Raw genomic sequence first — 144179 nt, 5'->3', positions numbered from 1 at the left:
GATATTCCCTCCTTTATGCCTCTTTTGTTTAGATGTTTCAGACTCCATGGTAACACCTAGTTCTGTGGGATAGAAATTAGTGTTTTACTTGTAGGAAAACAAGGGATTTAGATATCTTGAGGAAATTAAGGGAAATGAAAGGGACAGGGAACTGGTAAATTCTTGGGAAAATTTGGGAGGATAGTGAGGGATGTTAGGGAGCTAAGGAAGGTGGAATTTCAAAATTTGGGTGAGGGGAAGGGTTTCAAAGAAGGGAAACACAGTCCTAGCCTAGGAAAGTGTACTCTGGCTAGGGTTTGTGTAAAAATGATGGAATTTAAGGATGGGTTTGATAGAGGGTGTTTGGGAATGTGTGATTAGGATAGGAGAAGGTGTATAAGCATCAGGATACAAGTTTTGATAACAATTCTACCATGGAAATCATGAAATCATGAAAACTATTTTCAAAACCCTAGGAGAGGAAAACGAAACTTAGCACCACAACTTAAGAGATTAATTGAGAAAATAAGAGGCCACCAACCTGGATTAAATATGACATAACTGGAATATGATTAAAGAAACCATTGCAAGGAAGTTCACATCTCTTTGATGAAAAAGACACCAGTGCAAGGAAATGTGTAACACAGCATGAGGATTTGCACAACGCTTAAGAGAAACTGAACTTGGGAATGCAAAAACTGATCTTTATCTGACAAATTCAATTTGTTTTGGTGGAGTAATGTCTTGGAAAATGGAATGAGCAAATGGAGAGTGAGTGGGACTCCTTTATAGCTTGTGGAAATCGATTTTTCACTTACATGTGGTAGTGGACCCACCATCACTTTTCATAACTTGACTTTGATTTATCTTTACAATGCAGCTTCATAACTTTATGAAATTATTTCATTATAAGGTAAAATGTATGCTTTAAACCCTTTATTGATAAGCTGACTTTCACTACTCCTTTATAAAATGATTTTAATGGTGACATGATCAATTTTCAGGAAATTAACCCTATGACCTAGTGTTGACCTAGCATGGACTTATGAGATGAATTATGACCATAATGACTATGGGACTCTTCTAATAGTAATTTGACTTGACCATGATGGTGTTGATTTACCATGGAACTAAAAGGAGTAGTAAAGACTGAACCTGCCTAATTTTTATGGAAAAGCTATTGGAAACCATAAAAATTTGACCTAAGACCCTAGTAAAATTTTTTGTAAGAGCACATTTGATCACCGGTGACTGACATGACTGACATGCACTAACATTGGCTTTAGCTGGGGATGGCAGCTCCTTGGAGGTGTCAAGAACATTGTAGATCAGGTAGCCTTATTCAACAGGCATGGAGTCAAAATTAAAAAGACTAAACTCAAACTGAAAACTAACTTTGAAAAACAATAAAGAAAACAAATTTTTTGTTTTTTTACTAGTAGCTGATCAAAGAAGCCTTATGGCCTTCTCCTCAGGCTTCAAACTCCTATGATAACCACTTCAAACTCAGACATGAAAAGTAAACTAGTATATATATAATGATAATGAAAATTTCCAGAAATTTCTTCAGGTATAGTAGTTCTTGAGAAGCCTACCATTGATTGCTCCTCCTGAATAATCTTGCCCATTCATTTCTTCCAACAGATAAGCATTCTTTCCTTTGAAGGCTGAGATTTGGTACGGTCCTTTCCATAGATTTTCAAGCTTGTCATGTTTACATGTTTCTTCATTCTGTGCATCCCAACGAAGAACTATATCACCTAGGTTAAATTTATCTTCTTTAGTCTTGCAATCATAAATCTTTTTTTATCCTTTCTTGAAGTTTAGAAGTATTTTGAAAAACTTCTTCCCTAGTTTGTTGTAAATGGATCATTTGACTTATTCTTCGCTGCAGATCATTCGGTTCACTGTCCATTTCCTGCAAAATCTTCATGAACAAGACAACAATATATGAAGGAAATACACTATCAATGTCATACACCAACTGAAAAGGAGACATGCCTATGGATTTCTTGTTACTGAATCTATTTGCCCACAAAAAATTAATGAGATTTTTATGCCATTTTTTCTTATTGAACTCCAAAACTTTCTTGATGATGGTGATCAAAGATTTATTGGAAGATTCCCCCAGCCCATTCCCTTGCAAATAATGAGCGGTTGAATGCCCCAATGTGAAATGGTACTTCTCACAAAACTCCACCATCTTCTTGGACTTAAAAGAAGTAGCATTGTAGGTGATTATTTTCTTCGGGCAACCAAATCTAGATAAGATATTAGTTTCAATAAACTGAATGACAATAGAATCAGTAGCTTTCCTAGTTGGGATTGCTTCAATCCATTTTGTAAAGTAATTTGTGGCTGTCAAGATCCACTTGTGTTGTGTAGACGATGAAGGATGGATTTCCCCAACAAAATCAAAACCCCACTGCTGGAATGGAGTTGATACTGAAATTGGATGCAATGGTAATGGTAAAAGTTTTCTTTTCCCTTGAAAAATATGACATTCATGACAACTCATCATTGTTTTATACACATCAGCAAAAAGAGTAGGCCAATAAAACCCAGCCCTCAAAATTTTGTTGGCTATAGTTTTCCAAAAGAGATGGCCACCACAATCTCCTTTATGGAAATCAATCATCACATCCTTTGCTTCATTTTCAACAAGACAGTTCAACAACACACCACCCGGATCTTTCCAAAACAAAACCCCATCAAGAATACAATACTTTGAAGCTTTCAACTTTAATGATCTAATTTTACCTTTGGGAACTTCTAACGAAGGATTTAAATGTTGTAATACATAAACTATGTCTGAATACCATGGAGATGAAGTGAACATGTCTAATACCTGTACTAGTGAATCTTTTGCTTCTTCTTCAGAGAGGGCAACAATTAGATTGATATCTAATGCATGCAAATTAGATTCGGCCATGAGCTTGGCCAAACCTTGTCCCTTGATGAGCTTTGTTGGATTTATCTCTAAATCATATTCTAACATTGTTGTGATCCATTTTCCTCGCCTACCCTCTGGATTTGTCTGCATAAGAACTTCTTTTATTGTTGTTGTTGGAACATAAGCTATGGTGTGAGAATGCAGAATGTATACCCAGAAATCTTTAAGCATTTTCACCAAAGCCAAAGCCTACTTCTCAATAATGTTGTATTTCAGTGTTGCATCTCTTATTGTTCGACTGAAAAAAGCTATGGGCTATTCATTTTTCTGATCCCTCTTTTGCATTAGTACAACTGCTAAAGTATGCTAAGAGGCGAATGAAAATAATACAAAATCTGAAGTATAGTTGGGACTGATCAAAGTAGGAGCAGTAGATAATGAAAATTTAATCGCATTGAATGAATTCTTGGCATATTTAGACCATCTTACCTCATTGTCCATTTTCATCATGTCAGTGATCTCTCTCAAGTGTTCAGCGAGGTTGGAGATGAATCTCCTGAAAAAGTTAATTTTCCCATTAAACGATTGAATCTCTTTTTGTTCCTCGGGAAATATAATTGTTGAATTGCTTCTTCTAGGTTCAATGTGAATTTCATCCTTGGAAATAATATTCCCTAGCAGCTTGCCATCCTCCATGGAAAATAAGCTCTTTTTGGATTTAGTGAAATACCGAATTTTCTGCAACTCTGAAAGACAATTCTTAGAAGATGTAAGTGTTATTCATCAGATTTAGGAAAAAATGCGAGATCATCTAAATAAATAACCAGAAAAAGATCATTTTCATTAGAGAAAGTGACGTCCATAGCTCGCTAAATGTCGCCCCTACATTCTTCAATCCAAATGGCATCTCGGCATACATGAATGTACCCCATGGTGTTGTGAAGTCTGTTTTCAACTGACCATCCTTATGCACCAAAATCTAGTTGTAGACCGAGTATCCATCAAGCAATGACATCCTGGAAGACCCAACTACTCTTTGCAGTATATGGTCCATCTTCGGCAGAGGATAATTGTCCTTCAAGGACACTTTGTTTGAATTTCTGAAATCAATACAAAGACAAATCTCCCTGGTATTCTTTCTCACCAACACAATATTTGACATTCATTCAAAAAAAAGAATAGGAACCATAATACCAAATTTGTAGAGTCTATTTACCTCTTTATCAATGGATGGCAACAATTTAGGATTAATCCTCCTCAGCTTCTGGCGGAATGAATTTTGATCAGGCTTAACTGGTATAGTGTGTTGAATGATGTTTATATCATACACCTTTAAATCTGAATATTCCCAAGCAAATACATCAGAAAATTATGCCATCAAAGCAATGTAGTTACTTTTCATCTCAGGAGATAGAGACTTTGACAATTTGACCATCTTAGGCTTATCTATTGTACCAATGTTTACATCTTCAACACCCTTTTCTGTGGGAACCATGGTGGGATTTTTAGCGACATCATCATGATCAAATAACTCTTCCAAAGGTACGATACCTCGTGGAATTTTATTATTGTTCAACTGCAACACTTCAACCTTGGTTGCTTCAATTTCTAGATCATTCTCATTAGAGGCATCATCAATATGGGAATTCAGGAATTCATCCTCCATCTATAGAAAATTGTTAATCTAGTTTTCATCCCAAAACACCTGACAATATCTCAGATTGTCAGGGACAACTAGGAGGTGTTTAAAATGAATTAAATACTTGTTATTGGAGTGGATAGGAATCTTAACCATACTAGTTGCAATAGCAAAGGAATCAGCCATAATATTTTGAGTTCTAGTAATCAAAGACAAAGTATATTATGAAAAAGTCTTAAGAATGTGAAGGACAACATTTCAATAAGCTCACATCCTTGGATGCTTGGCCTGGTACTCCCCTTTCACCTATTTAATTACCAACTCATAGTTGCCATAAAATGAAATCCTCTTTTCTCCCAGTTTTTTCAGAATTTTAAGGCCAGCAATCAGTGATTCGTACTCTGCCTAATTATTTGAGAAATCAAAGGGAAACTTATAATAAATCAATCTTACATTGCAAGGAATTTTACATGACTGATGTAAGGGACCATGAATCCACATGACAATCCCATCTCCTTCTTTCCCTTATGCACCATCAAACTCCATGGTCCAAAGGCCATCTTCTTCATCCAGAAATAGAACTTTGGAAGGATGAACTGTCTAATTTTCTGGAGGATGACTCACTGCCTCAGCAATCTTTGCTTTCTACACCGACTCGATGATCTTTTCAGGTGAACATTCCAGTTGTAAACACTCTACATTCTTTTCCTTTTCTTTAGCAATCAAATCTTCCAGTACACTACTTATAACATCTGAAACTTCTAAAATTTCTACAAGTTGACTATCATCATCTATTGGATTCATATCACTATACAAAATGAAAGACTCCAGGTCAATATGTACAGCATGGATGGGGTGATTATTTGGTTTTTCTTTGCTACTAATCATGACTTTCATCTTTTTCTCCTGGTGCAGTTTTCTAAGCTACCTAAATATTGGTATAGTAACATATGAAAAATCAAGTTGCAAGGTTCCTTTCAGCTTTATCCCCCAAGACCGTGAGTGCAACATGCCAAACCGTGGACATATATCAGCGACCACTACATCCATCAACACATTCTTGGTTGGAATTTGGTCCAGGGACACTACTAAGTCTTTGATAAGGCCAAGGCATTTCACTCTTCCCGAATCAAATGAATAAAGTTCATGATAAGATTGGGTGATATTTAATCCCAATTTTTCCATAATAAGGTTATGCGAGGCACCAGAATCTAACATGGCATTATGGAGGATAAAAAAGTGGAGTTTCAAACTAAGATAGAAAGGTGGGACTTCACTATCTTCGGGACTTCCCTCTAAATCTGGACCAAATAGAATTGTAGGCTCATCATCAACAACATTAACTGTATCTGAAACCTGACCTACTTTCAACATTTTAGCAATCTGAGACTTGTACTTATCATTCTTGACAAGTTCAACTAGAGGAATCGAAACTCAATTTAGAAATTTCATTCTCTAAACTAAACATATTGGATTGCTTGTCTACCTCTTTTGCGTTGATGTCCTTCTTTTCAAGTTGTCCTTTGGCTTGAGACTCCTTTCTATGACCTTCACTTTGAGCCTCCTTGTCCCTCCTCATATTACTGGAAGAAACTTCGTTATTTTATCCCGACTTAATATGACAATATCCTTTTCTTTTTTTTTATCTGCAGGGGTTGTTTCTTTGTCTTGTACATCTTTATGAGAATTCTTCCTTTTCTGATTCAATGTCACAGGCACATTCCTGCTTCTCAAATTGTACTTCCTCTCTAAATTGATGAGAGCATTCTGATATCCCCTTTGGTACTCTTCGGTTTGCATTGCCCATAAATCATCATTTGCAAGGACAAGTTGTTGATCACTTGGTATAAAAGGCTTCTAAGAAAATTGATCTTCCTTAGTCAGAAAAGTAGGTAGTTCATCTTCCTCAAAGAAATTATTTTCTTCTACAATTTCTTATTCATCTTCTTCCTAGTCTTCAGTGTAATTTTGCGGAAATGGAGTTCTGATTTGTCCCTAAGGATCCTTATTTTTCTCGAAAAAAAGCTTATTTCTAAATTGTGGTTGCTGTTGTCCCTGATAATTTGGATTCCTTTTTGAAGGCTCCGCTTGTTGATCTACTATAGTTATCATGTCCATCATTCTTTCCATGGTTTTTATCAGAGTAAGTTTTACATCAGAAGATGAAGAGGAATCTTCCTTAATGGTGACTTTCTTCTGAGGTTTCTGAAGTTTTGTTTTAGATTTGTTGATCAACAAATTACCTTCCACATTTACTGTTGGGTCTCCATTTTGTTTTGTTTTTATTTATTTTTCTCATGTTTTCGATTGGATAAATGATTATTTTCGAAGAGTATTTTTTACTTCTTTGTTTTAACAGGATTAAAATAGCATTAATGAGAGTTTAATTAAGGTTTGTATGTTGCAGGATTAAAACTGGTTTGATTATACTTTGGGATGTGCCTGCACCATTGCATTTACATGCCTGCACCATTGCACTTACCAGCCTACACCATGCAATTATTTCCTACACCACTTACCTGCTTTCACTCTGAAGGATTCCTAGACTTCACTCACATTCTTTGTACCTATACTCGAACCCTCCATTCATGGGGATCGAATTGTATCAACTGTTGACTTGTATGATTTTGATCCTTGGCTTGCTATGGAACATAGGGTATCAAAACATTTAGTCCCTCCATAATAATAATGTGTTCTTGTCTATTACAATCTCTAATGAATTATCCCAACAGCAGGCCTTTCAACAAACCAGTGAGTTCAGAGGTTCAGCTTGGCATTAGAGCACATAACTTAAGGACGAAGCAATGGGGAAGGAAGATCAGGCAATGGAATGGAAAACAATAGTGTGGGTGATAAGTGTGTTGGTGGTTAAATTCATTTGTCTTACGAATGGAGATAGCCAGCAGGTTTGCATTGTGGGCAATGGAATTGGTGGATCCTCCGCTGCCCATTTCCTCAGAAAGTATTCCCAAGAAACCAACGAGATGGAGATGGAGATCAGTGTGTTCGAAAAGAACCCAACTGTTGTTTCCTGCAATCATAACTCCATTCATCAATAACATTTTAATATTTAGGCGATATGGAATCAGTCTGCTAAATATGCAAGATTATGCAAGATTTACCTGCAAAAGCTTGGGCTAAGAGTAACAGGTCGAAATTCAGTTCTTCTTGAATGAATTCAAGAGCACCTTGAAATAAAGGATGGCAGCAGTGAATAAGAGAGGATGATATCACTTCAAGAGAAGCATAATCAAGGATCTCTTGCTCATAAAATGCGAGAATTGAGGATCCAAAACAAAGAGCTTAGGAGACCGTGACAAGTCACCATACGCAAACAAAAAGAAATGGTTCTAGTCAAAAGTGAAATTGTCCATAATGACTCTAACAAGACATCATCTCAGTCTATTCAGAGATATGATGTAATGTACTTACCAATGCATGAACTGAATATTGGCAATAATTACAGAAACAATTACCAGTGCAAAGAGGAGAATTCAAATTTCATGAATTGTGGCAACTCTTACAAGATTCAATCTTCATGTCTCTAACCTCTTGAATTTGCTTCGCAAAAACTACCACAGATAAATCTTACAATTTCCAGAACCATCTCAGATTACTTGAAAGTTTAGAATGGAATGAAGCACATCATCTATCACCCCGGCACATGCCCTATCATGCAACAAACCTTCCAATTAATCATGATGAAGTTGACCATGAATTTGTTTGTGCAATACTGTCACATAATAAAATGGCAACCACATCAATGCTCGAGTCAACAAAATGCCTTGTCCAATCTACGGCAAGTGGTTATGATGCAGCGGTGCAACCATCCTATGTGGAGTCCTGCAATAGCATCATTCCATGAAAAGAGAAACGGTTCACCAAAATCATCCCTGCTATGAAATTCAGTTGCAAACCAACATTATTCATGGCAAATTGTTGAGATCTGCTAATTGGCTAATTAAAAGCCAAAATTGTAATCTAATGCATATAAAATAGATTTCCTGGAATGGCAAGAAGTTAACTTAGGAGTCAATTAATTAGACAATAGGGAAATCAATCCATCCAGACGCAGTGCGCATGAAGGATCGTGTAGGAGGGAAGAGGAGTTTTCCCGATGTAGCATTACATGTATATCACCAGCGGATCACTCCTCTTGTCTTGCTAGAGCTGAGCATGTCTGTTTGATGTAAGCACTGTTTTCAGTAATCAATTGAAGCAATTTCTCAGCATGTTTTGTTTATCTATTTGCTGCATCTCATGGTGTTAAATTCTGTGTGAACCAGGCACTCAAAGAGGGTGTGAGCTGGCTGGGTTCGCCGAAAAACCAGCATGACACTGCTCTCATATTTTAAACTAAATAGCATTTCAATTCTTGTTTGTTTGTTGTGTGAATTTGATTTATTTACAGTTTCTTTTTGCCTTCAATTAATGTCATTTATTTTGCTGCAACGTTTTCTTTTTATCTCTAAACTTCATTGATTTTCTGCATTAAGAAATCATTCATGTCCTTGAGATTTGTGCTTACACTTGGGATATTCCTCCAGTAGTTCTTATTTGAAAGATCCACTTATGCGTTGATGAGATGTAATTGATTTATATTCTAGAATATGAAAACGATGTGAGTGATTATGGTTTTGAGGTACTGACATATTCATTTAAACAATGCTTACAAAAACCATATGTTACTTATATGCTGCAGAGCTGATATTAATGAAAACAAATTGCGAACAATAATATTTACTTTCCTTTAACTTCGGGACAGTTTGCAAGATTTATTTTTAGGACAAAGAAGGCGAGATTCATATTAACTTAATCTCCTTCATAAGTTTATTTACACAGTAAATTTCCTTGTGATGTTGTTGATGCTTTCAAGTTAACTTTACATAGAATTAGTACAGGCAGAATTAGTGCAGGTAGAATTAGTGCAAGCAGAATGGTTTTTACAGTGTTTTTGTTATTATGTCGACACTGCTTTATTTCTAGTTCAGATTTATCTTTTGTTCGCTTGTAATTAGAATCTCCTTTCGCATTATTAATTTCCTTTTATTTCCCGTACACTTTAATTGTTTGGATTGGTGTTTTCTTGAATTCTCTTTTAGTGCAGGATTTCATTTATTGATGAGATTAATATGCAAGATAGACTAGCATTTATTTTGCAGGTTTCCAGGGGATTTCTTTGGCATTTCCAGTGCTGCGTCTCAAAGTTCACAAACTATCTGGATTGACAAATTAAATGTTGGTACATTTATAGACCCTATAATACACCTAACACTTACTGCATTTCACTGCATTTCTTCTAAAGTTGTAGGGTCTCTCTCCCTAAGTTGATATTCCATGTCTGGGTCAAAGGAATCAGGATAGTGGAAGAGTGCTAAACCAGGGAGAGGTTTCATATCATCAAGAATGGAATTATACACCATATTGAACCTTGTTGTGAATTCTTGCACTGTCTCATTCGGGTTTCTTTTCATGGAATTATACTCAGCCAAAATATGTAATGGATTCTTTTTTTCTTGCCACCGAGCTAAGAACAACTCTATCAACCTCTAAGAGTTATTGATATAATTGGTTGTCAAACTGCGAAACGATTTCTTAACATCTTCAGAAAAATTTCTAGGCTATGATTCTCATCTTAGCATCATCTTCATCAACATCTTCAAGGTCTATCAAATCCACCAATTTGTCAACATGTTGTTGAGATGTGATTTCTGAACTTCCATCAAACAGAGGGAGTCTTTGGCCATAGTTTTGGGGTAGAGCAGTAAGTTGGGCAGGTAATATTAGAGGGGAAAATCATGCCATGACTACTGGAGGGGGTTGTACAAGTGCTAAAATGGTTTGTGTTGCTGGAGATGATGATACTAATGGAGGTGGTAGAAAATTAACAATAACAGATGATGTAACTTATGTGTTTGGGGGTGCAGTGGAGGATGAAGCAGTAGCTAGGTTTTCAAGTTGATATTTAATGTAAGATTTTTCAGTGGTGATTGAAGTTGGTTACCTAGAGTTTGGAGTTTATCAAAGTTTAACCAAAGCTCATGATCGAATTTAGAAAATAGGGATTTAGAAGAAGGGAGGTGGGAATCAAATTTAATAGGGTAAAGTACCACTTTAGAAATGAAAGACTCGGATTTTGATCTGAAAAGAGATAGCTCAAATTGAATATCAAAAGAAATATTTTCAAGAGTGAATAATTGTTCAGGAAAAGAAGTAGTTCTTACTAATTTTCGAGCTGCACTTTCAAGAATAGGTGATTTGAGTTTCCTAAGTAGTTTCTCTGGATCATCAACAACAGGAGGTGGATTTGGGTCAGGATTTGACCTTGCATGTCTTTTAGGAGCCAGAATTTTTACACCTTGAACTTGAAGTGATTTCCTAAATCAACATTCTTTAGATACCGGAATCTGTCACCCACTGAACCAATCTTCAATGCACTTATAAAATGAATCCTAGGAATAATATATCAGCCGTTTCCTCGGCAATGGCGCCAAAAATGTTATCCTCCACAATGTCACAAGCTGAGAGGAATCGACGGAGGTAACCACAGACCAAGCTTTCAGTTTAGTAGCTAGCCCTACCAAACCAAAGAGAGATCTCTCTATGAGATCACAACCAAAGAATTAACTGGAATATAAAAGGATTTTAGGTTAGATATTCTAGGCTCAAATAGGTTTTTAAATTTAGGGTTTTGATGCTCGACAAGGGATGAAAAATAGGTAACTAGGTTAAAGGATCAAAGGGATAACATTAGAAAAGATATAAAGGAGCAAGGTAGAAATAGTTTTGTGATGGCTTAGGGTTTTTAGTGTAGTGTAGTGTTCAGAAGAAACAAGAGGTCTTAATGATCATATATATCATGAATTCATTAAGCAAGAAAGAAAATAACACATAATGATATTGCCATCAAAATAGAGATTTATGAAAATAATTTTACTTATAAACATTAAAGAAAACCAGTAGAGAACTGATGAATGGAAAGAGAAGATGAATATCTTTCATATAAACCTATAACAGAGAAAATACAACATCACAAACTCACTGCACATGAATTCCTAGATAATAGTTGCAATTATTCCTTTGATTTCCTGAAAATTCTCAAGCACAAAGCTATAATATTTTTCTCCTCAGATGTCGAACCCTTTTCTTTGACTGAGAAAATGATACATATAGACCAAAATAAACAGTTTCCCCACTCTCAGGGGTTGAATCCATGAGTGGTGGAACAATTTCCAAGAATATCTCAACTAACAACTGAGACTAAGAAGGTTGAATACAAACTCTTCATTTAGACTTTGATTTTAGTTTTTCCTCATTAATGAGGCCTAGGTTAACATAAAAAACAACTTACTAAGCTAATTTACCCATAATTACATCATTAAGAAATAGAAATAGTAAAATTACATCATTAAGTCGAAATTCACTGAAGAAAATCTTTTACAGATATTTGTGCAGTGCCATCACGGATATGTGCATCGCCTACAAACATATACGTGTTACACTAAAAAATGTCACCATGACTATTTACAGTTAGTATGGCTCAATCAACAGTCATGCTACCCTCTTAGGCAAGTCTTATGCCTCTGCTATCCATCTCAAACTCAAAGAAGAGAGAAAGTCTTGTAAAAAATGTGTTTATCTCTGGGGACGCAGGTTCTCTCAAGCCTTACCTGTGGGGACGCTCACAATGTTCACAAAGGCTGCGTCCTTGGACGCTCTGTATGTTAAGGGACAGGTGCGTCCTTCTGTAAAAGGCAAAATGCGCAAGTTTCATCTTAAAAAAGTTACTTATGGTTACTTCTAGAACTTTCTAGAGGTCGGTTTGATGAAATGGATGCGCCTCCAGTTGGTTCATGTATCCCTATTAAGGAGGAACTTATCCCATCAATAAGGGAGCTATCCCACCCAAAGAGGGGGATTATCCCATTGATGGTGGACCTGAATAACCTCTTTACAGCACTATAAATAAAGGCATTGAGCCAGAGGGAGGGGAGGTTGAAGCTATACATTTTCTTTGGGTAAATGCTGCAGGAATTAGGACTCCCATTTAGAACCTTGTGAGGAGAGATTGTCTTTGCTTGATTCTACTTGGAAGTGGGTGAGCTTTGTCAAAGTAGAGGAAAACCCTTGATGGACCCTGGGAGGAACTTGCACAACACCAAGGCCAGGTTGTAAGAGTTTCTTTGTTTCGTTATTAATACAAACTGGTTCATTTTTCTCAATAGCTTGTGTTAATGAGTTATTTCATGTGTTCCTTGGTCTGCATGTTGAATATATGTTTTATTATATGAGATGCAAGTGCTTGGTAATTGTTTGATTGTTTGTGGTTGCAGGAATTGATGTGAAAGAGGAGCTCATCCGGATCGGCAAGGACGGACTACAACAACAGCGTTTTGGAATAAGGTAAGCCTAAACACTTGTAGTTTTCATGTTTTAAAAGGTGTATTTAGAGAAAGATCGCTCCATTTTGTCTTGTTTGTCTCTAGAGAGTTTAGACTCCTAGGGAGGTCAGTTGTGTCCGCACAAACGACTTTTTCCGCCACGACAAATTGGCGACCATACTGGGGAAGCCATTAATGTGAAAGTCTTTTCCTTTGTGTGAACTTTGCTCTGAGAAAATCATTTTTTATTTTCTGGTTTTTGACTGTGAGAATTAGTATTTGGGTGGCTTAGCTTTAGATTTAGTTAGATTTGGTTTTTCTTAACTTTTCCAGAAGGACGCACCCTCTGAGTACTGCACAGTGCGTCTTTGGACGCGCTGTTGCCGTTTGCACAGAGCGGGCCCGCGCCTGTTCTAACGGGTTGCCTGCGTCTTCCTGTAAAAATTTAGGAAAACTCCATTTTTGCTTTAATTGCTTTTAGATTTTGTTTTTTCTTAGTGTTTTCTGCCCAGATCCTTTAGTACCCTGTCAAAAATTTTCACCTGAACTTGTTTTGTGAGCTTTGAGTGTTTTAGTGGATTTCAACGAAGTTTAGGCCTAGGGTTTGATTTTTGAATAGGTCCTGTAGTGACTTTGACGGTAGAAAGTTGTCCAGCCTTAGATCTCTCTGGTTTGTCAGCCTTCTTAGAAGTCGAGCCTGTCGTAAAGTCTCCTTGTGTGAGAAGCTTGCCATTTAAGTTGTCTTTTGGGTCAAATTTCGAATTACTTGTTTATAAAGTGTTGATTTCCATTTTACAAAAGAACAAAAAGATTAGAGTTTTGTTTTGACTAGTTTTTGGTTCTGCAATAAGCTAGTCCTTGATTTGATTGTGATCAAGTAAAACACCTTAGAATAATCATTGTTGGCTTTGCCTCATTAGGTTTAATTAGGGTAATTTCCTTTTGATTTGTTTGTTTTTATTTTTTGAGTGAATTTTCATAGATTTCATAGTTTGCAATTGATTTTTATTAAAATAGATTTATGTTTTTCGTTAAATAAGAAAAATACAAAAACATCTCCTTTTAAAAGTTTTGTTTCAAGTAGCATTTAAAGTTTTTGGAAGAAAAAGAGTTTTTTTCGTGCAAGTAAAGAGCGGTCATGTTTTTATGCTTGGAAAAGACAAACGAATTGTTTCTTTGATTGTCTTTAATTAAGAAGTTGCTTTTATAAAAATTGCATTCTCTCAACTTTTTAGTTAAGCAATTCATCGAAAAAGTAAAGTAGTGGGTAAATCATCCTAGGTGCATTTTGTAGTGGTTTCGAGTCGAGTCAACACACCACTGGTTTCACTTCCATCACCTTTTGACTTAAGAAACAACCTTAAAAGTAACGCTTAAATTAAAATCAATCTAGTAATTTTTATTTTTCTAGGGCTCTGAAACACCAACATAGCTTAGGCTAGGGTCTTGGAGTAGGTGAGTACTTAACTCTCCAAGACTAAAAAACCAAACAGATAGTTTATCTTGAGTAGAATAAATCCAATTGTTTCAATTGCACTCTGGGAAAGCTCCTCTTAAAGGAGAAGCACGAGCTCGTGTCCGAACCAGTGAGGGGATCATTCCCCCCTCGTTGGGAACGACGCCAGACAGTACGTATTACAAACGGTAAACCTCGGATTAACCATTGTCGAGGAGCCAGGGGTCACTTATCGGTAAACCTTGGATTACTGTCAAGGAGCCGGTAAGGGGATTGAGCTTGTTACTCTGCCCTTGCGTGCTGTCGGAGTTTAGACTGTTCCCCCAGGTGTAATTGTTGTGATTGGTAACTTTAGTGACCATAATCTTTAGGGTTCTACCGAGGTGACGGTGGAGGGAAGGTCCCACTGTACCTGGAGCAGACGTCGGTTATACTCACTTGGATTTTCCGGGGGGTTCACTTCACTTCGAGACGGTTAAAGTGGAGGAACTTGTGCCGGTCTATTCATTAAGCAGGTTGTCGGGGTAACTGTTCCACCCGCCATTTCTGTACTGAATCCTGCGAGGTTGGGCCTAATCACCAACTAGCGCTTTTGGTCCGGAAGACTACTGTTTGTGTTTGGTTTGACGCTCTAGATTCTTTAGGCGTGTGCTTCAAATTTGTTTGCTTCTTTAGAAGACTTTAGGTGGTTTGATTTGAAATTTTTACTTTGTTTTCGTGTGTTGTAGTTAAAAATCTTTAATTGTGGCGGAATTACCGAGACAGTCCCGTCGACTTCGGGGCAAGTCTCCTGAGATTGTTACCGGAATAGATTTGTTAAGAAAACTCCGTAAATCGCGGGGTGAATCTCCTGAAGACATTCCGGGTCAGTACGAAGGGTTAAAGGTCCTTGTAACTCCTCCTAGTGACAGTAGAGTAGGTTCACCTGAAGAAGGAGAATCTTCCTTGGTAGTCCATCCAGATTACCAAAGTTTAGAGACAGGTTATAATCCCGAAGCTGTTTCAGTTTTTGAGCTTGTTGGTAGTTTTTCGTCTGCTAGTGATACAGGCGAAGAACCGGAAATATCTGAACCTGTTACTCCAACTTCTAGTGTTCCAGATTCACCAAGAATAGAAAGAATTATCACCGAAAATCTACCTTCTGGTTTGATTGCTATAGAAGAACTTGCTCCAGAAGAGGATATAGGTGTCTCTCACCTTGAAGGTCAACTTACTATTGATCTAAGGGAGCGTGAATCCATCTTTTACAGTCCTCCTAGAAGTACTTCTTGGTACCTTGCGTTAACCAATTTTTTAGACAACTCAGTAGGTTTTTCTACACCTCGTACTCCTTTTCCACCTGGAGGTATTCATACTCCTGTAAATATGTCTGGTCAGTCGTCCGTGTTTACTCAAAGTCCTGAATCTTTTTTACACGGCGGTCCTTCTGTTCCCACTGGGTATCAGTCACTTTCTGGTACCTTTGCGGGGGCATCTCCTCAACCCGTTGATCATGGGTTATTTGCTGGAAACAGTGGTAATATACCATTGGGTGTAGGAGACATTTACATGATGTCAGGTTCAGTTCCCGTTTCCCAACCTCAAGGTGGCCAATTACCGCCTGGGGGGCAACCGCAGTTAACGCCTGGGGGGCAACCTCAAGGTACACAAATCGTGTCTGGGGGGCAACCTCAAAGTCAGTATGTACCTATGGTGCAATACGTGCCTCAAGGTCAACCTCAGCCTCAATATGTACCCCAAGGTCAACCTCAGTATCAATATCAACCTCAAGGATGGCAACCTCAAGGATGGCAACCTCAAGGGTATCAACCCCAAGGTTATCAACCTCAAGGGTACCAACCTCAAGGTCAAGGTCAACCCCAGTATCAGTATTTACCCCAAGGTTATCAACCCCAAGGTCAATACTCGAGTCAAGGTTATCAACCGCCTCAAGGTCAGTCATATGTTCCAAGTATTGGAACTGCACCTTACAATTATCAATCCTACCCTCAATCTGGTTATGGATCTCAGTATCCTCAACCTGTTACGGGTCAATACCCTGGAATGTTAGTGTGGGATCCATCACAGGGTCAACAGGTGTTGCAGCCAAGTGTACAGATGGTTCCTCAAGCTGGACAACCCGTAGTTTCTGGTCCAACCCAGCAACCGCAACCTGTCCAGCCAAATGTTCAAACTTCTGTAACTTCGGTAGTTACTCAGCCGTCAATTGCACCTAGTACTCCATCTCAAACGGCTGCTGCAACTACCGCTACATCTACCATACTTACTTCTGGAGTATCGACGGCTCCAGTTTCTACTGTCCCTGTTACCACACCTCAGACATCTTTACCGTTGTCTGGATCTACGATTCAAACCACGGTCCAGATGCCTGTAGGTCAGCCTGGTATAAGTACGGTTGTCACTACTCAACCTCAATTTGTTCAACCTCCGTACCAGGGACAGTACCAACATGGGCAAGCTGTCCAACAACCGGTTTACCAGTATCAACCGTATCCTGGGTACACTTATCAACAACCTCAACAACCCCAGTACGGTCCGGTTAATCCTGGTTTTCCAGGAGGATATAATATCCCAAATGCGACTCCTGTTCCTAGTTATCCTGGATATCCTCCTCCTGGGGCTGGTATTGTGACCCAGAGTTTTAGAGATCCTAACCGGCAGTTACCGTTTATTGCAACTTTGGATTTACCCGACTTGACGCGCCTAACGAACGATCCAATTCAATATCTTCAGTTCTGGCCGCCAATGCCAAATAAGTTGCCCAGCGATATACCCAAGTTCGAAGGTAAGTCTGGAGAGGATCCGTCCAATCATGTGATGACTTACCACCTCTGGTGTGCTTCGAATTCTATCTCGGATGATTCGATCCGCTTACGTCTTTTCCAGCGTACACTCATTGGTCTCGCGGCCAAGTGGTACATTGAGTTACCACGGGCCTCTTTTTACAACTTTAGCCAGTTAGCTACCTCGTTCTTAACTCACTTTCAGTTGCCGGTCAGATACGATAACGGCACGGAGTTATTAACTTCACTAAAACAATCGACGTCCACGTATATTTCTGATCACATTCATGAGTGGAGACGTCGAAGGAGATTAGTGAAAGTTTTTATCCCGGACCAAATCTTAGCTGAATGGTTTGTCAAATCATTATTACCGAAGATTACTGAAGATGTAGCTAAGGCCGGAGTAGTTACTGAGGAGCAAGTCATTGCTCAGGCACAATACCTTGACTTAGTTTACACTCAGTCGGGTACGTTACACGAGAAGATTCCGGATCTTCCAAAGTCGAATCAAATCGCTGCTGCTCCTTCGGGATCTCATGCCGCTGATGGTATGATTGGTATCGTGACTACGAAGAGCAAGAAGAAGTCTTCCAAGGCTTCAAATACTCCAATTATCACTTTGCCTGATTCTCCGACAGGAGAGTCTTCTCCTCCTGAACTTACCGCCGACATTCACGCTGTAGAGTCATCTACGGCCAAATCAAAAAACGGTGGAAAGAAGAAAGGAAAGAAGAAGGCTAAAGCAGACAAGGCTCCAAAGGAGAAAACTGAAAAGTCGGAAACCAATGACGAAAAACGCAAACCTCGATATCCTTGTCTTATTTGTGAAGAGGATCATTTTACGAGAGATTGCCCTCATCGGGCCGAGGTTGTGAAAATAGTCAAAGGTTCTCCCACTCCTGCTGTGTTAAAGAATCCATTTCCAGAGCAGGAGAATAAGATGATAGGTTCTTCTTCGAATGCCAGTGAAGAACCCATTTTGATGATGTCTCATGTGAGGATTGCGACTCGATCGCAAGATTATGGTAGTAAGGCTCCTGTTGATGGTAAGGAAGCAGAATCTTCTCACTCTAACCCATCAACCTCAGCTCCTGGTTCCGATCCACTACAGATCGAAAAACCTAACCCAGACTTAGTGATTAAGCCGCCCGCCAAGGGTGTACTTCGAAGGTCTGCTTTCAATCCACATGCGAGAGCAGCCCAGAATTACAACATTGTTGAGGACTTAGCTGTTTCACCTTCAGCAATGTCGGCACTCGAAGTGCTGCAATCATGCCCAGCACAACGGAAATTGCTTTTGTCGGCTATCGGAGCTGTCGATGTTCAGGACCCGAACCTAATGATCTTTGATCTAGAAAATAGTACGCCACGTCTCCCCCATCAAATGGCTTTCCAAATTCCAGTGATAGTCAAAAACAGGCCTATTCATCGGACTGTGATTGATGAGGGAGCTTCTACGTGTATTATGTCGATTCAATGTTGGAGATCGCTTGGTTCTCCTTCGTTGAACCAATCCCCCACCATCCTTAAGGCCTTTGATGGCCGTGGGTTCCGTCCGTTTGGTATTCTACAAGAATTGCCTATAGGGGTAGAAGGTAAAACCGTTAGTCTGGATGTGGAAGTGGTTGATGCCCCTCTAGACTACAACCTTCTTTTGGGTCGAAGTTGGTCATATGCTATGACAGCGGTCGTTTCATCGGTCTTCAGAGTAATTAAGTTTCCACATAACGGTAAGATCGTGACTATTGATCAGCTGACATACTTTTCATCCGACCCAGCCTCTTCAGAGAGTATCCAGCATGTCGGTAAGACGACAATCCCTTATAGGGACGTTGGTGTAGGTTTAGTTAAGGATTCCGGTTTACTGGGAACTTTTCCTCTCCCTCCACTCAACGTAGACCCTTCATTTGCAACAATTCATATGATTACATCAGAAAACATTATTTATGATGATCCTTGGATTGTCCCATCTGACTCTGAGATAGACTCATTCGGTGATGCTATGCCTTTGAGTCCATATGAAATTGCTTATGAAGCTGTCATGTCTTTTACCGACTCGCATTCAACCGAAATCGACCAAATGAATGTGGTCAGTGAAGATCACTTTTCACCTCAACCTTAGAACGGATAGCGTTTCCCGAAGTCGTGTCATCTGACGAACAACTTCGCGAAATCCTAAGTGTAGATGATCTACCATGGGAGGATCTCCATCACAGATCTTCGTTTTTACCTAAGGATGATGCATTTGAAAATGATTTTTCATCTATCTTTACCGCTGAATATGTCAAAGACGCTCAGGATCCAACGAAACATTCTGATTCAGAGTTGAATTTAGGGAATATTTCTCGTACTATTCCCATTGATATTTCAGTGAAGCCCGGAATCGAGGAAAACATTCATATAGGTGCCGCTTGTACAGAAGATGAAATCCAAACTTACAAGGCCCTATTCCAAGAATTCCGCGACGTGTTTGCCTGGTCTTACGAGGAAATGCCGGGAATTGATCCTGCCATTGTTGTTCATGAAATAAAGACCTACCCGGATGCTAAACCCGTCCGGCAACGGTTGCGTCAGATTCACCCTCGAAAAGCGGCTGCGATTAAAGCAGAAGTCGAAAAGCTGTTGAAAGCAGGTTTCATTTATCCGATCCCGTTAACGGATTGGGTATCGAATATTGTTCCGGTTAACAAGAAACAAGGAACAATAAGAATCTGTATCGACTATAGGGATATAAATCGAGCTTGTCCAAAAGACAACTATCCTACGCCTTATATCGATCAAATTATTGATGATTGTGCCGGAAGTGAAATGTTTTCCTTTATGGATGGCTTTTCAGGCTATAATCAAATCAATATTCTACCTGCCGACCAACCAAAAACGGCATTCATTTGTCCATGGGGGACATTTGCTTATTGCAAGTTACCTTTTGGGCTTAAGAATGCCGGGGCCACTTTTCAACGGGCGATGTCTTATGCATTTCATGACATCAAGCACATTGTGCAACCCTATCTCGATGATTTGCCTGCTCATTCTTTACATCGAGCTGATCACCTTGTCCACCTACGAGCAATCTTTATGAGGTGTAGGCATTATCGAATTCGGTTGAATCCCCACAAGTGTGTTTTCTGTATAGAAACAGGTCGATTGCTGGGATTTGTTGTTTCAAAAATCGGCATTCGCGTCGATCCCTCGAAGGTCGAAGCTATCATCAAATTGCCTCCTCCTTCGAGTTTGCGCCAACTCCAAAGTTTGCAAGGGAAAGCGAACTTTTTACGCCGATTCATCCCAAACTACGCCGAGGTCACTAAAGGTTTTACACGGTTGTTGAAACAGAACGCACAATTCTTTTGGGACGAGATTGCCCAACAATCTTTTGATGCACTTAAACACGCGTTGACCCATGCACCGTTGTTGCATCCTCCCAACTACAACCAGGACTACTTCTTATACCTCGCAGCTTCGCATTCCACCATTGGAATGGTGTTAGTTCAAGAAGATGAATTCGGAGCGGAACATGTGATATATTATCTTAGTAGGACCTTAAATCCCACTGAGTTAAAATATTCGCATGTGGAGAAATTGGCCCTGGCAGCCGTTCAAGCTGTCCAGCGTTTTCGTCACTACATTCTTCTCCGTAAAACTACAGTTATTTCGGATTGCAACCCTATGATTTATATTTTGACAAAACAATTGCTAGGGGGCAAGTACTCTAAATGGATTGTCATCCTGCAAGAGTTCGACTTGGAGTTCGAGAAGTCCAAGTCTAAGAAATCCTTAGTTTTTGCGGAATTGATGTGTGATTTCCCGAGTGCTGACACAGAGACTGTGGCAGAGGAGTCCATTGCGGACGAATCTTTGTTTCTTATCAGTACTTTAGATCCGTGGTACGGGGATATAATCATCTATCTCCAAACCCAAACCTTTCGGCCTGAAGCTTCCAAAGAAGAACGTCGAAAAATTCGGTTTCAATCCCAGCAATACAAAATTATTGGAGATACACTTTATCGCCGGGGGGCAGACTTAGTTTTTCGACGTTGTTTAACTCACGAAGAGGCTGAGAGAGTTTTGAATGATTGTCACTCTGGAGCATGTGGCGGTCATATGTCTGGGTATGCCACAGCTCAGAAGGTGTTGCGCGCTGGCTATTTCTGGCCGTCTATGTTTAAGGATTGTATCATTGCCGTCAGGAAATGCCACAACTGTCAAGTGTTTGATCGCAAGATGCGCGCTCCACCTGCTCCTCTCCACCCTATAATTGCCGCTGGTCCATTCGCCAAATGGGGTATTGACTTTATTACTTGTAACCCTCACTCGGCCGGGGGGCATGCGTATATCATCCTCGCGGTTGATTATTTTACTAAATGGGCCGAGGCGATGCCTACATTCGACGCAAGCGGCAAGACAGCTGCAGTTTTCGTATTCAATCATATCATAACTAGGTTTGGTGTCCCACAAGCAATCATTACTGACCATGGGAGCCATTTTCGAAACGTCATGATGACTGAGCTTACAAGCCAGCTTGGTTTGCGCCACGATAGCTCTACTCCTTATTATCCGCAAGCCAACGGTTTGGTTGAGTCTATCAACAAAGTTCTAGTCATCATGATTCGACGGATCATTGGTATCCATCGAATGAATTGGCACAACATGTTATTTTCGGCGCTATGGGCATATCGAACCTCAGTAAAAAATTCAACAGGGTTCACTCCTTTCCAGCTAGTTTATGGCTTGGAAGCTGTGTTACCCATTGAATGCGAAATCCCATCACTTCAAATGGCTGTCGAATTACTTCCAGCTACTTCCGAAGAGGAGAAACGGTTATTGTACTTGGCTAAATTAGATGAGACTCGACGTGACGCTACATTAGCTATCGAGACTCACGCGAAACGAATGAAAGCTCAGTATGATAAAAATGTAACCCCTCGAAGTTTTTCGGAAGGAGACCTAGTACTATTATATGATCAAGCTAACGATAAGCTAGGTGCCGGAAAATTCGTTCCCATGTGGCATGGGCCCTACATTGTAAAGCGAAAGCTAGCAAAAGGGGCTTATGAGCTAGTTGACTTTGATGGGGACTCTTTGGGTAAACCCAGAAATGGACTTTACCTAAAGAGGTATTATGCTTAAATGATGGGTATGGAGAAATTTTTAGATAGGTTAGATTTTCTTTCTAGCTAGCGAGTGTGTTAGTTTAGTCAGTGTGCTTAGCTTAGAGAGTGTGGTTTTTCGTCGTTATTCTGGCTTATCTTGGTTTTACTCTTGATATTGCAGATGTCGACGCCTCTCCAAACATACATTGGATTTGCTGATGGTGCTTGTCGTAGTACACGGAATATCTCTTCCGCAGCTTGGGTTATCTATTCGCCCTCTGACGAGTTAGTTTCTATGCATGGGGTAAGCCTCGGTCAAACAACGAACAACATTGCAGAATACAGTGCAGTGATTGAATTATTATCCGAATCTATTTCATTTGGAATTCGACGTTTGATAGTGAGGTTAGATTCTGAACTTGTTGTATTACAGCTTAATAGAGTTTATGCCATTAGAAATCCTGTGTTATTAAGGTTGTTTTTGAGAGTGCGTCTCTTGGAACGTGAATTTGATTACATTGAATATCAACATATTCCAAGGTCTTTGAATACATTAGCAGATGCAATTGCTTCTCGAATGTTGGACAGACATTTACGATAATCATGCAAGTAAATTTAAAAACATTTCATCACATATGTTAAACAGGATAAGCCGGTAATAGTGATATATATAGATAGAAGTGTGTCAAAAAATATATACATCGTCTTCGATCATAGGTTGAAAACACCTTATGATCGGCAAAATGATAGTACAAAAAGTCAAAATGTCACATGTGACTACAAAAGTGACTAGTCAATCACTGGTGGTGCTCTCTGTATGACACCACTGCGCGGGCTACCTTACGCAAAAATCTCCTAAACGGTCCAGGGACCGCGACTACGAAGCGCTGAAGCCTGGTAGGAATGTCGTCCATAGTAGTCTCAGGTATATCTGCCGTGAGACGCTCTAGATCATGCTCCAACTCAGCTAGTACTTCTGCAGCCGCGTCCTGTGGGGCCGGTACCGGTGCAGCTGGATGTAGTCTATCAAAAGGCCGGAGGTTGGCTGGACGCTGTGGACCAACATCTGCATTTTGAAAATTTTACTGTTAGTTTTGAGACGATATATATGAAAAATAAAAAAATACATAATTAGAAAACTTGTGAAAAATAAAGTACCTCTGTCATCCCATTGTTCTCCCGGTGGAAGAACCATGTCCGGATCACCTCTAAAATCCACTCCGGCATACGGAAAGTCCTGTATCGAAAAAACCTGGTCCTCTAACCAGTGAAAGTAACTATCTGAGAATCGAACCACCGCCGTGCCCTCGTCAGGATGCCGGGCCATCACCGCAACCCATCGTATCAGCTTTGGCTCCCGAGGACCCAAGATATCAACAGTGAGTTGCTGAGGGATCAGCATTGGAACTCTCTCCAAGGCAAAGCTCACGACTAGAGGCCCATATCCAAAAGTCTTTAGTCGTCCGTTCTTTGCCTTGGTCAGTTGGCTCTTCATATGAGCCGACACAGCTTCACACCAGTTGAAAATGGTGCCTTGGTAACAGTCAATTGCCATCCGCATTTGGGATCCGGAAGCAATGTGTAAAGCGGCCGCGCCGCAAATTCTGGTAACCGTGAACGCTATGACTTTGAGTTCACGCAGAGTGATGTGTTTTATCTCTATGCCTTTCGAATGGTGAGCCCCAGGTGTGCACCACTCGTCGCGGAGACTATCAAGGGATTGGCCACCCGGCCTAGTCCCCGCAAGACTGAGTTGCTCGCCTCTGTTCGGCAAGCCAGTGAGAAAGTATACATCCGAGGGCTCTATCTCGAGCTGGTGCCCTCCTATGTAAAAGCATTGTTCTTGAACGTTCCATCGCTCAACCAGCCATTCCAAGAATCTTACCTGGCCCCTCATGCCCGGTATGGTCCAGTATTTGTATAACCCGCATGCTTTTAGGGCATCCAGGGAAGGTTGGTGATTTATTGCAGCTTCATCATCCTCTACATGCTCTCTTTCTCTCCAATCTAACATGGTTAATGCCCTGCACACCAGAAATAGTCATTAGAAATTGATTTGGGAATTTTTAGATAGTTTTTTGAGGGGTTGGGGTTTTGAAATGCGCGTTTCACGGAAGACGCACCCCGCCTTTACAGCACAGGGCGCCCGGACGCGGCTGGCCTGAAGGCGGACTGCGTCTTCCGACCATTTTCCTGTATAGGAAAAAGTCGGGGGACGCGGGTCACCCGAAGGGCACCCGCGTCCGCCGAGAGGCGCATTCCAAAACCAAAACCCCCCCAAAAAATGAAACTAAGACCTAAAAATTAATTCTAAACGGATAGAAATGCAGAGTAGGATGTGTAAAATACCTGGATAAGACGGCGTTCGATTCCGACGGTCGGATTTTCCGCAGCGACCACGGGAAGTTTCTTGTCAAAAGCTCCTTTTTCAACCTCAACAGTCAAACGGTAAAAATGACATGGTAAAAGGTCTTTTTATAGGTTTTTTGGATGAATTAGTTCATTTTTTACCATGAAAAGATGTTTTTCGATGTATTTTTGCCTATTTTAAACAGGTATGAGTAATGTGTTGCTTTTGTGCAGGACAAAGGGATTTCGAGGGAAATTGTCATTTTTCACAAACAAAAATATCAGAGTCATCTTTTAAGCCCTTTTCTGACTCCTAAAACATGAAAAGATCGCCGAGCGTTTCTTTTACACTCGTTAAAACGGAATTAAAAGACGGTCCCCTTTTAGCTCTTTTCTGACCGCAAAATCAGGAAAAGATTGCCGGGTTTTTGTCGTTTCAAACTCGATAAGGAAATAAAACGACGTGTCCTTGATCGCTTTTTACTTTTCAGGTCAACGACACTATTATGAAAGTACTCCTTGGTCGCAAGATCAAGCGGTTCCCCCAGGTATTATTTTATACTTTTTCGGGCTTGAGGGACACAAATGTACGAAAAAGTTCAACGTGGAGTCTCCTTTAGTTTTTTCAGACTCTCTAAAATTGAAAAACGCCGAGTTTCTCCTATACTGGGCTCGTTAAACTTTTACAGTAGAGGACCTGTTCAATTACAAACAGGAACGAACCACTCCTTCCTAGGGTTCGAATTTAAACTAGGTTGGACTCGTCCGAAGGATGAGCTTATAATCAAGCATATGTTATCCTCCTCAAGCTTGTTAAAAATAAAGAGGTACTTGCCAGAAATGGTGGGGGAAAAGAGGGAAGAATGAACCTGTTTGTTACCTTTTGTCTCAAAAGAAACTTTATTACCACTCTTGAACACGACACTTTTCATTCACCTGGGTTGGGAAATCTTTTACCTCACAGTTGATCAAACCACTTTGAAAGTCTTTAACCGGGTTCCGGGGATTAACTTTGAGTTATTCGTCACCAAGCCATCTGTCGTGTCGTTATGTGTTCAAGAGGTCTGCAAGCAAAACTTTCATCTGCAAAATACTTGTCATCCATTTGACCATCCCTGAGTCAGTCCTTACAGCAACATTTCTTCAACTTGAACAATGATTTCGTGTTGCGGGCTTGCCTGCAACGGGTCGCTTTCTATCGACATCGACACATTATCTAGAAAGATGACTTAGGAATCGACAGTACCTTGAAGTCTGCATGCATCAATGGCAGGTTTCTCGCCTTTGACGTCAGTTTACATCATTGACTTTCGATCAAAGGATTCCGTGAAGTGTTCGACATCAAAACATCTATTCACATTTCACGGGTTGTGCTTGGTACTTTGAGAACCATTGACATTACTGGTGGTCTCTCTCACGCTTGTTAACAGTTTACATCATCGACTGGTAATCAAGTGGTTTCTAACATGTTCGACATCAAATCATTTAATCACATGGCTAGAATCGTACCAATTCGGGAAGTAGAAGTGAAGACCCTGGATCTAGTTTCTACCATCCAGGCTGCGAGGAGTTTTGTATTCATTATCTATGTAGACTAATCATAAACAGATGGCTGCGTCCATACTGTGTCTACAAAAGTCTATAAAAATGATGTACTGCAAGATCATTCCTGTATCAGAGTAGTTAGTCCATTAGTTAAAGTTTTGAATCTGAGTATGGGAATGCCTACCTCAGTGATGATATAATCTTATACATGTATTTTGTGTTGAAAATTGCAGGTTCCAACCAGGTCATCCACAAGACAATCCTTGAAATGATAAAGCGCTTCACCCTTCCTAGAATTACAAAACCCTAATCTATTCCAGGCTTCGCACTTTAGGGGGCAATCTGTTACACTAAAAAATGTCACCATGACTATTTACAGTTAGTATGGCTCAATCAACAGTCATGCTACCCTCTTAGGCAAGTCTTATGCCTCTGCTATCCATCTCAAACTCAAAGAAGAGAGAAAGTCTTGTAAAAAATGTGTTTATCTCTGGGGACGCAGGTTCTCTCAAGCCTTACCTGCGGGGACGCTCACAATGTTCACAAAGGCTGCGTCCTTGGACGCTCTGTATGTTAAGGGACAGGTGCGTCCTTTTGTAAAAGGCAAAATGCGCAAGTTTCATCTTAAAAAAGTTACTTGTGGTTACTTCTAGAACTTTCTAGAGGTCGGTTTGATGAAATGGATGCGCCTCCAGTTGGTTCATGTATCCCTATTAAGGAGGAACTTATCCCATCAATAAGGGAGCTATCCCACCCAAAGAGGGGGATTATCCCATTGATGGTGGACCTGAATAACCTCTTTACAGCACTATAAATAAAGGCATTGAGCCAGAGGGAGGGGAGGTTGAAGCTATACATTTTCTTTGGGTAAATGCTGCAGGAATTAGGACTCCCATTTAGAACCTTGTGAGGAGAGATTGTCTTTGCTTGATTCTACTTGGAAGTGGGTGAGCTTTGTCAAAGTAGAGGAAAACCCTTGATGGACCCTGGGAGGAACTTGCACAACACCAAGGCCAGGTTGTAAGAGTTTCTTTGTTTCGTTATTAATACAAACTGGTTCATTTTTCTCAATAGCTTGTGTTAATGAGTTATTTCATGTGTTCCTTGGTCTGCATGTTGAATATATGTTTTATTATATGAGATGCAAGTGCTTGGTAATTGTTTGATTGTTTGTGGTTGCAGGAATTGATGTGAAAGAGGAGCTCATCCGGATCGGCAAGGACGGACTACAACAACAGCGTTTTGGAATAAGGTAAGCCTAAACACTTGTAGTTTTCATGTTTTAAAAGGTGTATTTAGAGAAAGATCGCTCCATTTTGTCTTGTTTGTCGCTAGAGAGTTTAGACTCCTAGGGAGGTCAGTTGTGTCCGCACAAACGACTTTTTCCGCCACGACAATACGTAGTGCATGGCTTGTAGGAGGATTTAGGAGGCCTTCCCATGCTCCAAATTCATAGCTTGATAGCTCATTGGAAATCTATGGATATCTAGTTGTTATTTGACTCTTTCTAAAAGTGAGTTGGACACTCCAACAAGGAGAAAAAATGATTTTCCCAGGACTACTCTTATATGTGCAGTGCGTGCTTCAAAATAGTGGCAGAAAGTGACTTTTTGACCCCTTTTTGACATTTTCTCTCAATCTGTTTGCTAACAAGTTTGAAAACGTGGATAGTTGATATGCTTAGGCCATTATATATCCAATGATGGTGAGTTTTTAGCAAAAGGAGCCCTGAGGAAAAATCATAGCACCTAGGTGTTGTGCATATAATTGTTTCTGAGTTTCAAAACAGGCTAAAAACCACCAAAAATTCCAAAATGGAAAACAATTCTCAAAATTTCTTCAAAATTGTCAAGTGAAATCATCATATGATATGTCATGCCATGAGAGAGGCCTCAGCAAGTAGATCAAGCTTCTCTTTGTTCTTTTGGCTTGTTAGGGCTTCCTTCAGCATTGCCTTCAATTACTTGATTCTGACTTGGGATCCCTATTTTCTGTATAGTAATGCATGGCCATATGTCTTTGCAAGTTATTGTCTCTACTTTCTTTATTGAGGAGCTTCTCTAAGTGGCCATTAACCTTGTCAAGCCAATATACTCTGTCTACATTGATCTCTTCAATGATTAAGTCATTCACAGTGATCTGACCTCTAGGTGGAAAAACTTCTTTTTGTAGTTCAAGGGCTCTCTTGAGGCCTCTTGTTCTTGTTTTCCTTGATGTGATTTTATCTTATTTATCTTCTGAATCATCCAACTGAACCATTGTTTTTCCTTTTACTTCCTCTTTCTTCAATTTTGATATGTATTTGTTCTGGGTCATTTGGTTTACTTTCAATTACATGTTTTCTTGCTATAAGCATGTTATTAAAGAATTTGCCTTTGTCAACTTGTCTTCCAACTTTTTGATCTTAGCTTCCTTATCCATTATGATTTTCTTTAAAACTTTGTCCTTGTGACCTTTCTCCACATCTGTCACATTGGCACCTGGATGAGTGAATTCCTCATGTTGTGGGGATGCTCTTTATTCACCTGTTGTAGGCTTGGCCCTTTCAACAATCTTTGGAGAAAACACAAGCCTTTGGCCTCTAGAATAAGTATTAGTCACTTCTTCCCTAAAAGTCCTCTTGGTAGTTCTGCTTGAATAAGAAACCTCTTGCTATGTTGGTGAGTTTAGAGGTGTTGATTCACCACTAGATATAGTTGGAGAAGCTAGGGGAAAATATGAATTTGCAAAGCCATCCCAAGACAAATCTACACGTGCCAATTGATGAAAAACTATAATTTTCACCAAGCCATGATGAAATAGACTAGTATGATGATTTTCTACCATCTTTTGTACCTTCTCTTTCATTTTTGTTAGGATTTTGTAAATATAGTAAGGCAAGTTGAGTTGCTTCACACCGGTGAAATGCACCAAAAGCCTCATGTGGTATTGATACAGCCTTGAATATCTACCCTCACATGTAAAATATTTCATGATTAATTTCATGAGAGGCGAATATTTTTCCAACAAATGTTTAAATGGGAAAACATGTTTTAGAGCTATTGTATATGGTGTTTTCAAGTACATCTTGTAACTTTGAAAGGCAATGTCTCTTTTCTTAAACCAATTTTTTCCAGTGCTTGGAATCCATGTAATTGTGGAGATGATTTCCCTCGAAAGAGTGAACTCAATTCCTTCTATATTCACTTAATCCCTCCTTAACTTGGTGGCAAAAGCACTAGTCAGTTGGTCATGAAACCTAAGTTGCTCAATTCTCTGGCAAAAGGCAAGGCAAACTGAGTCTTCAAATGATTTTCTGAAAGGAGATGATATAATTTCTTGAGTTGAGGTAGGCTCATATCTGATTATCTGCACTCCTTTAGACCCCTTTTGTTCAGATGTTTTAGACTCCATGGTAACGCCTAGCTCTATGGGAGAGAAATTAGGGTTTTACTTGTAGGAAAACAGGGGATTTAGAAATCTTGAGGAAATTAAGGGAAATTAAAGGGACAAGGAACTGGTAAACTCTTGGGAAAATTTGGGAGGATAGTGAGGGATGTTAGGGAGCTAAGGAAGATGGAATTTCAAAATTTGGGTGAGGGGAATGGTTTCAAAGAAGGTAAACACAGTCCTAGCCTAGGAAAGTGTACTCTGGCTAGGGTTTGTGTAAAAATGATGGAATTTAAGGATGGGTTTCATAGGGAGTGTTTGGGAATGTGTGACTAGGATAGGAGAATGTGTATAAGCATCAGGATATAAGTTTTGATAACAATTCTACCATGGAAATCATGAAAACTGTTTTCAGAACCCTAGGAGAGGGAAATGAAACTTAGAAACACAACTTAAGAGATTAATTGAGAAAATAAGAGGCCACCAACCTAGATTAAATATGATAGAACTAGAGTATGATGAAAGAAACCATTGCAAGGAATTTCATAGCTCTTTGATGAAAAATGCAGCAGTCCAAGGAATGTGCAGCACAACATGAGGATTTGCGCAGCGCTGAAGAGAAATTGGACTTGGGCATTCAAAAATTGATCTTTATCTAACAAATTAGATTTTTTTGGTGGATTAATGTCTTGGAAAATGGATTGAGAAAATGGAGAGTGAGTGGGAATCCTTTATAGCTTTTGGAAATGGATTTTTCACTTACACGTGGTAGTGTACCCACCATCACTTTTCATAACTTGACTTTGATGTATATTTACAATGCAGCTTCATAAATTTATGAAATTATTTCATTATAAGGTAAAAAGTATGTTTTAAACCCTTTATTGACAAATTGACTTTCACTACTCCTTTATAAAATGATTTTAATGGTGACATGACCAATTTTTAGGGAATTAACCCTATGACCTAGTGGTGATCCAACATGGACTTATGAGATGAATTATGACCATAATGACTATGGGACTCTTCTAACACTAATTTGACTTGACCATGATGGTGTTAATTGACCATGGAACTAAAAGTAGTAAATACTGAACCTCCCTAACCATTGAACAATTTTTTAATGAAAAGTTATTTGAAACCGAAAAAAATTGACCTAAGACCCTAGTAAAAAGATTTGTAAGAGCAAATTTGATCATCAGTGACTGACATTACTGACAGGCACTAACACTGATCACACCCACAAAAAATAACCCTAATTGCATGTATGCTCTCCCTATATAAAGAGACAATCCCAGAGCTCATCTCACATTCATCTGTCACTTTTTGAGCTCTACACATTCTTTGAGCATAAGGAGCATTGTTGGTTGTAATTGCGCCACTTTCTTGGGTAAGTTTCTCAACTGTTGATTTTTCTTACTTTTGCTTTTTCTTTCACAATTGTCACTTTTGATTGTGCATGTGTCATTTTTTCTTGTTTTCCTCTTGCATGTGTCGCTTCATTCTTATACGTGTCGCTTTTGTACTCCTAAGTGTTGTATTCTTTTAGAGGCAGCTTTGGTACACCTTCAAGAGGAAATTCCAACAAACTTTATAGCATTAATTGATCCTATCTATCACAATAACATGTGTTGGATACACTTCCATGACCTAGCACACTTTATGAGTATAGTTGACACTTGTGTCATAAAGACTTGTGCCTTAATTGTCACACTTGGAGATAAGTTCCATTTTGTTTTCGCTTCAGTGTATACACGTTGGCTTTGGGTACTGTGCATATTCTTGTCATAAGAGTGATTGTATATGTATGTGTAATCATTTTCAGGACTTTCCATGCATTCTATTTCTCTCCATGTTGTTCCACTGATCTCACACTTAGTGAATTTTGAGATTCTTTCTTGTCTTCCCATCTTGCACAAACTTCAAACATGCTTACCGTTGAGCTCAAGTAATGAGCACATTGGGCATTATTAAGCCTTAGTTATGGGACTCTTGTCTCTTGAAATTTTTTACTACTCCCATCCTGAGGTCAACTCCCTTCATTGTGCATTGTGAATATCTAGTACACAATTACCCAATCATTATTGATTACACTATCCCTCTACGTAAAGCCCTGGTCAACCTTGACTTCATGAGAATATTGTGCACTCCTAGTGGAGAGTGAGTTCATCCTTTGACCCTTGCAGTAGTTACCCATACTCAACATTGATATTCCCTCTTAGTCATTGTGCATTGGGAAACTTCAGTCCTCAAGCCTTTAGCCACTACCTCTTGTACCTTCTCTCTACACCCAAGCTTGTCCCTTCTTCTCTTTCACATAGGTACTGTGCACTCCCAGTGCTAAGACCTTCATCTCTTTCCTCCTGAACTTGCACGCTATGCCCAAGAATCCATCTCCCTTAGTCCTAGCACATTTTCCCATCACAACTGGCATCTTGCATGAGAAAACAAAGATAGAATAAGTGATTTTGGGATTGATATTTTCTTGCCATGAGTGAACAAAATTTCCAGGTATTATCATCTTAACATGGAAATTAATTTCAAAGGAAGTCACTGAGAATGGATTTCAAAAATACACTTGTGGAGATAAGACATAGAGAGGATATCATGCAGGAGTAAAGGAATCTTGGACCACGACAAAAAGACAACAACTCATGTTGGCTTAGAAGGTTCCAATACTTATCCAGACCCTTTGGAGGGTGAAGATGAAGCACATCTCAGATCAATCATGAAGATTTGAAGACATAGCAGCAAAGAGAATAACTTGGCATCGATACATTACAATGAAGTCTCACATCAAAGTCGCCAAAATTTTATCTTCTCAAAGTGTGAACACAACAATGTTATTTTGTTCTATGTATTTTTGCCACATTATTGGTGGAATGTAATTATGTAATTTCAAAAATTGGAAAATGTAAAATGTGTGGAAACCCAAGGGTCACACATAGAATGTGAAGAGTCACTAGGAAGTCCAAAGGTCATATAGGAGCTCAAAATTCATGTGGGAGCTCAAGGGTCATGAGGTAGGTCGAGAGTCACACGAGTGGTGAAAGGTCACCCCATTTATTATAAATAAACCCTCATAACTCAGGAAAGGAATTTTAGCCTTGGCTTCTCAAGCTTAGGATAGGAGAGAAGGTAATTCTTTGGAAGAGAAAGTGGTGGCATCATGTTCCACAATTGGGACTAGAGATGCATCATTGTAATTGTGTATCCTGTAACTTTCACTTAATATTTTGAAGCTATCAAAGCTGGGCGTACTTTCATGCATGTATCGTGGATGTTGTAAGACTATTATTTAATGTTTAAGATATATGTTTATGTTCATATGTACTAAAGAAAATGAACTACTTTGGTGTATTTAGTATACAACTAATTAAATTGTGCTTTCTTACTTGCTTTTATGACCGTTGTTACTTTGTGAACTATTTTGCAAATTAATTAACAATCTCTTCTATGTATGTGTGTGTCTTTGTTAGGATGGTACTATTACTTTTCTTATAAAGGCCCACTCTCTCTACTCCATCTATGGAATTACCTCATATACATTGCAATTGTATGCTTCAGGGGGCTAACTTGCTTATCTCAAAGTATATGTGTGCTCTCTTATGTATTAATTATAGTCAAGGAAAATATCAAGAATAAATGGCATTTGGGCCTTTGTTCTAGTTGGGGCTCCTATCCCAAACAATTTGAGGTCTAATTGGGACTTACTACTGTGGATACCACCTACTATTGATGGTATCCAACACCGTCAATAGATTTTGCGCTAGAAGGAGGGAAAAATGACAAGTTGAGCATGTGTAGCCTAGTTTCAATCTTTATTCTTAAAATGGCCTCCTCCCAAATCATAATCCCAGGTTTTTTTTATTAAGAAGTAAATATTACAATACCCATGGAACTAATTCCTTACTTGTCTCGGTCAAAGTTTAATGGTGAGGGTGGAACATCTATATTTTAGCATACACTTCAGTGTCTTAAGTGGTGTGATTCATATGAATTGAATTGTGAAGATGTTGCTTACAGACTATTCACCCTCAAACTTGAAGGTTGAGTTAAGCAATGGTGTCATACATTACCATTTACTTCTATCCATTCATTCAAATGACTCGTCAAAGAGCTTCATCAAGCCTTTGATAAGTACAATTATCAAAATGTGTAATAAAAGAATCAATAAACCTAAAATGAAACTTGATGAATCATTAGAGGCTTTTGTTGATATATTTCTTCACCTTTGCTATGAATTTTCCAAAGCAGATGTGGATTGGGATTTCATGGGTGAAAAGTTTCAACATTTGGTTCAAATTTCTTTGAAACAATTTGAATATGAATTCCTTGTTGATAATGGGTCATCTTGTAGTAATATTCAAACTACAAATCAAATAAGTCTTATCCCAAATTATGTTTTTCCAACTTTTCTCAGTCATGAGACACCTAAAATCTCAGAGGAGGAATATTGTACCTCTTTTGTTCCTTCTCCTCCTCATTTTTCATTACCAAATAAAGTGGTCTCTTATGCCAATGTTGCAGTTGGGAAATATGGAACTAAAATTGTTGACCCTCTTATTCCACCTTTATCCCCTTTCCACGATTAAGATTTCATCCAAGAGAACTTTGTGTGTTTTAATAAATTTGTGGAGCATGAGGAAAATATTGATCCCTCTATTCCTTGAGATGCCATTAATGTTCATAACCTAAATCGTGAATAAGATACGATTGAAAGGACGACATAAGTTACAAGTACTGAAACTGCTGGAATAACTTCAATTAGCTTCCTTGAGTGGATGGTGTAGAAATAGCATGGTGAGAATCAAAGACACAAGAGGAGATTAAAAAACACGATACAATCTCAATTTATTATTTTGATTTCATTGCTGCAATTAAAAGACAATTCTACCCTCTAGCTTATATGCAGAAAGCCATCATGAATTGGCAAAACTTTTAGACAACTTAAAGGTCAAAATGTACAAGATTACACCAAAGAAATTAGAAAATGGTCTCTAATATTAGGTGTAGATTTGAAATCACAAGACATGGTGCTGAAGTACATAGGGGGTGTTGGTGCACTAAGATGACTTTATAAATCAATCTTAATCCTACATTAATATGTCAAATTGGGATTCATATTTCTATTTCAAGGTTGTTAGCCTTGTCTGTGCGATAACAATCAGAGATTGGAATGCAGGCAATTAATCTTAAATCCTAACTAATTGTTGTAGAAATAAACAATTTCTCAACAACTCATTAACTCTAGAAATTCAAATGCAAAACAAAAATTGTTCTAGTGTTCAAAACTGGAAAGATGAATCAATTGCCAATATTTTCAGACAAGGATCTCAATTTATTAGTCTTATTTCATTGTTGGCATTATGATACAGGTGTTGTCCTTGATGGCAACTCACTCAGATGACAGATCACAGTACTGCAGGTTAACAACACAGAGTTACAGATCAGACTACACAAAATGAAGAAAGAGAGGTATACGCAAGTTCACCATTGACCAAGCCGCGTATACACGCAGGTTCACTATATACAAGTCGCGTATATGTACACATGAAATTTCACAAAAGGAAAAGTGTGTATACCTTGGAAAAATAAGTCTTTGGTCTGAAGTATTTGGTCCATGGTATTTTGATCCATGGTATTGGTCCAAGGTATCGGGTCCAAGGTATTGACCCTAGGTATTTGGTCCAAGGTATTGGTCCTAAGTGGTTTTGGTCCATGGTATTGAGAAAGGCCTACAAACTATAAAAGGAGGAGAAGATCATTAAGCCAAGGTGTGCAAGTATCGAATATCTGATGAAATGTGAGAGCTAATATGTAGGTTATTGGCTTATGGTGATGTGCTTGATCTAAACCAAGGATGAACCTTAGCGTTTGATGAAGGAAATGATGTAATGATGTATCAGGATCTTAAGGCTTTAAGTGAATTATCTTTATGTGGTTTAATCATGTATCTAAATAACTGATGCATGTTGTAGTATGTAAATATGATGATCTAGGTCTGGAATAGTTGTTATGTTTAAATCATCATTTACAGATCTGTACGCAGGTTCACTTTAGAAAAAGAGCATATGCTTGTTGGTTATGCATATCAAAACAACGTATACATCATAAATTTGATTTGCCTATCTGTATGCCGGTTCACTTTGAGGAAAGCGTGTATGCACGCAGGTTCGACACATGGAAGTAGTGTATCCCTTATAAAATATGTTTTAGTTGCTTCTGTTTGCTGTTGCAGTGTGCTGGGTTCTGGCTTGGGTTCTGGTTACTATATTCTGGTGGCAACATTCTAAATGATCAGATTGATGGAGTGATTGATTAATTCGATTATGGTTGGTTCAAAAGGAGATTGGTTGATGCAAATATATTTGATGATTGATTGATGTTGTTGATGGATCCAGTGTAAAAATTTATGAAACGTGGTCCCTGGAAGAAAAGAGAAGGTTGTAGCCTTATGTAGGCTAGCACCTAAGTACTAGTAAACATATCAGCTAGTACAAGAGCTAGGGGGTTGTAGCTCCCTTCCAGTAGGAGCTGGAGAACGAGAGAAGGTTGTAGCCTTCTGCAGGTAGAAGCCTGCTTACTTGTATAAGACTGCATCAATACAAAAATTGTAAACAAAATATTCTTATTATTAAAAGAAGACAGAGACGATTGCAGCAGGTGGTTTTCACACACATTGGGTTTCCACCTTATATCTTGGTGTTCATGTGTGTTGCTTATGTGTGATGCTTTATTCTATTTTTACTGCACTGTCTAATGAATTCTTGATATACTAGTTAAAGTTCAATGCATTATGATCTGGGTAAATCAAAAAATCTCTGCATATACGCTGGTTGCATTAAGTATAGTTGTGTATATGTGCTAGTTCACTAAGTTGAAGTAGCGTATACAAATCATTTTTGAAAATTAAATTATTGATCTGATAATATTGATTCACCCCCCATCTTAGTATTATTTCCAACACATGGAGCACGAGGCAATTATTGTTCCCTCTATTCCTTGAGATGACATTAATGTTAATAACCTAAATCGTGAATATGATACGATTGAAAGGACGACATAAGTTACAACTACTGAAACTGTTGGAATAACTTCAATTTGCTTCCTTGAGAATGGATGGTGCAACACTAGTATGGTGGGAATAAAAGACACAAGAGGAGATAAAAAAACACAATATGATCTCAATTTATTAGTCTGATGTCATTGCTGCAATTAAAAGACAATTCTACCCTCTAGCTAATATGCAGAAAGCCATCATGAATTGGCAAAACTTTAGACAACTTAAAGGTCAAAATGTACAAGATTACACCCAAGAATTTAGAAAATGGTCTCTAATATTAGGTGTAGATTTGAAATCACAAGACACGTTGCTAAAGTACAGAGGGGGTGTTGGTGCACTAAGATGACTCTATCAATCAATCTTAATCCTACATTAATATGTCAACCTAGGATTCATCTTTCTATTTCAAGTTTGTTAGCATTGTCTGTGTGATAATAATCAGAGATTGGAATGCAGGTAATTAATCTTAAATCCTAACTAATTGTTGTAGAAATAAACAATTTCTCAGCAACTCATTAACTCTAGAAATTCAAATACAAAACAAAAATTGTTCTGTGGTTCAAAACTGGAAAGATGAATCAATTTCAAACTATTTTGAAACAAGGATCTCAATCTAACATTCTAAATTATAAAAAGAAAACAAACTGAATAATCAATCCACACATATTGAAGGAAACTTCTCAAATTACGCTAGTCACAAAGAGCATCCAAATTTAGAAATAACGAATTTTGTAATCGCAGAAAACATATGCAGAGAGAAAACAACAATCAAATACAAGACTTACTTCAATGTGAATTATAAAAATGACATTAATTGAGATGTAAAACTTAATCTATCTCAACCTGTAGAAGGAACAACAATGTAAAACTTGACAGAAAAGAGTAATTAACATAATACAAATAAGTACTAGATCTTCCAGCAACCATGCCCAAAGCCTCTAAAAGGAATTGCTATAGAAACTCAATGCATGGATTTAATGTGAAAACTCCAAGTTCTTCATTTATTGTCAAAAGTAAATTAAAAAAATCACTACAACCATTAAGGTTGAATCTGCATTCACAATTTTTCTAGAAATTAGCAATGATTAAAAGTTAAAATCCCTTTTCATCTACTAGCGTTATATATTCTCTATGAAATGCTAGCAAATCGGAGCTTATCCTGAGGATCGGAAGATCCTGAGAATTGCTTGACTGAATAATCGGATTTTCCACGTCAATTTCACATTTTTCCTCCTATCTTTAGCTTGGCTTGCATTGCTGAAATAATGACATCTTCCTTTCTTGGCGTTGTTGTCTTATCCAAAGGAACAACAGTTGTCCAATATATTCATCCCGCACATAAACAAGTGAAAACTTAGCCTTTTAATGCTAGACGTATGTAACTTGTTCAACTTCATTTTTCACAGTCTTTTCTTCGAGAACATGTTCAAGATGAGAGAAAATTCATGAAAACCATATTATTGATCAAGTAAACAAGGAGGAAAACATGCCTTTTCCATGACCCAACATACTCCCCATCTTACCTTTTTGCATCTCCTCATGCAATAAGATAATTAAGATGAAACTGAGTCAATGAATATGTAGGATATGTTTCCCCCTTGTAAAGACAAAATCCATTTTTATTTTTAAGTATTGCAAAGGCTCGGCCTTCATGATATTTCGATAGCTCATAATCACAGTGATACCCATCAGGGGGATACTGAATAACAGGGGTTTTATAATGACATCCAATCCAAGTAGGATCCTTGCAAAGGATAATGTTACCATAACGGACAAATCTAGCTGCAGCTGCCTTAAAGTTTATGTAACCAAAGGGTTCTTGGTTTTTGACATTGTTGGGAGAAGATATCCACCTTTTCTTTGCAACCAAGAGAGTTGCTTCTCTAATTTCCTCAAAATATTCCAAACCTGACTTGATAACGTCTTTGTGGATGGGGGCCAAGGTAGACACAACCCCTTCCTGTTCCATAAACCTTTTATGTTGTATAAAGATCTGCAGGGGCCTTGTAGGTTCACCTCTTACCCAAAGATCCAATCCACTTTCTCTCTTCTGGAAAATATCATAGGCCTTAGCCCATTTGAGCCGGTTTATGGCAAAGGAGATAAAATCCTGGAACTGGACATCCCCTATAAAGGGGTTGGGATTATCATCCCTTTCATCTTCTAGAAAAAAATTGTGCAAATATAATTCACATAGAAAATGTTTCACATCCTCGTTTGTTTTTGGAAACATTTAATAAAATCAACAGTGGAATTGAACTCAAAAGATTGGCCAACTCTAATAGCCTTAACTTTTAATAAAAAGTATCTCTCAAGTAGAAAAAATGCATAGTTTGTAGCAGGTGACCTACAGGCTCGTGCATCTGAATAAATAGAGAAAATAATTTTTATTTTCTCTGAGGCTTTCTGAAACTGTCCCTGTACTTCCTCCACTTTCTTTTGTTCCTCTCTGAGATTGGCATAGGTCTCATCCTCTGTTGTCATGAAGTCATTAAATTTTTTAGTAATTACTGGTATTTCTTTAAAGGCACAACTTCTTTTTGATGTTGTTGTAGAACTTGCTGTGACTCTGCTAATTTTGTCTACAACTTCCGAATAGTAGCCTCTACTACCAAAGGGGTATAAGGAGGTATGACCTCAGTCTGAGTAGTCTTGCTGCAAGTTGCTACTAAATCTATTTGAATGGCGGTTTCCATTATTGACATGGGAACACAAAGGTTTTTTAATTTAGTAACCGGAGAACCCACAGTAATAACCATTTTTAATCAACGTTTCAAATCCCAACAGGGATCCATCATCAGGACATTCTTGAATGATGATAATACCCTCATTCAAGCTCTTCTACTATCATCATTCAGAATGTCCTGATGATGGATCCCTGTCGGGATTTGAAACGTTGATGAAAAATTGTTATTACTGTGGGTTCTCCAGTTACTAAATTAAAAGATATAAACCACAGACGTCTTAAATCTAGAAACACAAAGGTTTGTTTGAATATATGTCTGAATAGCTACCTCTATCAATTCCACAGAAGAACAAAAATTTGTTTGGGTTTCTACAAAACTAGTACAAACATCCTCTGTTTGAGTCCCTGTTGGACGAGTGCTAATGTTTTTCATTTGTATTCTAGTGGAATTAAGAAAATTCTCACTCTAGGTTCCTATTGATTTCGACTCCACTTTCCTCTTATAAGCTCTCTTAGAGTCTTTCAGCCATTTCCTAAGCTGCTTGATTTTTCTTTTTAGTTTCTTATTTTCCTTATTCATCAGTTCCAGCTTATGATTATCTCTCTTCTTTATTCTTACAATGGGTTTCTTCATTGGGGAAGAAGGACCAGTGAAGATATTTTCAAAAATCTGAGAAGTTTCAAAATTTTCAGGGTCTCGTTCAAGTAAGACTATGTCTCCTGAATTAGACTCTGGCCCCTGAGTTTCAGCTGCAAAAAAAAATTGTCCTTCCAATTCTTGTGTATCTCTATCATTTCCTGAAGAAGGTAATATCTTTGTGTCGTGAGAACTATGAGGAGAAGTAGAAGGGATAGGATAAGGGATTTGTTCTTATGGGTTCTCATATTCACCTATCTCCTCAAAAAGGGTACCCAAAATTTCCAATACTCGAGCCACTTCTTCTTCATAATCCTGAGGAAAATTGACTCATTGGCTATCAAGGGATCCGTGGGATTATCTCACCTCATCTGTGGCTACATTAAAGCTTTGTAGTTGGGTTATTCTCTCAGATCATCTTTGTTTAATAGGAATGGATGTGAGGACAAGGGCTTTCCTTTTTCGTCTCCTTTTTGGGGCTTGTACCTCTGTAGTCTGATGTTCTTCCTCTAGCTGGGCATTTTCAAGGATTCCTTCCAGGGGTGGTACATTAGCACTTATAAAATTGTCCCAAGTTAGCTGCAACTAAGTTAGTTCCTTGGTGACTATCAATTTTATCAAACCATGATCACTGACTATATCCTGTGGGTTTTTGGATTTCCTCACTCTACTAGTGATTTCATGTAATAATGAGTTCAGGAAAAATGGAAAATTGATTACTATATTTTGTTTTAACATTGTTAATAGTTTAAGGTGTCGGGGCCTTACCACATCATGGCAGTCATCGCATGTGATGTATTTCTGGATGACCTTTGCCAGTTCACACCATGGCTCGCTTAGAGATGCAGGATAAAGACCTTTGCCTTTCCGGACTAATTCCTCGACAGGATCCTTGAATAATTCTACAGCTTTGTGGAGTACTGTGTGCTTTTCTACCCATTTTATGCCTTTTGTGGGAAGGCCTATGACCTCTGCCAAAATGGCTTCAGTCACTGCTATGGTCCTGCCTTTAACATCTCACTCTGTAGATTCTGGAAGAATTCTAGAACGACTTCATCATTAAACCCTTGTAGCCGAGCAAGATAGTGTTCCCATCCTGCATGTTCTAGAATATCTCGAGCTTGTGCAGTGATTTGTAACAATGTAGGCTCACTGCGAACAGAGGTGCCACCCATACCTGCTATTTTCCTGAGAACAACTGCAAACCTACATGCAACTATTGAATCCCACAATTCTCGTAATGAAACAACATATGTTGAGCTACATGCAGAAGTATAAGGAAAGAAAGCTTAGTACAGATTCTCAGTAATAATATCCCATCACATCAACAGGTATGGTGGATGTTCGTTAATCGTGCTCTCTCACATTGTCATAATGTATGACCATCCCCCTTTAATAAGAAAAAGGGTGACCATGACCTTTGAAGCATGGGGAAGGGAAAAGGCATACGGCATCATTATTGCAACAAAAGGTGGTCAGAGCAGTCATATGGAAAGAATTAAATGTAATGAATTCACAACCATACGATTGGTCAGAAAAGATCATGAGAAATAAAGCGTATGAAATATATATCATGAAAAGAGATTTTCCTTTTGGAGTATGTGCAATGAAATACAATGAAGCTTTTTTTAAAATTATTACTGCTGATGTCGAATGATTGAATAATGTTGATGTAGTTCACGAAATATGAATATGCCACCCATATGAGTTATTAAGGATATATACACTAATCAAAGGTGTTTTCCCTTTTTATTTAATAAAGAAAAACTAAGGACATAGTAAGAGTTTGGCAACTTCAAAGTATATTTCAATACCATAGGTAGAGCCATTGCTACCAGCAGATGTCCATAGCCTCGACATGGTTTCCTTTTAACCCATAAATGAGCTAGTATCCCTAACTTATAGTTAAATAAATGATTTCCCTCAAAAAGGACATTGTTCTGGCATGATGACCAGATAGTAACAATGCCACTCACCAGATCATAACAAAGTGAACAGGTCGGCTTGTGATGAGACCTCATATCCTTTGACATTTTAGTGTCACAAGGCCATTACCCTGGTGTGGTAGCCATAATGGGAATGTCACTTATGTTAATTTCCTATGATCGTGGTAGGCTGGCTCATGATGAGACCCCCCATCCCTTTTGAGAAAAAATAGCTTAATATATTTCCAAATTTGTTTTTGTTTTGTTTCTTCCTTTTTTTTTTCTTTTTTTTAGAAGTTAAGGGAGGCTCATCAACTCCTTAAGAGTCAGGGATGGTGTAAAAAGTAAAAATGAAAAAATGCCAAGAAAAATATGCCTTAGTTTCTTCATCATATTTTTGAAGGGAACCACCATTTGAATGTGTAATAAGAGAAAAACTAGTATGGTGGTGATAGATCATGAACAGTTTATAATGTATCTGAAAAATAGACATAAGTAGGTATATTCATAGATAGAGCATGTCAGATTAAAAAATATTCACCAAAAGGCTAAAAATCATGATGATCTAAAGGTTACTGCTTTTAAGGATTTAGATCAAACTCATAACCAAAAAGAATGACTGGCATGGAATGATAGTAATGGGAACAACAACCATTCATGGCGATGGATCAACAATTGTTCTTTTGAAAAAGGGAACATCAAATGTTTCATTCGAAGAGGGAACAACAATTATCTCATTGAAGAGGGAACAATAGTTGCTCCTTTGAAAAGGGAACAACAATTTGTGACGAAGGAAACAACAGTTGTGCTTCAAGGAGAGAAAAAACGGTCGATTATAAAACAATTTCTGTATCAAAATTCCAGCATGCTAAATAATAAATAAGAAAAGAAGGAAAGAACAAAATTTCTAAGCCATTTTCAAGGAAAATATGTACATTATTTACAATATGGAAAGAAAACAATTTTTATGGAAATGAAGTTATCGGGTTACCATCCCCTGCAACTATGATTTGGAGAGTAGGATCATTACTTACCTGCTGATAAAAAGACTCCTTTGTGAGTGGTTGATGATAAAGTCGCAACTGATGTCCATTCACTAGAAAGGGAGCACTAGACCCGTCAATGGTGATTAAAGTTATGGTGCCATTATTATGCACTTCTTGAATCTCATAAGGGCTGAGCCACCTTGTCTATAGTTTCCCTGGGAATTCATGGAATCTGGAGTCATAGAGGAGTGCCCAATCACCTTTCTGAAATGATTTCTTTTTAATAAGCATATCATGCCACTTGGCCCTTTGTTGTTGAATAATTGTTGTATGCTGCAAGGAAAGTAAGCGTGCTTCATCTAGTTCATTTAATTGATGAAGTTGTTGTGTTTGGGCCTCTGTAAGATCCAGTCCAACCTCCCAGGTTGTCCTAAGATTCTTTATCTCAAACTCTAGCGGGAATATCAGAGATTTGCCAAAAACAAGTTGGTAAGGGGAGTACCCAGTAGTATTGTGTTGTGTTGTGTGATAGGCCCACAAGGCCTCTGGAATATTAGCAGCCCAGTCTTGTCAATTTGTCACGACTGTCTTAGTCAAGATTGTATCTAAGACTTTGTTGGTGCTCTCTACCTATCCATTTCCTGGGATAGGTAACTCGATGTTTGATATGATGATTTCACAGAGTGGCTGAAATTTTATGCCCTGTAAACTGCGATCCTCCATTGGTTATTACCTCCCTTGGTAATCCATATCATACGAATAGTTCAAAATGAAAATTAATCATTGTTTCTTCTATGGCCCATGGCAAGGCTACTGTTTCTACCCATTTAGTCACATAGTCTGTGGCAACCAGTATATAGACCTTTTGATTTGATGGTGGATTAAAGGGCCCAACAAAGTCAAGTGCCCATCTTTCAAAGGGTTCCACCACCAACTGAGGCTGCAATGGCATCTCATCAGCTTGGCCAAGACGGCCCATCCTCTGACAACTATCACAAGCTTGAACATATTTCTTGGCATATTTGAATATGGTGGGCTAGTAATATCCCATCTGAAGGATTTTATGCCTGGTTCTGCGATCTGCGAAATGTCCACCACAAGGCTTGTCATGACAGGCCTTCAGGATATCATAGACCTCATCTTCTCAAATACACCTTTGAATCTGTAGGTCAGACCCAGTGTGGAAAAGATACCTGCCCATCCATGAAAATTGGGCGATGTGTTGGACAATAAGCTTCCTTTCCTTCGGCGACAGATGTGTTGGTAACTTCCTGACTGCTAAATAATTTGCTACATCTGCATACCAAGGTGCTTTAATCATTACAGTGAATAGGTTCTCATCTAGAAACTAATCATCTACTGATAACGAATCATTCATCTTAGGCACCCGAGACAGGAAGTCTGCAATAGGATTTTCTTTTCCTGGCTAATCCTTTATGGTAATATCGAACTCCTATAGTAACAACAGCCATTGAGTTACTCGCCCATTAGTGATTGGTTTGTTGGCCAAGTACCTAATAGCAAAGTGGTCAGTATACAGGAAGAATGGATAGCATGTTATATAATGTCTAAACTTATTGATAGCATATATAACAACCAAAAATTATTTTTCTGTTACTGTATAATTTAACTCAATGAGTGTAAGATTTTTGCTAATATAATAAATAGCATAGGGCTTCTTGTCCTCTTCTTGTCCAATACCAACGCCTATAGCTATGTCTGATGCATCTGAAGAGATATGGAAAGTCAATTGTTGAATTGAGACTTCTGTGATCCATAACAGTTATAAGAAGAGCATCGATGTAAATCACATATAGAAAGACCTTTGTCGACGCGTTTCGAACCAGCAAGTGTGGCTCATCGTCAGGACAAGTTGACAAAGGTCTTTCTATATGTGATTTACGTCGAAGCTCTTCTTATAACATATATGGAAAGGTAAATCCCAATTTGGTCCTCACAATATTAGTGTGGTTGAAATCAATTTCTTTAGTTCTACAAAGGCAACATCACATTTGTCAGACCAATCAAATTCAACATTACCTATTAAGACATATAAAGGTGTAGCAATTTTCGGAAAAAAAGCTATAAATCTGCGGTAGTACCCTGCATATCCAATGAAACTACATACCTCAGTCTATGTGCGGGGTGTAGGTAGTGCAAGAATTACCTCTATTTTCACTAGATCTACCTATATTCCAGCCGCAGAGATGTAGTGTCCCAGAACCACACCTTCGGTCATCATCATGTGACACTTTACATGGCTTAAGCATAACCTGGTAGCAATGCATCGTTCAAGTACCTTTTCTAGATTTCGTAAGCCCTGCTCAAAGTCACTTCCATAGGGGATAAAATCGTCCATATAAATTTCAAGTCCTTCGTTAATCAAATCGGAAAAAAATGCTCAATATTTCTCTCTAAAATGTGGCTAAGGCATTGCATAAACCAAAGGGTAAAACTTTATATGCAAACATACCCCAAGGGCAGGTAAACGTAATTTTATCCTGGTCTTTAGGGGCAATTTGAATTTGATTATAGCTATTGAAGCCATCAAGGAAGAAAAAAATTATTTCCTTGCTAAGGTATCGAGAACTTGATCAATAAAAGGAAGAGGGAAATGGTCCTTCTCAGTGGCTTTGTTCAATTCTCTGTAGTCCATGCAAATTCACCATTTCCCATTTTTCTTGGGAATGACTACCAACAGGGAGACCCACTGACTATCTGAGATAGGATAAATAAAATTTACATCCAACAACTTTTGTAGTTCTTCTTTCACAATTTCTTTGAGGTGAAGATTCAACCTCCTCTGAGGCTGCCAGATGGTGTGAGTGTCCTTCTCGATATAAATATGATGGGTACACAGTTGAGGATCTATACCTTTCATGTTTGAGTATTCCCAGGAAAAATCTCCTTTATATTTCCAAAGAACCTGAATAAGTCTTCGTTGTTGATGACTGTCCAATTTATCATTAATGTTAAGCATTTTACCTGGTTCAATCTCAATTGGTATGCTATTATAAATAGCAGTCGTGGGTATATGTTGATCATCAACGTCCCTCAAGGGATCTCCTTGTGCTTCATTATCGAGGATGGCCTTTAACACTTGGCATGTTGGACTATTCATGGAAACTGGTCTCTTAATGAAGCTATTAATCACATCATCTTCTGTTTGATTCTTAAATTCAATAGCTTCTTCCAGTGTGAGAGGAGAGCGTATGTTTTCTTCCAGGTATCTAAGTGGGTGTAAATGAGCATTTACAATAGGCATACTTGGTTTAGTTTTGGGATACAAAACAAGATTTTTCACATCATTTCCTTGGGTGATAGTCATGCTTCATGCATGACATCCTATATAACAATATGTTATTGCTAACCAAGGTCGACCCAATATCAAAGGATGTCCATCCAAGGAGTCGACAGAGATAATCACATCCTCTAAGGTTCCTTCAGGTTTAACCATTGATCTGTCAGTAATTTATAATAAGGTTGAGGTGGGTTCTAAAGTTGTAATGCCCAGAACTTTGCAGGTTTCAGTAGTCATAATATTAATGGCTGCCCCAAGATCTACTAGTGTGTTTGGAAAGGTACAACCTTGTATCTAAACTGTTACTACAGGATTTCCTGGGTCTTCATATTTAATCAGTTCTTGTTTACCCAAAAGAAGATCAGATAAAGTTCCTACCACATGTACTGTTGGTGGATTTTTTAATTTCCTCCCAAGCTTCTTCCCACATAATTCCTTAATTGTCTTTGCATAAATCGGGATGTCCTGTATGGCCTGGAGGAGTGGAATCTTTATACATAATTTTTTCAATTCTCCTAAGATATCAAAATCAGGATAGACAGTTGGTTTAGCTATCGCTAGTCTCTTAGGGAATGGGGGAGAAGAAATTATAATTTTATCGGGGTTTTACTGCTCGATTATGTCTTCTCCCTGTTTTATTTTTGTGGTAATCACAGTCGAAGGATTTATTGCAGGTTGTTTTTCTTTTTCACTCTCTTTATTTTCTTCCGTAGTAATAATGCACCCTAACCTTAGTCGAAGCTCATTGCATTCTACTGGTTCTATGTCATTATCTGAATTCTCAAAAATCTGCACATATTGAACTGGTCTATTATTAGGATTCGGATTTGGTTGAGCTGGCAATTGGGGGCGTACTGAAGGCTGAGGGTTCTAGAATGGAGCTGGAAATGTGGGTTGAGGTTGAGAACTTGTTCCCATGGGTAGATTGGTCATCCCCATAGGGCGCTGCCAGTTTTGAGACCAATTCAGGTTTTGTGAGGTGGAAGTAGCCCATTGTGAAGGGTAAGGATTACTAATTGAATTTTTCCAGAAGGGGGCAGAGCATTGTGCATTTGGCCAGCCAACCCCAAGGAAGGTTTTCCTTGGCTAGGGTGACATGGAATATGGTTGGGATGGCCGGGCAGAGAAGGTTAATTGACTTTTCCACGTTGTTCTAGGATTCTGATGTTTATTATATTATGTAGGAAAGAACAAAGAAGGGTCTTATGGCATACTTGAGATTCGTACTAGCCATTGTCAACGTTGAGCCATTAAGTATGTCAGCTTTGTTCCTTCATCAACTTCTTTAAACACTGCTTTTAATTCAGGAAGTGATGGACTCTGATCTGTTGCATGATCCTTGGTACATATAGAGAACGTTTGAATCATGTCCAAAGGACATTCTCTTTGACTATGCTTCTTTCGGTAGCATGGACAAAATATGGCTAGTGTTTGTTTAGCTTCATCTTGTCTTTTTCTGGCCTGTAATACATCTAACTGTATAGTCAGCGTGCCCAGGATATATGTCTTGAAATCTTCCAAGAGGTTTTCGATCTCTATTCTCGTCATGCCTCTGCTGGGAGGTCTACTACCTCTAGTCATGGAATCTCGCCCTCCTAGTCTGATGTGTGTACTGCCCCGCGAACACCTCATACACAATCGGACAATTTCATCATATTCCTCTTGATAAATGTCACCTTTCCCCATTAGATTTAAATTTTCTACCCATTCTTCTTTCATTCCCTTTATCAGAATGGCTTTCAAGGCTGCTTTTGGTAATGTGGCATAGGGGGATCTCTGCAAATTATACTGAAACTATTCAACATATTCTTCTAAAGTTTCATTATCCTTTGTAGTCATTTTGAAGATCTCATCCTTTAGATCCCTAGTCCTACAGTAGTCCTAGTACTTGGTGAGATAAGTTCCCTTCATTTCATCCCATGAGTTAATAATACATCCACCTAGACCCATAAACCATCGCAAAGATGCTCCCTTTAAGGTAGAGGGGAACAACTTCAATTTCTGAGGATCGGTGGTGTAGTCGTATCCTCTATTCAAGACATCAAACTCAAATAGAAAATCATTCAGATCCTCTGAGGTCATTTCGTGAAAGGTTGGGATATTTTGTAAAGGAATGGCCTTCATCGGGGCATTGACTACTGGGTCAATGATAGGATATTCCAATGTCGAGGTCTAACCTTGAGGTGGTTGATTTTCCATTTGATCAAAGATGTGCTAATAATCTTCAAGGATTTCTTGCTTAGGGGGTATTATCTAGGTGGACAAAGTATTCAAAATTCGAAGGAGCTTTACTGCACTACTTAGGTCTGGGATATCAAGTACTTCTTTTTCAGCCAGGGTCACAAGAGATCCCAATTCATATGGTTGTGGGTATGCTTTAGCATCTCCAATAGTTTCTCCCTCTCCTTCTTTTAAATTACACGACTTTCCCTCTTGTGAAGGACTAGAGTGTAGATTATTTGTGTTTTGAAAACTCTGCTCAGATCCTTCAGTTTTTCTATGGATCTCAGCGTAAGCTACAATTGGTGATTCTACTGCTTGAGGGACCAAAGTATAGCCCTTTCTAGATACTTTCCAGGGTCCTATTGACGCCTGAGATTTAGCTCTCTGAATGATTTCGTCTATAAAGGTCAGTCTCCCAAGGGTCGCCAATCCCTAGGCTTTGGTAGTTTTTGGTACTGATTTTTGATCTATTGGTGTCCTTCTTCTCCTAGTCATTCATACCTACACAACCTCTGCGTATCTACTGAGAGCGAGCACTAGGAACAAGCTTTTTGCTTGTTGTGTACATAGGTTCTTACCTCCCATTTTCAATACCCAATTCTCTTCAGAGATACAATTTAACTATTATCATGACAACCTCCCCCGCAATGGCGCCAAAATGTTGGTGTACTAAGATGACTTTATAAATCAATCTTAATCCTACATTAATATGTCAACTTGAGATTTTTCTTTTTATTTCAAGGTTGTTAGCGTTATTTGTGTGATAAAAATCGGAGATTGGAATGAAGGTAATTAATCTTAAATCCTAACTAATCGTTGCAGAAATAAACAATTGCTCAACAACTCATTAACTCTAGAAATTCAAATGCAAAATAGAAATTGTTCTATGGTTCAAACTGGAAAGATGAATCAATTGCAAACTATTTTCAGACAAGGATCTCAATCTAACATTCTAAATGCCAAAAAGAACTCAAACTGAATAATCAATCCATGCATATTGAAGGAAACTGATCAAATTACGCTAGTCACAAAGAGCATCCAAAGCTAGAAATAATGAAGTATGTAATTGCAAAAAGAATATGCGGAGAGAAAACAACAATCAAATACAAGACTTACTTCATTCTGAATTATAAAAACGACATTAACTGAGATGTAAAATTTAATCTATCTCAACCTGTAGAAGGAACAACAATCTAAATCTTGACAAAAAAGAGTAATTAACATATACAAATCAGCGGTAGATCTTCCATGGACTAGGCTCAAAGCCTCTAGAAGGAAATTCTTTAGAAACTCAATGCACGGATTTAATGTGAAAGCTCCAAGTTCTTCATTGAATGTCAAAAGTAAATTACAAAATCACTACAACCTTTAAGGTTGAATCCGCATTCACAATTTTGCTGGAAATTAACAATGATTAAAAGTTAAAATCCCTTTTCATCTACTAGCATTATATATACTCTATGAAATGCTAGCAAAGCGGAGCTTATCCTAAGGATTGGAAGCTCCTTAGGATTGTTTATTTGAATCATCAGATTTTCCACATCAATTCCATGTCTTTCCTCCTATCTTTAGCTTGGTCCGTGCAACTGAAATAACAAAATCCTCCTTTCTTGGCATTGTTGTCTTATCCAAAGGAACAACAGTTGTCCAATCCAGTCATCTTGCACAAAAACAAGCTTAAACTTAGGCTTTTAGTGCTAAAATTATGTAACTTGTTCAACTTTGTTTTTCACAGTCTTTTCTTCGAGAACATGTTCAAGACGAGAGAAAATTCACGAAAACCATATTACTAATCAAGTAAATGAGGAAGAGAAACATACCTTTTCCACAACCCAACCGGAGGTTTACACAATTACCTTAGGCATACTATCTTAATGTTTAATCACAATAATCTAGATGACGTGTGTGTTCAAGCCACTCATCTTGAAGCAAGAGGTAAAAATACTCCAGAAGAAGCTAGTAAAAATCCATTTAAGGGTAAAGGAAAAGAAAAGGATTTCAAACGGAAGGGAAAGAAAAATGCATCTATCAAGAAGGAAGGAGAGAAATCAACATGCAAACATTGTTCCAAAGAGGGTCATGATGAAGCTGATTGTTGGAAGCTTCATCCCAAATGAAACCAAAAAAATTCAGCAACAAGGGAAAACAAAAGACAACTGCAACCACTCAGTAGGATTTGCGATCTGATTCAGGTAATGAAACTAAAATTACAACCATGGGTATGAAAGGAAAAATAATCCATTGCTAGCACTAGTACTTCAAATTCACACAATGAAACTCCAAATTAAAAGAAGAGGATAAAAATTTTTCACATAAGGGTGATCTCAAAACAAGCAAAATCGATACACTTTTTGACAGTGGCTCTCAAGCCAACAATATCCCTGGAAACATTGTCAAAAGTTTAAACTTGGAAAAAATTCCACATCATAAACCATATCTACTTGGATGGGTGTGTGAAAATGCACAATTGTAGGTTACTAGAAAGTGTAAATTGAATTTCACCATTACTGCAAATTTCATAGATGAAGTGGAGCTTGATGTTGTGCCATTAGACATATGTGGCATAGTTTTGGGCAACGCGTACCTCTATGACAGAAAAGATATATTCCATACACATGAAAACAAATACTATTTGTTCAAAAATGGAGTAGAATATATTATGAGAGCTCATAGCAATAAACTAAATATTCACTTATTAATGCGGGGCAGATAAAAAGACTAGCGAATTCAAGCAAGAATTTTGTGCTTCTAATTATCAACCCCAAGAATGATGTTGATAATGAAGATTTTAAAGGTTGTGATTCAAAAATGAAATTTGAATTGGTTGATGTAGTTAGCCAATATGACGTTGAGTCTTGAAAGTGTCATTCATTTGCATTATACTTTCACTATTATGTCCATTATATCACCTCCATTTCACCTCCATTTCAATACTATGTCACCACATTCATCCCACTTTCATTATCATTGGGCCACCTTTATGTTTTTCCAATCTTTATTATTTCTAAGCCTTTTAAGTGAATTTGTGGTTAACATTAGAAAATAATGTGCATATGCTTATACCTAACAAATGGGTTGAGGTTGTTGACATGTGTAGGTTGAAAGGAGACTTCTAGAAGACCCTTATGTGGCACCCTAAGGCCAAATTCGAATTTGGTTGGAAAGAATCATGGGATCATGAGGATATGTGTCACATCTCCTAATTGTATTGTAACTCTAAAAAGACATGTGTCTTATCAGTTCCTATTTTGATTAGGACTCTAGAGGTAGAGGGAGAGGTTCATGGATTCTCATTAATGAGATGGCTCTCATCTTTTTGTATAAATAGGAGATCTCTCTCCTTCATTTGTTAGTCTTTCCTTTTAGTCTTTTCTTAGTCCTTTTAGCTTGTTAGTCCCATGGCTTTTGAAAGCTTTTGTACTTTGTACTTTTGAAGAAATTGAATAAAGCTTTGATGTTCTCAACATGGAAGGAGATGTGAAGTAGATGTCATGGAGCATATTAGGATGTAAGTAGAGTAGATTTCATTTTGTAAATATTGCTTTGTAGAATGTAAGGTAGATTAAATTTTTCATTCATGCAATTTTAATTCATGCAAGTGTGTTTAATTTTGCTTTGATTTCATGACTAATGGCATATGTGATCATCTTGTCTATGTTGCTGACCTTTCTTTTTCTAGTTTGATTTTCATTAGTATCATTTCTTTAACTTGCACTTTACTTTCTACTCTTAGATATCAAGTTGTTCATCTATTGATGGTTCTTTTTCCATAATCAAATAACTTTATTGGAGCCAAAATATCACTTAGTACAGCTTGGTTTAGTTTGCTTTAAGACTCACATTGCTGACTTGTTCATAACTGTTATCACATGATAAATCTAGCTGAAAGGCAAAAAGGTTAAGAAAAGGTTAAAGTAGTGTGATTTGTCTCCTTTATGTAGTGTCACTTAGATTTCACATTTCATTTTCATTTTAAATCAGCAGCATAGATACTGGGCCAATGTCATTAGTTCTTTATTTGATGTCTTTATTTTCCTTTAAGCATTTGATTTCATAGGTAGTAGGGGGCCCCTGCCTTGTATAGTTGTCACTTTAATTTCTTGTATTTCTTTTTCTGATTTTCATGTATATTAATGTACAGTTTGAATTACTGCATTTTATTTTCTTTTTAACATGTATATTATTGTACATAAATTTCTTTCAAGTTGATTGTAGATTAGTGATGCACATAGCCTTTTAATGAACTAATGACGTGATAGAATCATCTTGTCCTTTCGCTGAAGCAGCAAGGATACTGGGTCTCATAGTCATTCTCTCATTATTTGATTATTGCATTTTATTTCGATTGAACTAGTTGCCTTAAACACTTTAGAAAAGAAACAAGAACAAAACCACAAAAACAACATAAACTATAAAACAACGAAGTAAGAGAAAGGTTAACTAAGCACGTATAGTGCACCACACTTCATCAGTTTACGATACCCGGATTGATAATTTATGTAGAGCAATTTAAGACGTTAAATTGACTAGACATTTTGGCGCCGTTGCCGGGGAAGTGTAATTAGGAGACCTTATTTCTTACATCTGAAAAAAAAATTAACAATTCTTGAGTATGCTCTCCTCTTGCACTTTGTGTGATCTAGAGGATCAGAAAAAGGATTGTTAAGTAAAAAAGAAAAATAATAATTCTTGAGTATGCTCTCCTCCTGCACTTTGTGTGATCTGGAGGATCAGAAAAAGAATTGTTAAGAAAAAATAGGAGACAAAATAAACCTCATCACTTCAATTGATTCAAGAAAAAAAAAAAGAAAAAAGAAAAAAGGGAGAAGAAAAAAAAAATAAACTTCATTTCATTTCCATTTTCACTCCATGCCATCCATTTCATCAATAAAAGTTATTTCCCCATGATCATTTCCATTAAGATTGCCTAACTATCTCTATTTAGCTAAGTGGTTGCTGTGACACTGGTTTCCGCAGCTGATACTGGTTTCCGCAGTTGATACCACTCTGTTTTTCAAACTTACAGTCAAGATGTTAGTGCAACAAAATGAAAATGCAGGAATGACTAAGCAATACAAAAATTCACAATTTCAGAGAAAAAACAATCTATGGCTATCTCTATTCCTAGTTTTCGCTGTGGCTTCAATAAAAGAATCTGCCTCCCTGATCAAGCTTTGGCCTTAAAACCAATCTGCAAAAGCATTACGTCTCCTTTAGTTGTTTTCATGTCTCTTGTAAACAACAGACGCTTAACAGGCAAGTACTTGGACTCTTTTGAGGAATTCGCTCTTCTTCTTAAAGAATGAAAAAAAATTGAGAGTAGTGTTGTAAGGTCAAATCTGATAACTTGTTTGCAAAACAGAATTTTATTTTCTTCATTCGAATGTGCATAGACCTCACCAATGAGAAGAAATCCCACTACCCTTCTCTAATTACCCAATGTCCAGGCTTGGGGAGCCTTATATGCTACAGGAATTCGTGCAAGCAAAAGAGTTGCAGCAGAATTAAGGACATATTGCTATAGAATACTGCTACAAAAAAATTGTGTTGTCCAAGCCACATGGGTGTCACCATGGAGTTTTCCCTCAATTGCAAACTAGTTTATGCCTACCTTCTGGTCACAAATGAAAACAAAAGTGCATGGAAGTTGTGGATTTCATCATCCATCTTGTCGAGAACTGGTTGCAAGGCGGTGTGTTGGTGGGCATATGGGAGAACAGATAGAATCACCATTGTCAAAAGCATTACCATAAGATATTTTTACAAGCTACAGGAAACACAATGAGAGCTTGACATGTATGAGAATGCAAATTCATAAAAGGCCGAATGCCACAATTCAGAACAGTAAAAACAGTTAACTCAGAAAAATGCGTAAACAGCAAAAAAATGTCAAACTTCACACCTTCGATTCTCCCAAACAGAGACGAATTTAGAAAAACTAAAACATGGGTTTTTTTTCCAGGTGGGTTAATTAGATAACCCAGAAACCGTTTGAGGAAATTCGTGGCGGTCTGGGAGAAATATTCGGTTCCTTGGAGCCTCTTTTTTGCCGCCGCGTGAAGAAAAACGTGAGTTAACTGATAGTTTGATGTGTTCGGCGTACCTGAAGAAGGGGAATTCAAATTCGGTTCTATGCTGCCACCTCTACCCCATTGCAATTCATTAAGACCCGTTAAACAATAGTTTCAATCCAACACGGCTCTTCACTCCATAAAACTCCGCCAAGCAAGAGGTGTTTAAAACTTATACGGCTCCTCTCCACCACGATCTCCGCAGCCAAAAACTGAAACGTGTAAGAAAGCCGTCTGACTCCAAGGGATTTGGCCGTTATCTCATTCCCTTATCACTCCATTCTCACACGCATTTGAACTCATTCTCATGCTTGTCTTCCACTTCTTCACACTTTCACCATTTCCGCTCTCGTTTTGCTGTAAACTTCACGTATCTGTTTTAAACCCCGCAGCTCTGTTTCAAACTCCACGGTTCCATTTTCTACCTGTAATGCCATTTCCTCACAGATTGGATATGGAGGAAAAGAAACTGTAGGGGATCATGAGCAGCAAATTGATGAGCTTAACAAGGGTGAATCTGACGCTTATCCAGTGAGTTATAGTAATCAATAATTGTATTTAACTTGATGTACTGCAATTTTTATGTTTTCGGTTCTGTTTATGTGTTTATTTACATTTCAAAAAAACGAGTCCAGATCTGGCCGAAATGAACAAATAATCCTGCTACTAATAATGTCACAACCATAGAAAAAATGGCAGATTTATGACAGTTCTTTTCTATGCCAGATTTATGACAGTCATAGATGTAAGCAGTGTTGTTATTACCTCGTATTACAATGCGGCTATTCCACTGACAGCCTGAACCATGAATTGCACTAGTTAAGTTAGTTGTCTTGAAGGGGCACAATTTTTTTTTCTCTTCCACGCACACAGCCACTCCATTTCACAGTACTTCCTACACTCTGCACTTTCCGCAGCCAATACAGCGTTTCCGCAGCTCATACAGCATTTCCGTAGCCAATACAGCGTTTCCGCAGCTTTTTTGTTAAACTCTAGGTTGCAGGTGTCATCAAGAAAAACAAGTCACATGGGTAGCTGGAGAAATGTCAGTACATGGATGGTGTCCTATTCATTCGATCAAATTTGATGAAAAAGACCCCGGTCAAAGGGAAGTCAAATTGTGTGTTATCACAAAGTCGCCACACTGAGTCGCCACACTAAGTCGCTGCATGTCAAGAAAAAATAATAATTTTGAATCAATGAAATGAACAAGTTATTTTCTCACTTTTCTGAAGGTATTGATTAATTTTGGACTGATAATGAAAGATGAATGGCTAACTTTTTATTCAAGATTTTTAGCTACAGAGCTATTCTCCAATTCCGCAGCCAGAAAAACCTCATTGTTCAAATCAGCCTATCTTTCTCATACAAAATTAGATTTTGATGATTTAAGTACCATTGGAAAGATCTCAACAAGATCTATACAATGAGAAATATATCATTAGAGTTTGAAATGGCAAATAATGAAATAAATTGCTGAAAAGAAGCAACATCAACTTGAGGCACTAATTCCAAAGCAGGTATAAATTCTTTTGATTTTTCCTTTGAGAACTTGTTTCATTAATACAAATTCTTAGTTTTGTGTGTAAATATCATAACTAGAGAGATTGATCACCTCTCTCCTTTGATAATCTTACATTCCATTGCAGAAGAAGTATTAGTTTTTTTGCAGGTTTCAGGAGGAAGGACAAATGACTACAAGAGAATGGTGTCTCTCTAAGAGACCAATTTGTTTCATAAGAGGATCATCAACAACAAAGAGGAAATATGCTGATGTAAAATCAGATCCAAACACTTGAAAAACTTTCAGATACTATTGTCTCCATCATATCCATCCATCACATCCATACCTCATAATAAACCATTCATCCCATTTTCCTCCATATTTTCCACTTACATTCACATACACTTTCCATCTCTTTTTGTCCATTCATAACCCACAAATAAAAGCAAGAGGCTCATTCACATGCTTATTGCCATTGCCATTTCTATTCTCCATTGCCATTTTCCATTTTCATTTTCCATTCCTTGTCATTTTCATTCCGCAAATAAGCCCTGCTTCAATGCAAATTATTGAGTCCATAGTCCTTTGAGTCTAAGTTCTTTGTAAAAACACCTTGAGGCTTGCATGCCTTAATGGGAAGTCCTCATGCTGACAAACAATGGGAATACATTAATGTCCCTTGTTCGTTAGATCTTCTAGGTGACTCGACATCAGCAAATTCATTCGTACCTAGCAAGATGTGTTTGGGCATCTTGACTCTCATTGTCATCAATGGTGAGAGTTCTCGTGTTGACTAGTGGCATCCATTAATGGCCACTAAGCCAACAATTTCCTACTATGTTCGACATCAGAACATCTTTTCACATAGTAGGAATTGTGCCAATGAGTTTTGAAGACATGAAGACTATTATTTTCAGCATTTTAGGAGCAAATTCAACAAGTTTTAGTAGAAGCAATAAAAAGTCATCTTATCTCTCTATCCATGACTCCTCTTGATCAGCCACTTGAAGAAGAAAATGATCAGAAGTTTTCAGCCACCACACATACAACTCATCCATTCCAAAGGGTAAGTGAAGGTACGGAATTTTCTAACTTTTAACCATAGAATTCCATAAAAAGCTAGAATGATAATTGTTGGAAAAACATTTCTCTTCCTCATTTCATAAAATTGCCAATACCATCAGTTGGGGGGGGGGGGGATACATTCATATTCATATCTTGCCATGTCCATATCATATTCAAGAGCTCACATACTTCCAAGATATATTAATTATTACATTGCTATTATGAGCATACAATGGCTTTTGAAAAAGTGCTTAAAGGATAAACTGGATACAAACAAAATCATGGTTGTCACACAAGAACCAACCATCATGCAATCCAATAAAGATATACTTTGCAACAATAATCAAAATATCATTATGCAAAGTTCAAAGATCAAAATAGAAGGCAACAAAAAAAATGGTTGTAACACAAGAACCAACCATGTTGCAATTCAAGTGAAACACTTTGCAGAAATATGAAGTTATCAAATGATATCATGCAAAGTTAAGCCAAAGCTCAAGGAACAAAAGAGTTAATGTAATATATATTGCATGAGGACATGCAATAGCTTCAGTTGGGGGGTATGTTGAGTCTTGAAAATGTCATTCATTTGCATTATACTTTCACTATTATGTCCATTATATCACCTCCATTTCACTACTATGTCACCACATTCATCCCACTTTCATTATCATTGGGCCACCTTTATGTTTTTCCAATCTTTATTATTTCTAAGCCTTTTAAGTGAATTTGTGGTTAACATTAGAAAATAATGTGCATATGCTTATACCTAACAAATGGGTTGAGGTTGTTGACATGTGTAGGTTGAAAGGAGACTTCTAGAAGACCCTTATGTGGCACCCTAAGGCCAAATTCGAATTTGGTTGGAAAGAATCATGGGATCATGAGGATATGTGTCACATCTCCTAATTGTATTGTAACTCTAAAAAGACATGTGTCTTATCAGTTCCTATTTTGATTAGGACTCTAGAGGTAGAGGGAGAGATTCATGGATTCTCATTAATGAGATGGCTCTCATCTTTTTGTATAAATAGGAGATCTCTCTCCTTCATTTGTTAGTCTTTCCTTTTAGTCTTTTCTTAGTCCTTTTAGCTTGTTAGTCCCATGGCTTTTGAAAGCTTTTGTACTTTGTACTTTTGAAGAAATTGAATAAAGCTTTGATGTTCTCAACATGGAAGGAGATGTGAAGTAGATGTCATGGAGCATATTAGGATGTAAGTAGAGTAGATTTCATTTTGTAAATATTGCTTTGTAGAATGTAAGGTAGATTAGATTTTTCATTCATGCAATTTTAATTCATGCAAGTGTGTTTAATTTTGCTTTGATTTCATGACTAATGGCATATGTGATCATCTTGTCTATGTTGTTGACCTTTCTTTTTCTAGTTTGATTTTCATTAGTATCATTTCTTTAACTTGCACTTTACTTTCTACTCTTAGATATCAAGTTGTTCATCTATTGATGGTTCTTTTTCCATAATCAAATAACTTTATTGGAGCCAAAATATCACTTAGTACAGCTTGGTTTAGTTTGCTTTAAGGCTCACATTGCTGACTTGCTCATAACTATTATCACATGATAAATCTAGCTGAAAGGCAAAAAGTTTAAGAAAAGGTTAAAGTAGTGTGATTTGTCTCCTTTATGTAGTGTCACTTAGATTTCACATTTCATTTTCATTTTAAATCAGCAGCATAGATACTGGGCCAATGTCATTAGTTCTTTATTTGATGTCTTTATTTTCCTTTAAGCATTTGATTTCATAGGTAGTAGGGGGCCCCTGCCTTGTATAGTTGTCACTTTAATTTCTTGTATTTCTTTTTCTGATTTTCATGTATATTAATGTACAGTTTGAATTACTGCATTTTATTTTCTTTTTAACATGTATATTATTGTACATAAATTTCTTTCAAGTTGATTGTAGATTAGTGATGCACATAGCCTTTTAATGAACTAATGACGTGATAGAATCATCTTGTCCTTTTGCTGAAGCAGCAAGGATACTGGGTCTCATAGTCATTCTCTCATTATTTGATTATTGCATTTTATTTCGATTGAACTAGTTGCCTTAAACACTTTAGAAAAGCAACAAGAACAAAACCACAAAAACAACATAAACTATAAAACAACGAAGTAAGAGAAAGGTTAACTAAGCACGTATAGTGCACCACACTTCATCAGTTTACGATACCCGGATTGATAATTTATGTAGAGAAATTTAAGACGTTAAATTAACTAGACATATGATGAGATGTTTCAGGTACCAAAAGGATTACGTCCCAAGGGAGGAACCCAACATGAAATAGAGTTGCAGCAAGATTTTCCTCTTCCTAACATTGGCATGTACAGGATGTCAGTGATGGAAAGTATAGAAATTAAGAAGCAAATTCAAGAGTTGTTGGATAAAGGGGTCATCATGCCATCTTCTTTGCCATGTGGTTCATATATTGTCTTGGTGCCAAAGAAGGATGGAACATGGCGCATGTGTGATGCACGGTAAACAAAATTACAGTACATAACCATTAGCCACTACATATAATAGATGATTTATTTTATGAATTGAAAGATGCAAAGTATTTTACTAAGTTGGAATTAAGTAGTGGCTACCATCAAATTAGAATTGTTGAAGGAGACATTTGGAATACAACATTCAAAACAAAAGAAGTTTGTTTGAATGGCTAGTTATGCCTTTTGGTTTATGTAATGCTCCTACTACATTCATGTGTGTGATGAATGATGTGATGAGGCCATTTCTTGATGAGTTTTTTATAGTATACTTAGATGACATATTAATTTTCAGTAAATCTTGTGATGAACATATCAAGCATGTGAGAAAAGTACTTGATGTCTTGAAGGAAGAACAATTGTATCTTAAGATGTCAAAGTGTGAGTTTGGAAAAACTTCTTTAGTTTACTTGGGTCATATTGTTGGAGGAGGTGAGTTGAAAATAGATCCCTCCAAGGTTGATGTCATTTTGAATTAGCCAAGACCCAAGATAGTTATTGAGGTAAGTTTTTATTTGGAAGCAACCCAATATTGGAGGAAATTCATTGCTAACTTTTCTTCTATAGTAGCTCCTTTTCATGCATTGACAAGTGTGAAAAATGTTTTTCAGTGGGGAGGAAAACAACAAAAGGCCTTTGATGCATTGAAGGAAAATATCAGTTCAGCTCCAGTACTTGCACTTCCAGACTTGAGATAGTCATTTGAGATTCAGACTGATGCTAGTGACTATGCCATGGGTGCAATCCTCATGCAACATGGTAAGCCTATCTATTTTCATTTGGAAACTTTTAATGGTGTGGTGATTAACTATCCTACATATGACAAGGAATTGTATGCATTGGTACAAAGTGTGAAAAAGTGGAAACACTACTTGATGGGTAAGGAAACAATCATTCACATTTATCATCAACCATTGCAATACTTGGAATCTCAATCAAAGTTGCAGCAATCGAGGTACTTCCGATGGATGGGTTTTCTTCAATAATTCCACTTGGTAATTAGATATAAGAAAGGTATCTACAATAAAGTTGTTGATATGCTTTCTAGGCCTATTGTTAGTGCAGCTACTTTACTCAAGCATAATTTTGTTTTGCATGAAAGTAATATTGAGCAATATGCATTAGACAATGAATTCCAAGATGTTTATGCAAGCTTGAGTCAAGGTAACCAAGTATAGGAATTGGATTATCATTTGCATGATAACTTGTTGTACCATCTTGGTAAGCTTTGTATTCCACAAGGAGAAAGAATCAACATCATAAGAGAAGCACATACTTCTCTTATTGCTGGTCATTTTGGTGTAAATAAGACGGTGGCACATCTACAGAGGTATTGTTATTGGCCTCATATTCTTGAAAGTGTGTCACTTTTTATTAAAGGACGTTCATTATGTGCAGTCAGTAAGCCTACAAATAGGAAGTTAGGATTGTACACACCACTTCTGCTTCCTTCACGACCATGGGAGAGTGTTTCTATGGATTTTGTAGGAGGTCTTCCATTGTCAAAAATAGGTCATGATTAGTTGTATGTAGTTGTGGATAGGTTCAACAAAATGTGTATTTTGATGCCATGTAAAAAGCAAGCTACAACTGAACAAACTGCTCAGTTATTCTTTCAGAATCTATGGGTGCATTTTGGATTGCCCACTTCCATTGTTAGTGATTGAGATTCTCGCTTTGTTGGGAATTTTTTATCAAGCTTGTGGGGATTCATGGACACCAAATTGAAAAAGAGTACAACATTTCATCCACAAATAGATGGTCAAACAGAGGTGGTGAATAGGACAATGATACATCTTCTTCATGGGTATTGTAGCAAGCATCCTAAGTTGTGGGATGAACATTTGCACTATATTCAACATGCTTACAACTGGGCCAAGCACTCTTCAACTCAAACATAACCATTTGAGTCATGTTTTGGATACTTGCCTAAATCGCCTTTGGATTTCATTTCTAGAAAAGATGTTGCTATTGATGGTCATAGTGACATAGACAAAGCAAGACAGTTCATTGAACAAATCCAATTGGTACACCAAAGAGTTCAAGAACAACTTGAAAAGAGCTAAGACAAGGACAAGGCAAGGCATGAAAAACATCATGTAGATCACAAGTTCCAAGTCGGGGATGAAGTTTGACTTCACATTAAAAAAGAGAGGCTCCAAGGAGAAGGTAAAAAGCTAAAACCAATTAGATATGGTCCATTTAGAAATTTTGAAAAGATTGGTAACAATGCCTTCAAGTTAGATTTGCCTTCATACATGCAAATTTATTCTATTGTTAATGTTGATAACTTAAGGTTATATGAGCCTCCTTTGATTGAAGATCAAGGAGAGAATATTCAAATTCCATATATTGAAGACTTTTCTCCAGAATTCCTTGTTGAGCCTCAACAAGACACTATACTTGACAAAAGAACAAGGACATCGAAAAGAGGAAGTGTCGACTATCTTCGAGTGGGGATCAAGGGAACAAATCCTTCAAAGGAAAAATGGATAAAGATTGGAAAGGTGATGGAATTGTACCCTCACATGTTGGACAATTAAAGATGATATTTTAGGGTCCAAAAGCTTCTAGTGGGGAGGAATGATTAGGTGCTCAAAATTATGCTCAAAAATTAAAGTCGCCAGAATGGTGTGGAACCTAAATGACCATGTAGTTATCGTCGTCCTTAATTTGGCGTAACTCATTTCCTGCGAAATGGACACAATATGCTCCTAGAAATGCGTTATATCTATTTTCTCAAACAGGCAAAAAAAATTGTAGAGTGCTGACTGGGCTGCTAACTGTGCATACGTACAGTTGACTGTGCAGGTGACTAGGTTGAGTTGGCAAGTTGAATGTACATCTCCGACAAATTAGGTGGTGCCAAATGGCACCTTGTGAGTGATCCAAGTGGTAAGTTATTGTGTGGTCCACGTGTTTTTGTGGTGGCCAATCTCAAGTCACCACGTGGCCGCCCGAGGGGCACCAAAATGGTGTAAGGGCTTGGACGAAGGCAGCGGGGGTTGAACCCATGACCTCCCAACACTTAACACATTGGCTTTACCAACATACCATGTCTAATGGGTCTTAACATACCAAGGGTGCAGATTATATTTAAGGTGATGTTGTATTCGATTTGGGGGTGGGGGCCGAGGCCTAGCCCTAGCCCTTGGTCACCATTGAAGGCAGGACTGCGAGCCGAAGGCTAGCCCCAAGCCCCCTCCCATATAATGATAACCACGACAATCAACAAAACCACCACTTATGACCATGACTGTGAATGTTAGCTACTAATGGTTCCGATGGGGGTGGGCGTTAGGGACCCAATCCCCAGTTCTATCATGCCTATATGACTGCCCTTTTCTAAGATTTTAGAGTCTCGGCGCAAAAATTAACAATGCAAAAAATCTGCCTAGATTCGACACATTTGGTGCCCCGTTAGTGGAAAATGGGGCGTAAATGAAGGTTGGTGCCGGATTTTGGGCAAATTGTAGAGAAAATAGTGGAGAAACTAGGAGAGGTCATAACTTCTCTAGTTTTCAACCAAACTAGGGACATACAGAGGCTAGGTAGCTATTTTTGGACATTCTGGACTCATTGGAGCAGGTTTTAGAAGCATTTGAGCATCGTAAACAAATATTTTTACACATTTGAGCATAATAGAGAGACCCAAGCTACTGGAAGATGGACCAAGGAGACGTTTCCTAGGAGGGTGAAATTGTTCATCATGTTCCTGTTGTGATGTGTTTTTGGTGATGTTATGTGCATTTGTATGTTGTTGTTCAGTTTCTATTTTATGTTAAATTGCTCACAAAATCAACATGGAAAACTCATTTTCATTTTCAAAACTCATGAATCTTTAAGCACATGAATAACATTTTGTTTCTAATCTGAGGAGGATCTTATCACAACAAACTAATATTCTTAATCAGATCATATAATTAAAGTCATCTTTGCTGTAATTAACTTGGTTGTTGACAGAATCGGGGGAGACTATTACCTTTGTAAATCTTGTATAAATACCCCTGAATTCGATGCAAAGAGGGAGCTCATGATCCACCACTGGGGGTCTCTGGTATGATTTAATTTGTGTCTGTGCACTATTGTTTAGCATGGATAGAGTTAGTGTAGAGATTGAAAGAGGGTTGCTAGCTCTATTATAATTTCTTTTCACTATTGCAGGAAATGTGATTATGGGTTTGAGTTGCTCCAAGACTATGCATTTGCAATGTATTTTGGCAATGTTTAATGAATTTTCATTCTTGTGTACTATTACCATAATGATGAATTTTCATATTTTTTTTAAAGTTGTATAATGGGTTTTGATCTACATTCTAAGTAGTATGTTTGTTTGATCTCTAACATTATTATTGAGTCATACTGTGATATGTTGTTGAAGTCTTGCAGGAGCTATCTCCAAGAGACAGATTGAGATCGAAATTGTACTTAATTCATTGAATTATACTTGTGGTGAATGATAACTATTTATTATTCATTTACAGGTGTATTTTATTTTATGTGTATTAATTGAAATGAACTATTTCTTTTAATTAATACAAATTTTATAATGAATTATGTTTAATATGAATTCAAGCTCGTAGACGGACTTACCTTAATAACTATTTATTAAAGTAGATTCATTTTTATAGTTTTTTTAGCCTTTTATGAGTTTACAAACTATTTTGGAATTCATAATCGAATATTAATTATGAATTCATTCATAAACCAATCTTTCCCCCTATTTCATTTAACTTGCTCTCGGATTAGGAGAGGGCTATCCCATTCTAGTTCGAGATAGGATTTTATGTTTTAGATTAGTCTTGCATTTGTATATTTAGCTCTGCATCAAGTCCTCTCTTAAAGAGGCAAATAAATCATTTAATTGTGGTTTGATCAACCCTTTTAATTGATCAAACCTTTGTGTTGATTTACTCTTTAACTTACATCTTTAAAGATCGATATAAAGGAAATGTAACATACTATGATGTGGATAGATTAACTTTGAGTTTAGCTTAGATTAGTGTTAGATTAGTTTCAGGTTAGTCTTAGATGACAGGGTAACTAGACCCATAACAAGTTAGAATCACTATCTTCAATAAAAAAGGAGTTGCTTTAAGTTCCCGATTGGTGGTCTCCCCTAATGTTGACGGAGGAATTTTTTGCCAATCAATAGGTTCCTACAGTGTTAAACCAAAAAAAGAACAATTACCATCTTGATATTCAGTAGTTTTTATCCAAACATAGCAAGGTGTATGGGAGTATCCCTCAAGGAGTTCTTCCTAAGAGGGGAATCGAGCATGACATTGAACTGGAGGAAGGAAACAAAAGGATTCATGTAACTATTCCCTTTTCACTTTCTTCAGCAATCTATTCATTCCGCATTACCTCAAACTAAATTTCTACATTTTCCGCTTGCCTTGCCTCACAGAATAATCTGTGGCTTTGTATTAAATTCTCTATTCCTTGCTGACCGTTGGTCCCATACCATCCCAGAAGCTCGGTCATTCATGAAAATGGTTTCTTGTATCCCTATTCACTTACTAGCCTAAGATCAATATTTCACTGTACGTCATCTCAGACCTTTTTTGCTTATACATTCATTGAGTGTGACTCGGAGAGAGCCCTCTCCTGTTCTAGTAGGGCTAGCTACCAGACTGAGTGTGGTTTGTGGTTACCCTAATTTTTTCCTTCCTTCAGCCTAAGGAAGATTTAGGTGCTAACAGTGGGAAGAACAACTAATTGACCTGAGTGATGAAATTGGGCTCCGGGAATCCCAATTACCCCACTATATTTTTCCACAAATACACAGAGCTCCAAATTTTGTGAGAAAATGCCATGAATCCTATGATCTGAGCCAGAGAGCAATTATCTCACTTACTAGAGAAATCCTTTGTCCCATTAATGCTAATTCAATTGAGAAAATGTTGTAGGCCCTTGACACTATACCAACTCATCCATTTTCCCATGAAAACCCGATAGAAGCTTATAACAAACTGGACTTTACCAAGAGATCCCAGTCCCTGGAACTGTTTTTATCAATTGGTAGTTCTCTACCAAAGAGAAATCCCCCTTATAATTCATCTATGTTTCTTGATAGAACCAAGCATATTACTACTATCCTACCCTATTTGCTTGGTTATCACTCTGATCTGTTTGTAAATGAAGCCATCCTTGGTTTCTTATCCATGTTTTCCTCTGATTCTAAGCCTACTGTTACTTATGATTTCAGTCATTTCATAGTTGAAACCATACATGAGCAGTTTGTCAATTTTGACACTGAATAAGTATTCAAGTATGCTTCAGTACTTATTTATCTTTTTACATTTTTTTAGCGAGAAAAATTCCCATTTCCTTTGCAGAAACTTGATGAAGAAGGACAACAACAGTCAATTATTTTCTGGACTTCAATGGGGATGAAGGAGAAAGAAGAATTCACATAAAAGCAGTTCATAGAACTATTTATTCATCTAGCCCTCAGCCTTATGAGAAACACTCCATTACCAAGGATCAGTGAGGAGATTGTCAAAGAACTTCAATTCATAGATCAAGTTGCAACAGGAGATTGGTATTGCTACCAAAACTCCACAGAAATCAATGTTTTTGGCTGTGAGCTTCCACCCTACAAACTGCTGAAGTACCTCCCTGTTAGAATCTTTGCACTGGAGTACTTGAGGTAAAGATTGAATGTAGATGAAGTACATTTTGTAGCTACCAAAAACAAATCATATTTTAAGCTTAAAGCTCAAGTTGGTCCCTTCATTTGTAATATCAGGGCAGCAGGGGAGGAAGCTAATAAGTTGTTAAAAGAAATGAAATTTGTTTTCAGTTTCTCTTGGTCATATGACCCATTGGGAGTCATCTCCAAACTCACGGTGGAAAACAAGTTCACACCATATCATCATACAGCTAGGCTTGAGATAGAATAGTTCAAGAATCAGTTGGAATGGACAGAGAATACCCTCCAAGAGGCTGAGGAGCAGGAAATCTCTACATCAAATATGCAAACTCCAATTGCACAGGAAAAGACAACCAAGAGAGGGAGGGAAGAACAATCTTCACCTGCAATAGAGGCAACAAGCCAAGGCCTCAAGGTTTTTCACAGGAAAAAGAAACAAAGGGTCTCTATGAATATTGATTCACAGTCCGGTGGACAGTCTATACAATCTCCAACTCAATCTACCACTTCTCATGAACAGAAGATAGTCCAAATTGTTGGAGGCATTCCAAAGAATAAAGAGGAAGACATATTCCATGTCTTTAGTGAAATAAAAAGAAAGAATGAAGAATTGAAGTTAAATACTTACACCTAGTTCTGGAAGCATTCTTCTAGCTCTCAAGCTAGGCTTCTCTCAGCCTTCAACTCTGAGAAGGGGAAGATGCAAATGGATTTCTTGCAAGCCCAAGTTCCTTAGCCTAGGACTGCAGCACAATACCAGAAACACACTTCCTTTGATTTTAATGTCAAGGATGTGCATCCAATTGATCAAATTGAGATGCACAAACAAACTGGACAGATGATTGCTTCAACCTTGACAAACACTGTTATGAGTTTGTTAAAAATTCACATTACATTGGCCAACATTCAGTCACAACTAAAGTTAGAGAAGGTCTCCTCATTAAAAAAGGATACCAAGCTTCAATCCTTGGAAAACCTAGTGCTAAGGATGAGATATGATCCCTCAAACATAAACACTGCAGAGGATCTCATTAAGAAAAAGAACATTGAGGTTGCAGCATTAAAGAAACAGTTGAAACTACCAACATCTGAGGTTCCAATGGCCAAAGAAATCGAGGAGACAGAGACTCAAAAGTTAGATATGATGAAGCTCATCATAGAACAAAATTTGAAAATAAAACAAATGGAGAAATCGTTTAAGGAGAAGGAGGAAGCTATCAGGAACATTCAAGCTTTTGTGGATGTAGTCTCTCTTGTAGCAGTTCCCATCACCAGAGTTTCTACTTCAGCCACTACATCAGCGACAGGTACTGCAGAAGGAGCTAAACAACTTACTGAAGTCATTTAGAACCTATCTATGCAGACAGGAGAAATCAATAAACTAAATGATGAACTCAAAGAATTATGGCTTATGAAGTCTATATCAGAAAAATCATATACAACTAAAACAAACAGACTCAAAGGCCAAGCGGAAATGTTGCAGAGAGAACTCACAGATTCCTTCATAGGAAACAAGTTGGGTTTAGCAAAAGAAATTATGTGGGAAGAAATCATAGAAGCAATCAAGGAGATTTGGCCCTCCATTAAGATAATATTCAATCAGAAAGAACTCTTGGAAAAAGCTCAGGAAGCAGTGGAAACCATAACTGAGCAGCTGGAGGATATGCCAGATACTGCCTCTGATATAATCAAGTTTCTAAATTCCAAGGATGACTATGAGCATGAGGAATTAAGAATAAGCAACAGAACTACAACGATATTAGAGGTAAAGACTATTATCACTAAGAAAAATCTCACCCTTCAACTACAAGAAAAGTGCAGTAATGTTAACAACATAGTTCAGAGATTTTTCAACAAAATTGAACCTTTGGTTAGCAAGGGTTTACCTTATATGATGGTTATTAATGATAAATTAATTCCAATTGAGGATTATGTCAAGAATTTAATAGAGGTGGGCACCCATGCAACTTCAGTCGCCAATATCAAAGGATTAGCAACACCAGCTCTCATAGTAAAAACACTCAGGGATTCTTTCTTCATCCTGGATGAAATCAAGCATATATTTTTGGTAAAACCCACTTTTACTAAATACACCGAGATGGATGAAATCTATAGGAGGGTAACAAAGATTTCTATCCCAGATAAGAAACACTGGGAAGAATTAACAGATTTACTTGATTAAGGATAATTGAACAACATTCAATTTTTTGAGGGAACAATCAACCAGCTTCAACCACTTTTCAACTTTTTCAATAATAGTCATCAAACAGCACAGCACCAAAATAGTGCCAGATCATTAGACAGTTTTATTTTTTATTGTGTAAATAATCTATTTTTGTAAAAGCAGTTCAGGATATTTTTCGTCCTACTATTGTATAAATAACTCTCTTCACGAGTTATTAAGGGTTGCACCCTTGAAGAAGCATTTCTAGACATATGATTGATAGGGATTTAAACAGGAACACAACAAATTATAGAGATAACCATATACACAAAGATGTAGTGGAAATAATACTTCATTTCATTAATGGAAAATACTGAAATATGCTTACAACCAAAAATGGAAATAAACAAGCTAGGGCGATGGTAGCTTATCTTTGAGAAGAGATTTGTGGCTACCTGCTTCTGAACTGTTCTGAACTGTGTTACAATGAGAAACAATGGAAAACCCTTCACATCCCAAAACCTAACCCTAGAAGATGAAACGCCAAATTGTGGGCCCCGTTTTGGGGTGAGTTGGACAGCCAACTTCCCGGGGTCGTGAATTGGTCATATTATCTTCATTTGATGCGCATGATAGCCTGTTGGAAAGATCTCTCTGAGGACTACGACAAAAAAGACAATTTTTTGACAGAAAATTCACTAGCAGTAGATTTACCACAAAAAACGTCGTTTAGGGCCTCAAAACGGCTCCGAAAGTTTAGGACCCGAAAAACTGCTAAAAATAGTAAACTACGCTATAATTAAGGAAACTGAAAAACTGAAAGAGATAGTTGTGGGAGTCCAAATGGGATAGGTGGGTGGCCACCAACATCCACCTGGATCATTCCTCCCCCCTTAGGAAGCAATGGTCCCCATTACATTGAGTTCCTCCCTGAGATGAGGAAGCTTCTGCTGAGCTGGGTCTCTGGTGAGCTATTCTGCAATCTCTGATGTGTCTAGAAATGGTAGGAAGCATGGTTGGTGATGGTCCACATTGAACACTCGATGCAAGCGAAGGAATGGAGGAATCCTGTGCTTCAAAGCATTGTTTCCCGTAGCCTTGTTACTGGTGTAAGGACCATGTCGAAGTGGTCTGAGTTTCTGATGGGTTCTGGTAAGGCGTTCTCTCTGCAGATGCAACCAAACTTTGTCGCCCACCTGAAACTTGTGTGGTACCCCTGTGGGTGAGGAGAAGTTGTTCCTATGTTCTTTCATGACCGTATCCCTTTGCTGTTGTTGCTGCATGTAGGAACCCTTTGCGGGGGTCATGGATGTAGCAACGATCTTCCCCTTACTTTGGGAGTGAACCAGACAGAAAATGAATTTCCTAGTCTGGGAGATGAGCTTGCTGCCTTTCTTAGTAGTGATCAAAGAGGTGGCAGTAGGTGGGGCTACCTCTGGTATCCTGTATAATGAATCACCCAAAGAAATAATGACAGCGTGAGGCCTTGACTCATACACAGCATGTCGCCTCCACAAGTATGGCTGGCCTAATAGTACATCACAAACATCCAAAGGTGTAACATCACACAATACCTCATCTGTGAAGGGCTTGATGTTGTAGGGAAGGCGGCACTGCTAGCGAACTTTGAGATCTCATCCTTCATGAAGCCACCCGATACTGTACGACTATGGGTGTGGTGTAATCGGTAGACCCAACCGCTTCACGACTTCAGCTGAAATGAGATTCTTTTGGCTGCCACTGTCGACAATGAATTGCAGCGGTGAACCCTTCACCCACATATGTGAGTGGAAAAGACGTTCCCCTTCCTCTTGATTTTCGGGCTCATTTTTCTAGATCTTGGCGGTGGCAACAATGGTGCTGGGATCCACATCAATGATCTACTTCCCTTTTCCATTCCCCTTGTCGAGTTCTGGCTCAGGGTCGGAACATGCATCTGATTCAGAAGCCTTCAACTCTACCACCAGCGACTGCTTGGTCCGACACTTACTTGTGTTATGAGTGGGACTCTTGTGGAAATCACACCACTTTCTTGTGTCCTTCTTCGGCTTCGTGGTGTTTTTCTTTTCTTGCGGCTTCGAGGGGTTTTCTTGGGTCACCCTGCCTTGGCTTTATCCTTTGGGCTTCAGATTTGCAGATCCAAAGTCTCGCTTCTTCTGTTTAAACTTTTGCTCGATTTTGACAGCATATCGGTATGCTGTGCCAAGTGAGGAGATGTTCAAGAACTCCATCTCTTCCTGGATGTATCTGTGCAGGTAGCCGCAGTATTTGAGTACCAGATGCAACTCAGAATCTTTGATACCCAACTGTGTGTGAAGGGTATGCAAATGTTTGTGAACTTTGGCACATCTTGGTCTCGTCCCTACCACAGTGTGGTCCATTTGATGTATTTGTCCTCATAGCTTTTGACAGGGTAGTACTGCTCCTTGATGGCATCCCGAAAGTCATTCCAAGTGGGTACTGCTGAAAATAGTGAGCCTGTACTTTCATCCTTCTGCTCGCAGTAGGTTTCCCACCAGTCCTTGACGTGGGGGGCTGCTTTGAGAAGAGAGAAAACAATCTTTTCCCGACTTGAAAATTCATGAACAGAAAAATACCCATCTAGCAAATTTAACCATTTATCTACGGCATCTGCATCTATTTGACCCTCGAAGATGGGGATTTCAAAATTAACTTGTACCTTAAACGGTGTGGCATTTCCAGAGTAGCTGTTGGAAGTCGATGCGTCGCCTCTGGGTAGCCGCTGAAGGATCTGCGCAAAACTATCCATCATCGCGTTCATTTGCTGCTCGAGCACTTCTTCGAGCAAGATTTTGATAGGATCTCCTGCCCCCTCGTCTTTCTTCTCATCCGCCACAGGAGGTCGTCGAGATATGCGAGGCTGGTCTTGCAAAGGTTCGACCAGTTCAAGCCCTAACTCTTTATATCTCGACCTCGTTGGGGACATGCAAAGAAAAATAGAGAAAAAGTAGACCGCTCTGATACTAATGATCCGGATTTAAACAAGAATGCAACAAATTATAGAGATATACACAAAGATGCAGCAGAAATAATACTTCATTTCATTAATGGAAAATACTGAAATATGCTTACAACCAGAAATGGAAATAAACCAGCTAGGGCGATGGTAGCTTATCTCTGAGAAGAGATGTGTGGCTACCTGCCTATGAACTATTTTGAACTGTGTTACAATGAGGCTTGAAGGCATATTTATTATTGATAAACAATGGAAAACCCTTCACATCCCGAAACCTAACCCTAGAAGATGAAACGCCAAATTGTGGGCCCCGTTTTGGGGTGAGTTGGATAGCCAACTTCCCGGGGTCGCAAATTGGTCATATTATCTCCATTTGACGTGCATGATAGCCCGTTGGAAAGATCTCTCCAAGGACTACGACAGAAAAGATGATTTTTTAACAGAAAAATCGCTGGCGGTAGATTTCCCACAAAAAAACGTCGTTTAGGGCCTCAAAATGGCTTCAGAAGTTTAGGACCCGAAAAACTGCTAAAAATAGTAAACTACGCTATAATTAAGGAAACTGAAAAATTGAAAGAGATAGTTGTAGGGGTAAAAATGGGATAGGTGGGTGGCCACCAACATCCGCCTGGATCAATGATGTAATTAATCTTTCTGGATCATTAATACGAAGCAAAGGATTCTGAATTCTATTTTACACAGTTTGTGTTTCCTGTAAGTTTTTCCAGTGTCATTCATTATGTTTTTTCTTCATATACTTGTGTCTTGCAGAGATAACTAGGTAGGAATAATTGTATTTCAATATATTCCTATAAGCTTTTGAAGTGATAATCTATAAAGAGAATGAATTAATGGACTATTTGTTTAATTAATTCCCTCAAAATCAATAAATCATCAGCATCTTTTGTAAGCTCATGTGTATTTTCTCAAACCTTTAAACATAGTTTAAAGGTTTTCATACTTATGATTATTTAGCTTTCAATTTGAAAACTGTGGCAATCATATTACTTTTCTGTTTCTGCTCATCATCATAAAAGCTATTTCACTATGTAAATATTTATAGCAGCCCTCTGCTGAGATATTGATATTATTCAAGAGGTTAGGCACATCAGTTCTATATATGTTTCATCCATTGGTCTCCCAAATTAAAACAAAACCCCCAAAACAATTATCTTAGATGCTCTGGCATAATAACTGACCATCATTATCTCAGAGATACAACAACTAGCAGTAGGGTCCATAAGGCTTTTTGTCATAATGTGGTTCCCTCATCTGAGTTGCCAACATTATATGTGGAGGGGAAGTTGGTATTGATTCCATATGCCATCATTGATATTAGAGAGAGGAATCTTCGTAAGAGGGTCATCAAAGAGTTTTTGGTCAAATGGAAGTGCTTTCTAATATAGGATGCCACATGGGAAAACAAATAGATATTGCAACATCTAGAGCTGAGATTGCTTGAGAACAAGCAATTTTGGGAAGGGCAAATTGTAATGTCCCTTCCTAACTAGTGGAGTTGGTGGACCTCTAGCCTATCAATTGGTTCTCATAGGCTATTGGGTTAGGGTTAGGGAACATTGGAGGAAATTAATCTAGTAGTTTGGAAGTGTTTGATGTTCAGTTTAGATCTCATTGGCATTATGAATAGGATGTCTCTTTTTGGAATGATTTCAGGATAGTTTTCCAATACCTACTATTTTTAGTAAGATAGTTTCAAGCACTTATTGGGTCAGTTGGAAAGGTTACTATTTTTAGTATTTCGGTGGATTCACTTTTGATGATTATCCCATCATTTTACATAGTCCAATGTTTTTACATAAAACATCTATAATTTATTAAGTTAAATCAAAGATTTAAATTTATCGTTATTTTAATATTTTTATTGAAGGGTGAAGAAAAATAAACGCAAAGAAAAACATATTTACAGAGATTTACCCAGAGGAAGAATAACTGGCAACAAGACAGATGAAAAATTCACACAATCATTTTAACAAAAACCCCAACTTGGGGAAAACCCACCATAATGTTATTTCATTATCCTTGGCCAAAACCCTGGCTAACCCGACCAAGTCAACCTTTCCCACTCACCTCCCTAGCCTACATTACAATGAGGTATTTCCAGCCTTTTATAGGCTCCATTACATGCAATACCATGGGTATAAAACCATGGGTACAGAATACCACATGCCCCAAAAATAACCTTGTTTAACCTAGTCAACCTGGACTCTAACCGTGAGTCAATTTACCTAATATTCCCCCCTTAAACTTGACTTGGGGTCCCTTTACTAAATCCAACCAACTTTTCCAAGTGACTCAGCCTAGCCCTACTCACTCTATCCTTTACCCCCCTCAAAGTTTATACTGAAGTATATGTTAACCTAAAATCCCCTATCACCTAGGTCTAACCCAGACTTTACCATTGATTAAACAGGGATAAACATGCCTTACTTACATGTAATAAAAATATTAACTCCATTATATTAAATAAAAATAAATAAATAAAAATTATTAATCTTTATTATTATTGTTGCTCTCGCATTAGACATCCATCCTCTTACTCAACGTTTTCCTCTCCTGATCCAAAGTTTGATTTCTCGCTCTTGTGCCATGTATGACAAAATGTACCTTGGCATTTTCCTACAACAATAAGGACTGTAACATCGCCCAATTCTCCAACTACGAACAACTTGCTTGAATAGCACATTCTCCCTCAGCCATTTGCCTCGTTCACAACATTTTAAATTCTCCAGGAAAACCTGCACAACTCATGCACCAATAATGACCCCAAACCAGATTTGAACGTGCACCAACATGCAGATCGTTCGCACCAGCATTCAAAATAGTTTGCACGGAGACACCATTCTGTTATAGCCAACTACGTCCACCGTATTCATGGTTGATCCACTTTTATTCTACAGCTACATCGGTGCATGTTCTCAGCCTGATCTATTGCCTGATCTCAGCCTCATGAATGACCATGTTCATGCTATGGTTATGCCTATGCTTGAGGATTTGATGATGTCAGCACACATATTGATGCAGGAGCATCCGAGTGAAAAGGTGACAGTTAGGAAATGTTTTTTATTTTATTTTATTTTGCTAGACAGAGAGAAAAACATTTTGAGTTTCTATTTTATTTTGTTTCATTTAAAATTAAGGTTGACTCAGCCATTGTTCTTTAAAATTAGGCAAGCAGATCAAGATAGGATTAGTTAGGGACTTGTATAAAGAAACTGTTAGACAACTTAAAAGTACCTGAGGAACAGTTCCTCAACTGTAAAGAAACTACTAATAATGCATTGAAAAAGAAAAACCAGAGCTCATGGAGGGGCTGCCATCCAGAGAGGAGAGAGAGCTCAGAATTTGTAATTTACAATTGTTTTGAACCTCTATGAAAGCAAACAATTCTAGAACCTATCATTAAGGAATCAAGATAGTTTTTTTCCCTTGTGCATAAATGTTTCAGGCATCGTAATGAAAGAAAGATAGTGAAACAACTCATTCAGAATCTAAATAGCATCGACAAGAATCTTGTAATAGAAGGCATCTCAGACCAGGAACTAGACAAAGGTAAACTAGCATATACAATACATTTTTCCTTTTCCTCAAAAAAAACCAGGTACTTTTATATTCAGCATTCAAGCATTCTTGTACATTTCATTTTCGTTTCCCATTTAACATTTCACTGTACAAAATATATAACCCTGAAATCGTGGAGGGTTCCGAAACCCATGCAAACCAAAAACATTACAATTCACAGGCTAAACACTAATCAAACAACGAGGGCATGAACACCTCTGAAACCACACACATACATGGAGGAATCGAAACCCCAAGGGTTATACCCGATTACAGATAGAACAAGCAACAGAGCAAGAAAGAGAAAGTTATAGCCACGGAAAGACCCTACCCAGGTTTTCCCTAAGCCCACAAACAATCCCAAGGATGAACCCATGGAGCAGTGTTCCCCTGGAAGGACCTGCAGACCACCACAGAATAAGGCAGCAGTTAGGTAGGGCCACAACACCAAAGGACAGTGAAAAACAAACCAAGAGAGGAGTGAGGATTTACTTGGAGGAAGTTTGATTCCGTGATGGAGGAAGAGAGTCAAGACCCGCAACAGAGGGTTTCTCCCAAGAGAAATGCCATGAGAGTGTTCTGCCTTCTCACCAAGGAGCTAGAACGTTAGAGCCTCAAAAATGAAAGGTGAAATTGCAACCGGAACAAGAGGATTACCTGAGAGCGAGTTCGTTGAGCCACCCTGTGCAGCAACAAGGCGAGAACCTGTGTTGGCAGAGCCGAATCATCACCAGATCCATCATCAAACACACAAATCACCACAAAACAAAGCTGAAACAAAGTATGAGCCAAATGACAAAGAAAAATAGACTTGTAGGTTGGAAAGCAACCTGAAACCCTCCAAAAACCAGAAAAGTGAATCACCACTAAGAGCAAGCAGTGGCATGGCACCAACAAACCACCACAGGGGACAAGCGAAGCACAACATTAACAAACCACCATATGGGACAAGAAAGGCACGACACTTACCAACCATCGCAAGAACTAGGTGAAAGCATCGAGCACCCATAGAGCCAAACCAGACCATAGCAAAGAAGGAATGAATTCCAAATACCCTCGGCAAGTGTGATAACCCGTGGTTGCAAGCCCAAGGCCAGTACAAAGGGCAGGCAGAACACCATAAAACACATTAAAACCATATACCAAAAACCCTGCCACTGACTTTAATTCGAAAATGAAAGAGTTAAACAGTCGCTGCTACGTGTCCCTCCTCGGGATCGCCACCAATTTTTGGTATCAAAGTAGGTTGTTCCTTTCTCTCAGTAAAGATGGAGGTAGGAAGAAGGGGTCAAGGAAGAGCCATCAGAAGAGTAGCAGATGAAGGGTTAAGAGAAGAAATTAGGATTTTAATTGCACGTTTGGTAGCAGTGGAAGCAGGAAGGCATAGAGATCCGGAAGGTGGGGATGACAATGAGGAGGAAAACACAGCCATGACAGATGGGTCAGATGATGAAGGACCAAAGATTAAACTATTGAGGTTAGTTTTGTTGGCTAGCAGCAAGACAAGACCAAAGCTCTCTAATTATGATGGCAGTTTGTCCACAGAGGCATTGTTAGATTGGATAAGTGAACTAGATAAATATTTTGAATATGAGGAAACCAGCGAAGACAAGAGGATCAAGTTTTTTGTCACCAAGTTGAAGGGACATGCTGCACTATGGTGGGACAGTGTACAGGAAGAAAGGAGGAGATTGAACAAACCATTGATTAAAAAACTGGGACAGGATGATTACTAGAATGAAGAGAAAATTTCTACCTAAAGATTATCAAATTTCCCTTTATAGACAAGTACAGAACCTGAGGTAGAGAATGATGACCGTAAAATAATATACTGAAGAATTTTATAAAGTAAACCTGAGATCTGATTATGTTGAAGATGTCTCTGAGAAAATAGTGAGGTTTGTAAATGGTCTACAGATGGAGATCCTACACGAAATTAGTATTCTTTCCCCTAAGACTATAGAGGAAGCTTATCAGAGTGCTTTGAAGGCGGAGGTAAAGATTACTAGGAAACAGAATGCTAGAAGAGGACATGGTTCTGGCAGAGGTCGGGGACAGACCTTTGGCAGAGATAGGACTACCAATAGCAATGAAGAGGGCAATAGTTCGAAGACTTCGGAACAAACTGAAAGGGAAGATAACTCTAGAGGAGGAAGGTCATACCAGTGAGGAAGAGGTAATGGCAGAGGCAAAGGAAATGCCTATCAATGTTACAAGTGTCACAAGTGGGGACACAGGTCCTTTGAATGTCTTGAAAATGAACAAACTGGGCATAGGGGAGCATATGTCACCTAGCTCGATGAAGCAAAGGCACCACCACAGGAGGTGGAAAATATTCCAGAAACCGGGGAAGCCTTGGTGTTGAACAAGGTATTATTGAAACTAGCTAAGGAAGTAGCTGATCAGATACCAAGGAAAGCATTGTTCCAGATTGTGTGCAAGTCACATGGGAAATGCTGCAAATTAATCACAGAAAGTGGAAGTACTGATATTTTGGTAGCTATTGAAATGGTGGGGAAATTAGGTTTGAAGAAGTTGAATCACCCAACTCCATATAGGGTGTCTTGGTTGCAGAAAGGTCACCAATTACTGGTCGATGAGCAGTGTTAAATAGAGTTTCATATTGGCAAGTACAAGAACAAGGTGACTTGCAATATCATGCCTATGGAAGTGTGCCATATTCTGCTGGGAAAACCATGGCAGTATGATAGGAAGGTCATCCATGATGTGGAAACAAATTGTTACAAGTTCGTTAAAGATGGGATAAAGCATACACTAGTACCCATGAAGGAAGAGGATGTCGCAGAAACTAGTGGGACAAAAGCATTATTGTTAGGCCAAAAAGAGTTTCTGTGACAGATGGAGGATGATGAGGTAAAATATGCAGTTGTGCGTAGGCCAAAACCAATATTGATCCATACTGAAGTCACTAACTTACCTAAAGAGATACAAGACATGCTACAAGAATTTAGTGATATTGTGGTAGACGATTTACCGGACAAATTACCCCCAAAGCAGAGCATTAGTCACCATATTGATTTTATTCCAGGAGCTAGTTTTCCAAACAAGGCTGCTTACTGGATGAGTCCGAAGGATAATGAAGAAATCAGGAAGCAGGTGCAGGAGTTTTTGGATAAAGGACTGATCCGAGAGAGTTTAAGCCCTTGTGCAGTTCTGACTGTTCTAGCTCCCAAGAAAGGAGGTGAGTGGCGAATGGGCACTAATTCCCAGGCCATTAACAAGATCACCATCAGGTATGGGTTTCCTTTACCTCAGAAGGATGACATGATGTTGTTTTTTAGTGGAGTAGCGTACTTTTCAAAGATAGACCTAAAAAGCGGCTACCACCAAATCATAATTCGAGAAGGTGACGAGTGGAAGATAGATTTCAAGACTAATGAAGGCTTATACGAATGGTTGGTTATGCCATTTGGATTGAGCAATGCCCCCAGCATGTTCATGCGGTTGATGAATGAGATGCTGAAGGAATTCATTGGTAAATTTGTGATTGTATATCTAGATGATATACTTATATTCAGCAAGATGAAGGAAGAGCATTTTCGACACGTGAGGTATGTATTGGAAAAATTGTAGCAAAATAAATTACTAATAAATTTGAAGAAATGTTCTTTTTTCAAGAAAGAGTTAATTTATTTGGGATTTGTGATTTCCGAGAATGAACTAAAAATGGATCCAGAAAAGGTTGCATCCATAGTTAGCTGGTCGTCTCCCAAAAGTTTGTTTGAGGTAGGAGTTTTCATGGATTGGCGAGTTTTTATCAGAAATTTATTAAAAAATTTAGTGGGATTTGTGCACCCATGGTGGACACCATTAAGAAGGCAAATCAACCTTTCCATTGGACAGAAATGACAGAGAAGAGTTTTCAACTGCTCAAAAGAAAAATTATTGAAAAACCGATTTTGAGATTACCAGACTTTAACAAACTTTTTCAAGTTCGTTGTGATGCCAGTGGAATAACCATTGGTGCAGTACTCAGCCAAGAGGACAAGCCAGTAGCCTATTTCAATGAGAAACTAAATGAAAGCAAGTAGAAGTACATGTCTTATGACAAGGAATTTTATGCAGTGGTTCAAGCACTAAAGCATTGGAGACATTATCTATTGGCCAATGAATTTGTCTTATTTTCAGACAATTCTGCGTTACAGTATATTATGCAGCAGCATAAGCTGAACCATAAACATGCGAAGTGGGTGGAGTACCTGTAGAATTTTACATTTGTGTTGAAACACATCAGCGGTCAAGCCAACAAAGTGTCATATGCATTAAGCAGGAGGAATTTGATCCTACAGGAAAGTACGATACAAGTATTAGGATTCGAACATCTTAAAGACTTGTATGAGGCATATGCAGATTTTAAGGAAGCCTATGAAGCTTGCCAAAATCCATTGTTGAGAGATAATAGTTCATGGCTGGACTATAATATGCAGGAAGGGTTTCTGTTCAAAGGAGGGCAGTTGTGTATTCTAGAATGTTCTATGAGAGAGAACTTAATCCAGGAAAAGCATAATGGAGGTTTAGCCAAGAATTTTGGCATAGACAAGACCTTGGATTAGTTGAGCCACTTTTACTATTGGCCGAAGATGCGTAGAGATGTACAGAGGTTTGTGACTAGATGCAAAGTGTGTCAGCTTGCAAAGGGACACAACCAGAACACAGGGTTGTATACACCCTTACCTATTCCAAACAGACCATGGGACTCATTCAGTTTAGAATTTGTCTTAGGTCTGCTGAAGACACAACGGGGATTCGATTCCATCATGGTGGTGGTGGATTGTTTCACCAAAATGGCACATTTCATTCCATGCAGGAAAACCAGTGATGCCACACATGTAGCACATTTGTTCTTCACAAAGATAGTCAGATTACATGGCTTGCCGAAGTCTATTGTTTCAGACTGAGACATTAAGTTTACAGGACATTTTTGGTGAACCTTATGGAAAAAATTAGACACCAAACTAAACTTCAGCTCAGCTTATCATCTGCAAACTGATGGCCAAACCAAAGTGGTGAACCGAAGTCTAGGAAATCTATTGAGGAGTTTGGCTGGAGAAAATTCTCGACAGTGGGATCGTATGCTTGCACAAGCAGAATTTTCTTATAACGATTCGCCCAACCGAAGCATAGGCAGTAGTCCTTTCCAGATCCCATACGGAATGCACCCACGTGGAGTACATAAGTTACGAGATTTGGGTCAGTTAGAGCACAAGAGTGCTGATGGTGAAGATTTCGCAAAGGCAATCAGCGACCTTCATGAACAGGTGAAATTAAAATTACAAGACAGCAGCCAAGGATATAAGCAGAAAGTATATTTGGAAATGCGGGAGGTACAATTCAACGTAGGAGACCTGGTATTAGCACACCTACGCAAGGAGAGGTTTCCTAAGGTGAATACAACAAGTTGAAATGGAAAAAAATTGGGCCTTGCAGGATTCCTTGGAAGTTTTCTGCAAACGCTTATGAATTGCAGTTACCCCCAAGTATTGGAATTTCACCCATTTTCAATGTGGCAAATCTGTACCCCTACATTGTGGAAAATGAAGAAGACATTTCGGAAATATGAACATGGGACACCCAGAATGAGAATGATTCGTGGATTAAACAAATGCCCCCAGCAAAGCCTTTAGAAATTGAACAGATCCTAGACACCCAAGTGGCCAGACGGACTCGAAGGAAAGAATATTTGTGGTACCTATTCAAGTGGAAGGGTCATCCTATTAACGATAGTTCTTGGTTAGATGTTGGCCAGATTCAAAGCATCAGGTACTCTATTGAAGAGCTCATGGATAGGAGCCATGAGTTTAATTTACCCCAGGAGCCTGATGCAGGAGCATCCGAGTGAAAAGGCGACAGCTGGGAAATGTTTTTTATTTTATTTTATTTTGTTGGACAGAGAGAAAAACATTTTGGGTTTCTATTTTATTTTGTTTCATTTAAAATTAAGGCTGAATCGGCCATTGTTCTTTAAAATTAGGCAAGCAGATCAAGATATGATTATTTAGGGACTTGTTTAAAGAAATTGTTAGACAACTAAAAAGTAACTGAGGAATAATTCCTCAACTGTAAAGAAACTGCTAATAATGCATTGAAAAAGAAAAACCAGAGCTCATGGAGGGGCTGCCATCCAAAGAGGAGAGAGAGCTTAGAATTTGTAATTTGCAATTGTTTTGAACCTCTATGGAAGCAAACAATTCTAGAACCTGTCATTAAGGAAGCAGGATATTTTTTTTTTCCCTTGTGCATAAATGCTTCAGGCATCATAATGAAAGCAAGACAGTGAAACAACTCATTCAGAATCTGAATAGCATCAAGAAGAATCTTGTAACGGTAGGCATCTCAGACCAGGAACCAGAAAAAGGTAAACCAACATATACAATATATTTTTCCTTCTCCTAAACAAAAAAAACTAGGTACTTTTATATTCAGCATTCAAGCATTCCTGTACATTTCATTTTCGTTTCCCATTTAACAGTTCACTGTACAAAATCTATAACCCTGAAATCACGGAGGGTTCCGAAACCCATGCAAACCAAAAACATTACAGTTCACAGGCTAAACACTAATCAAACATCGAGGGCATGAACACCTCTGAAACCACACACATACACGGAGGAATTGAAACCCTAAGGTTTATACCCGATTACAGACAGAACAAGCAACATAGCAATCAAGAGAGAGTTACAACCATGGAAAGACCCTACCCAGGTTTTCCCTAAGCATGCGAACAGTCCCAAGGACGAAGCCGTGGAGCAACGTTCCCCTGGAAGGACCTGCAGACCACCACAGAATAGGGCAGCAGTTAGGTAGGGCCACGAAACCAAAGCACAGTGATAGCAAACCAAGAGAGGAGTGAGGTTTACCTGGAGGAGGTCCGATTTTGCGACAGAGGAAGAGATCCGAGACTAGCAATAGAGGGTTTCTCCCAATAGAAATGCCATGAGAGCATTCTGCCTGCTCACTAAGGAGCCAAAACGTTAGAGCCTCAAAAAAAATTTGAAATTGCAATCAGAACAAGAGGATTACCTAAGAGTGAGTTTGTTGAGCTATCTTGTGCAGTAGCAAGGCGCGAACCTGTGTTGGAAAAGCCAAATCATCACCAAATCGATCATCAAACACACAAATCACCACAAAACAGAGCAGAAATGAAGTATGAGCCAAATGACAAAGACAAATAGACTTGCAGGTGGGAAAGCGACCTGACACCCTCCAAAAACTAGAGAAGTGAATCACCATAGAGAGCAAGCAAAGGCACGGCACCAACAAACCACCATAGGGAATAAGCGAAGCACAACATTAACAAACCACCGTATGGGACAAGAAAGGCACAACAATTACCAACCATTGCAAGAACCAGGCGAAAGCACTAAGCACCCATAGAACCAAACTAGACCATAGCAAAGAAGGAATGGATTCCAAATACCCTCAGCAAGTGTAATAACCCATGGTTGCAAGCCCAAGGCTAATACAAAGAGCAGGCAAAACATCATAAAACACATTAAAACCATATACCAAAAACCCTGCCACTGACTTTAATTCGAAAATGAAAGAGTTAAATGGTATCTACTACGTGTCCCTCCTCGGGTCGCCACCACATATCCTCCCCAGCATCCTCGATCTCCGCCTCTAGTAGCTATTTCAACTCATGCTTACCAATTGTCGTAGCTCGCTCAAGTTCCTTGGGATCATATCTTGCATGAGTGAGTCTCCTGCATTTCATATCGATAATCCACCATTTTCAACCTTTGTTGCATGCACTGCTTCTTATTGTGTTGCATGAAATCCCCACTCCAACAATGCATGAAATTACAATTTCTAAAACTTAGCGGCTTCTCTTTAAGAATAAACTTTCCATTGGTGGACAGAAAATGCATTCCATTCATACCTAAAACCAGGTATTTTTAACCCTACCATGCATCAACATTCACCACGCTTCATGGAGATCTAGCTTCAATTACACCTTTACACGACTAGCATTGCTTCTTGTGAACTAGCCAACTCGAGCACGCTCTCAGCCCACTCACAAGCCTACAAATTAGTGCGATGTGAGCCCTCCTTTACCACCAGGATAACAAATATGGGCCCATTTGCTTCGGGGTCGGCATTCCTCTAAGTCCAGGAACTAAGGGTAGTGCTTCTATGCATCCTCCAAGACCCAAACTTGACATTCAACTACAAATAGATCCATCTCATCTAGTTCCATTGGCTTGGTTTTCCACCTGCGTTCAAAAAATTTGCTTTATGTCATGATCTCCTCGTATTCCAGGATATTTTGGGCTTGTCGTAGTGCACCCATCAGGTGTGTTGTAGATTTGGTGTCTCACACACACTCAGATTTCATTCTCAAGCCAATGTTCTCATACTTTGTATTCTTGTTACAACTCTGCATGTTTCAGGTCCATGCCACAGCGTCCATGCTGCTTTCCTATTCTACAATCAGATCTGCTAACACTACCTCCTTTGACACTGCTCATTCTGAAGTATCCAATCGACCCCAATAGCCATCAGCATCTCCATTAAATCCTTGGTGATAAAATTCTCAAGTAGAAGCAAATCTGCAACCTTCTATGGAGGTTGCTCAGCTTTCTCCAACATCCTGTCTTCTATGATTTGATCCGTCACTAAACACATCATATTTCCCTTTCTTTCTTTTCAGATTTGCGATTAGATCTCTCCAACCACCAGGCCATATAAACCCTGGAAAACATAAGCATCCCTCTGAAGCCAAAATGGCTTTGATACTAGATGAAGAAAAATAAGTCCCAAAGCAAAACATATTTACAGAGATTTACCCAGAGGAACAATAACCAACAGTAAGACACATGAAAAATTCACACAATATTTAACTCTGAAAAACCCCAACTCTGTGGAAAACTAACCATAATGTTATTTCATTATACTTGGCCAAAACCCTAGCCAACCAGTCCAGGTGAGCCTTCCTTGCTCACCTTCGTGGCCTACATTACAATGAGGTTTTTCCAACCTTTTATAGGCTCCATTACATGCAACACCATGGGAAAAAAATACCACATGCCTCAAAAATACACCTTTTTAACCTAGTCAACCTTGACTCTAACCTGAGTCAAATTACCTAACAAAGGGACTATAGGGGGGGAGAATAAGGCCTTTAATTGGGAGACTAAAAGTAAGTTTATTTAGTCCCACATGGCTTGATGAAGAGGGTCAAACTTCGTGGGAGAATTTAATATGTCGGTTTTGATATTTAATATTGTCATTTTCTAAAGGAGATTGCTTCTTCTTAGTTTGTGAGGATGAAAACCCTTGCAGCAAACATTCTCCATGTTATTGAGAGATATAATATGGAGAATATCTTGGAAATTTCACATAGAGATCTCAATTGGGGTTCATTGCTGGTTTGATAACTATAGTCTAGAGCATATTTGAGGATATTTTTGGCTACAGAAAGGATTTTAGAGCTTGCTATAGTATTGTCACTACAATAACATTGCTACATTGATTTTTCATATTTCAATTCATAACCAAACTTATGCATTTTCAAATTAAACCTGTTGTAGTATTGTAGAATCAAACTTATGCATTTCCAAATTTAATATTTTTTGGCAGCCAAAAAGATTTTAGAGCTTGCGATAGTATTGTCACTACAATAACATTGCTACATTGATTTTTCATTTCAATTTAAAATCAAACTTATGCATTTCCAAATTTAATAGGTATGCTTGAATTGTGTTTTTAAAGCATTTTGGTTATTTGGGTATTATTTATTTTGATCATACATTGTAATCCCAACTCTAAAAATAAATATGAGTTATATCAGTTTGTGGGTTTTCCTAAATATTTTTATTTTTTGAGTTATTTCATTGTTGCCAAAAATCTAAATTATATCAGTTTGTGGGTTTTCCTAAATATTGTTTTTTCTAGGTTTTTTCATTGCTTCCAATACTGTCACTATAAAAAAAATGGGTGTGTGTTACAGTAGGATACCTTATCTTGCAATAAGAATGAAATATTGCATAAAAATTCTTTAATGGAGAAATAGTAGTAGCACGTAAATATTTGTGTTATTCTCAGATGTCTACTTCCGACATCATAAACATATTCATAAGTACATTTTTTTCAAAAGTTCACGCTGATATATAAGACTATGAAAATCTTGCAAATCATCTCCCCTAAATTTCGGAAGGTTGTATCCCCATTATTTTATGTCTATCATAGTGTTTGGAATTCCAAGTGCAATTGAAAAATAAAAAGGATAATACCTTGAAAGTATCTCATTGGTAATTGAATTTTCCATTAAAATCCAATGATGTCACAATGGAGTCACCAAAATGTGGATTTTCCAAGTGAATTACACGAAAATTTCCTAACCCTTGTTCACCTTCAAGAACCAAAACTAATATTTGTAGTTTCCCAAGGAAATTTCAACTTTAAAAGTTGCTCCTTCAACAATGCCAATTCAATGTTGTTCCTATAGATGTTCCACACTACTTAGGAACTATTCCAATGCATCTCTAATCCACATAAAGCCTCAAGCTTAGTCCAAAGGCTGTAACCCTTAGTTGTTAATAACAATTGACTGCTTACTATCACTAAGTAAGATCATGTTCATTAAGATCACACTGTTAGATTTAAAGTGGTAGAAACAAACAAAGGGTTGAGGGTAAATGCCAATATATTGGGATATAAGAATGAAAACTTCTTAGACTAGAGGCCTTTCCATTGGGCACAGAGTCTCTTTTAGTAGAGCATAAAAACTGAGAGTAAAAGGTAGAAAAATATTTTAAAAAGCAATAAATCTTGGTTGTGGCAATATGTAATGTGTTCACAATAAATTTAACATGAGGAAACATGAATTATTTAGCATTAATAACGAAATCCAACAAATGATATAAATTGCAATGTAATATGAAAATAGTTTTGAAAATGTATTCTAAAAGTACAAAGAAAAATCATTGATTGAAACTATTTTTCCATACCCAAATACTTTATAAAAAACAAAATAATAAAGGACAACTTTATATCAACAACTATCTTCTATTATCTTAAACACCTAAGATCCTAGTCTAAAACTATCATATTATAATAACATAAAAAAGAAAAGAGGAAAAGTCACAAGAAGCTTAAAACTAAAAAATAATAGAGAGAAAATAATCTTATGCATTAAAAGAAAGGTAAATCCAATGAATGGGTGCTTCAATAAAAAAAATTACAGAGAAAATCCCCTTGGCTTATTTAAAAAAAACAATCATGTTACTAAAAAAACATTATACTCCATTGTTTTCGACTCTTGTCTTTTATGCTTTTCAAAGACGAAGTCCCTTATTTACCAAAAAAAAAAAACAAAGACGAAGTCCCTTATTTACCCAATTAAAAAAAAAAAACAAAAGATTGTTACCAAAAAACATTATACTCCATTGTTTTCGACTCGTCTTTTATGCTTTTCAAAGACTAAGTCCCTGCCTTGAATTTTCAAACCAATTTTTAAAAATGTAATAAAAAGGGGCCACTTAAGAGTCCTCGAAACCTCAATAGATTAGTTGTCTCACCTTATTAAATATGAGGAATCCAATATTTTTTAAAACCTCTTTCTTTATCAAATCGATCATGTATAACACTCCATAAAAGTTAGATAATTATGGATTTAGAATATAACATAACCACACTCCATGCTCTCCATGAATTATGAAAATTATGGATTTAGAATATAATATAACTACACTACATGCTCTCCATGAATTATGAATGAGGTGACTTATAGTCATTGTTGAAATAAATCCAACGGCCAACCCTCGTAATAATTTTCACCCATATGCTATAATCACACCATATACTCTCTATGAATTGTGAATCAAGTAGTCATTGTTGAAATCAATCCATTCGCTAACCCTCCTAATAATTTTCTCCCACTCCTTCTCAACTTTCAGGGGCACTTGTGCAGGTAACAATATCTTTAATTGGGTCACATAATTGTCATATTTTTCCTACTTATTTCCCTATTTCTTTTACTCCTTTTTTACTAACAGGACCATATCTTATTACTATAACAACCCTTATTCACTTAAGTATTTTCTTTTCCACTTGTCGCTTCCTTTATCCAATTCTACTTATAACTTGACATTAGAAATACTATCCTAGGTTATTTTTTACAATAAAACTAATTTATGGGTTGTCTTAGGTTTGAATGGTATGTCAAAGCTTGTTGTTATAGGATTACATTTCAGTCCCTCTACCAATCTAGATTAAAGGCTCTATGAGTTGTTATTGTTACATAGATAGTTTGTTTAAGCACATGTTGCCTTTCCTAATCATACCAGATCTAGGAGTGTGTCAAAGTCAAAAGAATCAGCTCATTACTCGAAGATATTTGTGGAGCATCAAGATCATTTGCTTGATACATTTTGTAACTTTATTTGTAACTAAAGTAAATTGTTATAGTTTCACCACTTCCGTGGAAATCATTGTGTAACTATTAAGATACCCTTTTATTTTAAAATCACATGAGAATCAAAATATTCTCATGATGATCTTCTCATTGTAATTAAGATATATAAAATAAAGGATTGTTTGCCTGCGAGAGCTAGCTAGAGAGAACGAAGATTAGAGAATAGGATTGGAAGGGTGGAAGACCAAAGCTTTGTAATCCTGATACTTTTATTAATGCAAAATCTCAACTTTGTGGGTTAAAAATTTCCTCTGAGTAGCCTGTGATATTTTTAGTGCACTAACCCCTGTTGAGGAGGAAGGGCCCTCCTTCTTAGCAAGGATCATTGGTTAGTTAGAGTAGAATACTTAATTGCATAAATTATTCTCAGTTATATGATTATTGTTACTGTTGTCGTTACAGTTAATTCTGTGTGTAATCTCATTAATTGCGGTAAGATGATGTGACAGCTTAAGTCATGGACCGTTCCCTCATCTTGATCTGGAAGTGAATTATTTGCTTTGTTGTTATAATTTGGATTGCACTTTATTTTATGTGAGCAGATTGAATGAGTGATGGTTTTTAGGAGTGTTGTGAGAGTGGTTGAATGATATAGTAGTTTATTTTGCAATATTTTCTCACATTGAATTTGTGTGAGTGTGTAACAATTTTGTTGGTTGTTGATAGTGAGTGTGCAGTGACTTTAGGTTGAGATTATTTTCTACTATTCATCATTTACCTAGGCATAGAATTTGTGTGAAATTCTTGTAAAAATTAAGCCTACCTGGATCAATAATTAATATAAGAGTGGATTTGTTGCTCTGATTTAAAGGGTCAATTGTTTCGAACGACTTTTTTGGCGTCATTGTCGAAAAAGGATATTAGAGTTGTATGTGTGACTAGTTTGTTATTACCCAAAAATGTTCACCTAGCCATTTCTTACTAGGTTGATCAAAATACACCATGTAGGATGAGTTTTCCATGGTAAAACAACTTTCACTATAGGAAATAATTTACTGAACCATTTTCTTAAATTGTTTCTCATTTAAATCCAAAAAATCCATGAGAATAATTAAATAAATTATTATTTATTTAATATTCTCTCGAAATAATTATTAAATCTTTATTTAATGATTATTTCTAACAATTTTTTAAATAACCACTTAAAATAATTAAATAAATCATTATTTATTTATTTTTCCCTCATTTCCCTCATGAAATAGTTGTTGAGACATTATTTAGTGATTGTTTCAAATTCATATTTGACTTAATCCTCATAAAATAATTAATAAATCGTTGTTTTTTGTTAATTACTTTAACCATTTTCTAAAAATATATATATTTGACCATTTCAAATATATTTTCGCTCTAAAACATATAATAAAATATTCATAACACCTAGATTTTGATTTAGTAAATAATATGTTATTATTTTTTAATTCTCAATCTATCTCAATATTTTGTTATAAATAGAGGGTTTTCTCCTCATTCTTGACCATGACCATTTTCATCACCCCATTATTGTTCTGTGACTTTTGAGCTCCCATATTGAGTTCAAGCCTTCACTACCATCTTTTTCCCATAGCACACATACATTGAGAGAGAGATGAATCATGTTGAAGCGTAAGGTCAAAAATGACCCATCCCCCAGAGGGGGATCTATAGACCCAAGTCTATAATCTCTCCTCATTAGGTGTAATCTTTGTAATTTGAGAATAATAATAAAATCATCTTTATTCCATTGGGTTTTGATATTGTTATTTGTTGTTGCAGATTTTGTTATGTCTGCATGTTTACTTGTGTAGGTTTTCTTAACTCTGTATTGTAGATTTAAAGAATATATGCAGCCATATTTTGTTTCTAGTCACCAACAACTTAAGTAAAGCACTTTTGGTACACTTTTATGAAAACTTTACACTAAAAAATGGCGAATCCACTGGTGTAGAAATTCAAAACCTTGGTGACTATTTTTTTTGTAAGCTTGGCAGGACTACATCTTCACCATGTCCAATATATCACCCCGATCAAGGCAAGTAATTTAACTAGTGACTTCACATCAAGGAGTGCCTTAACAGAGCACCTAATCACCATTTATCCAAAACCCCGTGGACAGAACCTTGGTGACTATTGTTTCAACAATTTTCAGTGTTTTTTCTAAAAAAAAATTGCTCTCAATTTTGATTTAAACTTTTTAGATTTTTGCCTTTTGCTGGGAAATTTATTGCTTATGTTGGGTATTCGTGTCTTTTTTGTAGGCTGTTGGTACCAATCGCACAGGAGACGACACAATCTGTTACAGATCTGTTGATCAGAACATTCAGAAACATAACACACTTTTTGGCTCAAAATTCGTGCTCCTCAATGCACTTTTTAGGCCTTTTCTGCATCTGTACGCACTTTACAGGTTAGAACCTGCGCCATGTATTTTTTCCATAATATTTTAGTGTTTTGAAATTTTGTTGAAAGTGTTGTCAGTGTATCGAGAAGGGCTTCTGTAATTTTCTTAACCACATTCAGGCTTAGATCTAGTTAATATTTTTCTCATTTTGAGGAAGGAAAAATCCTCCTATGGTTTAGAGTACACCTCTATTAGGTAGGAGATAATTTGTTGAGTCAAGGAGTCTAGCGTGCAACAACTTCAACCACTATTTTCACGCACTTTTTCTAGCTTTTTGTTGTCTTTTTAAATAGTTTTTACATCACTTCATTCCCTTTTGAAACTTGTGGTGTTTACCCTTTTTAGGATCCTCTCGAACATCCTCCTACTTGCGGCTTTCTTTCTGCCATTTTCCAACATTTCACTTTCAGTTTTTTATTGGTTTTTCTGCATCATTTCAACACATTTTTGCCTTAAGATCCCAATCCATTTATACATTATATTTGTTGCTCATTTTTGTGCCTGTGAGTTTCTTGTTTTCCATAAATTTTCTTGTTGCTTCATAGCTTTTTGGGGTCAGGATTTTTTTGCTTGAGTTTGCTATTTATTTTACTGTTCATTTTTAGTATTATTTACAGTTTATGCACTTTATTTTTAGCAACATTGGCATCATCAAAACATGCTTAATTAACTCATCCACTGACACATTTTCCACACACACACACCTAAAGTGGATGTGAGCTTAGTTATAATTTCCTAGCTAAGACTTGAGACACTCCACATTAATAATAACTTAACTCACATAGATTAAGCCCACTTGGGAAATAGGGCCAAAAAATCTTTGTAGTTAGGTTTAGGATCAATGGGATAGGATTCCAAAAACACCCATTGATCACTTACATTGAGACATAGAAAGTTGACATTTTAGGGAGCTTAAAATCCTTCACAATCCCATGGTGAAAATCGATGCACGCCAGAGACCCATTTGAGAGGGGGTTAGGCTTAGGTCTCAGGGTGCGTGAATATCCATGAGGCTAACTTGACGCATTGGTATGGAATTCCACATTGTTGACTAACTACCAAGAATCTCAAGACTCGTTTGCCCCCATGGGACGAAAGTAACCTTAGTGGCCAATCTTAGGAAAACACCCTATAGGGTGGTTGTGGGAAAAGCAAATGCTCCTCTATCCTACCTTCCCCTAGACAATTTTTCTTGCAAAGATTGAACCCCATCAATAAGAAGTCTTTTGTAAGGCCATCTGAAACAATAGAACTAAGACTTGTTTGAGGATTTATACTACCTTTAAGCTAGAGGTCATTTTCATTTTGATAGGATGTTTTTTCTTAGACTAGAGTAGTATATCATTATAGTTAGTTTACACTTGGCACCACTACACTAGGTGTTTTACTATTGTTTGTTACTCTCTTCCTTCATCATTACCCTTTAGCCTTTAGTGTCATCATTTTTTCCTGACACCATTGCAACCCCATAAGCACCTATTGTGGAGACTTCAAGGCCTTTTCCCCCAGTTTTCTTTTGGATATCCTCTTACTTCTACTCGTCGAGTTAGGATCCATCATCCTAGTACTCCATTGAGTCCACATACAAACTCTAGTCCTTCTGATTCTTCTAGCTCTTCCTCTGATTCTGCATCCTCCCAATCCCACACCGCTACCATGTTAGGAGCTAATGCTGGTGGTGGAAACCAAGGTAGTAACACTGGTCCTAACCAACGTAACCCTCAAGGAGGAAATATCGGAACCTCTTAAAGTATAGCTTCTAGTCAACCTCTTCTTCCCTACATTGTTGGCTTGAACCTCCCCGACTTAAGCTAGCTCATTGGCAATCCCTTTCTCCATGACCATAATAAGCCTCACATGCCCACTAAGCTTCCCTCAGACATTCCCAAATTTTAAGGTAATTCTAAAGAAGACCCTATCAATCATGTTCGCTCTTTCCACATGTGGTGTTCATTCAATTCCATCACCGAAGACTCCATTCATATTCGTCTCTTCCAACGCACCCTAAATAGTGTTATTGTCAAGTGGTATATTGACCAACCGCATGCGTCCCATTCCACCTTTTCAACTCTTTCCAACGCCTTTATTTCCTACTTCCAATTGCCTCTTTGATATGACACCAGTACATAACAATTGAATTCCTTTCATCAAACTTCTTCCACTCACCTTTTGGACCATGTACAAGAATGGCGTAGAATAAGGAGCCTTTGTAAAGCTCCTGAGTTTGAAGACCACATTTATATGGATTGGTTTTTTAGAACTCTTTTGTCTCCCATATTTAAATATGTTTCCTCACACTCCCCCCATAGTGAGGAAGAAGTTATCCAAATATAATTGAAATATGATATGATCTATGCACATTCAGGTTATATTTATATCATCCTCCCCGATTTGCCTCAGCTTGTTGTTGCTTATGCATCAAGGGAATCTCTTGCCATTGATGGTATCATTGAATCCCTTTCCCACCCACATCCATTGCCATATTCTCAACCTCTTATGAGTTATGGTCAACCCCATGGGGGGACCAAATCTGCTTACACTTATCCCCCTTCTGATCCTTCACATGTCAATTCTTACAAAGGTACTAGCACATCATATGAATTTTCCCATTCAAATCACTCAATTCCGGGGCCAACTATTGCTCAAATTGGTTTCCAAAATGTTGTCGCAAACTCTTATTATCCTTTTTCACCACCTAGCTCTTGGCCCCAACAACACTACCACCTTAAGCTCCCATGCCTCCTCCATATTTGTCATAGCAGTAACCATTCCTTCCTGAGATTCAAGTGTATTCTCAACAAATTGCTATCATCTCCCCTAACCCTAAGAGATGAGACAAGGAGAAAGGTAACTAGGACCATCAACCTCAGGATAATCAAGGTAACCTAGATAGAAAACCTAATGAAAATAAGGGTGATAAGTCCAATCTCGCAACCCACCAACAAAGAAGACAACCCAAGTAGTAAAAGGCTCTTAGAACAAATAAACCTTATGCTTTCTATGGGACTTATGTCCATTATACTCATGAATGTCCCCTTCTCCCTCATATGCATAAAAAATGGGAAGCTCCAATATTTTCCTCTAGAGTGCCACAACCCATCACTCAACCCCCTCCTTCTTCTTCGCAACTGAAAGTTCTTACTAATCCATTTCCTCATCAAGGATATGTGGCCTCCCAACCTGCCCAAAATCCTCCAACCCCCCAAACTTCGTAACTTGGGAATGGAAATTATTGTATCTTCATGATGAATTCTAAAGATATCAACATCTAGACTCTAGCGCCAGTATGACAATCCTCCTGATAAGTCAGCGACTGATTCTTGACCCAAAATTTCCATTGATCCCCTGTCGTCACCAAATGTTACCTCACATATCCCTTAGCCTAAGGTATAGGTTAACCCTAAGATCAACAAAGGACCATTACGTCAAAATCTTGCTTCTTCTAAATCCACCCACACATATAGTATAGTAGATGACTTGGTGCAGTCTCGTACTATTGTGTCAACACTGGAAGTTCTCCAAATGTGTCCATCCTAACAGAAATATTTACTATATTCTTTGGGTGTTTTGGATCCTTCTTGTTAGCATCAGGTTTACACCTTCATGTCAAGTCAGGGATGTCAGTCTATCTTTTTGCAAGTCATAATCATGAAAAGGGGGGTGTTGTATTCATTATAAGGTTGGCCAAACCTAGGGAAATGTGTCATTTAAACCCTTTTACCTAACCCTAAGTTTATGCAAAGTTTCACTTTATGATTTGACCTATAGAAAAAAATTGGGTAGCGCTATGAAATGTTTTCGTAGTGCGGTGCTACGAAATGTTTTCGTAATGCTTTTCAAAAAAAAATCAAAACTCGATTTCTGACCCGTTAAGTCATCTTTTTTGAGCATCCAAGTGGTGTTTTATAAAATAATGGTCCTCCCCCTACATGATGTGACATTTTCCACCAGTTTTGAGCCCATTTGAGCCATTTTAAACCAAACCCTAGTTTACTTTGTTTTGCCTAAAAACGGTTTTTCCAGCAAACCAAGATTTGTTGTTTTCTAGTGTAGAAAGAGGGTTAGTTGTTTTGCAATCCCCTGTTAAGTTATTTCAAGGTCAATGAAGGTGTTGCAGGTCTTGGAGCTTGGAAAAATGGGTCAGTCTGGCCATGTGAAGAGGTTTGAACTTGATATCATGTACTTCTAAGTGTACCCTGAAATGTTTTCGTATAGGAAATCCATTATGTGAATAGAAACGATCCCTCTAGTCCTATGGAAGGATATATCAACTATAGAAGAAAACTGCATGCAATCTTTCCTATTTCATAATAGAAAATAGAAAGGAGGATAGATCTCCTACCTCGCTCTTATGTTAATACCCATGATGTTGACCTTGACTCTTTGGCTCCCAAGCTCACAATCTCCTCTTTGCTATTGTAGATGAGTGCCTACAAGAAAGATAAAGTGGATACAACAAAACTATGCAAAGCATAACATTTTCTAATACAAATTATGTAACAGATCAAGGAGCATTACCATAAATGGACAATAATTGACACATTTATGGAAAGAAAACATATATTGTATTATTAATAGATGAAAAAGGGAGAATTAAAACCAATGAAGCCTTGATGTTGGAAGCCTCCTTCAAGTGGGATTCCAAGTCCAAACCTTAGCCTTCAAACACTTCTCTCCTTTGCAAATGGGCAGCAATTGGGTATAATTCAACAGTAGGATGGCAACCCCCCACTAGTGGAAGGTGGGAAATTCATTCATAGTGAAGGAGAGGGAGTTGAGGATCCATGAAAAGAGGGAGGAGTTCCACATCTCTAGGGAGAGATCGATGGAAAGAGGATCTAGGGCTAGGAATGGGAGGTATCATTCCAATATTCATCTACCTGAAACCACGTCGTTGTTCTAGAGCTTTCTAGTAAGAGAAGTCTCTCCTCCATTTTAGGAAAAATTCCGTGAAGAGGACCAACACAGATGTGCCTGATAAAAGTAGTGCTACCAAGGAAAATCATGTATAATGCCAGAGGTAATGACATGTGTACCAGTGTAGATTTACCTGATAAAAGTAGCGTTGGGATTGAAAAATAAGGTTTTTGACAAGCTCTTTAGAATGATTTCAAGGCAAGTTTTCTTCCTTTTCTTCAAGGATGTTCCAAACATGTTTCATGGTGAATACATTGTTTTCAATGGCTTTCATCACTTTGCAACACTTGTGGCATCAATGACACAAAGTGCGACACTTCAGGATACAAGGCTGGGAGTGCAACAAAATATTGTATAACAAATGCTTGATCTTTTCAGAAGTGTAGGTTGGGAACCATTCTTTCAACATTTTAATGGGTATAACCTCATATGGTGCCATGATTTTTTCTTCTCTTTTGATGGTAATATAGCTAGAATCATGACATTACAATTCCCTATCATAGAAGAGTCAATTGTCGAAGCAATGGGTTTTCTAGTAGAAGGTGAAATGTGGTTCAAGAAGCAGAGGTTGTTGAATGCAGATTTGAATTTCTTTCTGAAAGAAGACTGCAAAAATCAAGATTGGGATGCAAGGGCCCTCCAAAGAAAACTGAAACCTCAATGGTTTGTTGCACTTAGAACTATCCATATTTTCTTCACTCATGAAGGTAGGTATTCCAAAGCTTACCTATATCACATGAGGTTTCTTTGTCACTTAGCAGGTTTTAGGAAAATGAATTTTACATACTTCCTACATCAAAATTTGTTGAAAATGTGCACTAAGGAAAGGAAGAGACATGAATTACAAGCTCATGATATTTTTCATCACAATCTCATTAAGATTTTATATACCCATGAGTTGAATAAGAAAGTGGAACAATTAAGGAAAATGAGACAAAGGAACCCAAACCCACATGTACCTAGAAGATAAAAAAGAGGCCAAAACAGAGTTTCTCCTCAAGTTGTAACTCATGAGACCAAAGGATAATCTAGCCAACCCTAGGTTGAAAGACATGAGGAGGTCCCTGTGAAAATGCTATAAGTTGAGGTTGAGGTTTATGAAGGAAGGACTAGAAGCCAAAGAAGCCAACAGAGAAATTTAGTAGAGGAGGAAATAAAACAGGAAATATCAAAGAGAAAAAAGGGTAAACAAAAAATTAAAACAAAAGATGAGGAAGCCGAGACAATTAGGGTTCTCGAAAAAAGGCCTCACACTTGGCCTACTAACAAGCTGAGGTTAAACTTCAAATCCATAATGAATCCTAAGTACAAAGAAGCAGTCATCATCCTTGATGAAGAAGAAAAAATAGAGAAAACTTCAAAAAGTAAGAAAAGACAGAGAAAAATAGAGTATGTTGAGAAGAACAAAGGAAAAACCCTAAAAACTGATAAAATCTCACAAAAGATAACTAGGAGGGTGACAAGGAGTCAATATAAGTTGGAAATCCTTGCTCAAGTTGCAGAGGACATAAGGAAGTGATCAGTTGACTCCAGGGGTAGAGTATAGTATAAACCCTAATTTTTGTTACAGTAAACCCTAATTTTGTTGCACCAAACCCTAATATATATTTAACATTTTGGTTTACCATGGTTAATCATCAAGTAGTAATTATTTTGAGTATATCGTGGTAATATATCAGATATTTTTGTGGCCTAAGGAGTACGAGCCAACATGAGAAAAGCAAGCAGCAAAGAAGGAAATTACACAGTTTTGGCATCATTTCTAGGTTCATGATTCAATTGGCTAAAAGGAGGGAATACGAGTTTAACTTCAGAAATTAACCCTGTAAAGCAGCAGATTGTTCCATGTCCTATCTTGTAGTAGATAGCTCATTATTCTTTTAGAATACTAGCAGAAGGAGTGTATAGCAACCTTGTACTCTATTTTGACTAGGGATTATGTACCAAATTAGTGATTTGAATAACTCAAAGGATAGGGTTTATGTGATTATTGTCAATTAAACTCTCAAAGATTATGTAAATATTTTGTATTTATTGCTAAAATATTTCAAGGAACTGAACTCTATTGTATTTTCTTTATATTTCATCAAGAATATGAAGAAAGGGTTGGTTTTTCTAAAAAACATAGTCACTGTTTATGTGTGTTTGAATGCTTTAATTATTTCATTTTCCAAGATCAATATATTCTAACTAGTGATATAAATATCCATGAGATAGTTGATTTTAATATGTATCTCTGTGTTTGTTAATTTCTCCTTTAATAATCTCATGAATGCATTCGTTCTGAATGTTTGTAAAAGATAAATTAGTTCAAAATTCATCTCTATTTTTTATGCTCTGAGTTAATCTTTTCAAAGGTTCCCATTTTGATCTTCTAAAGCCACCTTAGGATTCATTGTGTATGCCCTATAGTGGTGGATTTTTCTTCTTTTTCTTCATCCATCTAAAACAAATGGAAAGGTTCTAGGATTTGCTATCCACCTTGCCTTTATCAATCTTGATTAGATAACCATTTATCTTGGTAAACCTATCTAAACCTAGCTATTTGACTCCATCACCCATTGAGATATTGATTTCAAGCCCAACCAAACCCTAAATCAACACAACCTATTTAAATATATATCCACAGTGTGAAATTTAGAGAGATACCTCTCTATATTGAAGGGGCTAGCCTTCAATCTACAAGTTGGAGTGAAAAGGTTACCAGAACATAAATCGGAACATCCTCCTCTCCCTGCATCTGTTGCCTTTCAAATATTAGTCTTGATAAAAATGCCATTATTCAATGGTGTATAATCGATGAAGGCACTTCCACTTATGTGATGGACGCTAGTTTCTAGGGGCGCAACTTGGTTCCCCTAACCTATCACCATCCACTATCACTCTTCATGCTTGGTATGGTCATGCCTCACAACCCTTGGTTTATATCGGAATTGCTCCATCACCATTTTTGGCAAGACATTCGTGATTGATATCGAATTTTTTGATGCCCTTTAGATTATAACATCTTGCTTGGTCATAGTTACACATATGCTATGTTAGCTATCGCATCTTCTATCTTTCACAGGATGTGCTTTCTTCATAATGGAAATATTGTCACTAGCAATTGTTTGACTTACTATGACCCTCAGTCTTAATCCTCTCCTCACACCACTATTTCATCGATGACAGGCAATAGTACCACCCCTGCCTTTACCTATGTTTCCCATGGAGTCTATAAATATTCCACATTGCTTGGGGCTTATTATGGCCCACCGCATGTTGATTCTGGGCCTAGCTCTTCAAGTGTTTGCATGCTTCAAGCATCATGGGCCGCCAACAAGCAGTCTTGTATGCCTACCCAACAGGCAACTCCTCAACAATTTGTTGCCCAAAACTCAACTCGTCCTTTAGGAACCATTCCTCTAAGTAAGTTCTCTTCAGGTGTTTTTCCTTCTAACCCTCCTCCCCTAGGAGGAGTTCCTCCATGTCATTATCCCTGTGATCATATACCTCTCTTATTCTCGCCACCATAAATATTGTCTACTCCTGTAATGGCCATGTTGAGTCTTCCTAACATGACTTTTGGGATCCTAGTTTTGTACATCAATCCTCCTACAAACACTCCTTTTGAAAAACTCAAACCTTGCATGGCTTTGAATTTGGTTCAACCCATTTCTACCTCCCAATCCTTTGCTTTAGTTCCACAACAACCTCAACAGGAATATACTCTTGTTGTGAAAGTATTTAGTGAGAGGGGCAAAGCCCAGAAAAACGGGGGCAAAGACAAGGCAACCCAAGCAACTACCACTCCTCCTAAACCACCGAAGCCTTCTCCTTCATGCACTTTGTGTGATGTTCCTAAGCATACCACCAATAATTGTCTTGAACTCCACCATGTTAAGAGTGTGGTCTTGAATACTCTACCTGACCCCAATGTTTCTAAGGTTAGTGTCACCTTACTTGAGTCTTCCAAGAAGAACAAATCATTACGCATGAACCACCCTTGTTATTTTTGGGTTACATACAGAAATTATTCATAGCATTGTCCTCATCTCAAAGAATTTTTTGATACACTTCATGTGCTTCGTGAGTTAGCTGCCACTTGTGGTGACTCTACTTCTCCTCTACCTACAAGTTTTGGCCCCAATTCTTCGCTGAGATAGGAGGTTTCTCAACCCACCATTGTGATTCTCCATCCTAATGTCAAGATTATGGATAATTCAACACCCATTTTCTACCTATCGTTATCCATGGGATCAATATATTCAGACTCTTTAGGAGTTTCTTACTATGCTTCTTTAGAACCATCTTCTAAAAAACTTTGGTCTCAACATCGGTGGAACTTGTATCCACTTCTCATCAGTTTACCATAGTATATGTTTCATATGTGAACTATGTCTCCCATGATGATGATTGGTTCAATTTCCCCTTACTTCGAACCAAATAATTCGAACCACAGCCACCTTATGGCCATAACATTACCAAAGAATGTTTGGGTAAGGAGGCATCCACTTTCGAGAGTCGAGGAGAATAAATTGTCCCCAAGCCTCCTAATGCTTCTGGTAAAGTTGACTCTAGTCCCACCCTTCTTCCCCATGCCAAAGAACCTCTAGAGTCCCATGTCACTCCAGTTCACCTTAGGAATGATTAGGGTATTTTTAAAGGATTTAAATATTTTCCTATATATAATATTGTAGGTGACTATTCTGGTTTGAAAATTCATACATATAGAACATAGGAAAATATTGAATAAAAAAACATGTAATTTAAATTGGTAATGTTTTGGCCAATATCATCCATTTAATCATATATATGTAAAAATAGGCAATTTTTTAACCAAATTGGCAAATATTTTTTTTCAGCAAATGTCCACAAATTAGCCCATTTATGAAATTTCACCCCTAAAATTTTCCCTAGGAATGTTCCACTTAATCATTTCTCCATCTTACATCAACAACCCAATCTCTTAGAAATTATTATTGTTCAACCCCAGTGTTATCTAGTTGAGAATCAATTCATTATATCTTAAGCTACTCTTTGGTATGGTGACACCATGTATGCGAACCCAAAAATTCAATCCATGTGACCCATATATGCAGTTCCAAATGATATTGGTAATACACCATTTCCTTTCGCCAACTACATCTATCCATTATTCTCATAAGAAGGCAACCATAAAAAACAAATGGCGATGAAACGACACAAACATAGTGCATAACCATATTATGTACATCCATACATGTGTTTAGAGTCCACTATTCTAAAGACATTTGGCATGTCCATAGCTTGCTACAACCATACACCCAAAACTCAGGAGCACCCATGCCCCTACATCTAGTCATAATCCTCTAGAGGATCTCACGCTAGTATTTTCGAATGCTCAAATCCCTTATTTGAGCACTTGGAATGCAATGTTGCTCCACAAACTCATCCAGCTAAGCAGGTCATTCCCACCTTTGCATACCCGATAAGTCTCTTCCATCATCATATGTTAGGGGGTAGTATCTCATGCTTGGGGGCATGATGGAACCCCTAGCCACTTTCTCACTTGATTAACATAAGTATTGGCCTAGACCCTAACAATCTATGTGTGGTTTATTATCCTTTCACTCCTTGGATAGTTTGTCCTACCAGCCTCTCCGGCGAGTCATATACACATCGCATGTCGTATATGATTGATAACATATCTTCAAATATTTTACTCTATGTGATACCACACTTACCACACATTATCCATGTTTAACTTAGTGAGAAATAATATTCCTTGACCGTCTCTAGTAGTTCATTCATGTATTCCTTTCTTACCTTGATTCTTCACCAGGAACCATCATTTCATGAAGCAGTAAGGCCATTTTAGACAAGTAAGGCAACCTGCCTAAAAATTGTTGATCTAAAATTTGACGGCCAGTTTGTCTACTGCAAGCTCACTACTATATAAGGCCTCCTCGTCCTCCCCAAATTCTCCAATGGCTCAATGTGCAAATAAATTGAAATTGGGAGCAAGATTCCCTTTTACAGGAAAAACCCTAATTTTCTGTTGGTGATTATGAGAAAATCGTACCTTAGTTTGACGAACAAGTAGAACTGTTGGAAAGCTCTCACTGAGCTCTATAATGGGTCTCTCTTCATTTTTGGTAATTTGAAACTTCACCAAGAAGCCATTTTTTCCATGAGGTCTCACTTTTCTGCCTACCAAAATCGAATCTCTTTATATGACTCGCTTGTACTCTGGTACCACTTTTCATTTTCACTTGTTGACTTATTTGTCGAGTTTAGTCATGAGTAACCACTATGTAATCATGTTTTATGGTCCCCTCTAGGCCTTTCCCATGCGGCAACATCATAGGTCACCCTTGTTCAGAGCATCAGAGTTTATTCACACTTACATGCATGGTGTCTATTCAGAATCCCATTGAGTCTTGTTACAATACATTATCCCTTTTGTATTGCATTCATCCATTTTACTCACATTTGGCCTCCAGCTATTATGATTTGTCTTTGAAAAGTCTTTGTCTAAGAAATTGACCATCCCCTCTGGAATGGTGTCAGTCGCTCCCAAGACAAGCTTTCATATTATGCTTTGACAAGGGAAGTCATAAGTCCTCCATCTCCCTCATTACTCCATCACCATCCTTGGTGTTAGTCTATATCAGTCACAATATTGTAATCCTTGTGCCTTTATTGAGGAATCCTCATTGCCTCAATACTGGCTGGCCCTATTCTGTCGACTTTAGCACACCCTTTCCAGGAGAATGGTCTAGAGGGTGGTGTAACTTGTCCCAACCTTCATCATTTTTCAGTCCCTCATATCAAGCAAAGGGGTTCATCATTTCCCTTTGAATTGGTTGTTTCTCGCGAACTCAACTCTAGGTCATTATCACATGATCGAGAATCATACATGTAATAGTCCAATGATCCAATAGATTGTACAAGTGTTTCCTAGGTGTGTGTGAGATGTTCCAGAACTGATGAGGGGGTGGCCTTTCAGGTAGTCCCCCACATGCCCAGTTGTAAACAAATCATGATGTAGCCTCGGGTGCAGTTCCATATATTTGGATGGCTTGGTTTCCACTGATCGTAGAGCCCACAACATGCACTTCTCTTTCAAATGGTTCGTTCAGATCTTCAAATCTCTTTCCTATTCAACAAGGCTTCTTTGGTTGTGATCTCCCCCCACCATATTATCTTGTAGGCATCACGTCTCATGTACTCAAATCAACAGATTTCATTGTATCAGTCTTGGCCTCGATCTTCCATGAAATTATGTATATGGGACTCATTATATGATTGTGTCACTTTTTGGCCCATTTCATGCCAGCTTATCATGTATCATGTACTTTTTTGCTCTGACCCACATTATTGGGCACATCATTATCATTTTTACTCAATTAGCTGAGCGGGTATGGGTATGCCTCCCCCACCTCATTGAGATTATGTACTTACCAATAAAAGTAGACTTCTATCAGACAAGTAGGTCTTGGCCCCTCCAATTTCAGTCTTTCCTCATATTGATCTCTCTCTCTCTCTCTCTCTCTCTCTCTCTCTCTCTCTCTCTCTCTCTCTCTCTATGACTCCCCTTCGGTGTCTCGTGAAAGTATAATTTATTTTGGTCATACGATTTTCTCCTAACACTCTTACGTTGGGGGCAATCGGTTATCACCCAAAAATGTTAACCTATCCATTTCTTACTAGGTTGATCGAAATACACCATGTAGGAGGAGATTTCCATGGTAAAACCCACTTTCACCATACGAAATAATTTACTGAACCATTTTCCTAAATTATTTCTCATTAAAATCAAAAACCCCATGAGAATAATTAAATAAGTCATTAATTATTTAATATTCTCTCGAAATAATTATTAAATAGTTATTTAATGATTATTTCTAAGTATTTTTTACTTAACCACTCAAGAATAAATAAATAAATTATTATTTGTTTATTATTCCCTCATTTCCCTCGTGAAATGATTGTTAAATCATTATTTAATGGTTATTTCAAATCCATATTTGACTTAATCCTCATAAAGTAATTAATAAATCATTTTTTATTTGTTAATCCCTTCAACCATTTTCTAAATAAAGGCATTTGACTATTTCGAATATCTTTTCCCTCTCAAAAAATATAATAAAATATTCATAACACCTAGATTTTGATTTAGTAAATAATATTTTATTATTTTATATTTCTCATTCCATCTCAATATTTTGTTATAAATAGAGGGTTCTATCCTCATTCTTCACCATGGCCATTTGCATCGTCCCCATTATCGTCCTGTGACTTTTGAACTCCCATATTGAGTTCAGGCCTTCACTACCATCTTTCACCCATAACACACATACATTGAGAGAGAGTTGAATCTTGTTGAAGCGCAAGGTAAAAGGGGACCCATCCCATGAAGGGGGGTCTATAGCCCCAAATCTATAATCTCTCCACATCATGTGTAATCTTTGTAATTTGAGAATAATAATAAAATCATCTTATTCCATTGGGTTTTGATATTGTTACTCATTGCATATTCCTTTACATTTGCATATTTACTTTTGTAGGTTTTCTTAACTCTTTATTATAGATTTAAAGAATATCTACAACCATATTTTGTTATTAAGGTTGACAGTTGATGCAGGAGCATCAAGGGCATTTTTTTATTTGTAAATATGTTAGAAAAGGGGGTGTGACAAATTGTAATATTTTATTAATTAATTTTTTATTTCTAATAAAATAGGAGATAATTATGAGAAGAGAGGATTATGTAAATATTCTTTTAATAAATAAAAGGATATGAGAGAAATAGTTTAGGAGCAAAATTTGGGATTAGGATTTCTATGTATGGGATTAGTTGAGGATTAGGTGGAGAGATATTTTGAGTGAATTAAATGCATTATTTGTGTATAAATAAGAGTGGGTTTTGTGAGAAAAATAGACATTGAGATAGTTGGAAAGAGTGAGAGTGTGACTGATAGCAGGCTTGAACAGCCAAGGCTGTAAGCCTTCAAGCAGGTTGTAAGGGCCAATAAATTGTAAATCAGGGCATGGAGAAAATGTTGTTGTAAGTAAATTCACTTTAATGAAAGTGTTAGTTTTGAGTTGTGCACCTTAATTTGGTCAATTCGGGTATGATTCAATTTCTGTGTTGAAATGGTGAAATGGCTGGTATTTAATTTGCTAGTTTATAAGAGAATAATTATATGTATGTTCTTCAAATGTTAGCAACAATTTGTTGTGTGTGTCTATGAGAGGAATTTTGTAATCGAAGTATGTTTTGTTGTCTTGGATGATGAGCGATATTTGTAAGCTCTAATTGAGTATCAATTCATATCGATTTTGTCTGCACATGCTGAGGAAAGGCATTTGAAATTGGTTGAATTGCATGAATGGGCAATCACAATTAAACTAAATGACAACATTGTTGAAGTTAATAAATTGATTTCTGTGTAATCGAATTCACAACAGGGAGACAGGATTTGTTGGGTCGTTTTCTGTTTGTGAACATTATACAGTGAATTAATACCTGATATTGTTTGATAAAATCATAAGTATTGAAGAATTGAATTCTGGCAAAGACACGAATTGCAGTAGTGAAATAATTTTTCTGAAGAATTTTTAATGGCAAATCGAAGAGGATGGATGCCGCTGAAGAAGCAATTTACGCATGGAATCTTTGTATCCAGCAAAGAAAGCGTTGTAAAAATTCAATTTGGTGCAAATTGGCAGCGTAGTGAATGATAGACAGCATTTTCAAAATCAGTGGAAGACAACCCGTGATCCAGGTGGATATTGGTGGCCACCTGCCAAGTCCACTTGGACCCCCACCATTGTTTCTCTCAGCATTTTCAGTTTCCTTAATTGTAGCACAACTTACTATTTTTAGCCGTTTTTCGGGTCCTGAACTTCCGGAGCCATTTTGAGGCCCTAAACAACGTTTTTTGGGAAATCTAGGGCATCATGGGTCCATGGACCGATGTTGCCTCCCAAAGTGGTATTTCTCAGATAGATCTTTCTAACGAGCTATTGTACGCGTCAAATGGAGATCGTATGCCAAAGTTACGACCCTGGGAAGTTGGTGTACCAATTTACCCAAACGGGGCCCACAGTTTGGCGTTTCATCTTCTAGGGTTAGTTCTTGGAATGTTAAGGGTTTTTCATTGTTTCTCAACAATAAATAGGCCTTCAAGCCTCATTGTAACACAGTTCAGAGGGAGGTAGCCACCACATCTCTTCTCAGAGATAAGCTACCATCGCCCTAGTTGGTTTATTTCTGTTTCTGGTTGTAAGCATATTTTAGTATTTTCCATTAATGAAATGAAGTATTATTTCCGTTGCATCTTTATGTACATGGTTATCTCTGTAATTTGTTGTGTTCCTGCTTAAATCCGGATCAGTGGTATCAGAGCGGTCTGCTTTTTCTCTGTTTTTCTTTGCATGTCCCCAACAAGGTCGGGATATAAGGAGTTGGGGCTTGAACTGGTCGAACCTTTGCAAGACCAGCCTACCAAATCCCGACGGCCTCCCATGGTGGATGAGAAGAAAGACAAGGGCGCAGGAGATCCCATAAAAATCTTGCTCAAAGAAGCCCTCGAGCGACAACAGAACGCGATGATGGACAACTTTGCCCAGATCCTTCAGCAGCTACCCAGAATCGACGCATCGGCTTCCAGCAGCTACTCTGGAAACGCCACACCCTTTAAGGTACAAGTTAATTTGGAAATCCCCATATTCGAGGGTCAGATAGATGCAGATGCCATAGATAAATGGTTAAATCTGTTGGAGGGTTATTTTTCTGTTCATGAATTTTCAAGTCGGGAAAAGATCGTTTTCGCTCTTCTCAAAGCAGCCCCTCACGTCAAGGACTGGTGGGAAACCTACTGCGAGCAGAAGGATGAAAGTATTGGCTCACTATTTTTAGCCGCACCCACCTGGAATTCATTCCGGGATGCCATCAAGGAGCAGTACTACCCTGTCGGAAGCTATGAGGATGAATACATAAAGTGGACCACGCTGCGGCAGGGAAGGGACCAAGACGTGCCGAAGTTCACCAATCTTTTCCATACCCTTCACACAAAGTTGGGTATCAAGGATTCGGAGCAACATTTGATACTCAAATACCGTGGCTGCCTGCACAAGTACATCTAGGAAGAAATACAATTCTTGAATATCTCCTCGCTCGGCGCAGCATACCGATATGCCGTCAAGGTCGAGCAGAAGTTTAAACAAAAGAAGCGAGACTTTGGATTTGCGAATCCAAAGCAGGGGAAAGGTGCCCCTAAACCACAGAACAAAAGACAAAGCCAAGGCGGGACAGCCCAAGACAACCCGCCGAAGCTGCAAGCAAAGAGCAGTGCCACGAAGCCGAAAAAGGACACGGGAAAATGGTGTGAGTTCCATAAGAGATCCACCCACAACACAAGTGAGTGTCGGGCCAAGCAGTCACTGGTGGCTGAGCTAAAGGTTTCAGAATCAGATGCATGTTCTGACTCTGAGTCAGAACTCGATAAGGGGAATGACAAAGGGAAGCAGATCATTGATGTGGATCCCAGCGCCACTGTTGCTACCACCAAGATCCAGAAAAATGAACCCGAAGATCCAGAGGAGGAGGAGCGTCTCTTCCACTCCCAGATGTGGGTAAAGGGCTCCCTGATATAGTTCATTGTTGATAGCGGGAGTCAAAAGAACCTCATTTCAGCAGAGGTCGTGAAGCGGTTGGGCTTACTGACCACAACACATCCACAACCATACACCATTGGGTGGCTTCACCAAGGACAAGATCTTCGCGTGAGCCAGTAGTGTCACCTTCCATACAACATCAAGCCCTTCACGGATGAGGTATTGTGTGACATTGCTCCCCTTGAAGTTTGTGATGTATTATTAGGAAAGCCATACTTGTGGAAGCGACATGCTGTGTATGAATCAAGGCCCCGTGCTATTATTATTACATTTGGAAATAAGTTGTACAAGATACCAAAGGTAGCACCACCTACCGCCATCTCTTTGATTACTGCAAAACAATGCAGTAAGATCATTTCCAAAACCAGGAAATTTGTTTTCCTGATGATACGCCCTTAAGGAAAGAAGAAGACAGTGGTCGCGGCCTCCAGATGGGGTCCCTCTACACGACAACTACAGATGGACAAGGTTGTGGAGGAGTACGAGGACATCTTCACCTCCCCTGTAGGGGTTCCTCTGCACTGTCAGGTCAAGCACTCCATCGATCTGACCCCAGGTGCGCCGCTACCCAATGGACCAATTTATCGGCGCTTCGTTCTGGAGAACAATGAAATCAAGAGGCAGATTCAGGAGCTCCTGCAGAAAGGTCACATCCGTCCGAGTTCATCACCTTGTGGGAGCCTGATCGTGTTGGTACAGAAGAAGGATGGGACGTGGAGACTCTGTATTGACTATCGGGCGCTGAATAAGATCATTGTCCATAATAGGTACCCGATCCTGCGGATTGATGACCTCCTGGACCAACTAAAGGGGGCGAAATATTTCAGCAAGATCGATTTGAAGTCAGGATATCACTAGGTACCAATCGAACCCTCTGATGTGTGGAAAACTGCCTTCAAATCCAAGGAGGGCCTTTTTGAATGGTTGGTTATGCCTTTCGGATTGACGAATGCTCCTGCAACCTTCATGAGGATAATGGATGACATCTTGCAGCCATTCACCAACTCCTTTGTAGTCGTATACTTGGATGACATTCTGATCTTTAGCCAGAGTTGGGAAGAGCACCTCCACCACATCCGACAGGTTCTCCAAACACTGCGGCAACACAAGCTATGTGCCAATTTGGAGAAATGCACTTTTGGCATGACCCAGGTTCAGTATCTTGGATACATCATTGATGAACAGGGGGTGCATGTCGATCCAGCCTAGATCCAAGTCATTCGGGATTGGCCATCTCCAACCACTCTAATAGAGCTCCGCAGCTTTCTAGGTCTTGCCAACTTCTACCGCAGGTTCGTGTTGGGGTTTTCTCATATTACTTGGCCCTTGAGTCAAGTCACCAAGGGAGGGGTGAAAGCAAAATTCTTTTGGTCTGAATCTCAACAGAAGGCATTCATGGAGTTGAAGGATCGCCTCTGCACGGCACCAGTGCTCGCATTACCAGATTTACAACAACCATTTGAGGTCGAGACAGATGCCTCTGACTATGCTATTGGGGCAGTCCTTACTCAACATGGACATCCAGTGGCATATCACAGTGAAACACTTTCAGACACAGTCTGGAAGTACCCCACTTATGATAAAGAGATGTATTCCATTGTACAGGCCTGTCAACAATGGAAGCATTACATTTTGGGGAAGGAAACGGTCATCCACACAGACCACCGACCCCTGCAGTTCATACAGACCCAAGGGAAATTGCAGAATGGTCGCCATCAGAAGTGGTCTACATACCTGCAACAGTTCCACTTGAATATCAAGTATAAGAAGGGCAGCACCAATAATGTTGCAGATTTCCTCAGTCGACCACCAATCATGGCGTTAACCACCGTGCTCAACTCTTGTGGGCACGAGACTTCTGATTGGCCACTTCTCTACAAAAGCGACCCAGAATTCGGCCACACATATCAGACACTCTTGGAGGGTCGGCATGTTCCAGATTTTCACCTCCAGGATGCCCTGTTATGCCACCTGGGTCACCTTTGTGTTCCTTCAAGCGAGCGTGCTAAGATGATTTTGGAAGCACACTACAGTCGGGCTGCTGGTCATTTTGGGGTTGAGAAAATAGTGGCAGTACTGCAAAATTATTTCTGTTGGCCGAATCTTCGACAGGATGTTGGGAAGTACATCAGATCATGTACTGCCTGTGCCATTTCCAAACCAACCATCAAGAAGCATGGCCTCTATACCCCGTTGCCTACCCCTAGTCGACCTTGGGAATCCATCTCCATGGATTACATGTCAAGCCTTCCTTCCACTAAGCATGGAAATGACTGTGTTTTTGTGGTCGTCGACAGGTTCTCGAAGATGGAAATTATGGCGGCCTGCAAGAAGAATATCACAGCAGAAGCCACTGCTAAACTCTTCTTTGAACGAGTGTGGGTGCACTTTGGGATCCCACAGTCTATCATCTCAAATTGGGACAGTCGGTTTCTCAACACATTTTGGTCTAGTCTCTGGTCAATGCTGGACACCAAACTCACGAAGTCCACAGCCTTCCATCCTCAAACTGATGGCGAGACAGAAGTTGTCAATAGGATGATTGTGCACATTCTGCGCATGTATAACTCAAAGCATCCACGCATATGGGATGAGAGCCTCCCCTATGTTCAGCACAGCTACAACCGAGCTCTTCACAGCTCCACTGGCCATAGCCCTTTTCAGGTGGGTTTGGGATTCTAGCCACTATGCCCCATTGATGTGGCCATGCCACTTGCAGCTACTCACATAAATTCAGCTCATGTCCAGTCTGAAACAGATAAGGCCACCAGCTTCATTGAGCGCATCCAACATATTCGCCAGCAAGTCCATGACATTCTAGAGAAATCAAATGCCAAGTACAAGTAGCAACATGATCAACATCGGGTGCCACACAAGTTTCAGGTGGGCGACAAAGTCTGGTTGCATTTGCAAAAGGAACGCCTTACTGGAGCCTATCGGAAACTGAGACCACTCCTATATGGTCCTTACACCATTACTAAGGCTATGGGAGACAATGCATTTGAGCTCAACATTCCCCCATTCCTTGGCCTGCACCCAGTGTTCAATGTGGACCGCCTCCGGCCATACTTTCCACCATTGCTAGACACATCCGACATTGCAGAACAGCTCACACCCACAGAATTAAATCCAGATTGCATGGAACAAGCTGCAACTGATCGGATCATGGAAACACAGATCAAGAACACTTGCCAACAGAATATCCAACTGTATCGAGTTGTCAAAGCAGGCCAACTCCTTCAGCAGGGCAAGTGCCTCACCAGGGAAAAAGTTTAGCAAAAGTTTCCTCATCTCATGGAGGAACTCAACGCAATGGGGACCATTGCTTCCTAAGGGGGGAGGAATGATCCAGGTGGATATTGGTGGCCACCTGCCAAGTCCACCTGGACCCCCACCATTGTTTCTCTCAGCATTTTCAGTTTCCTTAATTGTAGCACAACTTACTATTTTTAGCAGTTTTTCAGGTCCTGAACTTCCGGAGCCGTTTTGAGGCCCTAAATGACATTTTTTGGGAAATCTGGGGCAACATGGGTCCATGGATTGATGTTGCCTCCCAAAGTGGTAGTGCTCGGATAGATCTTTCTAACGAGCTATTGTACGCGTCAAATGGAGATCGTATGCCAAAGTTACGACCCTGGGAAGTTGGTGTACCAATTTACCCAAACGGGGCCCACAGTTTGGTGTTTCATCTTCTAGGGTTAGGTCTTGGAATGTTAAGGGTTTTCCATTGTTTCTCAACAATAAATAGGCCTTCGAGCCTCATTGTAACACAGTTCAGAGGGAGGTAGCCACCACATCTCTTCTCAGAGATAAGCTACCATCGCCTGAGCTGGTTTATTTGCATTTCTGGTTGTAAGCATATTTCAGTATTTTCCATTAATGAAATGAAGTATTATTTCCATTGCATCTTTGTGTATATGGTTCTCTGTAAATTTTTGCGTTCCTGCTTAAATCCGGATCAACCTGGCAGATGAGGTAAGCAATTTCATGTGTTTTGGAAATCGATGTGTATGTAACAGATATTGGTTTCTGCGTTGAATCTGCGCAGAGGAAGAATGTTTGGTGTGGCATATCTGCAGCTACAACCTAGAGTTAAAGTGAAGGCATATTTGTTGGAAGAGGAAGATCGATTACAGCAATTGAATTCTAGTTACAACGCCAAGTTCTGGACTAAGAAAAAATGGGACAATCGATACATAGATGTTTAAAACCGAATTTAGAAGAAACGTTGTGGAAATTGGGTTGAAGGGAGAGAGCTGCTGAATTTTGGAAAGGTATGTTGTGGCTTAAATCTGAGTTTATAGTAGCCAAAGAAGAAAACTGTTTGAAGAAATGTGTGAATGAAGTTAAATGAAATGAATCAGAGTTTTGTAATTTCCAGATCGAGATTTAATATATGGGTGCATTTGTTTCATGGAAAGTTTATTTGAAATCCAGTATTAAAACCCATATGTGAAGTGATGGGTAGAATGCATTGAATAGTGTGTCGGTTGTTGAATATGTAAAGTGAGTTTCAATGTTATTTGAAATGATGGTGGCAGTATGAGATGTCATATCGGAATGCATGAAATCGTGGGCAGTGGTGTGAATTTGCTGGTTGAAAAACATAAGCACATTCTTTTATTTGAATTAAAATCCAGCCATCTGTGAATGGAATTATTGGATTGAGTAGTGTTTGATTTTACTTATGCATCAAGTTAGAATTTTAGATTGTATTGAGTTTGGAAATGGCATGAAGATTGTTGAATTGAGCACATGATTAAATGAGAAGCATTGGGAGTTTTAAAACAAAACAATGAAACTGACGGTTGTTAAAAGTCTTTATAAGACTTGTATAAGGGGTTTTTAATGCTATTGAAACTTTTGAAAAGGAGATGGTTGGGTTGTGGGTTTTGAACCATTTATTAAAGATAGCTTCCATGAATTTAAGTTGTTTGAGTTTGCCAAGAAATGAAAGATAAGTTTCTGCATATTAGTTGAGATTGCCAGTGGGGAAAATTTCCGTGTATTGAAGTTGAATTGGGTAATTGTTTGAGGCGCATGTGTTTATATACAGTGTAGGTAAAGATTCTCGAGTTTGCAGGCCCTACCTGCGTCATTTTTGGTATCAGAGCTTGGAATGCTCTGTTGAAGATATTTGTTTTCTGAATGAAGTCATAAGGTTTTATTGAGGAACTGAAATGTATTTTTGAATATATGATGAATGATTGAAAAGAATATCAGATTTCTAAATCTAATATGCAAACTACACAAGTGAACAGGATTGCAGAAACGAAGGGAGGACAAGATCATGCAAGATCTTAAAGGTGAGATGATTTTTCTGATTTGAAATTTGTAAATGCAATTTATGGTTGCAGAGAAGATGATGGCAGTGAACCTGGCATTCAGCTAAAGGCTGAATAAGGAGGACAAATGCAGTGTCCCGAAGAAGAAGGTGAGTTGAAGAGATAGCCTGGAGAGAGTAGAGAGAGTGCTCGAAAGGTTCCAGAGGCAGTGAACCAAGTACTTACCAAAAGACTGAGTGAGGAGAGCTTGGTGAGGTAAGTGGCAGCAAGAGAGATTGTTGTTGCAGAGGCTAGTGCAACTCATGATGAGTGAGAAACTCATGGAGAAGATGATCATGGAGGATCAGAGAAGAGGTTCAGAGGAATGCCACAGAGATGAGATGACTGCAGAAGTTCGAGAAAGAGAGATTGCAGTAATGAAGGTACAATTGCAGGTACTAGAAGAATGGCTGCAAGAGCAGGAAAATCAAAATAGAAAATGGATCTTTCCACTGAAGGGAAAGAGAGTGATTTGGCAACAATTGCAGAGGAGGTTGAGGCAAATTGTGATTGCCTTGTTGAAAAAGGAACTTAGAGTTCTTGAGCCAGAGATGGAATTTGAAGATTCCAAATGCAGATTTGTTCAGAAGGAAGTAATGGAGGAAGCAGTCAAGACTAAAAAGTCTTGTGATTTAAAAACTAATGAGTTGTGCATGTTTGCCGGTACAGTACAGGGAGATGAACAAGCTTTAGAGTTTGTTCAAGAAGAGTTGAATCTGAAGGCTGTTCAAATCGATGATGAGATAGCAAGATCTCAGAAGGAGATGAAGATGAAGGAGTCTAATCAGGATGTTGGTGCAGAAAGAGAAGGACTAGCTGATGATTGGTCAAGCACTAGGGAAGGTATGGAAAATTGTGTGAAGTTTCCAAGTTCTACTCCTAATAAAGTTGTTGAATTATATAGGAAATTAGATCTCCAGAGAAGAGAGTTGGAGAGACAGAGGACTTATGTGCATGTTACTTTGCTGAAGAAGCAAGGGAAGAAAGTTTTTATGAATGACAGTCATGGAGCAGATGATGGTAAGAAGGAGAGACTAGCTAACAGTCTCATGGTGAATGCAAATCAGCATACTGATGTGCTGATAGAGGAGTCGGGAAAGAACTCAGAGCAGCATACTGAAGTGTTGCCAGAGAAAGCTGAGGAGAAAGCCAGTGAAGATTTTTTGAGTCCTGGAAAAGACTTGGAGCTGCAAAGAGAAAACTTGGTGACTGAATCGACAAGTGAGAACAGTGGGTCTTGTGATTTTGATGTTGACAATTTGATTGTGTTTACAGGTAAGAAAGAAGACAGTCCATCATTTGGATCTGCCTTGGAAGGAGGAGAACAATTGCAGAAAGAAGATGAGACAACCATGTCTCATAAACAAAGGCTTGTTACCATGGGTGACAAGAAAGAGTTGGCTTGTTTGTATAGCCAAGAGAAGACTGGTGTACGAAATTTTGGAGCTGCTACAATGTTAGAAGATGAGGCTACAATGTTTTAAGGACTTGATTTGATTGACAGAATCAATCAAGACGATGATGGACAATTTTTGAAGATTGTCGAAGAGAAAGATGGAGATTATGCTGGAGTTAATTTGCAACATATTGATGAAATGTTGAAATGTTTGTTGGAGACATTTGAACCAGAGAAAGAAGTTGCAAATGAAATTGCAGGTGACGAGCAAAGGAATGTTGCAGAGGGACAGGAAGTTTGGGAGGTAGCAACATCCATAGTGACAGCTAGAGCAAAATATGGGACGACATTTATGGTGACAGCTGAGACAACATTGATAGCAGCAGAAGAGGCACTGAAGCCTTATGGTTTTTATTCTAACAATTGTTTTGTGAGTACAAGTTTTATTGAAGATGCTGGAGAAATTCTATTAGACATAGAAATTGAAATGATGAGGCGGAGGATGATGAAAGAATTCCAGAAGAGACCAGCAGCAGTGAAACAAAGGAGAAGCAGCAAAAGGAAGACAACAGAAGATTGCGAGAGCACAGCCAGTAGAGCGATGCAACATAAAGTGTGGAAACCTGGAGAAGAACATCAGAAAGAAGCAGCGACAAGTGGAAAGTTGCAGTACAAGATATGGGATCCAGGCATACATAGATTCGAACACATGATCAGGCAATCATGATTATTTTAATGTTGGGAGTTTGATGCAGGAGCATCAAGGGAATTTTTTTATTTGTAAATATGTTAGAAAGGGGGTGTGACAAATTGTAATATTTTATTAATTAATTTGTTATTTTTAATAAAATAGGAGATAATTATGAGAAGAGAGGATTATGTAAATATTCTTTTAATAAATAAAAGGATTTCTATGTATGGGATTAGTTGAGGATTAGGTGGAGAGATATTTTGAGTGAATTAAATGCATTATTTGTGTATAAATAGGAGTGGGTTTTGTGAGAAAAATAGACATTGAGATAGTTGGAAAGAGTGAGAGTGTGATTGAGAGCAGGCTTGAACAGCCAAGGCTGTAAGCCTTCAGGCAGGTTGTAAGGGCCAATAAATTGTAAATCAGGCCACGGAGAAAATGTTGTTGTAAGTAAATTCACTTTAATGAAAGTGTTGGTTTTGAGTTATGCACCTTAATTTGGTCAATTCGGGTATGATTCAATTTCTGTGTTGAAATGGTGAAATGGCTGGTATTTAATTTGCTGGTTTATAAGAGAATAATTATATGTATGTTCTTCAAACGTTAGCAACAATTTGTTGTGTGTGTCTATGAGAGGAATTTTGTAATCGAAGTATGTTTTGTTGTCTTGGATGATGAGCGATATTTGTAAGCTCTAATTGAGTATCAATTCATATCGATTTTGTCTGCACATGCTGAGGAAAGGCATTTGAAATTGGTTGAATTGCATGAATGGGTAATCACAATTAAACTAAATGACAACGTTGTTGAAGTTAATAAAATGATTTCTATGTAATCGAATTCACAACAGGGAGACAGGATTCGTTGGGTCGTTTTCTGTTTGTGAACATTATACAGTGAATTAATACCTGATATTGTTTGATAAAATCATAAGCATTGAAGAATTGAATTCTGGCAAAGACACGAATTGCAGCAGTGAAAGAATTTGTCTGAAGAATTTTTTATGGCAAATCGAAGAGGATGGATGCCGCTGAAGAAGAAATTTACGCGTGGAATCTCTGTATCCAGGAAAGAAAGTGTTGTAAAAATTCAATTTGGTGCAAATTGGCAGCGTAGTGAATGATAGACAGCATTTTCAAAATCAGTGGAAGACAACCCGACAGATGAGGTAAGCAATTTCATGCATTTTGGAAATCGATGTGTATGTAACAGATATTGGTTTCTGCGTTGAATCTGTGCAGAGGAAGAACGTTTGGTGTGGCATATCTGCAGCTACAACCTGGAGTTAAAGTGAAGGCGTATTTGCTGGAAGAGGAAGATCGATTACAGCAATTGAATTCTAGTTACAGTGCCAAGTTCTGGACTAAGAAAAAATGGGACAGTCAATACATAGATGTTTAAAACCGAATTCAGAAGAAACGTTGTGGAAATTGGGTTGAAGGGAGAGAGCTGCTGAATTCTGGAAAGGTATGTTGTGGCTTAAATCTGAGTTTATAGTTGCCATAGAAGAAAACTGTTTGAAGAAATGTGTGAACGAAGTTAAATGAAATGAATCAGAGTTTTGTAATTGCCAGATCGAGATTTAATATATGGGCGTATTTGTTTCATGGAATGTTTAATTGAAATCCGGTATTAAAACCCATATGTGAAGTGATGGGTAGAATGCATTGAATAGTGTGTCGATTGTTGAATATGTAAAGTGAGTTTCAATGTTATTTGAAATGATGGTGGTAGTATGAGATGTCATATCAGAATGCATGAAATCGATTGGGAAGTGGTGTGAATTTGCTGGTTGAAAAACATAAGCACATTCTTTTATTTGAATTAAAATCCAGCCATCTGTGAATGGAATTATTGGATTGAGTATTGTTTGATTTTACTTCTGCATCAAGTTAGAAGTTTAGATTGTATTGAGTTTGGAAATGGCATGAAGATTGTTGAATTGAGCACATGATTAAATGAGAAGCATTGGGGGTTTTAAAACAAAACAATGAAACTGACGGTTGTTAAAAGTCTTTATAAGACTTGTATAAGGGGTTTTTAATGCTATTGAAACTTTTGAAAAGGAGATGGTTGGGTTGTGGGTTTTGAACCATTTATTAAAGATAGCTTCCGCGAATTTAAGTTGTTTGAGTTTGCCAAGAAATGAAAGATAAGTTTCTGCATATTAGTTGAGATTGCCAGTGGGGAAAAATTGTTGTGTATTAAAGTTGAATTGGTTAATTGTTTGAGTCGCATGTGTTTATATACAGTGTAGGTAAAGATTCTCGGGTTTGCAGGCCCTGCCTGCGTCAATAGTCACCAGAAACTTAAGTAAAGAACTTTTCGTACACCTTTCCAAAAACTTTACACTAGCATAATACATTTATGTGCATGATTTGAAGGTGTGATAAATGTGTTCTTAATCCTGAGTTTCTGAGTGATAAGACAAGAGGTAAGAACCTGTGCATCACCTCAACATACCAAAGTGGGCTCAGCCTTATCTAGATTAGGGAACATAAGATTGCATTGCATGAGTAGTGAAGAAGATAAACACGGTTGCCCCAACCCTATTAATTGTGCAAGAAGTAGACAACGTAGAAGGAAAAAGAAGAATCAAGATTTAGGAAGGAAAAATTATATACAAGAAATCATTTCGAAGGCTAAAGCAAAATATTCCACTCGAGGGAAGGTAATAAACAAAAAAAGATTGGTTAATATTACTCCACAAAAGCCAGGAACTCTTGATACATTTGTTATTGCTAAGGAGTAGGAATTTGGGAACTCTTTGGAACCGAGCCCCAGGATTTCTAGCCCTTCTATAACAAGTGGAGGTGAGGATCAGATTCTGAAGGAAGGCTTCAGCGATATAGATTTAAATAATCAGGGACTGACTTTGGAAGAACAATTTGTTGGTCATCCTACTTTGGATTTAGGAAGTGCAGTGAAACAAACTGTTGTTACAAAGAGTATCAAGGACTCTTTAAGATCATCAAAGCCACCTAAGAAACCTGAACAATATCCTTCACCAAGGGAACCACCTACACAAGCTACTCAGAATTTCTCGATAAAACCCATGGCAAGAAGTTCAATTACTACCTTTGATTTCCCTATTGGGGATCTTTAAGGGCAGGCTCTAATGAAGAATATACCTTTGTCTGCACTTCCAACTTTCCAAGGTATGGTCTCAGAAGACCTTGATACATTCCTATTTGAATTTGATGTCCTTTGTAGAAGTTATGACTACACCATCGAGCAACAAAAATTGAAGTTGTTTCCTGCCACATTGAAAGGAGAAGCATGTTGGGACAGAGACCCCCAGGTCCAATTTTGTTTAAGTTTTGAATTTTGTATTATTGTAAAGTCTTCGCAATTTGAGGATCAGAATGCTAAGAGTTAAAAGGGACTTTTAGGAGGGTCAAATACCCTTATTTTGTAAAAGGATGGGTTGTTTTGATGATACAATGAACTCTGCCCATGGTTCGTGGACCATGGTAATGTAATGTAAAATATATAAAAGGGAGTCATCTAGGAGTCATTAGATGTCAGTCTTAGTTCATGAATGGGATTTGGATTCTATTTTGTCTATAATTTTGTATTTTGGCAAAGGGGAAGGCTCCTGCAGATGAGTTCGCAAAGACCTTGGTAAGTTCCCAGCTGAGTGAGCGGACCCCTACAGCTATGTGTGCAAGGTCAGAAGATGTGTATGTCTTGAAGATCTGGAGTATTAAAGAAAATTTGAAGCAAATATGTGTGTTTGTGTTTATTTATATGTTCTATGTCTTTATGCTCAGTTATGATTCATTTCTCCGTTATATTGCTTTAATTGCATCACAAAGTTTCAGATCTACTTTTGTTTAGTAACTTATGCATGTTAGAACACTTAAGTGAAGCTCGTATATCTAATTAAGTAGAAATTGCTTTAAGTCTATGATTCAGAAGATAAGGGTTCGTGAAGGCCAGATAGGGCCCTAATTTAAGGAAACGCCTCATTTCTACATCGCATAGCCTTCTCGATGCATAAACTTGGTTCTAGCATCCCCCAATATTGCCTCGGGTGAGACTGAAGTCTAAGCTAAGTAGGTTGTTGCCGAAAAGGCTGGTAGTGTAGGGTTTTGTTGGTTAGTGCATCTAACATTGAACCTAGGTCCAAGCCCCCTCAGGCCAAAAAATGGTTATGTTTCCAGAACTAGGATCTATCTGAGGGATGTGTGATGTGGTGTACATGGACACAAACTAGGAAAGAATTTGAGAAGTGAATAGATCAAAAGTTGCACGAGTTTGTAGGTCAAGAAAATTGAAATCCACGTTGGTCCAAAGAAAGGTGGTTACAAAGATATCTCTACACAGAAGAGCACAAAATTTTCTTTTCATCGTTCCCTTGTGAATTACACGAGTGGCTATTTAAGCTAGCGAACAACGAACCTACTTGGAAACACAATGATCCTATTGTGTGGACACCTGAACTAATCAAGCACCTTGAAGAGTCTAATCATAAGGTCGTGAGGGGTTTTGACTATTGGATCGATAGTATTTTGGGCAGTTTCATCACTGAAATTGTAGTTGACACATAAATATCTTATAGCAAAGCTTAACGTCGATTCTTTAAGGGTCCGAGAGGTAAGTACCTGAGATCGCTAAAAACTTGGATTAAAATGTTGTTGTGCAAAAAGGATGTTATGCCTTTGAATTGATGTTTAAAAGAGGTTAGATCAGATCTACACGAAGCGGAAAGATATTCAGATCTAATTGGGACAAATACACTAAATGTATACAGTCTGTTGTTGGGTGAATCTGACAACAAAGAAGAAAGGACTAGCCCTAACATACCTGGAGGTGCATCGTAGACAGAAGGTCAGGGCACTTATGGGATTCTGCATCCATCCACCCCATCTCCACCTTCATCACCACCTCATACACCTATGCCTCCACCCCCACCTCCACCTCCACCTTCATTCTTCAGTATGGCGAATATAGTGAAAATGCTTGTATTCAAGGGTCAGGGATCAAAAAGAGAATCCTGATCAGTTTTGGTTCATAGCCAGAGTTATGTGGAAGGCGTAGAAAATCAATGATAATGACATGAAGAAAGTGCAACTATTTACAGTTCTACAAGATAGAGCGCTTGCATGGTATATCAAATATAGCACAACCAATCCAAATGTTGTGTTGGCTGAGACAAAGACTACGTTGAACGCAAAATTTAGAAAGACGAAATCAGAGGCTTAGTGTGTGTGACTAAAATAAAGGACAACGAACACTTAACTGGGTAAGTTTCCAGGGTGATGCAAGATAGATATGCAGCCGCTACGCACAGGCAGGAGCTGGAGGACTCCATCACTCAAACTTGCATTGAGCTACCAGAGCTCCTTATACATACTGAAGCATCTTCTGAAGATAAGCTCCAAAAGATGGGAAATGCGGTGAAGGAGTCTAAAGCAGAGGTTGAATGAGTCAAATTTTAAATGCAGATACAGGTCACAGAGTTGTAGATGAAGTTACAACTAACAACAACTCCAGAAGTTTGAGAGTAATGCGAGATTGTTATCAAGGCCAATATAGAAATCCTAGAAGATGCATTTAAGGACTGCAACTAGACTTTTAAAAACACCATGGAGATGTGGGTCACGCTGTAGGAGGACCCACATGTACAAAATTTTGAAGCAGGCATCCAAGAAAAACAACTGCAATTTGATGATATCATAGCAACAGTGCGGGCACAGTTCGCCAAACTCCAGGAACTGAAGGTCCTTTAGGTTTAGATAGACGAGTTGCAACGAAAATCCTCAGTCATCTTAGCAAGAATGCAAACTTGGGCTAAAAAAGATAGTTAACTCCCTCAGTGTGCCGAGAGTAAACTAAAAGGAATGCAGCAGACATAGCGGACCATTGGATTCGCAGTTGAAGGGACAACTACTAGGAAGTTGGTTGAAGAGGTTCGGCAGGCCGTTGCGCAATTCACAGCAGAGTTTCAAGCATTGAATGCAGAGTTTAGTTTCCTCAAAGCACACGTTGAGGATGTACTAACAGAGTGACTCGAAACGAGTCACGTCTTTGTGTTGGGGGCTTGTTGGGATGGAGACCTCCATGTCCAATTTTTTATTATTGTAAAGTCTCTGCAATTTGAGGAGTGGAGCACGCAGAATGCTAAGAGTCAAAAGGGGATTTTAGGAAGGTCAAAGCCCCTTATTTTGTAAAAGGATGGGTTTTTTTGATGATACAATGAACTCCACCCATGGTTCACGGACCATGGTAATGTAATGTAAAAGATATAAAAGGGAGTCATCTAGGAGTCATTAGAGGTCAGTCTTAGTTCATGAATGGGATTTTGAGTCTATTTTGTCTGTAATTCTGTATTCTGGCAAAGGGGAAGGCTCCTGTAGCTAAGTGTGTGGAGACCTTGGTAAGTCCACAGTTGAGTGTGTGGGCCCCTACAACTTTATGCATAGGGTTAGAAGATGTGTATGTATTGAAGATCTGAAGTAATAAATCAAATTTGAAGCAAATTTGTGTGTTCTATGTTTATTTATATGTTTTGTGTCTTTATGCTTAGTTATGATTCAGTTCTCTATTATATTTCTTTAATTGCATCACGAAGGTTCAAATCTACTTTGGTTTAGTAACTTATGCATGTTAGAACACTCAAGCGAAGATCGTCTCTATTTAAATAGAAATTGCTTTAAGTATGTGATTTATAAGATAAGGGTTCGCGAAGGCTAGATAGGGCCCTAATTTAAGGAAATGCCTTGTTGCTACATCACATAGACTTATGGATGTAGAAACCTAGTTCTAGCATCCCCCAATACTGGCTCGGGTGAGACTGCAAACTGCGTTAAGCTGGTTGTTGCCGAAAGGGCTAGTAGTGTAGGGTTTTGTTGGTTAGCGCTACTAACTCTAAACCTGGGTCCCAGCCCCATCAAGCCAACACAACACTAAGATGGTTTATGAGACTCAGTGGGGGAACTATCACTATCTGGGATGCAATGAAGAAATCTTTTCTAGAAAAATACTAGGACTATTTTTAGTCTAGGGACTTGAAGGATGAAATATTCAGAATTTCCCAAACTCCAGATGAGAACTTAGAAATAGTATGTCGAGCATCTTCAGTATAATTTGAAAAGGTCTCAGTATAGTGATCTAGATAAGGAGATAGTGAAAACCATTTTGATTAAAGGGATGAGGGAGAGTACTACCTAAATGTTGGAAATAATACTGAGAGGGGGGGTGAATCAGTATTATCTAGCAATTTAACAAATCTTCCTTATTTGATCTTTTGAATTATTCTTGCATATCAGTACCATAAAATAATGAGCATGAACAAAGAAAATAGACAGTCACACCAAAGAACACAAGATGTAAGGTGGAAACCCAATGTGGGAGAAAACCACCTGCTGCAATATGTCTCTATCTTCTTTCAATTTAGAAATTCTTTTACAATGATTTTGTACTGGTGCAGTCCTTTACCAGTACGCAGGCTGCAACCTGTAGAGAGCTACAACTCTCTCTCGTTCTCCAGTCTCTCCTGGAAGGGAGCTACAACCCCCTACTTCTTTTCATGAAGAATCAAATGATCAACAAGTATACAACAGTTACAGTCCACTACAGTTATCAGATCAGTAATCACAGAACTAACCCAGAACACCTTATGAACAGAAAAATACAGTCAACAGATCATCTTAAGACAGGGACGCAATTTTTCTTTCTGTGGCCTGCGACTGGACGCAGTTTTACCTTCTGCTGCTCTGCGTACCGACGCACTGTTCCTTTAAACTGCTCTGCGTACCGGCGCACCCAACAATACTATCGCGCCGCGTCTTTTGCTTCAGAGACGCACCCAATAATACTATCGCGCCGCGTCTTTCGCTTCAGAGACGCACCTGAGCCCTTACTGTACTGCGTCTCGGCGCACTTGCACTTCACTGAACCTGCGTCCCTTCAGATATAAAAGATATGAAGACTTCAGAACTAGCCCAAACAGTCAGATCTGCAGATCTGATCATGCGCCATAGAGATCACAGTCCATTAGAAGATTCGCCCTCATAGATCTGGACTAGATCACACCAAAAGATATTCAACCAAAGATGATGATTAATCCAAATGAACTCCTTTGCTTTATATAGGCAAGCTCCTCCCCAAAACATGGAACAATACCACGAGCCGACACCATAGAAACACAAAACCGTCGGCTAGATACCACACAAGAAACCCCCTCGTGCTTTTCTCTGTCTTGAAATGTGTGTACTGGGTGGACGCACCCCCTGAACGGCTGGCCTGCGTCCCTGGACGCGGATTCTGCATGGTATACCTGCGGGGACGCACTTTCTGAACAGATTTCCTGCGTCCTTCTTAAAAATAGAGAGCTGATCATCAAGAATAGTGATCTACCACCTGAATGGGTTGCCATCAAGGACAACACCCGAATCATAATGCCAACAATCTCCCCCTTTGGACTTGATGGCAACCTCATGATCTTCAGCTTCATTCTCCCCCTTTGACATCAAGGGCAAAGGGTATGCTCCCCCTACGCTCATGCTCCTCCAGATCTGCAAATAACCAGAAATCCACCATGAAAGAGATAGAGACATATTGCAGCTATTTCCAAGATCTCCTTCTTCATAATGCCAACAATGCATTATGTGCTCCCCCTGAGCCTGTACCACCAATAAGAAGAGGTTCAACAAGATGATGCATCAACAACCCCCAGTTTTTGCCTGAGGTATTCAAAAGTGTCCCTGGGCAACGGTTTGGTGAAAATATCAGCAACTTGTTCCTTAGAAGGAACATACTCCAACTTGACCTTCTGTTCAAGTACTTGTTCCCGGAGAAAATGGTACTTGATTGGTATGTGCTTGGTTTTTGAATGCATAACCGGATTCTTTGAGATGCTGATTGCACTTGTGTTGTCACATAAGATAGGGATTGGAGGTGTACAAGTGATTTGATAATCCTGCAAGGTCTGCATCATCCAAAGGAGTTGGGTGCAACAAGATGCAGCAGCAACATATTCCGCTTCAGCTGTAGACAAGGCAATTGAACTCTGTTTCTTGCTGAACCAAGATACCAGTCTGGAACCCATAAAGAATGAACCACCACTTGTGCTTTTCCTGTCATCCACGCTTCCGGCCCAATCTGCATCTGTATAAGCATGAAGAGTGAGATCTGTATCTCTAGGATACCATAAGCCATAATTTTGAGTCCCTTGAAGATATTTGAAAATTCTCTTCACTGCCTGAAGATGAGTCTCCTTCGGATTTGCCTGAAATCTTCCAACTATTCCAACTGCATGCATGATGTCTGGTCGAGTACCTGTCAAATATAGTAAACTTCCAATCATAGATCTGTAGGTTGGTTGATGTACTGCTGCAGATTCATCATTTGCACTGAGACTACATCCTGTGACCATGGGTGTACATACTGGTTTTGCATCTTCCATGCCATATTTCTTCAAAATCTGCTTGAGATACTTGGTTTGAGATAAAAGGATTCCTCCTTCCTTTTGTTGGATTTGCAAACCAAGGAAGTATGTCAGTTCTCCTAGTAAGGACATTTCAAATTCTTTCTGCATGACTGAGGCAAAGCTTTGACTCATAGCTTCTTCATTGCTGCCAAAAATAATGTCATCTACATACACAACAAGTATTAGCAATTTGTCATTTTCAACTTTTATATACAGATTGCTATCTGCTGAACCTTTTGAAAAACCTTGTTGATGAAGATATTTGTCCAACCGGTAGTACCAAGCCCTTGGGGCTTGTTTGAGACCATAGAGAGCCTTTTTCAATCGGCATACAAGATTTGGATCATTTCCAAGAATGAACCCATCTGGCTGTTCAATGTACACTTCTTCTTCCAAGTCTCCATTCAGAAAGGCTGATTTTACGTCCATTTGAAATACTTTGAAGTTCTGAAAACTTGAGAGAGCAAGGAACATTCGGATGGCCTCAAGTCTTGCAACAGGAGCAAAAGTTTCTTCAAAGTCTATTCCTTCTTGCTGCGCATACCCTTTACAAACAAGTCTGGCTTTGTTTCTAATTACTTCTCCATTTTCATTCAATTTATTTTTGAAGACCCATTTAGTTCCGATAACATTCTTATCCTTTGGTCTAGGAACCAGCTCCCAAGTGTTGTTCTTTTCGATTTGCTCAAGTTCTTCATCCATTGCTTTCACCCAACATTCATCTTTGCATGCCTCTTTCACATTTTGTGGTTCAGTAGAGGAGAGTAATGCCAAATAGCTTGAAGCTTCTGCAACTGTTCTTCTAGTTTGTATACCTGCTTCTTTCTGTCCCATGATCTGAGATTCTGGATGGTTCTTCTGAACATATCTGGATGGAGTCTTTTCTTCTATTCTTGTTCGTTCTTCTGCGTCTTCATGAGATTCTTCTTGAGATTCTTCTTGAGGTTCTTCTTCTTCATCATTCTGTTTTTGAGGGTAGCTTTCATCTTCTTCGATGTCTTCACGATGTATTTGCCTAGGAATGTATCCCTTCTCATCAACCACTACATCAATGCTGTCAACAATTCTGCCAAGTCTTTTATTGTAGCATTTGTATGCTTTGCTATGTGGAGAATAGCACGGAAGAATGCCTTCATCTGCTCTAGGATCAAGTTTGCCAAGCTGCTCTTCAGTATTCTTGATATAGCATTTGCTCCCAAAGATTTTGAAGTGCTTTACCGAAGGAGTTTTACCACTCCAGAGCTCATGAGGAGTTTGAGTGCTGTTCACCCGGACATTTGTCTTGTTGAGAATAATAATCGTAGCATGTGCAGCTTCACCCCAGAAAGTTGCGGGAGTTCCTGATTCATCAAGGATAGCACGAGCCATTTGTTGGATTGTTCTGTTCATTCTTTCACAACTCCATTTTGCTGAGGAGTTCTAGCCGTAGAGAATTCTCTCCTTATCCCATGTTCATCACAGAAATCGAAAAATTCATTTGAAGTAAATTCCCCACCTCTGTCGGATCTGAGGCACTTAATTTTGTGACCTGATTCATTTTCAACCAAGGCTTTGAAGGATTTGAATTTTTCGAATGCTTCATCTTTGTGCTTCATAAGTCCTAACCAAACAAACCTGGAGAAATCGTCAATAAATAATATCAAGTATTCCTCTCCTCTAGGTGTTCTTTTCCTGAATGGTCCACATACATCTGTATGTACTAGCTCAAGAGGCATGCTAGCTGATCCTTCTTTCTCTGGAAAGTTAGTCCTGGTTTGTTTTCCAAACTGACATGATCTGCATATGGTGTTGTCAGGAATTTTGATATCTGGAAGATCGCGAACTGCCTGATATTTGCATGCTTTCCTTATTTGTGAGAAGCTTAGATGTCCCAATCTTCGATGCCATAACCAGTGCTCTTCATCCTTGCTTAGATAGCATTGTTGTTGTCCTTCTTCAAATATGTATAGATTATTTGGAGTTCTTTTCCCTTTGAGAACTGTTTTTCCTGTATCAAGATCACGAACAAGACATCCATTTGATCTGAATATAACCTCGGTTCTTTGATCACACATCTGGCTGACACTTAGTAGATTATGCTTCAATCCATCAACAAACAAAACATTTCCAGCCTTAACATCTTCTTTTAAAGGAGCAATACCTTTTCCTTTTATAGTTGCAGGAGTATCATTTCCAAAAGAGACTTTCTTTCCCTTTTCTAAAATAGAATAAGACTCAAGTTTTTCTTTATCACCTGTCATATGCTTCGAACATCCACTGTCAATGTACCATAGATTTTCCTGTCCTTCTGCATAAAACGCTATCCCACATCTTTCTATTTGAGGTTCCTTTATTCTCCATGTTTTGGTTCCTGAGGCTTGTTCCTTTTTCCGCTCTTGTTCCTTTCTTTCCTGAAACCTGCTTCTGCATTCAAAGTCTTCATGACCAAAATTATTGCAAATAGAACATTCAACTTCATTTTCAAGAGCCGAAAAGATGTTATAGGTCTTTTTTGTAATCCCTGTCATACTTCTTTGTTTTTGAGCTTCCCTAGTCATGATTGTTTTATACGCAACACATTGAGCTGCTTTGTGACCAAAGTTATGGCAAGAAAAGCATTGTCCATTGAAGAAGCTTTTGCGGTTATTGAATCTACTAGCCAACTGATTGTAATTTCTATTTTCATCTATTCTTGAACCAAACTGGGAAGATTTTACCTGTGGCTGGTTGTGGCTTTTGTTCACCCTTAAGCTGGATTGCCCCTGATAGTTTCTGTTTGAAGTTTGTCCCTGCTTTACCTGATGATCTTCATTGTGCTTTTGCTCATTTCTTCTTGCTGCATCAAGATAACTTTTTGAAGTGGATGCTTGAGAAGTTTCTCCATTATAGCCCAGACCTGTCTTATTTAGTGGAGACCGCTGCACACTGATAATCTCATCCAAAGTTTCAGATCCTTTGACAAACTTGAGATTAATAGCTTTTGTTTTCTCAATTTCTTTTCTAAGACCAACAATTTCACCTTCTAATTTTTCAAGATGTTTTTCCTTTTCATCAATTTGAAATTGTAGAGTATCAATGATCATGTTCTTTTCTTCTATACATCTCTTGAGTCTAGTAATTTCATCATAAAGGTTATCCACATCTACAGCATCCTCATAATCATCATCTTCAAATGCCATTAACAACCTATATTTATTACCTTGTTCATCTTCATCACTGTTTGATAAGCCATCACTATCTTCATGGGTGTAATAGCTTTTCTTATTTGCACTTTGTTTCTTGTTCCATCTAGCTGGTTCCTTTCCTTTATCCTTATAAGGACATTTTGCAGCATAATGACCTACTCTCCACAAGCAAAGCATTTGAAGGGTAGCTTACCTCTGAACCTTCCAGAACCCCTTTGAAGATTTCTGACAAAATTTGATTCTTCTTCCTCTTCTTCTGGAACATAGCTTGCTTCATAGTGATCTTCTTTGCCTGATGCCTTAAAAGCAGCCTCCCTTCTGTCTGATGGACCTCCCTTTCTCATTTCATAAGCAGTTAGAATTCCATGTAGCTGAGACATAGTGAGAACACGGAGATTTTCTTTTTCTTCTATTGCAGATACTTTAGATTCAAACTTGGGGGATAATGATCTTAGAATCTTTTGAACTACTATAGACTCTTTTACTTCTTCACCCAAATTTTTCATACAATTAACAATCTCATCTACCCGAAGAAAATAATTAGCTACACTTTCATCATTATACATCTTGAGAGTCTCATATTGAATCCTGAGAGTTTGAAGTTTAGCTTGTTTTACCTGTTCATCTCCTTCATAGCTCGTGATCATTTTGTCCCATATTTCTTTTGCTGATTTGAAGTGCATTACCTTCATGAATTCTGTTTGGGATATACTTCCTAATAGAGTACTGACTGCTTTTGCATTTGTTTCATACTTCTTTTTCTCAGCTGGATCTGTAGGAGTGGCTGAAGGAAAAGCATAGCCTGTTTCTACAATGTCCCAAACTTCTGTACCAAGAGATTGAAGATATGCAGTAACTCTTACCTTCCAATAATTGAAGTTTGTCCCATCAAAAACTGGTGGCCTGATTGATGCTTCTCTCTCGTAGTTGCTCATGATGAACGATCTACCTTCAAGCGATCAAGCTTTTCTGAAGGACCTGCTCTGATACCAATTGTTGGAAATAATACTGAGAGGGGGGGTGAATCAGTATTATCTAGCAATTTAACAAATCTTCCTTATTTGATCTTTTGAATTATTCTTGCATATTAGTACCATAAAATAATGAGCATGAACAAAGAAAATAGACAGTCACACCAAAGAACACAAGATGTAAGGTGGAAACCCAATGTGGGAGAAAACCACCTGCTGCAATATGTCTCTATCTTCTTTCAATTTAGAAATTCTTTTACAATGATTTTGTACTGGTGCAGTCCTTTACCAGTACGCAGGCTGCAACCTGCAGAGAGCTACAACTCTCTCTCGTTCTCCAGTCTCTCCTGGAAGGGAGCTACAACCCCCTACTTCTTTTCATGAAGAATCAAATGATCAACAAGTATACAACAGTTACAGTCCACTACAGTTATCAGATCAGTAATCACAGAACTAACCCAGAACACCTTATGAACAGAAAAATACAGTCAACAGATCATCTTAAGACAGGGACGCAATTTTTCTTTCTGTGGCCTGCGACTGGACGCAGTTTTACCTTCTGCTGCTCTGCGTACCGACGCACTGTTCCTTTAAACTGCTCTGCGTACCGGCGCACCCAACAATACTATCGCTCCGCGTCTTTTGCTTCAGAGACGCACCCAATAATACTATCGCGCCGCGTCTTTCGCTTCAGAGACGCGCCTGAGCCCTTACTGTACTGCGTCTCGGCGCACTTGCACTTCACTGAACCTGCGTCCCTTCAGATATAAAAGATATGAAGACTTCAGAACTAGCCCAAACAGTCAGATCTGCAGATCTGATCATGCGCCATAGAGATCACAGTCCATTAGAAGATTCACCCTCATAGATCTGGACTAGATCACACCAAAAGATATTCAACCAAAGATGATGATTAATCCAAATGAACTCCTTTGCTTTATATAGGCAAGCTCCTCCCCAAAACATGGAACAATACCACGAGCCGACACCATAGAAACACAAAACCGTCGGCTAGATACCACACAAGAAACCCCCTCGTGCTTTTCTCTGTCTTGAAATGTGTGCACTGGGTGGACGCACCCCCTGAACGGCTGGCCTGCGTCCCTGGATGCGGATTCTGCATGGTATACCTGCGGGGACGCACTTTCTGAACAAATTTCCTGCGTCCTTCTTAAAAATAGAGAGCTGATCATCAAGAATAGTGATCTACCACCTGAATGGGTTGCCATCAAGGACAACACCTGAATCATAATGCCAACACTAAATACATTGAACCTCTTGGGGAAAGGAGATATATTTAAAGAAACTTATGATGAAGTAATTAAATTTTGTCAAAGGTGTTCCAGAGGATCTGCTAAAAATCAAACCATAAAATCAAATCTCGTTGCCAAGATTGTTAACACAGCAAATAATGGAGAAACTCATGCAGAAATTGGAATTTATTAGAACAATTTATAACTGACATTATGAGTTCGATGTCTTCTCAGCTTGATATGATGCAGGAAAAATAGAAATAAAGAGAATTTGAGCAAGCATTGGCCATTTTCTGCTCTCAGTGCAGGAAAAAACATCCTTTGAGGGAGTGTCCACTGAATAGTTGCACCATATGTGAATGAGATCATTCTACTGATCAATGTCCTTCTTTACCTGGGTTGAAGGAAATTTATAAGGAAGCAGGAGAAGATGTTGAAGCAACCTACTTTGTTGGGGTCAAGAAGCCTTGGCAATCTTGACCACCAAGTATGATGCAAGACTCTCTTTCTCCTTTTAATTCTTGGTCTAATATATATAATTTTCAACAACCACCTCAACAATTTCAATATCCAGCAATTTCATGGCAAAATCCCAACCCTTCTAATGGCCTCAACCTTGGTGAGGACCTGCTATCCCAACCAAGATGCCTCTGATGCAACAACTGCTACAACTTCCTTCCAATGTGCCTATGAATTCCCCTCCTTTATGCCCTCAGATCCCTACACAACCCAATCCTAATCCTAATAATAAGGCAGTACAACAGGTATAATATTCGGTTTTTCCTACTTAGTGCATTTCACCTATTGAATGTAATGAAATCCAACTTCGCTTAGGTAGGATAGTAACCCCCACTCCTCCCCCTGTTATAATATAAAATGAGGAAGAAACTTCGTCATGGGAAGGAGACGAGACTCAAGGTTCTATAGGGAAACAACAGGTTGTAATAGCTAATGATGTGCAAAGTGTTGAAACCGTGGATGTGACTGAAATGGCTAGTAGTGCTCCTATAATAGTCAACATTGCCCCTATAACAACAAAATCCACTGTAACAGTAGATGTTTCTCATGTTATGAAACCTATAACAGCTACTAGAAATGAGACTTCTTTGAGTCCACCTTATCCAAAAAGATTGAATGAGGCTAAAAATGTGCTCCAAGTTGAGTCTAACTTTCTAACAGAGTTGAAAATTTTGCATGTTCAGATTCCTTTTCTTCAAGAAATTCGGGATGTCCCTATTTATGCTAAGACAATTAAAGAGTTGTGTGTTAAAAATCCAAGTAAGAAACCTCGGGACCCTCCTATTGTGCACATTATTAGAAAATTATCTAACTTAATATTAGGAAATAAATTGCCTACTAAGTATGAGGACCCCAGAACCCCACTATAACTATAACTATTGGTGGAATGATTCTTCCTAATACCTTAATTAATTTAGGATCTTCCATCAATATAATGACTAAGGAAACAATGGGACTACTTGGGCTGACTAATTTAAGACCAACTCCTATTGTTTTAGAATTGGCTTATTGGTCTAAGATTCGAATAGAAGTAAATATTAGAAGATTTCATTATTGCAGTTGAATCTTGGCAATACCCAATTGATATCATGATGCTTCAACTTAAAACATGTTTGGGTGGAAACCCCTTGATATTAGGATACCATGATTGGCAATTTTCGATGCTTATATAGGATGTATATCTGGGTGTATGAATATTTCAGGTGGATATACCACCAATTATCTTGTCCTACATCCTATTGCTAAACCAAGTGTTAAAACTGAAAATCCTTTGGACACAGAATTTTAATTGAAAGAAATGGATGCTTGTCCAGTACTCACTATCAGTAAAGCTTTACAATTTAAAAGTGAAACTGAAGATGATGTCATCAATAATTTTAATAGTTACCTGTCTATCGTTACACCCTGTACATCCCAGTTATTAAACAACATAATAGATGAATCTAACAAGAAGGAGTCTCTTGATGAAACTGTTACACATGATATACCTACTACCTTCAATCGTGAAAGGGTATCAGTAGAAATTGAGCCTGGAAAAACCCTTAACATCAATCCTAATTTATCTATTGAATAGAAATAAAAATTAATGTTACTACTAGGGAAATATAAGGAAGCCTTCACAAGGGATTATAAATACATGAAGGGAATTCATCCTATGCTATGTACACATTAAATTTATTTGAAGGATCAAGACCTGTAAGGAAACCTCAATGAAGAATGAATCTAGCTTTGAAGCGTGTTGTGAAAGAATAACTCCAAAATATTTTAAATGCAGGTTTCCTCTATCCTATTTTAGATAGTCGGTGGGTATCTCCACTAGTTGTTGTACCTAAGAAAAATGGGAAGTGGATAATTTGTGTAGATTATAGGGAGTTGAATAAAGCCACTCAAAAGGACCATTTTCCATTACCCTTTATTGATCAGGTCCTAGATACCTTATCTAGTAAAAGTTCTTTTTTTTCTTGATGGGTTCAATGGTTACAATCAGATTCAAATTTCCCCTGAAGACCAAGATAAAACTACATTTACTTGCCCTTGGGGTACTTATGCTTATAATTTTTTACCTTTTGGATTATGTAATGTACTAGCAACCTTTCAGAGGGTGGTATTGGAAATTTTTGCTGACATGGTTAATGATTGTCTGGAAATTTTTATGGATGATTTCACACCTTATGGGAGTGATTTTGATAAAGCCTTGAAAATCCTTGAAAAATTACTTGAGTGTTACATTCATACCCACCTTTTCCTTAGCACTAAAAAAAGTGATATGATGATGAATGAGGGTATTTTCCTAGGACATTACCTTCCTACTGTAGGTATTCAAGTGGATCCGGCAAAGATAGAGGTAATATCAAAAGTTCCCAATCCTAAAACATAAAAAGAGGTACACTGATTCCTAGGAAAAACAGGGTATTATAGACGATTTACAGAATTTTTGCTAAAATTGCATTGCCATTATTTGCCCTACTAGAAAAAGATAAATATTTTGAGTGGACTGATAAGTGTGACAATGATTTCGTAGAATTAAAGAAACATGTAACAACAACTCTTGTTTATAGAGGATTGGGTTGGAACCTGTCGTTCCACATTTCTATTGATGCCTCTGATATAGCCATTGGTGTTGTGCTTGGTTAGCAGGAAGGAAACAAACCATATGCCATCTATTACATCAGTAATAATTTAGTTCATGTAGAGGTAAATTATATTGTTACAGAGAAAGAATTTATTGTTGCTGTACATGTTATGAATAAATTTAGGCACTATATCACTAGTTACCAAACTTTTGTTCATACATACCATTCAGCTATCAGGTTCTTAATGAACAAACCTATTACAAATGCTAGGGTTACTAGGTGGTTGTTGTTACTCCAAGAATTTGATATTACTATTATAGATAAGTCTAGAAAAGATAATGTTGTTGCAGATTTTCTTTCTAGGTTAACTAATGCTACTGATGATCTACTTGTTGAGGATTCTTTTCCAGATGAATATCTATTTGCAGTATCCACTTATTCACCCTAGTATGTAGATATTGCTAATTATCTTGTTATAGGGAAGCTACCTCATCACCTTTCCCCTAGAGAAAAGAAGAAAATTATACAACAAAGTGCTAGATATTTTTGGGTGGATGGAAACCTCTTTCACAAAGTTTTTTATTAGCAAATTAGGAGATGTGTGAGGGAGAAAGAGATCCTCAAGGCTTGTCATGATGGACCTTGTGGAGGGAATTTTACAGATAGGAGGACTGGTCATAAGGTGTTGCAGATGGGCTATTTTTGGCCCACCATATTTTGAGATGAAATCAGGTATGTTCATGGTTATGACAGTTCTCAAAGGATGGGTCAACTAGTACAATCAGATGATATGTCGTTACATCCCCAGATGGTACTAGAACCTTTTGAGAGATGGGAATTAGATTTTTTGGGACCAATTAATCCCCCATCTCAGTAGAAGGTTTACATCCTTGTCTGTACAAATTATGTGACCAAGTGGGTGGAAGCCAGAGAACTTACCAGGGAAACTAATCATGTTGTTTTAGATTTTATATTTGAAGAAATATTTGTTCAGTATGGAGTGTCTAGAGAAATAGTAACAGATGAAGGAGCACAATTCACTTCTCAATTGATATAGGATCTTGTCAAGAAATATGGATTCCATCATAGAGTTACCTCACCTTATCATCCTCAAGCAAATGGATAGGTGGAAAGTACCAATAAAGTAATTGAAGTTATTCTTACAAAAATTATCGTAGGACATAGGAAATATTGGGTGTAGAGACTTCCTGAAGTATTATGGGCTTATAGGACCACTTGGAGGAATACCATAGGATTTTCCCCTTATGAACTGATTTTCGGTAAGAATCCCATATTTCCCATTGAGTTTGAGATTAAACATTAAGTAATTCCTTGGAATTAGACTTAAATTTAACTATAGCTCAGGAGCATAGGCTGAAATAGGTAATGGAGTTGGATGAAAAACACCTAGCTTATGTGCAATTAACAAACATCATTCACTAGCAACAAGCTAAGTGGCATGATAATTTTATTAAAAAGAAGTTGTTTCAGAAAGGTTATTGGGCTTTAATATATGATTCAAGATTCAAGGATTTTAAAGGCAAGCTCCAAACCAGGTGATTAGGTCATTATTAAGTAGAAGCAATCTTTGACAATGGGGTATTAAAATTTCCAACCATTGATCATTCTCAAATATCATTTCTAGTGAATGGACATCAGCTCAGGTTATATCACAAGCCTACCTCTAAGCATTCATTTGTGAACATTGTCTTAGCTACAAATTTAGATCTTCAAGTTGTTGGGGAAGAGGAGGATCCTCCTATGTTTCCAAATACTTAGTTTTTTGGAATAAAATAAAATAAATAAATAGAAAATTAAATAATTAATAAAATAAGAAAATAAGAAAAAATAAATCAAATATTCAATGGCGAAAACCCCTTTTTGGGGTGTTAGCCTCCTTTTGCAACAGGTGTTCATCTTTCATGATTGACAATTTTACATGCCAAATATGTCATACCTTGCATGTTGCAATGCTCCATATTTCCTAAAGAGGTCAAAGAAGAGGCCATGAAAGTGTGCCAGTCTAAATGCCACTGCTATATTCCAATTTTGATGACTTAACCATTTTTTAAGAATGTTCTGTAAAAGGGAAGGCCAAACAGCTTATTCTTGGCCTCCCTAGGTTTCAATTTCTTGCTTTAGAAATAGAGAATGAATATCTGTCCAAACAGCTTAATCTTGGCAGATTTGTAGATAGGTAGAGAATCAAGGGAGCCCAACTTCTTAATCTGGGTCCTTGGTAGGAATAAGGTTTGATTTAGATAGGAGGGCAGTCAAAAGAAAAATTGTAAAGCTGGGTCTGCAAGTCTAAGTGCACCCACCCAAAAAGAAGAAAAAATGTTAGGAAGGTAGGCTGGGTAGGTAGCTGTGTGGTTGCAGAATCATGGCTTGTGATCCATTTCATGTTGTCAAGTGTCATATTTATTCAGATCACAAGTTGGAGGCAGTTTTCCATTTGGAGGAGCTCAAACTGGACATCTCTAACCTCCCCTTCTTCCTCTTTCCCCAAATCACTTACTAACTTCCCTGAAGAGGTCAAGATCTGCTTGATAACTCTTGAGTTCATCATCTCCCATTATATTTGCCTAAGTAAAGGTCCTCTTTGCTTAGGAGCACTGTTGTTTCACTCTGAGAGTCTTGTTCCCCTTCAAATAGCCTAAGGTCTCTCACCTTAGCGCTTTCTTGTCATTTTCACATTAACTCCTAACTCTATTATTTAGCTCCCTAAATCATTTCCCTACCCCCTAATATGTAAAATTATATAAAAAAAAATCCCAAAAAAAATAATAATACCCCCTTCCCGGCATTATAGCCATATTTTCCTAAGTCCGGGAAATAACAGTCCATCTGGGGCTGTTTTTAGCCCATCCGTGTCCTAGCTGGAGTTAGTCTGATATCCGGTCAGACTAACAACCTTTTCCCCTAACCCTAGCCCTACAAAACCCATGTTTCGCCCTTATTCCAAAGTCTCAAATGTAAATATTTAACCCGCTCGCTCATAAATCCATAAAACCCACATTTCCTAAGTTTTAAACCCCCCGCAGCGCTGTATAAAAACTTGAATATTCACCGCGGGCCCCGTCCATTATCCCTCCACCGCCTCATTTGTTCTGCCAGCCGTCCGATCACCCGCGCCACAAATCTACGGTGGGTGGGTGTTTTCATGCCCCGACGTGCCGAAGGTTAGCGTCCGGGAGATCGGCGGTTTTCCCGCCGTACTCCCGCCACGCGTCGCCCTCCCGGCTGTGGCGGAGCCCCCTCTGCCGAAACCACTTCTGCTCAAAGGTGGTGCGCCCAAAACCAGATACCGCCTTCCCCCCTCCTGCGTCAGCGCCACGTCATGCTGACGTCACCATCCCGCGTCGGCCTCCCTGCCGCCGTGTCCCTGCCATGTCACTGCCACGTCACCTCCTCCGTCGTACCGCCACGTCATCCGGCCGTACTGCTGACGTCACCTTGTTGACATCACCCTACCACGTCACCACCGTACTGGGACCCACCTGTTGATGTCATGCTGACGTCACTGTCAAAAAGTGCGAAAGGCGCAAATCGCAGCCTAGGAAGCCCAGAATCAGAATCTGAGGCAGTTTTTCATGCATGATTAGCGCCTAGCGCTAATCGCGCATGGCTACGGGAGATAGGCCGAAATGGAAATCCCCTTCGTGACTCGGCCTCCAGCAGGCCCAAAAGAAGCAAAATGACCAAAAAAATTTTCGTGAAGCATTCAGAAAGGGGCAAACACAGTTTTTAAAGCAACAGAGGGCCGAGCAGCTGCCATGAAAGGTCGATGGGATAGTCTAAACCACTCAGAAGACATTAAGGAGGCCAGGTTCAGCGCCAAAGCGTATCAGAGGAAAGACGAAGCATCAAAGAGTATCAGTTCAGCAACATCAAAGCAGGTGAAAATTAAAAACCTCCATCAAAGTCAGCAAAACAGTTAAGGCCATTTAAAAACTTATTTGGTCAGGATTAGTGCACATTAATGGCATCGAATAGCAGCAGAATCAAGTTAGAGGTGGAGATAAAAGACAAATCACAATTATTACAGAAAGACTGCAGTAAGCCACCCCGGACAGACATTAACTTAGTTTGATACAGTTGCCCTCAGCGCAGCTCAAAGATATTTTCATGCATTTATTTCTGGATAAGATTAGGTTAAAGTAATCATTTTCTTTCAGACCCGTTTAGGTCGGCTGTAATAGATTAATTTTTGGATTTTCCCTATTTATACCGACCCTTTGTATTGTTTAAAGGGTTGGTTGGTTGATAATCTTCATTAGAGACTCGCACTAGATATCTGAGATGTTTTACTTAACCAAAGATTGTTGAAAAGCTTTGGAGGAATGATTGTCTACTCTGTGTCTAATGGTTTGAAGAATTGAATCCGGAATTCTTGTGCTGCAATATGAATCAATAAGTGTTCCTTACCTCTGTTATTTCGATTTCACATATGCTCAAGTCACAGAACAAAGGATTGGTTTAGAATTTGCTTAGCTGCACTCTATGCTCAGTTTCTGTGGTTTTTTAATGTTTTCCTCTTGAATTAGGCATAAATATGAATTCTGTTATGGCTCATGTTTGACCTATTTCACATATGAATGACTGTTATCTAGGAATTCTTAACTTCTCCCAGATAGGGCTCATTTATCTTCTTTCTGCTAACCTGAATGAGAGATTCTTAATTGCCCCTCATTCCTTAGCCTTTAATCCATCTCTTTTACCTTGAATGATTGTTTAATAGGCAACTAGCTTGCTCCATATTCCTTCTTATGACCAAGAAAACGCACCAGCAGTCCTACTCCTTGACTCCATGCCTAATGGTTCTAAAACTTTCATGCTATCCCTGCCTCTTTACTTGAAAGCATCATTCTTCCCACCAAAACACAAACAAAACCCCTTGAACTTAATAACTAACCTAAAAACCTTATCAACAAAGCTAAATCAGAAAGAGAGAGCCCTCTCTGATTGCAGGTGGGCTAGAACCTGCAGTCCAAAGATTGGTTTGTGGTTACCTCGGCCGTATCCTTTCAGGAGCTTAAGGACAACCTAAGTGATAACATAATGGCGACTCCACTGGAGAACATCCTCAGTTAATTTCACAAATCAAGTTGGAAAACTCCATAGGAACAAAAATTAGTGTTGTCTATTCCTTAAAACTACAGATGAAGTCTGAATGTCGGCCAGGAAGCCTTTGAAACTATTCTTGCTTTGCATTTACAGGAGTAAATAAATGCTGCTTCAGTCAATCTTCATGCTAGTTTTAAACTACAGATAGTTGTTCCAAAAATTTGATCAGTTCCTTGCTAATTCTAAAACAAATTAGAATCTGGCTCCCAAAAAGAATTCTCATTATACTAGGTCAAATCCAGACCCAAATCCCCCAGCTGCTTTTGAAAATCCAAACTTAATCCCAAAGATCCTTAGGAAGCAAGAACAAAGAGAATATTTTACTGATAATAGTCCTGAAGCAGTTCACCCAAGCAGTATTCCAACCCCTGTCAAAGTTTTATTCCGTTCAACCCCTGCTTCCCCTTGTTCATCATCTACTTCCCAAAACACTCCTTCCACACCTCCATTCACTGCACATACTCCCATTACCACTACTGTTGTTACAGTTGTTCCAGTTGTCCCTGTTGTTCCTGTTGTTCCACTTATCCCTGTGAATATGGCTAATAGATATGCACCCCTGCAATTACCTGCAAATCCTGGGGCTATGCCTCAGGATTATCAAACTAAAATCACATATTTTGATGGAACTAGTACTTACACAACCCTTCAGCATATCAAAAAGATGCAAGACTATTTTGAGAACTACGAAATAGATGATGATAGTGTGAGAATGAAAATTTTTGTTCAAAGTTTAATAGGTGATGTAATAACTTGGTTCAGATCACTTGCTGCAAATTCTATAACCACTCCAGATGAGCTTTATCAATCCTTTACCAACAGATGGGAGAAAAGGATAGACCCCTTGCACATACTAGCTGAATATGATACAATAAAAAGAGGCCCTCAAGAGTCTGTCCTAGATTAATGTGCAAGATTCAACAATGTCTATAATGCAATACCACAGAACCTAAGACCTCCACCTGACCTTGCCTTGTATAAATTCCCTGATGGATTCGACCCGGATATGGCATACCAGTTAAAAGAAAGAGCTCCTCAAACCCTTGCAGATATGAAAAATGTTGCTGTTAGCCTAGAGGCCAACCTAATTGCCAAAAGAAACGGAGCTAGAATGGACAGAAGAACCACCTTCAAAGAAGAACCCTCAGCCTTAGATCAAAAACTTGATGCTATTATCAGTGGCATGCAAAGGCTGGGAGACAGAGTAGAAAGTGTTGAGAGGAAGTCTTCATGGGAAGCACAACAACCCAATACCATAAGGAACCCAAATTTCAGGAAAACTCAAAACGCAAATGCTGGCAGGTCTAGCCCAGACCATGACATAAGGCCCCCTTTTCATGAAAATTATGCGGAAGCCTCTACATCTAGTGAACCCCTAGAGGACACTCACATAAACTTGGTGGATTCAAGGGCTGAGAAACAAATTTTACTAACTCAACAAGACCAAGATGAGCATGACTTTAATCAATTCCAGACTAAGTCCGGTGAGTCTTTTGATTTTAAACAAGGCTATGATACTGTTGTGTATGAGGTCCACAGACAGTATAAATTGAGAACTAGGACCATTGATATTTCTGAACCTAGCAAACCAAAGAATGGAAAACAGCCCAACAAGACTAAAGGCAAGGCTGTCATAACAGAACCAGCTGATATACCTGTCCCAAACCCGCATCAAGTGAGTGTAGAGGACATAACAAAAATGCAGCCTTATATTGACCAGCCTCTGCCACCTATTTCCTCGGAAAAGAACTCGAGCAGTGTTCCAAAAAACCCTCCTAAAGCTGAAAAACGGCAAGCAGTCACTTCCCATAACACTAATAAACAAGACCAAATTGCTTATACTCCAATGGAAAGAGGGAAACCTGCCTCTCACAATACCAAAACCCAATCTGAAAAATCATTTGACTTAGAGGCAGAAATAGGTAAGTTGAAGATATCCATCCCCTTGTCCGAACTTGCTAAACATGATGTGTATAGGCAACAAATTCAAAGATCACTTCAAATGCCGAAGGTTAAGGATGATGTCAATGTTCTTGATGATCAGCCTGAGCTGCTGTTCAGTCCAGAAGTTAATGGAAAATCAACATATGGATATGTTCTACCTTTTTATGTCAGTTTACATATACATGACAAAGTCCTGCACAATGCCATGTTTGACTCAGGGGCCTCACACAACCTTATGCCCAAAGCTGTAATGGAAAAACTAAACCTTGATGTTACAAGACCCTACAAAGATCTATTCTCCTTTGACTCAAGTCAAGTCAAGTGTTTAGGCCTCATCAAAGACTTGTGTGTCTCCTTAGTCCAATTTCCTAACAAGACAATCCTCATGGATGTGGTGGTTGCTGACATTCCACCAAAGTATGGCATGCTATTGTCAATATCTTGGGGAGAAAAAGTCCAAGGGTCCCTCCAATTAGACCTCTCTTATGCCACTATATCTATCTTTGGGCAACCAAAGAGACTATATAGAGAAACACTGATGAAGTATGTGGTAACTAGTGAGAGCAAGCCTGAAAATTTTCCCATTTACTCAATCCATTCTGATATGGATTCTTTTATTTTATTTAATGATGAAACAAGTCCTCCCATTGATGGCAAGCCATTTGATTTAGAACTGAACACACACATCAATGAAGAATCGGTTGCCCATACTGATGAAACTGTCAAAACAGTTAATGCAACCAGCATGCCACAAGAACCTCCCCAAACAGAAAATTCAAATCTGTCCACTGCAAGAATGACTGAAACTCTTGACACTAACCACAAGCAAGAAATCACATGGTATTTAGAGTTTGATGGCTCTGTCAACAAGTTAGGAGCAGGGGCAGGTGTCTGGATTCACAATACACATAACAATCATGCAGAAGGCCATGCCTACAGACTAAATTTCAAATGCACCAATAACATGGCAGAGTATGAGGCTCTCCTCCTAGGCCTTAAACTGCTCAAAGCTCTAGGAGCTGCAAAAGTGTCCATTTTAGGTGACTCCGATTTAATCATACAACAGATGAAAGGTAACTTTGTTACCAATGACAATAGAATGAGGGCCTATAGGACTGCTGCCACTAGTATACTCAATGCATTCACTGATTCCAAGCTTGCCAAGATTTCAAGAGAGCATAACATTCATGCACACAGCCTAGCCACTTTTGCTAGTACATGCAAGCTTCCCTTTGAGCCAAATCACCACTTTACTGCTGAGATAAAACATAGGCCTGCTGTCCCAAATAATGTTAAAGATTGGCAAGTGTTCGAAAATGATGCCCAGATTAACAATTTCCTCACTCTTGAGCATGAGTTTTCAAATATTAACATTGACATGGATGCTATGACGGATAAACAACAGCAAACAAATGAAAGTCAACAGGCTGTAACTGCTGTAACAGCCAAACAAATGTTAAGCCCAACTGTCTTTGATAATACAAACATAGAAAAGCTGAAACAGATGCATTGGGAGGAAATAGCCGAAACAGAGGCCGAAATCGTTGATCTGAAAGATAACCTTCTCCCTGCTGGCCTCACTCCCTTAGAAGACATGTTTGATGCTAATGATGTTCCCAAAAAACCAAAAATGCAGCCCTTAAACACTAATATAGAAGAGCACAACATTGGAACAGCAAAGCAGCCCAAAATGATCAAATTATCCAAAAATATGCCACCTGATCAGAAGCCCAAATATGTTGATTTGTTCAAAGAATTCCAAGATGTATTTTCTTGGAGTTATGAGGACTTGAAGTCCTATGACACCTCAGTGATCTAACACACCATTCCTTTAAAACCAAACCAAAAGCCCTTCAAACAGAAACTGAGGAGAATCAATCCTATGCTTCTCCCTTTGATTGAAAAGGAAGTGAAAAGAATGTTTGAAGCAGGTATCATAGCACCCATCAGATTTTTTGAATGGGTATCCAATCTTGTTCCCACAAGAAAAAAAAAAGGTGAGATTAGGCTATGTGTATACCTAAGAAATTTAAACCAAGTCTCCCTAAAAGACCACTACCCCTTGCCTAAAATGGATCATATTCTGCAGAGAGTAGTGGGGTCATCTAGAATTTCTTTGCTAGATGGCTTTTCAGGTTTCAATCAAATATTGGTTCACCTAGATGACCAAGACAAGACAGTCTTTACCACACTGTGGGGAACATTTAAGTATGTGAAGATGCCTTTTGGACTTAAAAACGCTAGTGTTACCTTTCAAAGAGAAATGGACATTGCATTTGCCAAAGAAATACATGATTTCCTAATTGTCTACCTCGATGACTTAACCCCTTTCTCCAAATCTGATCAAGAGCACCTAAAACATTTGAGGCAAATATTCATGACATGTAGGAAATATGGCATTTCCTTGAACCCCAAAAAGTCCCTCTTCGGCCTTGAAGAAGGCAAACTTCTTGGCCATATCATATCAAAGGATGGAATTAGAATTGATCCTGAAAGAATCCAAGCCATCCTCCAAATCCCATATCCAAGAAACATAAAAGAGTTGCAAGCATTCCTTGGGAAGATCAACTTCCTAAGGAGATTTATCCCAAATCTAGCTGAGCTGATAAGACTGTTAAGAAACATGTTAAAAAAGGATGCCAAGGTAAGATGGTCTCTTGAAACCAAACAAGCCTTTGAGGGCATAAAATCTGCCTTAACCCAAGCCCCTGTCCTCACAAGTCCACAATTTGATAGGGAATTTATCATATTTTCTTTTGCATCTGATCACACCATAGCTATTTTCCTTTTGAAAAAGGATGATCAGGGAAATGAAAATCCAATTGCATTTTTCAGCCGAGCCTTAAGAGATGCCCCTTTGAACTACCAAATCATGGAAAAGCAGGCCTATGCCCTTGTTAAAGCCATCAAGAATTTCAGAGTCTACATTTTATATTCACATGTGATTGCCTATGTCCCAAATGTTGTTGTAAAAGACATATTAACCCAAGAGGGATTAGAAGGCAAACGAGGCAAACGGATTGCAAGCATCCTTGAATATGACATAGAAATAAAACCAACCAAGCTCATAAAGGGACAAGGTTAAGCCAAAATGATGTCCGAAACAAACTTTCAAGCCTTAGACATTAACCAATTGGACAATGAACAGGAGATAGCGACTCCACAGATCAGTGAAACCTTTTTGCAATCCCCATGGTATGCTGATATATGCTTTGTATTGTTAAACATGTTTGCTCCCCCAGGATTGTCCAGAACCAAGAAAAGATTTTTAAAGATGAGAGCTTTGAAGTTTTGTGTCATAGATGGTGCTTTATTTTGGAAAAATCATGAAGGTATATTGCTTAATTGTTTAACCATGAGTGAAACTAACAATGTCATGAAAGAATTCCATGCAGGTGACTGTGGAGGACATCTATATTGGAAGTCCACTACTGATAAAATTTTAAGGGCTGGTTTTTATTGGCCCTCTCTTTTTGCAGATATAAAGAAATTTTCCATTTCATGTCACAAATGCCAAATCTTTGAGGGCAAAAGAAAGTTGTTGCCCCTGCCCCTTAAACCCATCTCAACTGAAAAGCCTTTTCAACAATGGGGTCTTGACTTCATTGGAGAAATCCATCCCTCCTCCTCAGGCTAGCACAAGTGGATTCTAACAGCCACCGACTATTTCACTAAGTGGGTTGAAGCCATCCCATGCAGGCAAGCCAATGACACCATCATTATCCAATTCCTTGAGTGCAATATCCTTTCTAGATTTGGCTGCCCTGAGAAGATCATTACTGACAACGCTGTTGCTTTCAAATCCAAAAAGATGATCAACTTTTGCCATAAATTTCACATTACCTTGGGTCACTCTACGGCCTATTACCCTCAAGGTAATGGCTTGGCTGAATCCTCAAATAAAAGTCTCATTAATATTATCAAGAAGATCTTAGAAGAAAACAAGAAGAACTGGCATAAAAAGCTCACAAATGCCCTATGGGTAGATAGACTTTCAACAAAGAAATCCATTGGGATGAGCCCTTATGAGCTAGTATATGGCATGGAGGCCAGGTTTCCTTCATCCTTGGGCATCCCTACTATCAGACTGTTACAGGAGATCCAGGCTGAACCAAATGACATTCAACGAAGAATCAATCAGACCATTCATCTTCAGCAAACCAGAGAGCAGGTCTATGACAGAGCTCAAATATTGCAAGAAAAGCTCAAAAATATGTTTGATAAGAGAGCTAAGGCTGAGGATTTCTACATTGGCGACAAAGTTCTAAGGTGGGATTCACGAAGAGAAGACAAGGGAAAGCATGCAAAATTTGATTTTTTATGGAAAGGGCCATTCGTTATTTCTGTTGTTCAGGGAAATAACACATATTTTCTCAAATCTGTAGAGGGCAGCACTGCTGAAGAAGGCCCTGTTAATGGCCGAATGTTAAAACATTACCATGATCCCTTTTAAAGGGATACAATGCAGCTCTGTACATATTTCTTTGTACATTGATATGTGTATATATCAGCACTTTGTTTTTATTTTTTGTATAAGCAGTCTGAGGGTTAGAGAAGTAGTAGCAATGTTTGTGAAGACACAGCCAATGCCAGTGTTCCATTTTTTAGGCTCTGTCTCTGCATTAATCTCAGCAAAACAGCAAGAGTAGCACTGTCATATCATAGCAATTTATGGTAAAAACAAACTGTTTGCAGCTTGCAGTCTTCAGTCAAACAGTATCAATAAAAGAGGAGCAATTTTTTGGTTTCACATCAGCAACTGTTTCCAGATCAGAGGCTAAGAGAAATACATCAGTTTTGATCCATATTTTGGATCTATTTTCAAAGATAATGCTCAAGCAACATTGTATATAATATCAAGCATGCAGAAGAAAGTAGGCAGTGCTTCATTTTTCATAACAATTCAGTTGAGTAGAGGGTTGTTCATATTTCAAAGTTTCACACTCTAAGCAGCCAGCACAAAGAAGTTTTGTCACGCGGAAAGAGTCGTTAGTGCGGACACAACCGACCTTCCTAGAAAGCCTAAGACTTTCTAATGACAAACAAGACAAATAAGAGCAATCCTTCCCTAAATATGCTTTTACCATATGAGAAATCAAGTGTTTAGATCCTACCTGTAATCCAACGCTGTTGTAGTAGTCCAGCTTCATTGATCCGGATGAGCTCCTCCTTCCCTTCGAAACCTGCATTCACCAACAATCAAACAATTAAATAGCACCTGAATATCACATAAAATAAAACATATTTAACATATAGACCAAGGAGTATATGAAACAACTCATTAATAACAAATTGTTGAGAAGAATGGACTAATTTGTATTAAAAGGTAACAAAAGGAACCATTACAACCTGAGCCTTGGTGCTGTGCAAGCTCCTCCCAGGGTCCACAAGAGTTCTCCCTTACTCTGATCAGCTCACCCACCTCCCAATGGAAACAAGTAAAGATGGCAATCTCTCCTCACAAGCTTCTACAAGGAAGCCCTAATTCTAGCAGCATCTACCCTTAGGAATGTTCAGCTTTCAACCTCCCCTCCCTTTGGCCCAATGCCTGTATTTATAGTGCTCCAGAGGAAGTTA

The sequence above is a fragment of the Pinus tabuliformis genome, chromosome 6 (assembly GCF_031772625.1).
Source record: "Pinus tabuliformis cultivar Carrire ecotype Pingquan chromosome 6, CPIR1, whole genome shotgun sequence".
NCBI lineage: Eukaryota > Viridiplantae > Streptophyta > Pinopsida > Pinales > Pinaceae > Pinus > Pinus tabuliformis.
Note: the sequence above shows the minus strand (reverse complement) of the source record.